General features: G+C 54.0%; 6 protein-coding genes and 1 pseudogene across 12 annotated transcripts; 3 read left to right on the forward strand and 4 right to left on the reverse strand.

The window, feature by feature from the left end:
• Nucleotides 1-15,326: 15,326 nt before the first annotated feature.
• PGAP3 (post-GPI attachment to proteins phospholipase 3) lies at nt 15,327-32,585 on the forward strand. Of its 5 annotated transcripts, none has more exons than XR_501109.3 (8): nt 15,327-15,551; nt 17,659-17,756; nt 18,902-19,054; nt 28,952-29,014; nt 29,628-29,689; nt 30,061-30,197; nt 30,551-30,657; nt 30,842-30,983. XR_501109.3 is itself a non-coding variant. In XM_008012847.3 (8 exons), exons 1-8 carry the CDS (start codon nt 15,371-15,373, stop codon nt 30,903-30,905), a joined length of 963 nt encoding a protein of 320 aa, XP_008011038.1. In that variant the 5' UTR covers nt 15,327-15,370; the 3' UTR covers nt 30,906-32,585. The 5 variants fall into 5 exon arrangements, 4 of the variants coding, with proteins under 4 accessions (XP_008011038.1, XP_008011040.1, XP_008011041.1 ...); XM_008012847.3 differs by having other exon boundaries at nt 30,453-30,657; nt 30,842-32,585; XM_008012849.3 differs by lacking the exon at nt 30,061-30,197.
• On the forward strand, nt 30,983-32,585 carry LOC119622073 (uncharacterized; annotated as a pseudogene).
• Nucleotides 32,586-33,245: 660 nt separating this feature from the next.
• PNMT (phenylethanolamine N-methyltransferase) lies at nt 33,246-35,795 on the reverse strand. Of its 2 annotated transcripts, XM_008012852.3 has the most exons (4): nt 35,366-35,795; nt 33,887-34,094; nt 33,469-33,772; nt 33,246-33,393 (listed from the first exon to the last, which is right to left on the reverse strand). In XM_008012852.3, the coding sequence occupies exons 1-4, from the start codon at nt 35,712-35,714 to the stop codon at nt 33,334-33,336; spliced, it is 921 nt and encodes a 306-aa protein (XP_008011043.1). In that variant the 5' UTR covers nt 35,715-35,795; the 3' UTR covers nt 33,246-33,333. The 2 variants fall into 2 exon arrangements, with proteins under 2 accessions (XP_008011043.1, XP_008011042.3); XM_008012851.3 differs by having other exon boundaries at nt 33,246-33,772.
• A 1,696-nt stretch (nt 35,796-37,491) lies between these two features.
• TCAP (titin-cap) lies at nt 37,492-39,111 on the reverse strand. The gene is made up of 2 exons (XM_008012860.3): nt 38,551-39,111; nt 37,492-38,299 (listed from the first exon to the last, which is right to left on the reverse strand). Exons 1-2 carry the CDS (start codon nt 38,658-38,660, stop codon nt 37,906-37,908), a joined length of 504 nt encoding a protein of 167 aa, XP_008011051.1. The 5' UTR covers nt 38,661-39,111; the 3' UTR covers nt 37,492-37,905.
• Nucleotides 39,112-39,817: 706 nt separating this feature from the next.
• Nucleotides 39,818-67,119, reverse strand: STARD3 (StAR related lipid transfer domain containing 3). Of its 2 annotated transcripts, XM_073005345.1 has the most exons (16): nt 66,994-67,112; nt 65,950-66,097; nt 50,600-50,869; nt 46,904-46,981; nt 46,138-46,215; nt 45,964-46,017; nt 45,477-45,594; nt 45,170-45,268; nt 44,885-44,940; nt 44,440-44,532; nt 43,715-43,777; nt 43,465-43,560; nt 43,084-43,163; nt 42,888-42,992; nt 41,637-41,730; nt 39,818-41,180 (listed from the first exon to the last, which is right to left on the reverse strand). In XM_073005345.1, exons 3-16 carry the CDS (start codon nt 50,816-50,818, stop codon nt 41,076-41,078), a joined length of 1,338 nt encoding a protein of 445 aa, XP_072861446.1. In that variant the 5' UTR covers nt 50,819-50,869; nt 65,950-66,097; nt 66,994-67,112; the 3' UTR covers nt 39,818-41,075. The 2 variants fall into 2 exon arrangements, with proteins under 2 accessions (XP_072861446.1, XP_008011050.3); XM_008012859.3 differs by lacking the exon at nt 65,950-66,097 and having other exon boundaries at nt 66,994-67,119.
• A 471-nt stretch (nt 67,120-67,590) lies between these two features.
• On the reverse strand, nt 67,591-77,903 carry PPP1R1B (protein phosphatase 1 regulatory inhibitor subunit 1B). Its single transcript, XM_008012861.3, has 7 exons — nt 77,167-77,903; nt 75,397-75,457; nt 75,072-75,094; nt 74,589-74,664; nt 70,631-70,834; nt 68,498-68,617; nt 67,591-68,408 (listed from the first exon to the last, which is right to left on the reverse strand). Exons 1-7 carry the CDS (start codon nt 77,245-77,247, stop codon nt 68,359-68,361), a joined length of 615 nt encoding a protein of 204 aa, XP_008011052.1. The 5' UTR covers nt 77,248-77,903; the 3' UTR covers nt 67,591-68,358.
• Nucleotides 77,904-96,609: 18,706 nt separating this feature from the next.
• NEUROD2 (neuronal differentiation 2) lies at nt 96,610-101,513 on the forward strand. The gene is made up of 2 exons (XM_008012864.3): nt 96,610-96,802; nt 97,929-101,513. The coding sequence occupies exon 2, from the start codon at nt 97,934-97,936 to the stop codon at nt 99,080-99,082; it is 1,149 nt and encodes a 382-aa protein (XP_008011055.1). The 5' UTR covers nt 96,610-96,802; nt 97,929-97,933; the 3' UTR covers nt 99,083-101,513.
• Nucleotides 101,514-129,573: the final 28,060 nt, after the last annotated feature.

A 129,573-nucleotide genomic window follows, 5' to 3' on the forward strand; every position in this document is an offset into this window, starting at 1 on the left:
CAGGACCCCCGGGCATATCTTCTGGAATCTTTTAAGTATCTGAAAGCATGATCTTAAGGGTCTACAAATTTGGGAGGAGATGGTCACATCGAAAGGATTTTTCTTTCTTTCTTTTTTTTTTTTTTTTTTTTTGAGACGAAGTTTTGCTCTTGTTGCCCAGGCTGGAGAGCAATGGCACAATCTCTGCTCACCGCAACCTCTGCCTCCCTGGTTCAAGCGATTCTCCTGCCTCAGCCTCCCGAGCAGCTGGGATTACAGGCATGTGCCACCACGACCAGCTAATTTTTGGTATTTTTAGTGGAGACGGGGTTTCTCCACATTCGTCAGGCTGGTCTCAAACTCCTGACCTCAGGTAATCCTCCCGCCTCAGCCTCCCAAAGTGCTGGGATTACAGGCTTACAGGCATGAGCCACTGCACCCAGCCTGAAAGGACTTCTATCTCAATCCTTTAAAGTGCATCCTTCTTGCTTATTTAAAGAGGCACCCAGCACCCAATGCATTCAAGGTTTCTTCTTTGCCCCTTGCCTTCTATTAGCCTGCTTAATTCCACTTCCCAACCACATTCTACTTGGAGTCCCTGGCCCTATTCCTTAGGCCTAGTGGTAGGGGTGGGGATGGAAGGAAGACTTTTTAAAAAAAATTTCAACAAAGATATTGCATGGGACATATTTATACTAACAAATTATTCATTGTTTATCTGAAATTCAAATTTAACTGGGCCTCCTTATTTTTATGTGCTAAATCTGGCAGTTCTAGTTGGAATGCCCCAGCCAAGAACGCAGCTATACTGGTCAAGAAGGGATCAAAGGCACCTATCAGGGACTGGAGAATGAAGGGCAGTAGCATCTCTTTCTCTCTTCCCTCCCCTCTATCCCCTACACCTCTTTAAAGGTATATACTTGCATTTCTAAACTTGCTTCCATGTGCTGAGCACACTTATAGGCAGGCACCTCTTGTGGGACAGGTTGCTATGCCATCCTAGGGGGTTGAGAAACAGGGGCCTCTGGGACCAAGAGGACCTGGGTTCAAATCTTGAATCTGGCCGGGCACGGTGACTCATGCCTGTAATCCCAGCACTTCGGGAGGCCGAGGCGGGCGGATAACAAGGTCAGGAGATCGTGACCATCCTGGCTAACACGGTGAAACCCCGTCTCAACTAAAAATACAAAAAATTAGCCGGGCGTGGTGGTGGGCGCCTGTAGTCCCAGCTACTCGGGAGGCCGAGGCAGGAGAATGGCATGAACCCAGGAGGCAGAGCTTGCAGTGAGCCGAGATCGGGCCACTGCTCTCCAGCCTGGACAACAGAGTGAGACTCCATCTCAAAATACGCATATATATATATATCTTAAATCTATCACGTATCAGTCATGTGACCTTGGGCAAGTGACTGAGCATCTCTGGTCTCAGTTAGCTCATCTGTAAAACAGCATCTGGCATACTATGCTGGGGTTAAAGGAGATAATGCTCTGGAAGCACTCAGTGCAATACTTGGCATATAATAATTGCTCAATAAATGGTCCCAGATTTAGTTATACTAGGGCAGATCCAGGTTTTTTTTTTTTTTTTTTTTTTTTTTTTTTTTTTTTTTTGAGACGGAGTCTTGCTCTGTGCCCCAGGCTGGAGTGCAGTGGCGCGATCTCGGCTCACTGCAAGCTCCGCCTCCCGGGTTTACGCCATTCTCCTGCCTCAGCCTCCCGAGTAGCTGGGACTACAGGCGCCTGCCACCACGCCCGGCTAATTTTCTTGTATTTTTAGTAGAGACGGGGTTTCACTGTGTTAGCCAGGATGGTCTCGATCTCCTGACCTCGTGATCCGCCCGTCTCGGCCTCCCAAAGCGCTGGGATTACAGGCTTGAGCCACCGCGCCCGGCCCAGATCCAGGTTTTGTGGGGCCTCAAGCTTATATAATTTGGGAAACTCTCTTTAAGAAAATAATACAGGCCGGGCGCGGTGGCTCAAGCCTGTAATCCCAGCACTTAGGGAGGCCGAGACGGGCGGATCACGAGGTCAGGAGATCGAGACCATCCTGGCTAACACGGTGAAACCCCGTCTCTACTAAAAATACAAAAAACTAGCCGGGTGAGGTGGCGGGCGCCTGTAGTCCCAGCTACTCCGGAGGCTGAGGCAGGAGAATGGTGTGAACCCGGGAGGCGGAGCTTGCAGTGAGCTGAGACCCGGCCACTGCACTCCAGCCCGGGCTACAGAGCAGGGCTACAGAGCAAGACTCCGTCTCAAAAAAAAAAAAAGAAAATAATACAGGCCAGGCGCGGTGGCTCAAGCCTGTAATCCCAGCACTTTGGGAGGCCGAGACAGGCGGATCACGAAGTCAGGAGATCGAGACCATCCTGGCTAACACGGTGAAACCCTGTCTCTACTAAAAAATTCAAAAAAACTAGCCAGGTGAGGTGGCGGGTGCCTGTAGTCCCAGCTACTCGGGAGTCTGAGGCAGGAGAATGGCATAAACCCGGGAGGCGGAGCTTGCAGTGAGCTGAGATCCAGCCACTGCACTCCAGCCTGGGCGACAGAGCGAGACTCCGTCTCAAAAAAAAAAAAAAAAAGAAAAGAAAAGAAAAAAAAGAAAGTAATACAAAGCTGGCCCGGCATGGTGGCTCATGCCTGTAATCCCAGCACTTTGGGAGGCCGAGGCGGGCAGATCACAAGGTCAGGAGTTCGAGACCAGCCTGGCCAATGTGGCAAAACCCCTTCTCTACTAAAAATACAAAAATTAGCCAGGTGTGGTGGCGGGCACCTGTAATCCCAGCTACTCAGGAGGCTGAGGCAAGAGAATCACTTGAAATCAGAGGGCGGAGGTTGAAGTGAGCCGAGATCACACCACTGCACTCCAGCCTGGGCTACAGAGTGAGACTCAGTTGAAAGAAAGAAAGAAAGGAGAGAGAGAGAGAGAGAGAGAAAGAGAGAAAGAAAAAAGAGAGAAAGAAAGAAAGAGAGAGAGACGGAGGGAGGGAGGGAGGGAATGGAATGAAACAGAAAAAGACCCTAGCACGGCCGGGTGCAGTGGCTCACGCCTGTAATCCCAGCACTTTGGGAGGCCAAGGCAGGTAGATCACCTGAGGTCGGGAGTTCGAGACCAGCCTGACCAACATGGAGAAACCCCGTCTCTACTAAAAACACAAAATTAGCCGGGCATGGTGGCGCATGCCTGTAATCCCAGCTACTCAGGGAGGCTGAGGCAGGTGAATCGCTTGATCCTGGGAAGCGGAGGTTGCGGTGAGCCAAGATCGCGCCATTGTACTCTAGCCTGGACAACAAGAGCGAAACTCTGTCTAAAAAATAATAGGCCAGGCGCGGTGTTGCATGCCTGTAATCCCAGCACTTTGGGAGGCCGAGGCGGGTGAATCACAAGGTCAGGAGATCGAGACCACGGTGAAGCCCCGTCTCTACTAAAAATACAAAAAATTAGCCAGGTGCAGTGGCGGGCGCCTGTAGTCCCAGCTACTCAGGAGGCTGAGGCAGGAGAATGGCGTGAACTTGGGAGGCGGAGCTTGCAGTGAGCCGAGATTGTGCCACTGCACTCCAGCCTGGGCGACAGAGCGAGACTCTGTCTCAAAATAATAATAATAATAAATAAATAAATAAATAAATAAATAAAAATAAAACCCTAGCACATGCATGTAGTAAGGATAAAGTGGAGTTTTGTATGGGTGTCCAGAGTGATGATGTAAAATTGACTTATTCCTTGGACCGTTGTGACAAACATTCGAGAAATATTGCTGTATATGGAACACAGCAGCCCTTCTGGATGGCCATCAATATCCCTGTTTTCTCTTGGGCTGGTGTTAGGGTTAGGGTGAGGATCAGGGGAACTGAGGTAAGCAATTTGCCCAGGATGTCTTAGGGCTAGTGAGAAAAGTTCAGCATGTATCAAAACTGACCCCTTACTCCCACCCCATCATCCAGCCCAGGACTGGTCAACGTGCCTCTCAGTCCTGCAGCTTACAGCCCTGCAGGAAGAGGACAGGCTGACCTGGCTCTGGGAGTCACTGATTCATCATACCTTGAAGGGCTTGCACCTGGACGAGTGCGCAGGCGGCCTTAGAGGCCATCGGGATGTTAGGGTCAGGGTTAGAGGTGTCCTTTCTCCCCAGGCCCCAGCCCTGCCCTGCTGGCGTGTCCCGAAAGGTTAGTCCAGTCAGAAAAGCTACTGTGGATGCCATGCTTCATTGGACCCTACTCTGTGCCACTCTGACCTAGAGCTACGGTCCTCAGAACACTGAGTCCCCAAGACTCCAGAGGAGGCAGGTGTTATCATTCTCCATTTTGCAGAAAAGGAACCCTGAGATTCCACAAGCTAAAGCAGCTTTCCCAAGGTCACAGAGCAGAGCTGGGAACTGAGCCATGGCAGCTTTGGCTTCACCCATTACCCTCAAGAGCCCCAGTCAAGGGTACCAGGAGGGGAACCAGAGGAAAGAAGTTCGGGTAACTACAGGTCCCTCCCTCTACAAAGATCCTGCCTTCCCCCCTTCACTCTTCACCCCGGTCCAGGCAAACCCATCCTCTCTGCATCCCAGATCCCAGGAAGAAACCCGGACTGGCAGACAATGCCCAGTCGCAGTGGGCGGTAGAAAGGGTGGAGCCAGCTGGAGTGGGAACGGGAGTAGGGATGGGGGGAGGAGCTGGGGTCAGAACTCACGCCCCAGGGAGGAGGCTCGGAGAGGGGCCAAGCCTCTGAAAGAGAATGAGCCCATTCAGAGCCGGGAAGCCAGAGGAAAAAACCTAGTCTGGTGTCTGACAAGAGGAGAGGAAGGGGGGCAGGGGTGGGTGCTGCTGATTCGATTTCCTTCTTAACTCTCCCTCCAGCAGGGCCTGGCAGGAGAGCCCAGGAAAGAGGATGTCTGAGGGACAAAGACAGTGAGGGGGACCCTCAGGGAAGAGAAGGGGGTGCTGGTGAGAGGGGTCTAGCTAGGGGGCTGGGGAGAGGGAGATGGAACAGAGCGGGGCTGACTGTGGGACAGAGGGCAGTAAACCCAGATCAGGGCAGATGTGTGTGTTTTGCCCAAGACCCCGTCCTGTGGGCAGTGGAGTGACCACTGACACCAAAGAGGCAGGACAGGGCTCTAGCTTCCGAGGGTGACCTCTAAGTCAACAGACTGGGGCTGGAACCAGCAGCCTGTGAAATGCCAGTCAATCATTGACCGGCATGGAGACTGGGGGACACAAGAGACTCGTGTGTGTGTGTGTGTGTGTGTGTGTATGTGTGCACGCACGCACGCGCGTGTTTGTGTGTGTGTACACGTGCACCAAAGTCTCCTCCCTCTACCTACTTCACCAGCCAGCCTGGGGTCAGAGGACTGAAAGCAAACAGAAATCGGGAGGAGCCGTCTGGTACATAGTCCGAGGTCCAGGCCACAAACTGAGGCCTACCCCACAGTGCCTTGAGGCTGGGGCACAGGTTGCTGAGGAAGTGACTGTAGGAATTAGTTCATTGGAAAGAGTCCCTCAGAGTAGGCTTGAGGCGTCCCTTTGGGCCAAAGACGGATAACTTAGTTAGAAGCTTCTGATGGGAAAATTGGTCCCTCCTCGGGGTGGCCTTTGATGAGCACTTGTATCCTAACCACTGCGAGGCCACCCCTGGAGCCCAGGGTTAGCCCTAGTCTCCAGGACAGCAAAGGGGCAGAACCAAGCTTGCCAGACACCCTGACCCTGGGCCCCTCTTACCCGCATCTCAGGAATGCAGGCCCTGGCCCCAGGAGTCGCTTTTATCTCTCCCCAGGCTGCTCTGCTGAAACAAAAAGCCGTCTTCTGTCCTGGGACTCACCTCACTTTTGTGCATGTCCACAAAAGCACATGTCACTGTCATCACTGCCTGCACAGGCATGGCTGTCAGGGTCTGAATCTCTGTGCTGCACTGCGTTTGTCCTGGCCATACTACTCATGCCCCCGTTTTATCTGTGACTCTTTCCTCAGGGAGTAGCTTTGCATGTGGCCTTGAACATAGTTTTGCTTTGCCGTCTGAAATAGACGAGTTGGACAGAATGGGTCCTGGTCACAATATTTTCAGATTTGGTATAGGGACAGTGACCCCTTCAACCCCCACGCTTGTCCCTTGAAAGCCCCACTGAGCCATCCTTCTCCCAGATTCTGGATTCCTTGTTTCAGGAGCACTAAGTCTTCCTGCCCGCTCCATTCCACTGATCCATGGGGCCTTTCAGGACATCACTTGCTCACTCGACTTGCTGCTGGAGGTATAGACCGCTGGGGTGTGAATGAGGGCATTCTTGCCTCTGGCTTTTGGTCTGAGGAAGAGGAGACTAGGAACCTTTGAGAAGCGTACAACTATGGCAATCACAAATCTTGATTTCAGGGAACAATTCATTTCTGATGGTTTCATTCACTGAACCCACCTGGTTGATTCTTCTCTTCCTTTGCCCTTCACATCCAATCATTCTTTAAGATCTATCAACTCCTCTTTTTAATATATTTATGCTTATTCTACCTCCATCTCCAGCTAGTCTGTGTCTCTATCATTTCTCCTTTGGGCTAAAGCAGCAGACTTTGATCACTACCCACTCCACCAGTGCTACTTTTGACACCCTGCAATGTTCCCCCCAGCAACAGCAGCCAAAGTAAATGTTTTATTATTATTTTATATATATATATATATTTTTTTTTTTTTGAGACAGAGTCTCACTATCATCCAGGCTGGAGTGCAGTGGTGTGATCTCGGCTCACTGCAACCTCTGTGTCCTGGATTCGAGCGATTCTCCTGCCTCAGCCTCCCAAGTAGCTGGGATTGCAGGCATGTGCCACCACATCCAGCTAATTTTTGTATTTTTAATAGAGGTAGAGTTTCTCCATGTTGGCCAGGCTGGTCTCGAACTCCTGACCTCAGGTGATCTGCCCACCTCAGCCTCCCAAAGTGCTGGGATTACAGGCATGAGCCACTGCGCCTGGCCTATTTATTTTTTAACTGAGACTCCTGACCTGAGGTGATCCACCTACCTCGGCCTCCCAAAGGGCTAGGATTACAGGCGTGCGCCACTGCACCCGGCCCTAGTATTATTATTATTATTATTATTATTATTATTATTATTTTGAGATGGAGTCTCACTCTGTTGCCCAGGCTAGAATGCAACAGTGCGATCTTGGCTCACTGCAACCTCTGCCTCCCAGGTTCAAGCAATTCTCCTGCCTCAGCCTCCTGAGTAGCTGGGATTACAGGCGCGCACCACCATGCCTGGTTAATTTTTGTATTTTTAGTAGAGATGGGGTTTCACCATGTTGGCCAGGCTGATCTCGAACTCCTGACCTTGTGATTCGCCCGCCTTGGCCTCCCAAAGGGCTGGGATTACAGGCGTGAGCCATTGTGCTCGGCCGCTATTATTATTATTTTAGAGACGGGCTCTCACTCTGTCACCCATGCTGCAGATCAGTGGCCTGATCATAGCTCAATTTTGAACTTCGAACTCTGAGCGATCCTCCTGCCTTGGTCTCCCAAAGTGTTGGGATTACAGGTGTGAATCACTGTGCCTAGACCAAAGTAAATGTTCTGCTTGTTTGTTTGTTTGTTTTCTGAGATAGTCTTGCTCTGTCGCCCAGGCTGGAGTGCAGTGGCACAATCTCGGCTCACTGCAAGCTCCACCTCCCAGGTTCACGCCATTCTCCTACCTCAGCCTCCTGAGTAGCTGGGACTACAGGCACCTGCCACCACGCCCGGCCAACTTTTTGTTTTTTTTAGTAGAGACAGGGTTTCACTATGTTAGCCACGATGGTCTTGAACTCCTGACCTCGTGATCCACCCGCCTCGGCTTCCCAAAGTGCTGGGATTATAGGCATGAGCCACCGCGCCCGGCCCAGTAAATGATTTTTTTTTTTTTTTTTTTTGAGACGGAGTCTTGCTCTGTCACCCAGGCTGGAGTGCAGTGGCCGGATCTCAGCTCACTGCAAGCTCTGCCTCCCGGGTTCACGCCATTCTCCTGCCTCAGCCTCCTGAGTACCTGGGACTACATGCGCCCGCCACCTCGCCCGGCTAGTTTTTTGTATTTTTTTTAGTAGAGATGGGTTTTCACGTGTTAGCCAGGATGGTCTCGATCTTCTGGATCTCTTGACCTCGTGATCCGCCCGTCTCGGCCTCCCAAAGTGCTGGGATTACAGGCTTGAGCCACCGCGCCCTGCCATAAATGTTTTAAACATAAATCAAGTTGTGCCATTTGCTCCAGGACCAAAATACTCCTCATTGGCTTCCCGTTGTCTCAACTCTTCACCATGACCTGAGACCTGTCTCTGGCTGCTGCTTCAGTCTCACAGCAGTCCAGCCAGTAGCTTCTTTTCTGCTTTTCAATGATGCCAAGCAAGTTCCTACCTTAGGGCCTTTGCAGTGGCAGTTCCCTCAGCCTAGAACAATCTGTCCCCAGGTGTTTTTTTTGTGTGTGGTTTTTTGTTTTGTTTTGCTTTTTGAGACAGGGTCTCACTCTGTTGCCCAGGCTGGAGTGCAATGGCATGATCTCAGCTCACTGCAACCTCCACCTCCCAGGTTCAAGTGATTCTCCTGCCTCAGCCTCCCCAGTAGCTGGGATTACAGGCACATACCACCACGCCTGGCTAATTTTTTTTTTTTTTCTTTTTGAGATGAAGTCTCTACCTCCCAGGCTGGAGTGCAGTAGCATGATCTTGGCTCACTGCAACCTCCGCCTCTCGGGTTGAAGCAATTCTCCTGCCTCAGCCTCCTGAGTAGCTGGGACTACAGGCGTGCACCACTGTGCTCACCTAATTTTTTTTTTTTTTTTTTGTATTTTTAGTAGAGACAGGGTTTCACCCTGTTGGCCAGGCTGGTCTCGAACACCTGACCTCAAGTGATCCACCCACCTCGGCCTCCCAAAGAGCCAGGATTACAGGCAGGAGCTGCTGTGCCCAGCCCCAGGTGTTAATGTGGCTGTTTCCTTCTGGTCATGCTGGTTTCAGCTCAAAAAAGCCTTTCCTAGCCACCCAATCCAAAGTAGGCTTTCCCTCCCTCCCCATTCCCCTCCTCGTGCTGTCACTGTCACATTATCCAGTTACACAGTTCACTTGAATACAACATGGAGGATATGGGTGCTATCCCTTATGCAGTCAAACATCTGTGCATAACTTTTTTTTTTTTTTCCCGAGACAATGTCTCGCTCTGTCGCCCAGGCTGGAGTGCAGTGGCACAATCATAGCTCACTGCTACCTTGAACTCTTGGGCTCAAGCAATCCTCCCACCTCAGTCTCCCAAGTATCTGGGAATACAGGTGCATGCCACCATGCCTGGCTAATTTTTAGAAAAATATTTATTTTGTAAAGACAGGGTTTTGCTGTGTTGCCAGAGTCACCTGGAACTCCTGGCCTTAAGCAATCTTCCCTCCTGCCTCCCAAAGTGCTGGGTGCTGGGACTAGAGGCATGAGCCACCAGCATGCCCAGCCTTTTTTTTTTTTTTTTTTTTTTTAAGAGACAGGGTCTTGCTCTGTACCCAGGCTAGAGTGCAGTGGTGTGATCATGGTTCACTGTAACCACAAATTCCTGTGCTCAAGCGATCTGTGTATGTATACCTTTTGACTCCCCCAAAACTTAACTACTGGCCAGTACCATGGCTCATGCCTGTAATCCCAGCACTTAGGTAGGCTGAGGTAGCAGGACTGCTTGAGCTCAGGATTCAAGACCAGCCTAGGCAATAGGGAAACACTGTCTTTACAAAAATTTAAAAAAATGAGCTGGGCATGGTGGCAAGCACCTTTATTCCCAGCTACTGGAGAGGCTGAGACAAGAGGATTGCTTGAGCCCAGGAGTTTTTGGTTGCAGTGAGCCACGATCGCACCACAGCACTCCAGCCTGGGCAACAGAGGGAGACCTTGTCACAAAACAAAAAAACTAATAATCTACCGTTTACCAGAATCCTTATCAATAGCAAACAGTCCGATCACACACATTTTGTATGTGATATGTATTATATACTGTATTTTTACAATAAAGGAAGCTAGAGAAAAGAAAATGTTACTAAGAAAATCATAAGTAAGAAAAAACATATTTACCATTCATTAAGCGGAAGTGGATCATCACAAAGGTTTTCATTCTCATCACCTTCACACTGAGTAGGCTGAGGAGGAGGAAAAGAAAGGAAAAGAGATGGGCTTTGGTCTTGCTATTTTGGGGGTGGTAGAGGTGGAAGAAATGTGAGTATAAATGGACCCATGCAGTTCAAACCTGTGTTGTTCAAGGGTCAGCTGCATTTAACTCGATGCTTGCTACTGCATGAAATTGTTTGTACATTTTTTCTTCGCGTTTTTGTTTTTGTTTTGAGACAGAGACTTGCTCTGTCACCCAGGCTAGAATGCAGTGGTAAAATCTTGGCTCACTGCAACCTCTGCCTCCCAAGTTCAAGCGATTCTCCCGCCTCAGCCTCCCTAGTAGCTGGGATCACAGGCACCTGCCATCATGCCCGGCTAATTTTTGTATTTTTGTAAAGATGAGCTTTCACCATTTTGTTCAGGCTGGTCTTGAACTCCTGACCTCAGGTGATCTGCTGGCCTCAGCCTCCTTAAGGGCTGGGATTACAGGCAGAAGCCACCGCACCCGGCTTTTCTTTGTTTTTAATTGGTTATATACACAGGCGGTACACAATTTTAAAGGTACAAAAATAAAAAGTATTCCTGGCCGGCTGCAGTGGCTCATGCTTATAATTAATCCTGGCACTTTGGGAGACTGAGGCAGGCAGATCACCTGAGGTCGGGAGTTCGAGACCAGCCTGACCAACATGGAGAAACCCTGTCTTTACTAAAAATACAAAATTAGCCAGGCATGGAGGCACATGCCTATAATCCCAGCTACTCCGGAGACTGAGGCAGGAGAATCGCTTGAACCTGGGAGGCAGAGGTTGCGGTGAGCCAAGATTGTGTCACTGAACTCCAACCTGGACAACAAGAGCAAAAACTCAGTCTCAAAAAAAAAAAAAAAGTGTTTCTTACTTCCCTATTGATCAGACACATAGTCCTACTTCCCACCAGAGGCAAGAACTATTTCTACTTTCTTATTTATCTTTCTAGATATATTCTCTAAAATAACAACCATAATACTATGCGCATAACACGTACCCTTATTTTTCTTCACATGGGGTACTGTATATAAGTGTATAGGTGCACATACACATGCATACACACACACACATTTTGTTCTGCACTGTGCATTTGATACTTATCAAAAATATTTGGCCAGGTGTGGTGGCTCATGCCTATAATCCCAGCACTTTGGGAGGCTGAGAGGGGTGGATCACATGAGGTCAGGAGTTCAAGACCAGCCTTACCAACATGGTGAAGCCCCGTCTGTACTAAAAAATACAAAAATTAGCCAGGTGTGGCAGCGCACACCTGTAATCCCAGCTACTCGGGAGGCTGAGGCACGACAGATATATATATATATATATCATTAAGGTTTTACCATGCCAGTATATTACAAATCTGCCCCATTCCTATTAATTTGTCTTCAGCTTTCCATTGTATGGCTCTCCCTCCATTAATATAATTCATTCCCTATTGATGGATATTTCGTTGTTTCCTTTTTTCTTCTTGCTATTGAAAGCAATGACTAATGCTACCACAAATAACCGTACTTACACAAATTTGCACTTGTTTAGGTATACTGGAGCTTATGTAGGTATACCTAGGAGTGAAATTGCTGGGTTAGAGGGTATGTGTGTGTGTATATATATATATTTTTTATGTAGATGGAGTCTCACTCTGTCACCAGGCTGGAGTGCAGTGGCGCAATCTAGGCTCACTGCAACCTCCGACTCCCTGGTTCAAGCAATTCTCCTGCCTCAGCCTCCCGAAGTAGCTGGGATTACAGGCACACGCCACCACCTTCAGCTAATTTTTTTGTATTTTTAGTAGAGAAGGGGTTTCACCATGTTGGCTAGGATGGTCTCTATCTCCTGATCTCATGATCTGCCTGCCTTGGCCTCCCAGAGCGGTGGGATTACAGATGCAAGCCACCACACCTGGTTTCAGTCTTTTGTTTGACACTTGTTTATGGCCTGTCTCCCTCCTCTGACCATGAAAAGGACAGTGCCTTGTTCATTACTCTGTTCCCAGAGAACTGCACATGGTAAACTTCAATAAATATTTGATGAATAAGGAACCCTCATTGTAGACTCTCTACCAATTTTGTTCTAAGAATATGGTCAGCTTGCCATTCAGCCTTCAGCACACTATACTTTTTTTTTTTTTTTTTTTTTTTGAGACAGAGTTTTGCTCTTGTTGCCCAGGCTGGAGTGCAATGGCACGATCTCCACTCTCCACAACCTCCACCTCCCGGATTCAAGTGATTCTCCTGCCTCAGCCTCCCAAGTAGCTGGGATTACAGGCATGTGCCACCACACCCGGCTAATTTTGTATTTTTAGTAGAGACGGGGTTTCTCCATGTTGGGTCAGGCTGGTCTCGAACTCCTGACCTCAGATGATCCAACTGCCTTGCCCTCCCAAACTGCTGGGATTACAGGCATGAGTCACCGTGCCTGGCCAGCACACTATACTATAACATATGCTTTGTCTCTCTCTTTCTTCCCCCCATGAGTACAATGGCTGATACACAGTAGGACTCAATAAGCCTGAGTTGAAGGAATGAATTAATGACTTTTCCGACTGTGGCTCACATCTGAAGCCAAATACAAGTTAGGAAGAAGGATAAGCTAAGGAGGCTCAGGGGAGAACTAGGGGCTGCAGGCTAGAAAGTTGGGAAGGGCCGGGCGCGGTGGCTCAAGCCTGTAATCCCAGCACTTTGGGAGGCCGAGACGGGCGGATCACCAAGTCAGGAGATCGAGACCATCCTGGCTAACCCGGTGAAACCCCGTCTCTACTAAAAATATACAAAAAAAAACTAGCTGGGCGAGGTGGCGGGCGCCTGTAGTCCCAGCTACTCAGGAGGCTGAGGCAGGAGAATGGCATAAACCCGGGAGGCGGAGCTTGCAGTGAGCTGAGATCCGGCCACTGCACTCCAGCCTGGGCGACAGAAAAAAAAAGAAAGCTGGGAAGAGGAGAGGCCAGGTAATCACTATCTAGACATTGTTGTCTGGGGCTGTGCTGGCAGGAAAATTCTCAAGAGCTGTCCCAGAGAGACAATACCCCATCTTCCAAGAAGTCAACAGGACAGAAGTCTCTACTCCCCCTTCCAACATTAACCTAGGATTGCTTTTTCCATCAGGTATCTAGGCATGAGTTTTCAAGGACCTCTGAAACACTTTAGACCTCAACAATTTCCATTGTTAGTTCTAAAATATAAGAAAGCTGTGAAAATTAATATTGTATGGCCATGTGGCGCGGCTCATGTCTGTAATCCCAGCACTTTAGGAGGTTGAGGTGGGAAGATCACCTGAGCCCAGGAATTGGAGACCAGCCTAGGCAACATATATAGACCCTGTCTCTACAAAAAATAAAAAAATTAGCCGGACATAGTGGTGCATGCTGCAGTCCCAGCTACTCAGGAGGCTGAGGTGGAAGGATCACTTGCATCTGGGAGGTCGAGGTAGCAGTGATGGAGTGCAATGGCATGATCTCGGCTCACCGCAACCTCTGCCTCCCGGGTTCAAGCAATTTTCCTGCCTCAGCCTCCGGAGTAGCTGGGATTACAGGCATGTGCCACCACGCCCGGCTAATTTTGTATTTTTAGTAGGGACCAGGTTTCTCCATGTTGGTCAGGCTGGTCTCAAACTCCCAACCTCAGGTGATCCGTCCACCTCGGTCTCCCAAAGTGCTGGGATTATAGGCGTGAGCCACCACCCCCAACGTTACGTACAAATTTTCTAAAGGGGAGAATCCCTACTTTGTCAGGATTTCATCCTCTTTAATCCTAAATGTCCTCATCTTTAAATGAGGATCCTTATAAAAAGACTCATCCCAGAGTCACAGTAAGGACAAAATGAAATGAAAAAAAAAAAAAGTATTGTAAAAGAACTAATCTGTAAGATGCAAAGTAGCATTAGCACTGGATTTCCGGTCAGCTCCTGGAGGGCTAAAGGTTGTTTTATTCATTTCAGCTTCTCAGTCAGTATCAGTTGGGTGGTCAACTCCAGGGGACACTATTCATGTTATATTTAACTGGAAGAATTGCCATTCACAGAAAATGTAATGTGAATGCTGCTCCCCAGAGCACCATTCACAGATAATGCAATGTGAATGGTGCCTCCTGGAGATTTTGCCTTGCTTAGCAAGGTGCTAGAGCTAAGGACTCAGAAATGTTTGTTAAGTGACTGAATGGAATCCCACTCTACTTCTTACTCATTCCAACCCCCAGGACAAAAAAGGAAAAGTTGACAAGGGGTGAGGAGAGTGGGGGAGGAGAAAGGGTGATCCTTAGCTACAAGGCTTCTCTGAGACTGGGTGTGGGTCGCTGCTGGTGGGAATGCAGGGGAGGTGAGAGGGGAGAGGACACTAAAGCAAGCGTCCTGTTCCCAGGGTTCTCCTAATTTTCCTAGAAATATTACATCTCTCCGATCTCAGTGTAGAACCATACTGATGATTTTACAGCCCTGGATTTGTCAAGCTCTTATGTTGATGTATGCTGTTCATTCATTAAACAGACGAACAAACAAACGCACTTAGCGCCTACCATGAGCCAAATTCTGTGCTAGCACTGGAGGTAGAGTGGTGAACAGGATAGCAAAGGTTCTACCTCGCGTGGGGAAGCAATCACTCTCGGGAGGTGGTACTTCAATTGCGACTACAAGAAAAAAGAGGAGTGAGCGATTCAGACCAGGCCAGGTAGTCAGGAAGCTTGAGGGACATAACCCTCTGAAGCGGGTCTGGAGCAAGGGAGTGAGGGAGACTAGTGGGCAGGGGCCAAATCACGCACGGCTTGTGGAGATTGTATTTTATCCAAGGTAATTGGGAGCCAGTAAATAATTTTAAGAAAAAAAAGCGATACGCGCAAATTTTAATTTTTCAAAATGGAGCGCAGGTTGGAAGGGGCAAAAGTAGAGGCAGGGAGAGCCGTTAAGAGGCTACTGCAGCTGTCTTGGCGACACATGATGTCTAACCAGGGTGGTGCCAGAAGAGATGGAGAGAAGTGGATAGTTACAGGTACGTTTAGGAAGTAAAATCCGACAGGGCTGGTGACAGTAAACAGCCCAACCTCAAAAAAGATCCTGGAAAAGAAAACACTTTAGTTTGCTCATTAACCCATCAGGCGTCCCCCTTCCCTTAACCCTTAACCCTGTCGCCTCGATATACGGACACAGTAGGGGGACGAGAGGCGGGTGAGGCGCCCACAAAAATCCGGGAACTTTAATTTAAACTGGGTGGACGTCACCGAGAGTACAATAAAGAACATAGGAACTTCCGGTTACTCCGGAAGTGGAAGCTTCACATACTCCTAAGCTCCTCCCCCGGCGGCGAGCCAGGGAGAAAGGATGGCCGGTCGGGCGGCGCGGTTGGTCCTGCTAGCTGGGGCCGCGGCGCTGGCGAGCGGCTCCCAGGGCGACCGTGAGCCGGTGTACCGCGATTGCGTACTGCAGTGCGAAGAGCAGAACTGCTCTGGGGGCGCTCTGAATCACTTCCGCTCCCGCCAGCCAATCTACATGAGTCTAGCAGGTAAGCCCCACCCCCATGGTAAGCCCCGCCCATTTGTCTTGCTCCCGCCCCCTGCGCCCCCAGTACGCCTCTGCAATCCCTGAACCTTAGTTTCCACGTGAGGTCTCTTACGAATGTGAGTGAAGCCCCTAAGGTGATGAGAGCCTTACCAGCCTCTCTTACTTTCCCAGAAGCTTTCATTTACTTATTTATTCAGTCAAAAGGGTATTTATTAAATACATTCAGGCTACAATGTCTAGGAATGGCACAGAAATCAGACCAGGGTCCCACACATTGGGACTCACAGTCCCCACGGGGACATGAGCCTTCTCAAATGCAAGGCAGAGAATGATTTGAGCCCCTGAAAGACTCTTAGATTAAGAAGTGTTTGGGATAGGAAGGTGTGGGTTCTGGCTTTGAAGAGTTGGGGGCAGGGATCATCTTGGAACGTTTTGTGTGAAGGAGGGACTTTGGACTGGTACTTTCAATTTGGACCATAGTGGGCAAAGAACCAACGTATTGAGCACTCACTGTGTGACAGATGTCACAGTATGTCCGGTAATTTTTATCACACCCTTTGAGATAGTTTCTCTAATCCCAGTTGTACAGATGGGGATTAGAGAGATTAAATGCCCTGCCTAAGGTCACACAGCCAGTATGTGGTAAAGTGGAGTTTCCAGTTCTGGCCTGTTTGACCACAAGCTTGTCCTCTTTACTATTATGCCACTTTGCATTCCAGACAGAGGGAACAGAGAGAATGGATGCCCTGGGCAGATGTGGGCACATCCAGGAGCTTTATTTACTCAGGGAGCAGGGTACATGAACAGGAGTAGTGACCAATATGGTTGAAAAGGCAATTTGGAGCCTCAAAAGTCAGGTTGAAGAATTTGAGCTTCATTTTCATAGGAAGGGGGTAAGATAGCAAGAACTCTTTCCAGGAGAGTAAGAGCAAATCCTATATTCAGGAAGGACAAACATAAGCCCAGGTTTCCATAGATGAGTTCATCAGATGCCAGGATCTTGATGGACTTGAGCAAAAGGAGAGGAAATGTTTGCCAACGTAGAAAGATCATTTGAGCCCTGGAGTTCAAGACTAGCCTAGGCAACATGACAAGATGCCATCTCTACAAAAATTAAAAGAATTAGCCAGACATTGTGGTCTCAGCTACTTGGGAGGCTGAGGTGGGAGGATCATTTGAGCCCAGGGGATCAAGGCTGTGGTGAGCCATGATCTCCCCACTGTACCCCAGCCTGGATGAAAGAGTGAGACCTGGTCTCAAAAAAAAAAAAAAAAAAAAGCCAGGCACGGTGGCTTGTGCCTGTAATTCCAGCACTTTGGGAGGCAGAGGCAGGCAGAGGTTGGGAGTTCAAGACCAGCCTGACCAACATGGAGAAATCCCATCTCTACTAAAAATACAAAATTAGCCAGGTGTGATGGTGCATGCCTGTAATCCCAGCTACTCGGGAGGCTGAGGCAGGAGAATCGCTTGAACCCGGGAGGCGGAGGTTGCAGTGAACCGAGATTGCACCATTGCACTCCAGCCTGGGCAACAAGAGCGAAACTTTGTCTCAAAAAAAAAAAAAAAAAAAAAAAACGCTGGGCGCCGTGGCTCAAGCCTGTAATCCCAGCACTTTGGGAGGCCGAGGCAGACAGATCACAAGGTCAGGAGATCGAGACCATCCTCATTAACATGGTGAAACCCCGTCTCTACTAACAAATACAAAAAAACTAGCCAGGCATGGTGGCGGGCGCCTGTAGTCCCAGCTACTCAGGAGGCTGAGGCAAGAGAATGGCGTAAACCCAGGAGGTGGAGCTTGCAGTGAGCCGAGATCCGGCCACTGCACTCTAGCCTGGGCAGCAGAGTGAGACTCCGTCTCAAAAAAAAAAAAAAAAAAAAGACAAATATCTCTAATTGCTCACTAAAATATGCATACATATATACACCTTCCCCTATTTGTATGTATCCCCATCTCTCATTCATTCAAATGGGAAGCTAGAATTTTGAGATTTCTCCTGGTTCTCTCCAACCTACAGGCCCTCTTGGCCTGTATTTGAGCTTGGACCCATTCATGCTGTCTTTCCTCTCTGTGCTGGGGAGTTCACCAGGCCACATTTGTCTGTTTTCAGGCTGGACCTGTCGGGACGACTGTAAGTATGAGTGTATGTGGGTCACCGTTGGTCTCTACCTCCAGGAAGGTCACAAAGTGCCTCAGTTCCATGGCAAGGTGAGTTGGAGGGTCAGGGTAGGCATATGGTAGTAGTGTGGTAGGAGTAAGATACCCCCTGGTTGGACCACACTGTCCAAGCAGTCTGAGGCATGGGGTGATGGGTGTGTGTTTGAGGTGGGTACCTGTTCTCCCCAAAATCTGGTTTCCATAGAATTGGATAGGACCCATGTGTCCTGCCTCTGGATTTGGAGTAGCAATATCTGGAAGGCTTTGGAGTCTCCCCAGAGAGTGGTGCTGGGCCTCTTAGAGTGGTTGAGATGCCCACCTTACTGCAGGGACAAATTCCCTTACCTACTGTGGCATGTTTCCTGTTGCTTCTCCAGTAGGGGTCTGGATCCATAGTAATACACTTCAGCTTGCCCAGCGAGGCACAGTTTGCTGGTACCTTTCTTTCTTTCTTTTTTTTTCTTTTTTTTTTTAGACGGAGTCTCCCTCTGTCGCCCAGGCTGGAGTGCAGTGGCACGATCTTGGCTCACTGCAACCTCTACCTCCCAGGTTCAAACAATTCTCCTGCCTCAGCCTCCCGAGTAGCTGGGACTACAGGCGCACATGCCACCACGCCCGGCTAATTTTTTGTATTTTTTTTTTTTTAAGTAGAGACAGGGTGTCACCGTGCTAGCCAGGATGGTCTCAATCTCCTGACCTTGTGATCCTCCCACCTCGGCTTCCCAAAGTGCTGGGATTACAGGTGTGAGCCACTGTGCCCAGCCTGCTGGTGTCTTTCAATCCAGTATTATCTCATTCTGGCTTGTTGAGGTTGGCTGGAAGTATTCGCCCCCGTTTTTCACAGAGTGAGCTGAGGCTCAGTGGTAGAGGAGGGGTTGGGACCTGTGTCTTCTGGATGGCAACTCTGTGCTGTTTCTGCCAGGCCATACTGAGTCATCTACCCTGACCCATCTGGTCTTCCCAGAGATCAGGGCTTACAGTGCTGTGCCTGCTGGCCAGGATGGGGGCATAACCCTTAACCAGGCGCTGGAGGGGGGCTCACTGGTCTGAAGAGGTACTGAACCTGAGGCTTTGGTCAAACTCCAGAGCTGAGGACCCAGCTGAGGACCTGTTGCTGCAGCATGTCAAGAATAGGTGGACTGGGCCAGTTGAGGGTTGCCTGCCCCTCAAACCCCCTTCATCTGCTCCTTTTTCAGTGGCCCTTCTCCCGGTTCCTGTTCTTTCAAGAACCGGCATCTGCCGTGGCCTCTTTTCTCAATGGCCTAGCCAGCCTGGTGATGCTCTGCCGCTACCGCACCTTCGTGCCAGCCTCCTCCCCCATGTACCACACCTGTGTGGCCTTCGCCTGGGTAGGTAATCTAGCAGGACTCCTGCTGTCACCCCTTATCTAGGAAGGAGGAACTCTATATCCCTATTAACACCCAACTGGGCTTCTACTTACTAGCTTCCCCTCTGTTTTCCAGGGCTAAAGTTGCAACTACAGGGTGGTAAGGCCTGGGGAGAAAACAGGGAGGGTGCTAAATCGGGCCTTACGTTTCCAGCAGAGCCCTAGTTCAGGCTGTTTGGGAAGGAGAGAGGAAAGAAGGGCATTTTTCTTGTCCTGAAGAAGGAAGCCACTAAAAGACCCAGTAGGACAGTTTACAAACACAGAAGGGAAATGGGGGGCTAGAGAGGTTGCTGGGACCACAGGTCTTTCCAAGGGCCCCTCTGGAGGACTTGGAGCAATCTCAATTCCAGCCCAGGCCTGGTGGGGAGTCACAGCCATAGTCTCTGTTTAGAGCTCAGCCTAGTCTTTGTTTTTTTTGGTTTTTTGGTTTTTTTTTTGAGATGGAATCTCACTGTGTCACCCAGGCTGGAGTGCAAATGGCGCAGTCTTGGCTCACTGCAACCTCTACTTCCTGGGTTCAAGCGATTCTCCTGCCTCAGCCTCCCAAGTAGTTGGGATTACAGGTGCATGCCACCACGCCTGGCTAATTTTGTATTTTTAGTAGAGATGGGGTTTCTCCATGTAGGTCAGGCTGGTCTTGAACTCCTGACCTCAGGTAATCCACCCGCCTCAGCCTCCCAAAGTGCGGGGATTACAGGCATGAGTCACTGCACCCAGCGAGCTCAGCTTAGGCTTAGACTATCCCTGGAGAAGCCCAGGTATGGTTACATCTGCAGGTGCAGAAAGGGCTGTCAGCTTTACAGTATGGCTGGTCTGAAGAGCTGTATTCAGGGCCTGATATAGTGTGATAATCACAGACAGGGGTGCAGATATGAACCATGAAAGCCTTGGGAAGGGCGTGAGAATAAAAGGGTACAATGGATGTCTCTAGGTCAGAGCTACCCCTGTAAGCCTTAAGGAAAAAATTTCCACTCACTCACCTTCCTGCTGTCACGGAAGCCATTCACTCAGGTGTTGAGCACCTACTATATGCCAGGCACTTTACTGGGTACTGGAGATCCAGAAGTCTGCCCTCTGGTGCTAATCATACAATTGAATGTAAGAGTACACCTATGAAAAAGTGCAGTCGGAGAGAGGTGCTTCAGCGGTGTGTGTAATGGCAGACCGAGACCAGCATGGGGCTGTCAGGGAAGGCTTCCCCGGGGAAGGGGCATTAAAGGTAAGGTGGGAAGGATGCATGAATGTTAACTAGGTAAATTTGAGAAGAGTAGTGGAAGACTTCTAAAGAGAAGTCTTAGAGAGTGCCCAGGTGGGAGAGAGTGAGGGTCGTTCCAGGCAGCCTGACATGCAGGAAATCAGAGAGTAGGTGTGAGATGGGTGGTGGATGGGGCCAGCCATGGAGAGCCTCACATTGGAGATCTTGACTCTCAAAGCATCAGGAAGCACAGAGGGATTTTATTTTATTTTATTTTATTTTATTTTATTTTATTTTATTTTATTTGAGACAAAGTCCTACTCTGTTGCCCCAGCTGGAGTGCAGTGGCGCTATCTTGGTTCACTGCAACCTCCGCCTCCCAGTTCAAGCGATTCTCCTGACTCAGCCTCCTGAGCAGCTGGGACTACAGGCATGTGCCACCATGCCTGGCTAATTTTTGTATTTTTAGTAGAGAGGGGGTTTCACTATGTTGGTCAGGCTGGTCTTGAACTCCTGACCTCGTGATCTACCCTCCTCACCCTCCCAAAGTGCTGGGATTACAGGCATGAGCCACCACGCTCAGCCTACGGAGGGATTTTAAATGAAGGTTGTGGAGAAAAGTGGTTTCATGAATAGATTTGTCCTTTGGAAAGCTCATTCTGGCTACTGTGTAGAGAACAGATTGGAGGGGGCGGGAGTGGATGCAATAGACCAGTTGGTAGTTTTAGCACAGGGCCCAGTAGCTAGACTAGAGAGGTGGCATGGGTCTTGAGCATTGGAGAGAAGTAAACTTGAGCTGTGTTTTACAGATGACATTAAAACTCTTTAAAAATTTATTTTATTTCCTTAACAAATACGTACATAGCTCATACTGTTTACCAGGCATCACTCTAAGCATTTAATAAGTGTTAATCTTGTTCATCCATAATAAGTGGCAAAAGACAAATTACAGCAAACTTACTTATAGATCCAATTGGCTTTAATTTGTGATTCATGAATTGGGGCAGCCTCCATTCTACAAAATAGAATGCAAATTTCCACTGGGCAATAACAGAACAGTGGGTTTTGTAAGGTGGGAACCAGGAATCAGAACCATAGAAAGAAACCTGATTGGTTAACATCAGGTTTTTTTTATAAGGGTTAAAGCAGAGGAGACTTCCTTACTTGGGTAGACTGGACTCTCCTGTTTTCAGGAAAAGTGGGCTGTTTTGGAACCTATCAGTTCCCTTAAAGTTTCAGTTTGAAGGTCAAGTGCGGTGACTCATGCCTGTAATCCCAGCACTTTGGGAGGCCAAGGAGGGCGGATCACCTGAGGTCGGGAGTTTGAGACCAGCCTGACCAATGTGGAGAAACCCCGTCTCTACTAAAAATACAAAATTAGCTGGGCATGGTGTTGCATGCCTATAATCCCAGATACTTGGGAGGCTGAGGAAGGAAAATCACTTGAACCTGGGAGGCAGAGATTGCAGTGAGCCAAGATCACGCCATTGCACTCCAGCCTGTGCAACAAGAGTGAAACTCCATCTCAAAAAAAAAAAAAAAAAAAGGTTTCGGTTTGATTATGTGACATTTAACATGAGTGACTTGATTTTGGTCTGCTCCCTTGGGTGTAGTGTGGGGGCTCAATCTGGAACAATGGCCTCCCGTAATTTTTATTTAAAACAGCTTATAGGTATTATTATTTTCATCCCCAGTTTATGGATGAGGAAACCAAGGACTGAAAAGGTTAAGTCCAGCCACAGGTCACCAAGCCAGGGTTTGAATCCAGGCATCTGGCTCCAGAGTCCACACTTTCAACATCTTGGCTATGCTGACAAACTGCAAGAGTGGATTAGATGAGGGAAGAGGAATAAGGGATGACCCCTTGTGTTTCTGCTTATAAGACAGTGATTGAGGCCAGGCGCGGTGGCTCCCACCTGCGGTTCCAGTACTTTGGGAGGCTGAGGTGGGCGGATTGCTTGAACTGACAAGTTCCAGACCAGCCTGGGCAACATGGCAAAACCCTGTCTCTACCAAAAATACAAAAAAAAATAAGCCAGGCCTGGTGGCACATGCCTGTGGTCCCAGCTAGTAGGAGGCTGAGGTGGGAGGATTGCTTGAGCCCAGGAAGTCGAGGCTGCAGTGAGCTGTGATCCTGTCACTGTACTCTTGTCGCTCCAGCCTGGGTGACAAAGGGAGACCTGTCTTTAAAAAAAAAAAGAAAAAAAAGACAGTGATAGAAGCTGTGGGTGTGGATGAGATCACCCCAGGAGAACTTAGTGAATAGAGAAGGGATCTAGGGCAAAGCCCTGGGGAACCCCAAAACGTAATGGCTGGCTAGAGGAAGATGAGCCAGACACAGAGACAGAAGGAGTAGCCGGAGGGGCAGGTAGAGAACTGGGAGATAGTGTGCTTGGATTGTGCCTTCCGGGACAAGCACAGGAAGGAGAGAGGCTTCTGCTGTCCTGAATTTTGCACATGAGAACTGAAGGAGACCCCGGAATCTGGAGATACAGAGGTCTCTAGGACCTTAGGAAAGCTGATAGCTGGGGTGTGTTGCGGAGTCTAGGCTGAGCCTTAGACTTGGGAGGTGGGCATGGGAAGGAGGTCAGGAAAGGAGGTTGATAAACTTCTGGGAAATACTGACCTTCCTTAATACTTCCTATTCTATTAATAATAATTGTGATAAGTTAAGGAACACGAGCCATGTGACAGGCTTGTCTGAAGCACTTTACATACATTTCCTTATTTCATCCTCATGGTACCCTTATGAGCTCTGAGTTAGGCTCAGAGGGGAAAAAAACTTGCCCAAAATGAACAACAAGTTAGCAAGGAGTGAAGACAGGGTTGGCGTCCAGGGCTGTCTGGCTCCAGGGCCTGAGAACTTAGGTCTTCTTCTAGGCCACTGCATGTCCTGTGATGAGTGTTCGTGGAGCATTTGCTGGGGGTGGAGACAGGGTTTAGCACTTGTGGGGGCTGAACCTCCTGCCCCAGGGAGCTAAGCATAGTGGGAGGTGCAGGTCTGGGCAGCCTGGGCAGCGGACAGCAGGCAGAGTCAAGGGGTGCTCCGGTAGAGAGCCCTGGGAGTCGTGAGGTGGGGAGACCATGTCCTCTAACTGAGGAAGTCTGCCAGGCCAGGGAAGCCCGGGGAGGAGGAGAGGTTTAATCTGGGACTTGCAGGCCTGGCAAGGCTTAGACACATACATGTGTGGGGACAGGGGATTGAATTCCAGCATTCCAGGAAACCTTGGCCCCGTCGTAGCTGTGTGAATGGGGGTAGAAGAAGAGTAGATGGAGCACAGAGGCCCCTGAGTGCCAGGCTGAGGGCTAGGGGCTCTGATATAGGCAGGGCCTAGCATCGGCACACACTGTCATAGGCTGGGTGAGATAAAGCCACCACTTCCTGTGTAGGCCTCTTGGAGCGAAGCAAATTTAGTCCTGGCTAAGAAAGCAGGAAGGGCAGGGAAACTGAGGAGGTTACACCTGTCTCCTCTCCTTTGGGGTTCTTCCACAGACACTGCTTGTCTGGGCCCACAGCATGTACCACCCCCTTGTCCCCACCTCAACTAGAGAGCATGGGACAGCCCTGCCTGAACTCTGAAGAAGCTTAGAGCCTCCTGAGATAGCCCACAGGCCTGAGGGGACCTCAGAGGGTCCCACCCCTTGTCTTCATAGCATGTGCCAGAGGCCAGGGGTCACTTCACAGCTCTAGTCTTGTCATCCCTGATTCTCGGATCTTTCACCTCAATGGTATCTGCAACTCAGCTTCCTTCTTGAAGAGTGGGGTGACACTTCCCCAGGGTAGCCTGCAGTCCAATGTGACTAGGGACCCTAGAGAAAAAGCAGGAGATGGCCGGGCATGGTGGCTCACCTCTGTAATCCCAGCACTTTGGAAGGCCAAGGCAGGTGGATCATCTGAGGTCAGGAGTTAAGACCAGCCTGGCCAACATGGTGAAACCCCGCCTCTACTAAAAATACAAAAATTAGCCAGGCGTGGTGGTGGGTGCCTGTAATCCCAGCTACTCGGGAGGCTGAGACATGAGAATTGCTTAAACCCAGGAGGCGGAGGTTAGAGTGAGCCAAGGTTGCGCCATTGCACTTCAGCCTGGGCAACTGGGCGAGACTCCATCTCAAAAAAAAAAAAAAAACCGAACAGAAAAAGCAGGAGATGTTGGATGTTGAGGTGGTAGAAGGCAGATAGTGGGGCCTGTGTATCCTAGGATATACAGGGGCCTGTGTGTCTTATGGAATATGGGGTTCTGGGACATGGGACCCCGTCATGCTCTCATTAGGCCTTCGAGGGGCAAAGCCTCAGAACCCACACTCCTGTGGATAGCCTAGTTTGGTTTTCTCAGTTGCTCTTGTTTCCAGTTGCCCTGTGAGTTTCTGCAGGAGGGAGGGATCCTGAGCTATATGGAGGATGTGGCAGTGGACTTGGACCTGGGCCTTCTGGGGCAGTGAGGCTCCTGATTTCTGTTGGGGTGAGGGTAGAAAGGCAAGGTCCCTCACCCACTCCGGGCTAAGTCTTGGGGAAGGGTACCTCAGCTTTGCCTCTGGGAAATGAGGAGACCCTGCCCCCCATCAGGGCTCTTGATAACGTAGGCACAAGAAAGCAGCCCTTGCCTTGCCATTTAGGCCTGGGCTTGGGCTGGGGGGCAGCCTGGCAGGGAGTGGGGAGCCCACCAAAGCTCCACATACCATGTGTCTTTGACTTCACGGAGCAGGGGCCCCTGCCGTGTGCCAATGCTGGAACGCCAAACCAATTCCCCAGGCCTTCATCCAGTCAGGAAAGGTCCTCAGGTATAGAGAGAAGAGGGTGAAGTGGTGGGAAGCCCAAACCATCTCTGTAGAGTGGTTTGTGTAGGTGGGGACCGATTCTTCTCTTCCTCTGTTAAGAAGAGGTAGGTTGCGGCTGTAGTGGAATGATGATTAGACTTCAGGAAGGACTTCCCATGGTCAGACAAGAGCTAGTGGAATAGGCAATGGCGGGAAATCAAGGGATCCTTTGGGATGGTGGAAAAAGCCCTGCTTCTCCGTCTTCATCCACCTCTGTCTCCCTTCTCTCAGCTTCTCCGTCTTCATCCACCTCTCTCTCCCTTCCCTCAGCTTCTCCGTCTTCGTCCACCTCTCTCTCCCTTCTCTCAGCTTCTCCGTCTTCGTCCACCTCTGTCTCCCTTCCCTCAGCTTCTCCGTCTTCGTCCACCTCTCTCTCCCTTCTCTCAGCTTCTCCGTCTTCGTCTACCTCTGTCTCCCTTCCCTCAGCTTCTCCGTCTTCGTCCACGTCCACCTCTCTCTCCCTTCCCTCGGCTTCTCCGTCTTCGTCCACCTCTCTCTCCCTTCTCTCAGGAGTGAGCTGGGGCTGGCCTGCCCAGCCTGAGGCAGGGGGTGAGACATTGTGGCCTCTGGAGGAGCCCAGGATGGCAGCAGGCGTCATATTTAACATTCTGCCTCCCCCACTTCTGAGACACCAAGCTATTTTAAGCCCCACTTGTCCCCACCGCCATGGTGTCAATGACAGCCCCGAGCACTGGGGCTTAGCGCCGGGTCGAATTCCTGACAGATCTGGCTCACTTGGCATCCAACCAGTTTCACGGCTGTGATATTTTTGTCTCGATTTTCTTATTTCCAACAGACTGAAACAGCCTCATGCTCTCCCTCCACCCAGCCTCCGATTCCACCCCCACTGGCACCCTGCCCCTGGCCACCTCTTCTCCTCAGTGTTTACACAAAACTCTGGGTGCCTGCCGGGCAGCCTGTCGCCCTCCTGGTCAGTTCCCCTGCCTGCCCCCCTTCACTCGAGCGTGGCGAGGAGTCTGAGAGTAGCCGTGCCTTGGCATCTTGGAGCTCTCCTTCCTTCCAGAGCCCATCTGTCCCCTCTGCTTGCTCTTGCTGACAAACTCTGAGTGAGGAGAAATGGATCTGTTCGGTTCACATTAAAGGGATCACGGTTCCAGAGGAAGCAGGAGAGGCTTTTCCTATAGCTGAGGTGTCTCCGTTCCGGAATGGAGAGACCCTGGGGCCCCATAGTTTGATCTCAAACCTTGTGACCCTTGAGGAAAGGGAAGTTGAGGGGCAGGTGAAGGGGCGTGGTGAGAGTCAGTCTACTGGACCTAATGAAGGAAACTGACATTGACATTGATGGGCACCTACTACGGACCAGGCAACAAAACCAGCAGCCATTCAGAGGAGTTCCTTGGTGCCAGGCATTCTGCAGACCTCGTGCTCACGGGCTTCTGTGCGGTGGGCATCATTACGAACCTGTTTTGTAGGTGGGGCAGCGGAGGCTCACACATACTGGGTTATGTGTCTGAGATCACACAGCTGCTTAGTGGCTGAGGCAGGACTTGAATGCAGACTCTGTCTCATTGTGGAGACTGGACACTCTTCCCCCAGCCTGGAACTGTGGGGGTGGGCCTAGGCAGCTGGGAGACCACCCCTTCTCTGCCTAAACATCTTTGGCCTGCAGGGAGAGTGGGAGGCAGACATTCTCTTGGGCCTCAGTTCTATAGGAAGCTGATGGGATTCCGTGCTGGTCAGGCAAGTAGAGAGAACACTCCTGTTTCATCCTGTCCTGGGCTCTGTGCTGTACGCTGTGTTTGTATTGCTCATTAAACCCTTATCAACTATGATTATTCCCATTTTGCAGATGAGAAAACTGAGGCACAGCAAGGCTAAATAACTTGCCCAAGGACACACAGGAAATGCAGAGCCAGTAACTGAACCCTGGCAGTCTGGCTCTAGGGCTTGCATTCTTAATGACACTACCTCCCAAATCTGAGGAAAGGGTGAGAAGAGGAGCACCCCCAGAGTGGGATGCTCCCCGGGGGGAGGGGCTTTTCAGGGGTGCAGAGGCCAGGCTTCAGGTGGGTCTCTGAGTAGAAGGCACCCAGGGAGGTGGTTGGAGAGGGGACCCAGCAGCCCCACCCATCCTGTGGCCCTACGCACATGTTTGCCCGCACACACACCCCCTGCTTTCGGTGTTCTGAGCCACTTAGCTCAGTCCTGCAGTCCTCTTGTCACCTCCCCCTTCCTGCTGTGGGTGACAAGGAGGCCTGGCTGGCTGCCAGTCCCTGCCGCCCTCCTCTTCTCCCTCCCACACTGGCTCCAGGGCCACTCTCCTCCCTAAGGATGTCCCTGTTCCTGGCCTGCCAGGGAGACCTGGTCCATGTGATTGCCTGGCCCCGTCTCCAGCCCAAGCCTGCTCCTCTCCCCATGCTGACCCTAAGCTTTTCAGACTGTGGGAGCAGTGTCTGAGAAGCCACCAGGTTCAGTCCCGTTTTGCAGCCTCCACGCCTGTCTCTGGGGAGCGGGCTGCAGCAGGGCAGAGCCTCAAGTCTGGTGGAAGGGACAGAGTGGCCATCCTCAAAGGAGGAAGCAGCCTGCCCGAGACCACACTGCCTAACGCCAGGCTGGGAAGGAACTAAGTTTCACTTGAGCCATGATTTGTCCCAGGGGAAGCTTGGGCTGAGAAGGACAGGGCCCTTTGCCCAGGTCAAGAGGAGCAGAAGCAGCAAGGCTCAGTCCAGAGCCCAGGCCAGACAGGTGCGCCAGGTGGCCCTGCACCCTCCAGAGCTCGGCACCCCGAGAACCTCACTGGCTGTGCAGTAGTTCTGCCCCACCTGCACCCCTTCTCCTTCCATTCTCTCCTAAGCTCCCCAGACCTGCATTTGGAATGCATCTTACTGTCTGACCCGCCTGCTGCCATGCCCGAGAGCGTGGCTTCTTGTCCTCTCCCTCTGTCCCCCGCCTGGCCAGTTTTCCTGGTACATTGGAGCCAACTGAGCAGTTCCTGGCCTTTCCTCATCTCCGCCAGGCCTGTCCCACCCCAGCGCATCCCTCCCCACCTCCAGGCCATTCCCGGCCTGGCCCGCTGTTCCTTTGGTTGTCACGGTTTCCCAGCCCTTCCCCTCAGCCCACCCTGCTTTCAGCAGTTTGGGCCTTTGCTGTGGACAGTGCCAGCACCAACGCCCACAAGCTCTCAGGCTCATTCGCTAGATAACCTGTGTGCTTTCTCCACGCAGTGAATTTCCAGGAAGAAGGCCTCAAACATTCCCCTGGGCCCTGGCCCACCGCGGCCCCTCCAGTCCTGCTGTCTGCTCCTCCCAGGCTCGGGAGCAGCCACTGGTCTGGCGGGTTGGGCAGGCCCAGCCAGGAGGAAACTGGGCTTGGCTCACCCTCCTCCTGGGAGCCTGGGCCCCAGTGGGATCTGCTTGATCTCCCTCCCCTGCAGCTCAGAACACACCCCAAGCTGGCTCGAGCCCCTCCACCCCACCCACCTCACCCACCTCGTTCCCGCCCCCAGAGGCTGAGGTCACTGGCTCCCCGGGCGCCCGGGTGGGGCTGTCAACACCTGCCAGTTGGAGGAGGAGGCAAGGCCCCTGGGGGCTGTTGTCTTAGCAATTGAGTAACTAGGGAGCTTGGCTCTGCCGGAACTGGTTCCCAGGCCAGGCCGGAACCTGTGGAGGCTGCAGCCCCCTGTGGCCTTGGGGGTTTGGGGTGGCAGGGACCCTGGCTGGGTGGGGGTAGAGGGACATAGGTTTGTTCAGAGGGCTCCAGGGGCAGGAAAAGCACATTTCTTGTCCCGCAGAGCTCCTTCCCAAAGGTGAAATGGATGTGAGCCTATGGGGGTCCCTGCCTTGGGGTCAGGGTGTGGGGCCGCATGCTCACCAGTCCCTCCCTCCTCAGGTGTCTCTCAACGCATGGTTCTGGTCCACGGTCTTCCACACCAGGGACACTGACCTCACAGAGGTGAGCACTCCTCCAGCTCCCCCTCCTGCACAGGGTGCTTCCAGAGGAGCCCAGAAGCGGGCAGAGGGGCTCGAGAGGGTCATGCCAACTCCCTCTGAGGAGCACTGGGAGGAGCACAGGGTGGGCATCCTAAACCTGTTGGTGCCCTTGATCCTCATTGAGCCTCGTCAGGTGAGGATGAGTATTCACTCTTCTTGCCTGATGAGGCAGCTGAGCCTTCGAGAGGTGGACCGCATGCTTAGGGACACCCAACTAGTGAAGGGTTGCCACAGGACTTGACCCCATGGCTGTCAGACTCCACACTGTGCTCTGAATTCTATGCAGGGTTGTCATGTCCTGGAGCCTCAGCATGAACCCTCCACCAGCATCCCTAAAGCTTTGTTCCTGAGCACATTTTTCAAAAATTGTACAGTGATGTGAACACAAGGCTCAGTTGGAGAGAAACAGTGATAGGCAGGCCCAGGACCCTGCCCTCCATGCCCCATCCCTGAGGGTCCTCTTGGAGTGAAACAGTGATAGGCAGGCCCAGGACCCCTGGCCTCCCTGCCCCATCCCCACGGGTCCTCTTTGTGAAGCCTCATGCTGGTCTCTCACCACCTTTCCCTGTCCTCAGAAAATGGACTACTTCTGTGCCTCCACCGTCATCCTACACTCAATCTATCTGTGCTGTGTCAGGTAAGCCTGCTGGGGTGGCTGCAGGGGCAAAATCGAGCCCTGGGGGCAGAAAGGGGTCACCCAGCCCTCCCCGGGGATGCTGCCCCAAGGGCCTTCTTCACTAGTCTCCCAACACCTTCCCCCCCGCCTTCTGCCGTCCTGGGTGAGGACTCTGGGGTAGGACTGGGGGCCCTGGCTCCTGACAAGGAGCTGTAGCACTTGGCCCCAGGCCTCTGGGAGAGTTGGAGGCCTGCCCAGCTGGCCTTTTTGGTGGGGAGAGGGGTAGTGGCTTCAGGGACCATGTACCGATGTTGAGGGGAGGAGATGCTTCAGGGAATGCTGCTCTGGGGATGGGCCACCCGCCCTCTGAGCAACCCTGGACGGTGGGGCAGGACTGTGGGGCTGCAGCACCCAGCTGTGGTCAGTGCCTTCCGAGCTCTCCTGCTGCTAATGCTGACCGTGCACGTCTCCTACCTGAGCCTCATCCGCTTCGACTATGGCTACAACCTGGTGGCCAACGTGGCTATTGGTGAGGCCCTGGGGGGCTTGGGCCATCTGCAGAAGTGCTAGCTTGGGGTGCGAGTGGGAGGTTGGTGCCATTCCTGGAGAAGGAGGTTCTAGAGAAACCCTTGGGGTAGAAGAATGGAGAAGAATTTGAGGTGGGAGAGAGAGGAGGCTGGGAGGAGAGTCCGAGGATGATCCTGGGGTCAGAGAGCATGTTGGGTGCGGCCTTGGGGAGAAGGACCCGAAGGAATGAGTCTCTCCTGCCCCCACTGGCACCCAGGCCTGGTCAACGTGGTGTGGTGGCTGGCCTGGTGCCTGTGGAACCAGCAGCGGCTGCCTCACGTGCGCAAGTGCATGGTGGTGGTCTTGCTGCTGCAGGGGCTGTCCCTGCTCGAGCTGCTTGACTTCCCACCGCTCTTCTGGGTCCTGGATGCCCACGCCATCTGGCACATCAGCACCATCCCTGTCCACGTCCTCTTTTTCAGGTGAGTGCTGCCCCCTGCCTGGTGCTCACCTTCTTTGGACCCTTCCTTGCCCATTCCTCAGGGGAGACTGGGGGCTCTGTGTGCCCATCCTCCCCTTCCCACCTTGCCTGCACGCACCCCACCCTTGTCACCACGAGAGCTCTCAGAGCCGTGTGCCTCAATGGGCTGCTCCTTCGGCCCACAGCTTTCTGGAAGATGACAGCCTGTACCTGCTGAAGGAATCAGAGGCCAAGTTCAAGCTGGACTGAAGACCTTGGGAGCGAGTCTGCCCCAGTGGGGATCCTGCCCCCGCCCTGCTGGCCTCCCTTCTCCCCTCAACCCTTGAGATGATTCATTTTCTCCTTTCAACTTCTTGAAATTGGACGTGAAGGATGTGGGCCCAGAATCATGCGGCCAGCCCACCCCCTGCTGGCCCTCACCAGCCTTGGAGCCTGTTCTGGGAAAGGCCTCCCAGCATCTGGGACTAGAGAAAGGGCAGCCCCTCTGCCTCCTGGCGCTGAACTGGGGTGGAACTGAGTGTGTTCGTAGCTCTACCGGGAGGACAGCTGCCTGTTTCCTCCCCACCAGCTTCCTCCCCACGTCCCCCACTGCTTGGCTGGGTCCCAAAGCTGTCTGTCTACCTGGGAGACCGGGGACCACAGGCCTTAAGGGGATACAGGGAGTCGCCTTCTATTACCAACCCCCACCCTCCTCCAGGACACCACTAGGTGGTGCTGGATGCTTGTTCTTTGGCCAGCCAAGGTTCAAGGCGATTCTCCCCATGGGATCTTGAGGAACCAAGCTACTGGGATTGGGTTTGGGAAGGGGTTTCACCCTGATCATTGCCCTAGCCAGGTTCCCAGGAGGCCTCACCACACTCCCTTTCCGGGCCAGGGCAGGGATCTCGTGCTGCTGTCTGGTTGAGAGCCTGCCACCGCGTGTCGGCAGTGTGGGCCAGGCTGAGTGCATAGGTGGCGGGGCGGTGAGCATGGGCCTGGGTGTGTGTGAGCTCAGGCCTAGGTGCGCAGTGTGGAGAGGGGTGTTGTGGGGGAAGAGGTGTGGTTTCAAAGTGTGTGTGTGCAGGGGGTGGGTGGGTTGGCGTGGGTTAGGGGAACATGCGTGTGAGCGTGCTGGTGGGCGTGTGAGATGCGTGGCTGCCGGTGAATGTGTCCACAGTTGAGAGGTTGGAGCAGGATGAGGGAATCCTGTCACCATCAATAATCACTTGTGGAGCGCCAGCTCTGCCCAAGGCCCCACCCGGGCGGACAGCCAGGACCTCTCCATGGCCAGGCTGCCTGTGTGCGTGTTCCCTGTCTGGTGCCCCTTTGCCAGCCCCCTGCAAACCTCACAGGGCCCCCACACAACAGTGCCCTCCAGAAGCAGCCCTTCAGGAACAGAGGAAGGAAAATGGGGATGTCCGGGGCTCTTTCCAGCCTCCTTTTCTCCTTGCCTTGGCATGGCTGGCCTTCCCCTCCAAAACACCCATTCCCCTGCTGCCAGCCCCTTTGCCATAGCCTGACTTTGGGGAGGGGGAAGGGGCGATTTGAGGGAGAAGGGGAGAAAGCTTATGGCTGGGTCTGGTTTCTTTCCTCCCCAAAGGATCTTACTGTTCCAGGGTGGCCTCAGGGCGGGCAGGGGCCGCACTGTGCCTGCACTCTGGTAAAGGTGACCCCTGCCATTTACCAGCAGCCTTGGCATGTTCCTGCCCCACAGGGATAGAATGGAGGGAGCTCCAGAAGTTTTCCGTCCCAAAGGCAGTCTCCGTGGTTGAAGCAGACTGGATTTTTGCTCTGCCCCTGACCCCTTGTCCCTCTTTGAGGGAGGGGAGCTATGCTAGGACTCCAACCTCAGGGACTCGGGTGGCCTGTGCTAGCTTCTTTTGATACTGAGAACTGTTTTAAGGTGGGAGGGTGGCAAGGAACGTGCTTAATAAATCAATTCTCAGCTCACCTGCCCTTGTTCAGCTCATTTGCGTGAATAGGGTGGGCTGGAGGGCAGGAGAAGACAGTTGTGGCGGCAAGGGCAGGTCCCAGAGCTGGCTGGAGGCAGTAAACAGAGGTGGGGTCTCTGTCTGGGAACATGGGTGTGGGCGTGGGGAATAGCAGGGCCCAGAGGCAGAGCTGGGCAGAGCTCAAGTCCAGTTGTGAGAGGGAGCCAGAGCCAGTTCTTTCCCTTTCTCTTCCCTGGGCCATTGTGCTTCAATCATAACACCCCCACTTCCCCACCGCCTTGCAGATTCTACTTCCATCTCCTCATGATCCCCACTCTTCCCCATTCTGGTCTGAACCAGGCTGCACTGTTTGTGACTTCACCTCTCTGAGCTTCACCTGGAAACAGACTAGCAGAACCTGCTGCTGAATGCAGGAATGAATGATGCGATGGACAGAATGGCATATCACAAGTGCCTGGTGCACTGCAGGTGCCCAGTGAGCTTCCCCTGACCTTGGCCTTTCTTAGTTTGGGAAGAATGAGTGGTACAGAATGCTAGCCTCAAGGAAACTTCTGGAAAAAAAGAAAGCCTAGGGTGAATGTCTCCCCTACCCTGACACTCAAATCTCTGGGCCCTTGCTGCTTCCCAAGAGAGCCACAGACAGCACTGACCGCAGCGGCAGGGTATTATTTCTTTATTAGGTGCCACTTCAAAGAACAGGGAATCCAGGTGGGTAGGGGCCACAGGGCACCAGGTACGCTGGCCCCTCACAGTCCAACCTTCTGAGCCCAGGCGAAGAAGATGCCCTTGACGTCATCTACACCTGTCTGAAGATGGGCAGGCATGATGTAGGTGCGGAGGTCCCGGACCTCGTAGCCACTACGCGCCAGGGCCTCCCTCACCTCCTCCTCAGACACTGGCACCACCATCAGCCTGGCCTCCCCAGCCAGGTACCACGACTCCTCCAGGGCCCCGATGAGGAGGAGGTGCCCCCCAGGCCTCAGCAGTGTGGTGATGTGGTCCAGGGCCCGCTGGAAGCTGGCAAGATCTGGGCTCACAGCCTCCAAGCAGAAGGCAGAGACCAGGGTGTCGGCAGGCAGGGGCGCTGGGCTCCCAGTACCCAGGGGCTGGGGCTGGTGCACGTCGATGGGCAGGACCCGCTTCACCCTGGCTCGCAGCTGGCGCTCCTTCTCCTGCCAGGATTCCCTGTGCAGGGGGCACAAGGCAGGGCTCAAGGCTGTTCTACACTCAGGCCTCTGTTGTCCCCACCAGCCACTCTATGGGAAGCCCCCTCCCCAGCCCTCACCCCCCAGTCCTTACCCCTTGCCCTCAATGAGGCAGGCATACTGGCTGTACATGCTCCAGTTGAAGGCCCCTGGCTCCTCCCGCAGCCAGCGCCCCAGCTCCTGGCGGTTGACCTCCAGGAAATCTGTCATGGTAATGTCTTCAAAGTGGCTGCAGGCACTGAGCAGCTGGTACACGGTGGGGCCTGAACCAATGTCGATGAGGGTGTGTCCGGACACTTCACCTGGGCAGGGCAGAGGAAAAGGGTCCTGGTGCCAGGCCGGCCCAGGCAGCCCCTGCCTCCTCACCCCTCCCTCCCCTGCATTTCCCTGCTTCTCTCTAGTTCTTCCTTCTCCTCTGCAAGTGTGTCTCCATCTGGAAAAAGCATTGGCCCCAGAGTTAGACTGAACCCAGCTCCAACATGGACTGACTTCCCTTGGGAAGGGAACTTCACAGCTCTGAGACTCAGGTTTCACATCTAGAAAACTATACCTACTGGCCGGGCGCGGTGGCTCACACCTGTAATCCCAGCACATTCGGAGGCTGAGGCAGGTGGATCACGAGGTCAGGAGTTCAAGACCAGCCTGACCAACATGGTGAATCCCCGTCTACTAAAAAAATACAAAATTAGCTGGGTGTGGTGGTGCATGCCTGTAACTCTAGCTACTTGGGAGGCTGAGGCAGGAGAATTGCTTGAACCCGGTAGGCAGAAGTTGCAGGCAGCCGAGATCCGGCCACTGCACTCCAGCCTGGGGGACAAGAGCAAAACTCCGTCTCAAAAATAAAAATAAAGATAGGCTGGGCACAGTGGCTCAAGCCTGTAATCCCAGCACTTTTGGAGGCCGAGGCGGGTGGATCACCTGAGATTGGGGGTTCGAGACCGGCCTGACCAACATGGAGAAACCCCGTCTCTACTAAAAATACAAATAAATTAGCCAGGCATAGGGGCGCATGCCTGTAATCCCAGCTACCCCGGAGGCTGAGGCAAGAGAATCGCTTGAACCTGCGAGGTGGAGGTTGCAGTGAGCCGAGATGGCGCCATTGCCCTCCAGCCTGGGCAATAAGAGCGAAACTCCGTCTCGAAATAAATAGATAGATAGATAGATAGATAGATAGATAGATAGATAGATAGATAGATAAAAAAAAAAAAAAGAAAGAAAGAAAACTATACTTACCAGCCAGGCTCAGGGAGGAAATTCTGGCGGTTTCTCGCCCCGTCCCACATCTGCCTCTATTTCCTCCTCTGCATCTCCACCTCAGTCTGTCCTGCATTCCCCACCTTAGCTCTCAATTCTGAGCACTCTCCGCTCCCTCTCTCCACCTCTCTCACCTCTGCCCCTCTCCTAAGGGATGTTGCTCCTTTTTCTCTTCTGTTTGCACCTCTCAGCTATCTCTTTCTTGGTCCCCATCTGTCAGGCGCCTGGTCTGTCTCCTATTCCTTCTTTCTATCTCCCCGCGCCTGCTTTCACTCCCCGACGACCTCTTGTCCCTCGTGTCTCAGTTTCCCCCGCTCACCGGTGGCGAAGGTCTGCGCCAAGCAGCGCAGCTTCCACGGCCCGACGCCGTTCGGGTTGCACAGGTCCCCGCGAGGGGGCGCGTAGTTGTTGCGGAGGTAGGCGCGCGGCTCGAAGCGCTGGTAGGCCGAGGCCACCGCCGCCCGACCCGGGGCCGAGTCAGGGGCTGCGCCCGCAGCGGGGATCCGGTCTGCGCCGCTCATGCTGCTGCCGCTGTCCGCCCGGTGCTCCGCTCGCCTCGCGGCCCCTTTTTCTACCGCCCGACCCCCTCCCCGACCAGTCTGCTGTGGGGGCGGCAGCTGAGCGCCGAGCCGCCCGGGGCCACGTGCGCCGCATCCTCCCCACCCCATCCATCCATCTCCCTTAGTGTCCGGGCTGCAGACGCACCGGAGGTGAGGGGGGCGGCGGCGGCTGCAGCGGCAATCGGCCCCCGCACACCCCTCTCCGCACTTGCTCGCGCAGCCCTCACCCTCCGCCTCGCCTGCCCCCCTCCGAGTACCGCCTCTGCGCCCCCCTCCACCCTCAGTTCCTCACCCCCACAAGCTTTAGACCCCCTCACCCCAGCCGGCCCACCCTTCCCGTCCCTATTCTCCAGCTCCCCCGCAGCCATTCACCTCTTTTGACCGGCAGCCCGCCCCTTCTCTTTCCTGATTCGAGGGGGAGACTGGGGAATTAGGCCCTTTCCCCAGTTTCCCCCTCGCAGCGCCCTCCTCGACGAGGCCCCAGACCCCACCAGGCTTCCCTCCCTCCCGGACACCCGTCCCAGCACCCACCCTTCCCTTAGAACTGCCACCCAACTCCCCTTCCCCGCCCCTCCTCCAGGCCTCTCTTGTCCTTTCCTATGCCACCGGGCCCTCCAGCTCTCCCCCGCGCCACCCCGCCCCAGAAAGGACAGTCCGTTCCGGCCTCCGCTGTGGTCGCTCCGGGGGCCCCAGAGCAGGGCGCGGCACCGCCCGTCCGATGGCAGGCGCGATAGGGGAGGTGAGCTGTGCTAATGCACTTAGCGGGCGGAACAGCCGGGCCTCCCCTGCGGGCCCCGCGGGTTCCCAGCCGCTTATCTGGGGGGCTGCCGAGGACGGAAAGTTCGAGTTCGGGTTGTTCTCACCACGTCGTGAGCACCGGACCCAGGTGAGGGCAGAGGGCTTGGGCGGAGGAAAGGCAGGACGCATTCGCCGAGGGCCGCTAGGGCCACCAGGGGGCGCAGTCCGGGCCTTGGGGCCCAGCCGATTTGGGGTCCTGCGGATGCAGGGGCTCTGACCCCTCTCCTCTCGCAGCCCACACTCCAGCTTTGCTGCAAAGGAGCGGCCAGGTCAGGCCTGCAGGTTCTGCTCAGCGCCCCAGGTCCTGGCTGTCAAAATGCCAGGGAGTCCCCACCTATCTCCCGGATGGGAAGCCAATTCTGCCTGTGGCATCTCCGTGGTCTCCCTGAAGACCCCTTCCTTCCCCTATGGATGAGTCCGGGGCCCTTCTGCCCTGGGGAGGCCACCAGCCCAGCTCCTGCCACCGTGGGTTCCTGGACCCGCTTGATGCGGGCCTCATCCATGTCCTCCCCTCCCGCTTGTCCCCAGGGGAAAGTCTCCTTGGGAGAGGCAGCCAGGTTGGGACATGAGTCACCACAACAGCTGCAGGGGTCACAGAGAGGAACCTGACCCCCTAGCACCTCCAACCTTCCCTGGCTTCCAGGGCAGGGAGGGTGGGTCGAGACACAGCCGAGGATTGATTCTGCTTGGATTCAGAACTGAGAGGCAGGTTAGCTTTGAGGTCACTGACCCTGTTCACACCCTGAGGCAAAGCCAAGAACAGTTCTGGCACCAGCCCCTCTATATTCTCCACGAGACATCGTTGAAACAAACTCTGGATGCCAGCTGGCTTGCTGGGTACCACCCAGTGCCAGGGGGCTGAACACAGAAGCCAGGACTGGGCATCGGTCAGGGTACGGGAAGGAGACTGGAGACAGCACCCTGTTTATAGTTCTGTCCTGGCCTTCCCACTCCAAGTATGGGGCGTACTCATTAGCTCTGCCATATTTAGCTCAGATGCAGAGCCTGGTCCCAGAAGTGGGCACTGGGGGGACACCCATGGGCCACAAGGAAAGCCCCGACAACCACAAGGAAAGAGACACAACTCTGGCACATGATTGAGCATTTATTGCGGCACTAACAGAAGGTGCTGGGGGCCCCACCATCCTTGCCTCTGCCCTCTTCACCTCCCCCTCCCTCCCAGCTTCTTCTGCCTAGAGCATTCCAGATTCCCCTCACATTTTCCTGGATCAGGGCCACTCCTCCCAGGCACCTCTTGCCCTCACCAGTATCTTGTGAGGTGCTGGCCCCCAACTCTCCACCCTTAGTGCCCACCGTCTCTGCCACCCTCCCTTTGGGAACTCAGGGGGCTCAGGCATCCTGGGCTCTGGCTCCCTCCTCCCCTAACCCCCAACTCTGGGCAAACTACAAAGCAGCCATGACCAGCAGCTCCCCTCCACAGTCCTAGCCAGGAAGGGCCCAGCCCAGGGCGGGCACAGTGGAGCCCAAGTCACAGTCCCTCTCAGCCTCTCTGTGCTTCCTGGGACATGGAGCGGGACAGGGAGCGACGAAGGGCACCGGGCTTGCTGACAGGCACCACAGGGGGCAGCTGCTTGGTGATCTCAGCCACCTCCTGGCGGTCCACACACTGGCCACCCAGGGCTGTCTCCAGCGCCAGCAGCTCCTGCAGCTGGATGGGGGTGTCCTCGCGCTCCTCCTTGGTGGCGCCCATCTTGGCAGGGGTGAAGATGGGCAGTGGCAGTACCCGCTGGTAGGGCAGCTGGTACTCCTGCAGCCCACGGCCGAGGATGCCCATCCGCATCACCAGCCAGGGCGAGCGCTGCACCAGCGCCTGGCACTGCCCCTGCTGGTGGTAGGTCTCATGTCTCTGGGTGTCCTCCTCATGCAGGGAGCAGCTAGGGAGAGGGGAGGGGCAGTGAATTCTTGGGAGCTGTTGCTCTCCGGGAACAGGCTGGGTGGGGGGCTCCCCAGGGCTGCTGGGACCTGGGAGCAGGAGGTCCCATGGGGCATTCTTTTGCTCTTCCCATGGGGCATTCTTCCTTCCCCCACCCCCAGAAATTTCTCCAGGGCTTCATGCTCTGGCCTCAGGGCTCAGTGAGGGTGCTTTGGAGGAGCAGAGGCAGGACTCTGGCAGACCCACACTCACCCCTCCTCAGGCCGTGTGGACAGTGTCAGATCCTTCCATTCTGCCCAGAAGGCCTCCCGGCGCTCACAGTTCTCCTCGGACACCTCGCAGCTCAGCTCTGAGGTAGCCATGATCACTCCTCACTCCCTCTCTCCTCCCAGGCCCTTTAAATAGCCCCCTCCTCCCCCTTCTCCAGGGGCTATTTTCGGCCCCTCTGGTGTCAGATGCTATAAGCAGAGCCAAGACTCACTAATGGGGGGACGCCGGACCCAGGGCAGGGGTTAGGGTACCTGGACGCTGGCTGCTCCCTGGTCAGAGGTCTGGGGTCCAGGGCCCTATGCCTCCAGGTGCCTGACATTACTCAGACACCGTCTCAGGCCAGCCACATGCCCAGCCTCGTGCCCCCCTGGCACTTGCCCTCTGCCCCACCCACTCCCCTTTGCAGGGAGGACAGCAGCTTGTCTGTAAACAGAACAGGACCAGCAGGAACTGATGCCCGCTCTGGGCTCTGTACCAGGGCTGCCAGGTCCTGCCCTGGCTGTGCTCTCCTCTGCCTGGGCTCAAGGGCACATCCCCAGAAGGGACAGTGCAACCACGTCCTCAGGCGCCTGCACCGAAGGCCTAGTGCCTCGTCCCCAGTCACCCTCACCACACCAGCAGGGGCAGAGGAAGTCAATTCCATACCTGGGAACCTGGGGCATAAGCTTTGGTCAAGTGTTTTCCTTCCCCACAGCTGGTGGTCAGATAAGTGGTCTTAGGAGACAGGACAGTAGGGGTGGAGGGGGCCTCTAGTTCTACCCCAACACCCTGTGTTGGGTGAAATGGAAATCCAGGGGCTCTGATGGATGACAGAAGGCCTGGCTCCAGCTCCAGATCAGCCATAAATAGCCTGTGTGACCATGTGTCAGTTCCTGCCCCTCTCTGGGCCCCTTTCCCCACTTTCTGGCCACTACAAGAGGACCAGAAGACCTCTGGAGCCTGTCAGCTCTGATGTGCTACCTGGGAGTGGACTGCCTCTCCTTCATGGGGAGCAGGGGAGACAGATGGCTGTGGGGACAGTCCAGCACCCCAGGAGTGGCAACTCATGGTCCAAGAAGCTGGCACACAGGTGGTAGGCATGGGGGGATGAGAACATAGCCGAGTGGACAAAGCAAAGGGCAGCAGGAGAGACAGTGACAGGGGCTGAGCTCAGGACCCTGTGGGGACAGCAGAGTACCCAGGAGCAGGTAAGGCCCATGCGCACCCACCTGGGTGCAGAATTGCAGACTACTGATTACTGAGAACTGTGCCCGGTTCTTCGTATCTTTTAATCTCATAACAACCCTGTGACATCAGTCACATTTTCATAAAGTAGGAAGCAAAAGCTGAGAGAGGTAGATTCGCCCAGGGTCACACACCTAGGCAGGACCAAGACAGGATCCACCTGGCTCTGAAGCAGCTGGCTCTGCTGGAAGCCTTCGTGCAGGCAGGCAAGGGAGCAGGCCAGCCAGGAGGGAGGAGGAGGGCAGTGGCCTGGCCCCGCCCTGCGATCCCAGCTCCAGGCTGCCCCTGGTGTGAGTGCGGTGGGGGGAGAGGCAATGGGTGAGTGGAGTCTGGGAGGTCCGGGGCTCCAGGTGGCTGGGATCCCAGAGATGCCTCAGTGACCCTGAAGCTCAGGCCCCACCTTCAGGCCACACAGTCAAGGCTTGCTGTGAGCACTGCCAGGTGCCCATACCCCCATCTCCATTCCTGGACTAGAGACTTTAACTTGCCCAGCTGAGGCCTGGCAGGGGGCGGGGCACTTTTTCTGACCAGTCATCTGCTCAGTTGAACAGGTCAGGAAAGGGGGGGCATGTTCCAGGAACTGGCTCCCCAGGCTCCGCCCTCCTGTGAGCCCAGGAGAGGTTGTGTGAGGGGTCTCCCTCTTCATCCAAGCTGCTGCCTGCCTTCCTCTTCCCTCAAGAGGCAAGGCAGCGGGAGGGGCTGGAATTGTTTTTTTTTTTTTGAGTCCATATTTTTAATTGGCTTAAATTACAAAGGTCCCCCAGGAGGCCCTGGGAGGAGGGGGACAGCCTGGGAGAGGCAGAGATTCATGGCCAGCAGCCCACTCCCACCTGCCACCCACTCCCCAACAAGGGTCCCAGACTCTTTCGATAATCCTAAAAAAGCCCACGAGAGCACAGGCAGATGAAGAACCCCTTCATCTTCACACGGGTGACAGCCTGCCCTGCCCTGCCCCCACGCTGGCCCTCCCCAGCCAAGTCAGGCGCCCAGCCCAGACCCTGCCCTGGCAAGGCAGGGGACAGCAATCTGCTCCTCCAGGAGGCAGGGCACCATGTAAACATCAGCAGGCCAGATCCCACTTTCTCCAGCCAGGGGAGCCCCAGAGTCCAGTGCTCCACCCCACAGCCTGCTCAGACAGTCGACTCCAGGCACTGCATGGCTCGGTGGAGGGTGACAGCCTGGGGCCAGGTCCTACGTGGGCAGCGGAAGCCCAACTGGCCCCCTTTCTGGCTCTGGAAGTGGTGGCGACAGGACCCTGGCCCGCAGGGTGGGTAGGGGCACAGTCACGCCCTAGCCCCCAGTTCGCTGATGCGCTGTCGCAGGTGAAAGGCAAATTCAAACATGGTGGCCGCGAGGCTCTGGTGGATGAGGTACCGGGGCAGGCGGCCCTGGGGGAAGGCAGGCAGAAGTCACTTGACGGCCTGCCCTCAGCAGGGTTTCCCCTTGCAGCTGGCACCAGCAGGGGGGCTCTGGGTCAGAATGCAGGTGCAGCTCTGGAATCCAGCCTGGGCCGCCCTCTCCCACTCACCCTTGGCGGGAAGAACATGCTGGGCCTGGCTCTTGGCACCAGCCATACAAACAGACCAGGGTGAGGCTGGGCTGGCCGCCAGCCACCCCTCCTCAGGGCCTCAGGACTCACAGGTAAGAAGTGGGGGCACATGCCCTACAGCAATCCAGGGCTAAGAGACCATCTGGACCCTGACCCGAGTTTTCAAGTAAGAAAGGAGCTGACACAGGGGAGGCCCAGGCATGGCAGAGAGCTCCCAAGGTCACGCAGCAACCAAGGCAGCAGCAGGGTCCCCTCTACTCCACGGAACCCACCTGGCAGCCCCCCAGCACCCCACCTTGAGATCTGTATTAAGAATCCAGACAAAGGTGCAGACACGGGGGTTACTGGCCGACTTGAGCACGACGAAGCCCCCGGGGCCATTCTCTCCCCTATGGAAAGAGGCGTCATTGGGGGGACTTTTGGAACAGAGTGAGGCCCTGACACCCCCCAGCAGCCCCCACCACTCACCCTCCATTCTTGGCCCAGCTGGGACCGGGCTGGAAGCAGAAAGGCAGAGCTACCCTGTCTGAACAAGGCTTAACACAGGTGTCCCAGGGGCTGAGAATCGGCCCTCCACCCCCACCCACTCTGTGATGCTTGAATCCTCCAACAGCCTGTTAGTGCTTGCACACCCCCAGGGGCAGGGAGCTCACCACCTTCCCAGCCCTCATCCACTCTGTCCAGAGATTCCAGGTCAGCCCTGCTATGGCAGAGTAGGCTGGGCTGGCACTTCTTACCCCTTCCCTTTCAGGAGGGGACACCTGCTCAGAAGGAGGCTAGGCCTGGGAGGCACAGTTCACATCCCATCACCATTTCATTCTCCCTCAGCTCCACTAAGCATGCCTGAGCCCACTCCGCAGATAAGGAAGTTGGCATCCAGAGAGGAAGTAAGCTTGCCCTGCACCCAGCAAGTCTGTCCAGTGCCCAAAGCAGAGCCTGGCATCCTATCCAAAGAACAGTGCTCCTGCTGGAACCCAGGAGGAGATGGGGAAGAGTGGGGTCTATGGGAGGGGGCCACCCACAGCACCACAGCCTAAGACTAGACAAAAGGGAAGACTTCAGAAGCCCAGGCACAGATGCGGGAAGACCATAATCCCTTTATCTTTGGGGGACTCCTGAGCCACTCCAAAGAAAGGTGAGGGAGTGAGGACAGGGTGAGGGGGACGAAAGGGGACCCAAGTCTCCTTAGGCAGGAAGATGAAACCCAGAGCATAGAGCGTCCTGCTCAGGTCAATCAGCCCAGGGTGAGCACATGACTCTCAGGCCCCTTCCCTGCACGGGTCCCCATCCATGGCCAGCCACTGCTGCATGTCCCCTCCACCCCTCCAGGTGGCTTGGTTCCAGCTGTCCACCACCCCCCACCTCCACAGACAGAGCAGCAAGATTAGCAGGATTAGTGGCCGGGAGGAGCAGAGCCCAGCGGGACAGGAAACAGGAACGCAGCCTCAGCAGGGGAAGTGCCCAGCTGTACATGCTGTACCCTGCACTGCTCAATGCTCCCAGGGGAGGGGCTGGCAGGGGTGACCCCAGGCAAAGTGAGGCTCACCGGACATATTTGTGCGTCGGGGGCTTGGCACTGTGTGCGGTGGCGATCCCTGATGACAAGTATCGGTCCCTGCGCCGCTCAATGCGCCGGACATTCACAAAGTCCCTACGGGAGGGAGGGTTAGTTCAGGGGACAATGACCCAAGGCCAAAGTGCAGAAGGCCTGGCTGAGAGGAGGGAGCCCGGCAGGGACTCACCTTGGGGAGACCACGCCGCCCGCAGCCCCTGCAGACACGTCATAGGAGATGAGGGTGTTGTCTTCCACTCGCTGCAGGATCTGAGGGCCATCAACGGAGACTTTTGGAACAGGTGGCCCCAGGAAAACCCCAGGGATGGGAACTCCCCAGGCCAGCCTCCTCTGCCTGGGCCCTTTACTAAGAGCTATCGCCATCCGCAGGCCCTGGGCAGCACCTGATGAGCACTCCTCCTGCCCTCCTCCCAACCCTCTCAAGCAGGCACTGTTACCAATACACCCACTGTACACATGGGGCAGCTGAGGCGCAGAGTGCTTCAGTGATCCCACTGGGGCGTGGCTGTGCCCCAATCTGTGCCTTAAGAGGCAGCCAGGCTGGGCTCACCTGGCAGGCGGTCACTGTCTTGTTCCACAGCACCATCCTCTCGGGTTGCAGGATCACCTCCTGGTACACGAGCTCCGCAGGGCAGGGCAGGAAGGTCTGGGACAGGGCAGCAGAGGGCTGGGTGGTGCCAGATGGGCTCGGGCAGACCAATCCTTCCCTCTTGGTGGGCACCCACCAGAGGACCCCTCAGCCCCTTCCTAGAGCCTCCTGTGCTGTCTGGGGCTCCAGGACACCCGCTCCCCTCACTCACCTTCAGGATGAACGTCTTGCCGTGAAAGGGAACTTCAATGGTATACACGGTGTCCCCATATTCCTGTGGCAGGGACAGAAGGTGGCAGGGAGGAGAGTGGAGGCAGGGGGTGGGCTGGTGGCACAGAAATGGGTGACAGGCAGGGCAGGTTTTTAACAGCACAGGGTGGAAAACTCCAGGAGTCTGGGGCTACCTGAGCAGCTGTTACAAAACAGCAGCTCTAACAAACCTACGGCACCACTGGCGGGAGAGAGGCTTTTCATGCTGAGTTAAAAGACGGGGGCACAGCTGCCGCTGCAACCACAAAAAACCATGTCTCCAGGCCAATGGGGCTGCCACAGGAACTGGCCAGGGAGAGGGTCTGGGGCATGTTTCCCTCTGTTTTCCAAGCTCTCTACGATCTTTGTAGATAACGTTGTTTTGATCATGAAATGAAACAACGGACACAGAGCAGAAGCCTGGCTTCCCCTTCAAAGCCTGGAGCCAAGGGGGCAGAACAGCAGGGAAGTAAAGACAGGGTGGTGCCAGGAAGAGGGGGCCGAGGGGGGTGGGGGAAACGTCCAATCCAGTTCGGCCTCCTGCCGACCCGAGGGCCCAGCTCCCTCTCTTGGGGCAGGAATATGGCTCCAACCCATGTAATCCTTGGGTTTCCTCCTGAGGCCTCAGAAAAGGGAACAGAAACTCCTAACAAGCATGGGAAGGTCAGGTGGGAGAGGGCTTCTTACATTATTCTTCTCAAACTTCCAGTTCTCTTCCTGGGCCAAGATCTGGTCCACCACTGCTGTGGCCTCCTTCCCCTGGCGGATGTACTCCCGCTCCTGGACGGAAGCAGAAGGCAGCGAGGGGTCAGCCTGGGGCCTACAACTCCCCATGTTCGTGGCCTGTTCTCTCTCTAGACATACCACATGCCTCCCAGAGGGACCTGGCCCAGTCACATGTGGGGGATCTGGGCTGGTCTCCCTGGGCCCTGCAGGCCTGTGGCTGCTCTTCCTGTGCGCCCAACCATGAGGCAGACCCGGGGGGCTGGACTGGTGGAGGGGCATTCAGATGGGCACTGCCCAAGGTTCAGCCTCTACTGGGAAACCCCTGCCCACCCCGGCTGACTCCTGCACTGGCCCTCCTCCAGGCACCCATTCCAAGGGCAGGGGTTGGGGATAGGCAGGCAAATACCTGAGCAGAGAAACTTTTCTTTCCAGCAACTTCTTCATCTGATTCATTGTCAGACCCTGCAGAAAACAGGCACAGATGACAATGGCAAGGGGTGGGGAGAGTGTGGGGAGGTAGTGGGGTTCGGGTATGTGAGTGCAAGGATGTGGGGGGATAAAAGTGTGTGGGAGAGGGTTGTTGGCTTTCCCCAGGGAGCCTGATAGAAGGAATAGAAAGAACAGACCCAGCCTACCCCATTCCTCACAAGGCCCCTCCCTGAAAGCAGTTCCCCCACACACCAGCCCTCACCTGCAAAGGATTCTGGGGGTGAATAGAACTGTCCCTCGGACAGAGCACCGGAGAACAGCAGGGGTCCATGGGCAACAGCAGCCTGGGCGGCAAGATACCCTGGAGGAGCAGACATGGGCCGCCATGGTCCCAGACTGAGCACAGTAACACCCTAGCAGCCTGGGGTACCAACAGCCAAGCTCCCCCTCAGGTTACTGGAGGCTGCTCAGAGGTGGCGAGATGCTTCAGACTGACTGTCATGCCCGCAACTCCCCTCCCTTGGGGCTGGGGCAACCCTCGCTGCACCCCCCTACCCATAAGCCCTCACATCGTTCCTCTTCGGCTTCCTGGGGTAGGACTTTGAAGTCAAGGAACCAGGTCTCCAACCAGGCGAGGACGAAGGAGACGATGGGGAGCAGGTAGCCAAATGCCCCTTTGCTGAGCAGCTGTGGAGGGAGGGGGCTGAGCTCCATGGCAGGGGTCACCCCAAACCCAGAGCCCTCTCCTGTGGCTACCAACTCTAGCCAGCCACACTGGCATATACCCCATTCCTGGTACCAGCTGCTTGGGAACCCTCTCAAGTCTGCAGCAGGATAAACTGGGATTAGGCTGGAGGAATAACTTTCTGATTCTTGGAGCTGCAGGGGGCTAAGTCAGGGAAGGATGATTCCTTAGAGATACCAAAGGACAGGATTCCCTCTCCCCCTAATCCGGACAACAGGGACAGACACCCAAAATTAGAGAAATGCTCCTCTCTAGAAGCATACCACTGAGGTCTGATGCCCACCAGACTGGCCAGACCCTGAGCCACTGACCTCAGAGAGGATGACCTTGACAATGAGGAATGCACTGGACACCAGCGTCGTGACCTGCCCAGGGGAGGGAAGGAGGAAGGGGAAGGCAGAGGCTGGGAAGTGAGTCCTCCTCCATCCCATCCCTTCCACCAGCCCTTCCAGGGCCCAGAAGCTGCCAGGGAAGTGGCATCTTACCGCAATCACCCACCAGTGCCGGAGCCGCAGCACGGCATAGCCCAGGAGCAGTCCAGAGAAGCGGAAGAAGGCCAGGACCTGGTGGGATGGGAGCCAGGCTATCACAGGAAGCTAATGCCCCCCACCGTGCTGCAGGCTGACCTCCCCTCTGGTCCTGCCCCCACATTCCCTCCCTATGGGCATGCACACCTCAGGGGACAACGACTGAGTCAGCACTTCTCTGGGACAATTTGGATGTAACCTTGGACAGGGGTCTTATCTTCCCTCTCCCACCTGGGGCTCTCTGACGGGGGCTTTGTGGAGGAAAGGTTATTTATTTATTTATTTTTTGAGACAGAGTCTCACTCCCCAGGCTGGAAAGCGGTGGCACAATCTTGGCTCACTGCAACCTCCGCCTCCTGGGTTCAAGTGATTCTCCTGCCTCAGCCTCCCAAGTAGCTGGGATTATAGGCGCGCACCACCACGCCCAGCTAATTTTTTGTATTTTTAGTAGAGACGGGGTTTCACCATGGTGGCCAAGCTGGTTTCAAACTCCTAATCTCAAGTGATCCACCCACCCTGGCCTCCCAAAGTGCTAGGATTACAGGCATGAGCCACCGTGCCAGGCCTTGTGGAACAAAGGTTTTAACGACTGATGGCTCCCAAAGGATGGGAGCTGAATCTCTGATCAGACTGGATACATGCTGCAGAAAGAGAACCCAGCGGAAGTCATTTCCCTGCTCCCTCTCTGCCTTCAGGGTCCCCAGGATCTCCCAAGGCCACTCACAAAGATGTCGAAGAAGGAAGTTTTGAAGTTGTACTGGATGATCTCCTGCTCCAAGTTCTTGCGGATGCCTGTGTTGGTCTGTGAGAGGGAGATAGAAGAGCTCTGCAGGTAGCAGCAAGGGCCTGGGGCTGCCCCTCACCTCCGGAAGGGGCAAGAGGTAGGGGAAGAAGGAACCTGGAGGGGAGGCTGTTAGTGCTAAGCCACCACCAGGGGGCCCCAGAAGCACCAAGGGAGCTCAACCCAAGGCCAGAGACCTCAGACACCAATACCACTCCCCTAAGGATCCAGGCCGCCCCGATGGGCAGGGCTAGCTTCCAGCACCCTGCCCAGGAAGGGGCAGGCTGGGAGGCTTGGGGGCTGTGCAGGGGAGGCAATGCGCCCTACACAGGGCCAGCAGAAGGGCGCCGGAAGCCCACCTCTGACAGAATTCCATCTCCCTCCTGGCACTGCAGTGCTCCATCTTCCCAGCCATAATCCATCTGGGCTGATGGGGGCTGGGGGTGGGCAGTGGTGTCAGACGGAGCCTCAGGTAGCAAATCAATTGATTAAGTTTATGCTTAATGGGCAAAATCCATCACGCTGCTGGAGAGGGTGGAGACGGAGTGGATGTGTCCTTGCCCCTGTCCCTACCCCAGTCAGCCAGACATTTTCACCAGGACCCGAGGCCTTGGCCCCGACTCCAATGTCCAGAGGTCTGAGGGAACTGGATGGACAGCAGGCCAGACTGTGGCCCAACTCCTTGGAAAGACAGGGGTGACAGGCCTACGCTTCTTCAGGTGGGGCACCAGCCACCTTAGAGAAGGGAGGACACAGGGGGACTCTGGGCGATGGAGCCCAGGAACCCTGGAGAGGAAGACCCCTCACAACTGCCTAGACCGGGGCTTCTGCTCTCCAGCAGGGCAGCCAAATCTGCGGGGGGGAGGCTTGTTAAAGATACAGATGCTCCCCCACTGAGCACACAGCCCCACCATGTGCCTCTCTACCTCAAGCCCACCCCAGCCCCACGAAATCTGATGCCACCTCTCCTCTGGCTGCTGATGAGGCCTCCAGGTCTGCCACTACCCACCCCACCCAACCCACACCACCCAACACTCCTCTTGCTCCTCAGACTCTGTCCTGGGCTCTGCAGCCCCTTCCACCCTCAGTCACTGGGCCTCAGAGCTCTGTCCTCCTTCCTCTTCTCTCCAGGCTGGGCACCCACTGGTGCTGACTGATCAGGACTCGGGATAGCCAAGTCTCAGCCCCTGCTTTGCCACTCTCTGGCTCCAAATCCCCTGCTCAGCACGACCCTACTGAGGTCCTTGTAACCACTGGGCAACACAGACACAGTCTGTCAGCGAACTAAAAACATATATGCTCCCAAATACAAAACTAAAACTACAAGACTGAAAATCAATACAATATTAAATGTCTGCCAAGGGAAACATCATGTGCACTCTACTAATTGTTCAGTGCAGGATTCTGAAATGTTTCATGACATCTGAAAACAATTAGTAAGTTAGACCTTCTCACTTTGCAATATTCCCAGGTACGCATGAGGACTGCAGAGCAAACGCAGCCAACACAGGCAAATAACTTCAAATGCACAATTACAGAGGCCAGGCACAGTGGCTCATGCCTCTAATCCCAGCACTGTGAGAAGCCAAGATGGGAGGATCACTTGAGCCCAGCAGTTTGAGACCAGCTTGGGCAACATAGTGAGACTCCACCTCTACCAAAAAAAAACAACAACAGCTAAACGTGGTGGTGCACCTGTGGTTCCAGCTACTGGGGAGGCTGAGGTGGGAGGAACCTTTGAACCTAGGAGTCGGAGGCTACAGTGAGCTGTGATCACACCACTGCACTCCAGCCTGGCCAACAGAGCAAGATCCTGTCTCAAAACAAAAAAACAAAACAAAACAAAACAAAAGTAAACTTATCAAAATCTTTTCAGCTCTTCTTGGGTAAGGAAACATGTATTCAATGAAGGATGCAGGTTAAGTTTTAGTGTTTGCTTTGATGTTGGATGAGACCTTGAAAAGGAAGTCTGCCAAAGACCTCAGAAGCTCTGCAGAAGGCCCTGAGCCTGCTGGGCCACAGCTTTTTCATGGGTAAGATGGCCCCTAGGGCCATCCATGGCCATGGCTCTGGCTCACTGAAGGTGCCAGCTCATCTCCAGGGCACAATGGACAGTCACCCTCAGAGCCCTGTCTCTCCCTCTAGCTCAACATGCCCAGCATCAAACTTATTTTCTTTGCCCCGAGCTGGCCCCTTCTCCAAGCTCATCACCGCTATTAACAAGACATTGTTTTCTTGTCACATAAGCTTGAGACCTGGAGGAAGGGCCCTTGCCATCCAGAACTCTGATGGGGAGCCCACGCTGCAGAAGGAAAACAAGGGGAGGACTCATGGGGCTGAGTTCCTTGCTGAGGTCATCGGGTCAATTCCGAGGAGGAGCTGGGACAGAACTGAGCCTGGAGTGCCCAGCTTCCAGAGCTCCTGCTTCTGTGGGCTTGGCCCTGCCCGGAGACCAGATCAGGCCACTGCCAATTAGACTGTGTTCCCGAGGGTGGGCCAAGCACTATGTGGGGTGGGGGTGGGGCAGCTCTGGTCTCCAGGCTGCCCAGCAGCATCTTTTTTTTTTTTTTTTTTTTTTGAGACGGAGTCTCGCTCTGTCACCCGGGCTGGAGTGCAGTGGCCTGATCTCAGCTCACTGCAAGCTCCGCCTCCCGGGTTTACGCCATTCTCCTGCCTCAGCCTCCCGAGTAGCTGGGACTACAGGCGCCCGCCACCTCGCCCGGCTAGTTTTTGTATTTTTTAGTAGAGACGGGGTTTCACCGTGTTAGCCAGGATGGTCTCGATCTCCTGACCTCATGATCCGCCCGTCTCGGCCTCCTAAAGTGCTGGGATTACAGGCTTGAGCCACCGTGCCCGGCCTCAGCAGCATCTTATTAGAGCCACTGGGAACTGGGAGTTTTTCCTGTTTTGCTTCCCACTCTGCCCTCTGCTTTTATTTATTTATTTATTTATTTATTTATTTATTTATTTAATTTATTTGAGTCAGGGTCTCAGTCTGTCACCCAGGCTGGAATGCAGTGGTGCAATCATGGCTCACTGCAGCCTCAGACTTCTGGGCTCAAGCGATCCTCCCACCTCAGACTCCCAAACAGCTGGGACAACAGGTGTACACACCACACCCGGCTAGCGTCTGCTTTTAGCACAGTACCTAGGACACAGCAGAAACTCAATGTTTGCTGAATGAACGAATGAATGAATGAATGATTGAACAAACAAATGAATGAACCAACTGGAGCTGGAGGGCAGTGGAGCAGTGGGGCAGTGGCAGGCAGAAAGAAGACAAAGGTTTCAACAGCTCAGGCAGAGCTGGGTCTCCCCTCCTCCTCTCTCAGGAGCCTCCACTAGGGGGCAGTATGGGGCAGAGGCCAAGAGCATGAACTCTGGAGCCAGAGGGTGGGTTCAAGGCCGCAGCCTTCACACATGTGCATGCAGAGGGACCTTGGCCAAATGATGCAACTGCTCCAAACCCCTCCACAGCCCTTCATTCAGAATATGAGAACCCCTGTTGTTCCTCCCAGTCTTCATTTTACCCAGCTAACCAACCCCAGGGGAGAGGCAGCCCTCCCATGTGGCAGATGGACAAACTGAGGCCTGGGTGGCCTGCAACACAGCCTGTGCCCCAATCTCGCCTCCACTCACATTCAGTTCGATGATCCAGAGCAGGGAGATGAAGAGCAGGTCGAAGGTGACAAAGAGACAGAAGGTACGGCGAACATCAGAGATGGCCCTGCGCTTCTCAGGTGGCGGAAGGAGGTGCGAGGAGAGGCTCTGGCTGTGGGACAGCGAGGAGCCCAGGGAGGCCACGGCAGGCAGGCTGCACTCCAAGTCTCGGGCCAGCTCCCCAGGCAGCTTGCTCATCCTGGTGGGCCCCCACCTCAGGGCGGGGAGGGCGGGGCCTCAGCAGCAGGGCTGGGAGAGAGGCAAAGGCAGAGTCCAGTCAACCTCCTCCTGTCCCTCCCACACAGCCCCCAGGGCTGCCACTGGCTCCCAAATGCATTTGTCCCCACACTGAGTCCCAAGCCCACGGCCCAGGGCACTGTTGCCCAAACGTCCTCCACCAAAGAGCCTGGCTCCTAGGTTGCAGGGCTGAGCATTCCGCTAATTATCTGTCCTTCCTGGTGCTCCCTACCCCAAGCCCAGCAGCCACAGGGTTCACCCCTGGAGAGTTCTGGGGTCCCTCTGCTGGGCACCTACCCACTCCCGGATCCCTGGGGCAGCAGCCTGCTCCTGCCAGGCCCAGCCCTGAGCTCCAGCCTCTGGTCCTGTCAACAGCCTCTGGGCCTGCCACCACCCCCAGAAGAGGGCCCCAAGCTCTGTTCTTTGTTTTCCAAGCACAAAGCCACATTCCCTCCCAGCAGCCAATCTTCCCCTCCCACCCCCTAATCCATGGCAACTGGGAGGGCCTTCCTAGAGCAGTGTCTGTGTATCTGGAGCTATGGAGAGCAGGCATCTTGGTCCCTCTCAGCTCCACCGCCCCTTGCCCTGCCCAGGCCCAACCACCACCATCTCTTCCTGGACCACTGCAATCTGCTTCTCACGGGTGGGCCTCCAGGCTGCCTCTCTCATCCTCCTGCTCTTCACATAGCCGGCCTAGAGAACGCGTTCCAATGCCCTCCGAGGGTTCCCCACCCTTCTCAGGCTAACAGTCTCCTCCTCACCAGGCCCTCTCAGTCCAGGCCTGCGGGGTGGCCTCTGCCCAGCCCTTCTTCCTGTCTTGCTGCCACCGCCACTCTGGCCTTCTTTTACATCCCTCAATACAGCTGCCCTGTCCTGCCTTGGGACCTTGGATCTAGCTCTCCCCATGCCTGGAATGTTCTCCCACAGACCTTTCAACAGGCAGCTCAAAAGTCCTCTCCTCAGAGAGCCTCCCACCCTACTGCCCCCACTCACAGCATAACATAGTGAGCTGCCTTCCTTTCTTCACTGAGCTGGGTCACTAACTGAAATGATCTTTATTGTTTTCACTGTTTCCCCTTGTCTCACTAGACTGGAAACTCCACGACCTCAGGGGCTTTATCTGACATGGTCACTGCTGTCTCCCTGTTGCCCAGCACAATGCCTGTCAGGCAATAGGTGCTTCCTGATTGTTGAATGAATGAATGCTCAGCGGGTCTCCTGGCCCTCAGCTCCATGCTACACAGCAGACAGAAACAGGGCAAACCCTAAAGAGAGGAGGAAGCAGCCACTCTGGAGGCCAGCCCGGTGCTCTACCACCCCCCGCCCCATGTCCACTCAGGGCAGGGATGGTTCTTCTTTTACAGATATGACAACCAAGGCCCAGAGAGGTGAATGGACTTACCCAATCCCTTACCATCCTGTGCCAGCATCGGGCTCTCAGGAACCCTAAAGACAAAAGGAACTCTGGCACTCCCTCCCTGCAGGTAGCCCCCAGGCCTAGGGTCTCTGCTCCACCCATGTGCTGGGCTCTAAGAGGCCCCACTCCTTGGGTGAGAAGGAAAGGTCCCATTGAAAGTCAGAGAGGAGCTGAAGCAGGGAGGCAAAAACTCACCAGGTTGGTGGGGCCTGAGCTTCTGGGACTTGACCAAGAGGCTCCCTGAGTCTCCCCCACACCCCAGCACCAGGGGGTAGTTTGGGGGCTAGAGGAAGGGGAGCTCTAGATGTTTGTCCCTGATCTTGGGAAAGCAAGATCTAACCACTCTCCCCTCCTGACACAACCCATCACACTTTCGCTATGTGGACTACCTTCCTGGGCCCCTCAGTCTACCACGTCCAAAACAAGCACAGCTCAGTCTGTGGCTGGCAGGAGGTTCTGAGCAAGCCAGCTCGTCCATCCCTCTGCCCCGTGCAAGCCCCTACGAACAGGAACTGACTGTTCGCAGCAGAGTTGGGGGACAGGCGAGGCAGAGGTACCAGGCCAAGGCTACTCCCAACACCACACTCTGAGCCCCAAGACAGGTTCATCTCCACAGTGCCACGGAGAAGCTGGGCTCAGCTCCGGAAAGAGGCAGTGGGGAGGGGATGTGACAGGCTGCTGGCAATGGGACCCTCAACATCCGTCAGCCAGATCTGTGCCAGACTGCACGCTCGGCACATCCCTCATGGTGACAGGACGCAGCTCCAGGGCAGGTGACATTTCCCTGTCTCTGACAGCCCTTTTGTTTGCAGCCAGACCTGTCTCCCTTCCTCACTCTCTCCATCTCTCCTCATCTTTTGTATCTGTTTCACAAAGTAACTTTCCATCTGTGTGGGGTTTTGTTTGTTTTTTTAGAGGCAGGGTCTTGCTCTGTCAACCAGGCTGGAGTGCAGTGGCACGATCATGGCTCACTGCAGCCTTCAACTCCTGAGCTCAAGTGATCCTCCTGCCTCAGCCTCCCAAGTAGCTGAGACCACAGGCGCCCGCCACCACACCAGGCTAATTCATTTTATTTTTTTTAGAGATGGGGGTCTCACTATGTTACCCAGGCTGGTCTCAAACTCCTGGGCTCAAGGATCCTACTGTTTTGGCTTCCCATGGTGTTGGGATTACAGGCGTGAGTCACTGCGCCTGGCCTGTATTTCTTGTAAGTATCTTTTTACCTGTCTCCCTCTCCCTCTCCCATGTCTGTCATTTCGGGTTTGTTTGAAATGATGGACATTTATCATCTCCCAGTTCAGGAGGCTGGAAGTCTGAGAAAGGTGTTGGGAGGGCCGTGCTCCCTCTGACCCCTTCCTTGCCTCTTCCTGGCTCCTGGCAGTATGTGAGCAATCTGTGCGAGCAATCTGGTGTGATTCGGCTTGTAGCCACACACGTCGACCTGTCTTCGTGGTCACTTGGCGCTCTTCCCATGTGTCCATCTTCACACAGCCATCTCTTGATACGGACACCAGTCATACTGGGCCACCTTCCTCCAGTATGACCTCACCTTGACTGATCACATCTGCAATGATCCCAGTTCCAAATAAGGTCACATTCTGAGGTACAGGCTGTTAGGACTTCACCGTATCCTTTTCTGGGGGACACGATTCAACCCCTACAGTAACCTATCTGTTTTTTTAAGAGATAGGGTATTCTTGAAGTCCTGGGCTCAAGCAATCCTCCCTCCTTGGTCTCCCAAAGTGCTGGGATTACCCATCAGCAGTAACTTACGGCTTTAGTATCTGCTTTATCCTTCTTACATTTCTTTTGTACAAAGGAATATACTTCCTTTGTATATATTTCTTTTTCTTCTCTGTGGCCCAGGCTAGAGTGCAGTGGCACGATCCTGGCTCTCTGCAACCTCCACCTCCCAGGTTCAAGTGATTCTCCTGCCTCGGCCTCCTGAGTAGTTTGGATTACAGGCGCACGCCACCATGTCCAGCTAACTTTGTATTTTTAGTAGAGATGGGGTTTCGCCATGTTGGCCAGGCTGGTCTTGAACTCCCAACCTCAGGTGATCTGCCTGCCTTGGCCTCCCAAAGTGCTGGGATTAGAGGCGTGAGCTACCGTGCCTGGCCTTATATTTCTTATATCCTTTCTTTCTTTCCTTTTTTTTTTTTTTTTGAGACAGAGTCTCGCTCTGTCGCCCAGGCTGGAGTGCAGTGGTCATATCTCAGCTCACTGCAAGCTCTGCCTCCCAGGTTTATGGCATTCTCCTGCCTCAGCCTCCTGTAGCTGGGACTACAGGTGCCCGCCACCTTGCCCGGCTAGTTTTTTTGTATTTTTAGTAGAGACAAGGTTTCACCGTGTTAGCCAGGATGGTCTCCATCTCCTGACCTTGTGATCTGCCTGTCTTGGCCTCCCAAAGTGCTGCGATTACAGGCTTGAGCCACCGCGCCCAGCCTTATTCTTTCTTACATGGACAGTAGCTTGCTACAGATGCTCTCTTGCTTGTTATTTTTTCATTAACAGTATATCCTGGTGAGCACTCCATATCAGTTTTACGTTGTCTTTCTCGTTCTTTGATAGAGATGCTTAGTACTCCATTTTATAGACAAACCCTAGTTTATTCAGTCTCCCATGAATGAGCGCTTAGATTTGTAATTCCAGAAATGCTGCAATGAATAACCTTGAGCATATATACACACACAGACATATTCCCGTTGTTGGAAATATATCTCCAAGACAGATTCCTAGAAGTGGTATTGCTGGGTCAAATTGCATATGTGGTTTTGTGAGGTACTGCCAAGTTCCCTTTGCAGTTTGCACTCCCACTAGCAATGTACAAGAATGCCTGTTTCCCCACAGCCCACAGAACATATCGTCATCCATGTCTGTCTGTATTTTTCCCCATCTGGGTCTTCCTCTCAATCTATCTCCCATTTATGAGTCTTTCTCTTCACTCCCATCAGTCTCTCCCACTTTCTCCACATTTCTCTCTCTCTTTTCTCCTCTATCTGCCTCTCTCCTCCCTCCTTCCCTCCTTAGTCCTTGCCTCACTTCCAGGTGCTGTCGCTCGCCTACTCCAGGCTACTTCTGTGTCTGTCTTTCCCTCTGACTTTCTCTCTCCCTGGGGACAGGACTTCAATGGCAGCAGCTTGGGTGTGAGACACACTTGGAGTGGCAACCACACTGACACTCACACGCCCAGACGTCCCTGTCGAAGCGAGAGACACAGATGGGGCTGGAACAGAGGTGTTGCGGGAGCCCCAGAGAGTTGAAGATGCCAGGGAGTGTGGGAGCCAAGCATGGGGGCTCGAAGGCAGGGGCGGTGGCAGTTGGCCAAGAGTCAAAGAAAGGGGGTTCGATATCACCCTCCCACTGAAAGCAGCTCAAGGTCCAAATGACAGCCTGTACAGTAGGCAGAGCACTGGCCCGGAGTTAAGGAACCTGTACCTCAGTCTCCAGGTAACCACTAATTCCACATAACTATGGGCAAGTCCTTTTCACCAAGCCTCTGTTTATCTGGGGGAAAGTCAGTGGTTTTTTTCAATCATCTCCCTCCGCCGTTTTTTAAAGAGAGGATCTCACTCTGTCATCCAGGCTAGAGTCCAGAGGTGTGAACATGGCTCACTATAGCTTTGACCTCCTGGGATCAAGTGATCCTCCTGCCTCAGCCTCCCAGGTAACTGGGACCACAGGCACACATCATTATGCTCAGCTTATTTATTTATTTTGAGATGGATTCTCGCTCTGTCGCCTAGGCTGGAGTGCAGTGGTGCCGTCTCGGCTCACTGTAAGCTCTACCTCCTGGGTTCAAGCGATTCTCCAGCCTCAGCCTCCCAAGTAGCTGGGACTACAGGCGCCCACCACCACGACAGGCTAATTTTTTGTATTTTTAGTGGAGATGGGGTTTCACTGTGTTAGCCAGGATGGTCTCAATTTCCTGACCTCATGATCCGCCCGCCTCAGCCTCCCAAAGTGCTGGGATTACAGGCATGAGCCACCGCGCCCAGCCATGCTTAGCTAATTTTTAGTTTTTGTACAGACGAGGTCTATGCTGCCCAGGCTGGTCTTGAACTCCTGGGCTTAAGCGATCCTCCCACTTCAGCCTCCCAAAGTACTGGGACTACAGGCATGAGCCACCACACCTGGCTACAAACCACCTCCTTTTCAAAGCAAGATAAAAATTTAAAATAATAATACCTTACTTGGAACCTCAATATATAAAACAGATAAAAACCAGACTGCTTATGGGTAAAAGCAGCTACTGAATCCCACCTTTCAGCCTTTCCTCAAACTCCAGCATCACCCTGAGCGAGGCCTCACTGGCTGCAGTTTGAAAATGGGGCTCACTCAGATGACTTTGAAAGGTCTTTGAGCTCCATCACAGCACCTGTCAGTCTAAGTGATAAAAACCTGCCGTGGCGTGGAACTGCCCTGTGCAGTCCCCAAAGTGCTCATTCTCTGACTGACTGTAGCCTGCCGAGCCCTGGAGGCATCACAGCTAGCACCAGCGCCCACCCACCACACCCACCCTCCTGATGAGGGGGAGGCAGGAATGGACAATATGGAGACGGCCCAGCCCCCTGGGAGCAGCACCCCACCCACTGCCAAAAGAGCCCACTGGTTGCTGTCACTGGCCTCTCCCAAGCACCTTCCGAACTGTCAGAGGGGAACAGCGGGGAACAGCACGTGTGGCGTGAAAGAGTCTGCCTGGGATGGCTGCAGACTTGACAATTGAATGTCTGCGGAAGCTGAACTGCTAAGGCTTGGGGAGGGAGTGAGAGTGGGAGGTAGGAGGGAAAGTGGAGGGTTTCTTTTTTTTCTTTTTTGAGATATAGTCTCGCTCTGTCACCAGGCTGGAATGCAGTGGCGTGATCTCGGCTCACTGCAACCCCTGCCTCCCAAATGCAAGTGATTCTCCTGCCCCAGCCTCCCAAGTAGCCAGGACTACAGGTGTCCACCACCACGCACGGCTAATTTTTGTATTTTTGGTAGAGATGGGGTTTCACCACATTGGCCAGGATGGTCTCAATCTCTTGACCTCGTGATCCGCCTGCCTTGGCCTCCCAAAGTGCTGGGATTATAGGCAGGAGCCACCGTGCCCAGCAAAAGTGGAGGTTTTACCATCCTGGGTTACAGGGGGAAGTGGGTGGGGAGGGGGGAAAGTCAGGTGCCAGGGCACAGAGGATTATTCCTGAGGCAAAGGGAAGGGGTGGGCACAGGCCCCCACACCCCTTCCCAGGCCTTCTCTTCCTCACCCCAGGATACAGTAGTACCAGCCCCATTTGTAACGGGGTTTTCGGTGGTGTGCTGGACTCAGGGCAAACAGGAGGTGGCTGGTATCATGGAAAAAGGAATGGACTCTGAGGTCACAGTTCAAATCTCAGACTGCCTCCTTCCTAGCTGTGCGATCTGGGGCAAAGCATAACCCTTCTGAGACTCAGTTTCTTCAGCTGCATTGAAACAGGCAACAATAGGCTGGGTGTGGTGGCTCAGGGCTATAATCCCAGCACTTTGGGAGGCCAAGGAGGAAGGACTGCTTGAGCCCAGGAGTTCAAGACCAGTCTGGGCAACACAGCAAAGCCCTATCTCTACAAAAAATATAAAAATTCGCCAGGCGTGGTAGCACACAACTGCAGTTCCAGCTACTCAGGAGCCTGAGGAGGAAGGATCACTTGAGCCAGGGAGGTGAGGTTGCAGTGGGCTGAGATTGTGCCACCGCACTCAAGCCTGGGTTACAAAGGGAAACCCTGTCTCAAAACAAAACAAAAAACAACAAACAAAAGGTTAAAATGGTAAGTTTTATGTTATGCATATTGTACCATGACAAGAAAAGGCAAGAAGCCAGACATGGTGGCTCACGCCTGTAATCTCAGCACTTTGGGAGGCTGAGGAAGGTGATCACCTGAGGTCAGGAGTTTGAGACCAGCCTGGCCAACATGGCAAAACCCTGTTTCTACTAAAAATACAAAAAATAGCCACGTGTGGTGGCACGCACCTGTAGTCCCAACTACTTGGGAGGCTGAGGTGGGAGGATTGATTGAACCTGAGAGGCGGAGGTTGCAGTGAGCCAAGATCACGCCACTGCACTCCAGTCTGGGTGACAGAGTGAGACTCCGTCTCAAAAATAAAAAAATAAAAAGGCAAGAATCCCTGTGTCACAGGGCTGGGTGTTGAGGTAGGTCTCAGGAAGGAGTATGGTAAGTGCTTGGTCAGTGGTGGTTGAGATAGACTAAGTAGCTGGCAAGACTTTTCGGGTAAGTGGGGGCTGGGAGCGGTGGCTCAGCACTTTGGGAGGCTGAGGCAGGAGGATCACTTGAGGTCAGGAGTTTGAGGCCAGCCTGGCCAACATGGTGAAATCTCATCTCTACTAAACATACAAAAAAATTAGCCAGGCATGGTGGTGTGTGCCTGTAATCCCAGCTACTTGGGAGGCTGAAGCAGGAGAATCACTTGAACCCAGGAAGTGGAGGTTGCAGTGAGCTGAGATCACACTATTGCACTCCAGCCTGGGTGACAAAGCGAGACTCTGTCTCAAAAAAAAACAAAACAAAAGAAAAACCTTTTAAATAAGAGGTAAACTGTGAGAGGGGGAGGTTACATACACTACAGTGACATATAATAAAAATCACCCTAAAAGGCCTGGGTTCAAATCTGAACTCTACAATTCGCCTGCTGTGTGGCTCAGAGCAAGCTCCCTAACCCTCTAGCCTGGTTCCTTCATCTATAGAAAGGCCAGGTTATTCCAGCTGCAGGCAGAGGTGAATTCCAGGTTGGGGGAGGGACAGGAAGTAGAGGACTGTACTGGCTCCCTGCATAGACTCTTAGGGGAGTGCGGGCAGAGACCGGTTCCTCTGCAATTGCAAGCTCCCACCCAGGAAGCAACATCAGCTGACCCTTCACGCAGACAGAAGAGGAGGATAGCAGGATGGTTAAGCCGCCTCCCACTCACCCACCCCCAATTTTCAATTTCCACAAATCTCAGGCTGCAGAACCACAGACGGGGTTCCCTGCTAGCCCTTGGTCATACCCCAGGGCAGCCACCTTTCTTCAGGGAGGCAGCTCCAAAGCCCAGCTGACCGATCACAGCTCTCAGTAGGCATTTATCAGCCAAGGCAAGTCTGCGATTTTTTTTTCTTTTTTTTTGAGAGAGGGTCTAGCTCTGTCACCCATGCTAGAGTGCGGTGGTATGATTACAGCTCACTGCAGCCTCTAACACTCCCCAACTCAAGTGATCTTCCTGCCTTAGCCTGAGTAGCTGGGGCTATAGGCAGACGCTACCATGCCAGACTAATTTCTAATTTTTCTTTCTTTCTTTCTTTCTTTCTTTTTTTTTTTTGTAGAGACAGGGTCTCACTATGTTTCCCAGGCTAGTCTCAAACTCCTGGACTCAAGCAATCCTCCCACCTCGGCCTCCCAAAGTGCTGGAATTACACCACACTTAGGCTTTTATACCTGGCCTAGGCCTGTGATTTGCACAAAGTCACCTACTCACTGTGCAAGCCTCCACTGCTCCATCTGTAAACTGAGGCTACCTGTCTTGACCCTGGGCTGTCTGGGGCACCAAAGGAGACAATGATAATGATTAGCGTGCCTAGGACAGTGCCTGGCACCACAGAGTAACTGGTTAATGTCTAACCATATAGACATTAACTACCGCTATCACTTCCAGTCTCCTGGCCCTTTCCCACCTCCTAGCCTCCCAGGGAGGGCTGGGCCAAACTTTACAAGTTCCAGCTACAGCTTATTCCACAGAGCTGTGCTCTGGGACTCAGGGGAAAGGGGAACAAGTCTCATCTATATCTAAAGATGACTCACATCTCTGGGCAGAATGAGTTCTCCAAATCCCCCAGAGGCTAGAGGAACAGTAGACACAGGTCCTCCACACATCCCCCTGCCATATTCCACAGGAAATGCTAGCACCAGCACCCCCTGCCCATGGGGGCTTCCCAGGGAGTCCCTAACTCAGTACAAACCAGGATCAGTGAAGCTGAGAGAACTGGACTCCATGCCAGGAGATGGGTCAAACCTCAGATTTCCACCTTGCTAGTCACTTAACCTCACCATGCCTCAGTTTCCTCCCCTGTAAAATGGGGTTAACAATATCACCTACTCCTTATAGGTTTATATGGATTAAATGACTTATTCAATGCAATGGCCTAGAAGAGATTCTGACACAGAGTGGTGGCTGCATGAGGGTTAGCTGGGATTACTTTCCTGCTCTCTTCCAGAGAAAAAGAGAGTCTTGAACTCTGACTGACTGGTGAGATGGCTTCAGGCCAGGCCTGGGGTTGTTTTGAGTCAAGCAGCCCTGTCAATGCCAAGTTAACAGAGAGTCCGCAGAGAGTAGAAGGCAGAGGCCCTGGGTGTGGAGGAGGTTGGCCTGTGTCCCACTGCTGGCTGGCCCAGGAGGGTGCTGGTTAGGGGAACGCAGGATAGCAGACCAGAGAGGCTGCACAGCATCCAGATGGGCCGGTGCAGAAGACACAGATCCAGCTGGCCGTGGCCTCCGGTGGCACCCTGCAGACATCATCTCCTTAATGCATCACACCCCCTCCCAGAAGCTATAGTGATGACTCATGGGAAGGAGAGCTGCCCACGTCCCCCAGCCAGGAAGGGGCACAGCGGAGCCGACCCCAGAGGAACATGGCCTTCCCCCATGCCAGGCTGGGACTTTCTAAGTACAAATGTTGCTGCCTGCAAGAGCACTTGCTAGCTGGGGGACAGTGTGTCAAGAGGCCCTCTTTGGGCTGAGCAGTCATCTGGTCACACCTCCCTTCCACATCCAACCATGAGCAAATCCTGTTGTCTCTTTCTGCAAAATCCGGCCAGTATCTGCCCACTGCTCACCTACCACTGTGTCACCCTGTCCAGCCATCACCTCTACCTGCCACTCTTCCTTGTCCTCACCGCTTCAGCCTGTTCTCAACACAACAGCCACAGGGATCCTGTTAAAAACCAGACCACATCTCACCAGTGCCCTAACCTCCAATGGTTTCTCCAGAATAAAGGCATAAATCCCCACCCTAGCCTACAAGTCCTTCTCTTCCCCTTTCCTCTTCCCCTCAAGCTCTCTAATCCAGTCACACTGGTCCCTCACTGTCCACAGACACATCAAGCATGCTCCTACTCCAGGGCCCTTGCACCTGCTGCTCTGTCAGGAGCTCCTCCCCAGGTCTTTGCATGACTTGCTCTCTCACTCCAATGAGGTCCCTATGCAAATGTCCCTTTGGAGAGACCATTCCTGAACCCTTATTTAGCCCCCACCCTCCATCCCTTACCCTGCTGTATTTTTCTTCACAGCACTTGTCACCCCTGACATATGATACATTCATTGGTCTGTGTTTACTGCCCATCATCTCCCACTGGAATGCAAACTCCATGAGAGCAAGGACTTCCTGTGCTTTGCTCCCTGCTGTATGCCCAGTACCAGAACTGTACCAGGCTCAGAGTGAGCTTCTAGGAAATGCACTGAACGGCCATTTATACCCTTCCCTACAGCAGCACATGCACAAGTGCACATGGACACTGACGCCCAGCTGGGAGAGCAGCCCCTCCCTGCCCAGGCTGCCTCTCCCGGAGCTGGACTCCACCCTCTGCGGGGGTCTTCCCTGCCCAGAGCCCAGGCACTCTCTCCACAAGAAGGCAAGAGGAACTGGTTTCCTGGGGGCCCTCAGGCAGGGTGCCTGCTCCCCTCCGAGCCTGACTTGTAGGGAGAAGACTCAAGGTGAGTTAACCTTGAGTCTTTGATAACAGGGGAGGGTTAAGGAGGAGGGAGGACTCCAGACCCCAGAACTCTTCTTTTGCTATGTGGGTCAACACTCGCAGCCTCTACTCTGCGGATCATTGGCTGCTCCCAGGACACACCATAGCCCATTGCCTGGGCTCCCTGTTTCCTCATTCTTGAATGACCTCCTTCCTTTGGGGAGAACTCTGGCGCTTCAGACGACTAGTTCAAATGTCACCTCCTGGGCAGAGCTTCTCCTCACCCTCCAGACTCCCCTGACCTTTCAGAACTCTGGGTCAGCACTTCCCTTATCATAGCTAGATGTCTCTAGGCCATCTGTCCTAAGCTCTTGAGGTCCAAGTCACAATCGCAGTGCCTGGCCATGATACATGTCTAGTAAGTTAGCCTGGGGATCCGTAATGTCCACCTTGGAAGAGAGGAAAGGATGTGGGTTTGGGGTTGGACACCAGTCCTAGAGGCAAAAACCTAACGCCATTCCTTATTAGATTGTGTGCCCTTGACCAAACCACTGGGTTTCCCTGAACTTCAGCTTCCTTTTCTTTAAAATGGGGAGAATATAGTGCCTACTTCACAGAGCTTGAAGGGATTAGAAATAACACATGCAGTGTCTGTGCTTAATTAACAGCAGCTATTACTACTATTCCCCATGGGGACAGTGTTAGAGGCAGGGCGCTGGCCAGGCAGGTCCAGCATAGCACTTTGCCCAAACTGAGAGTCCCAGCAGTACTGCTAAATGGAAGGTAGACCCCGGCTTCAGGGGGCCGACCCAGAATGGCACTTTTTTTTTTAAGAGACAGGTCTCACCATGTTGCCAGACTAGAGTGCGGTGGCTATTCACAGGTGCAATCATAGGACACTGTGGTCTCAAACTCCTAGGCTCAAGCCTCAGCCTCCCAAGTAACTCTGGGTCAGCACTTCCCTTATCACAGCTAGATGTCTCAAGGCCATCTGTCCTAAGCCCTTGAGGTCCAAGTCACAGTCACAGTGCCTGGCCACGGTACATGTCTAGTAAGTCAGCTAGTCTGTGGATCCGTAATGTCCACCCTGGAACAGGAAAAAGGGTACGGGTTTGGGGTTGGGCATCAATCCTGGAGTCAAAAAACTTGGGAGTAGGTTCCCAAGTAGTTGAGCCTACAGGTATGTATCACTGCGCCTGGCTAGGATGGCACATTCAGGGTTACTGGCCCATGCCATCAGCCTCGGGACAGCTGGCTGACTGGCCCTACTGTAGCCCTCCACAGAGGATTTGGGAAATCCCCTGGAGAAGTGGGAGTGTAGAGAGAGGAGGACACAGCTCCAGTGACAAATAAGACCCAAAGCCAAAGCCTGGCTCCGTTTCTCCTTTCCTTCCGAGGAAGCGGAAGGCGAAGAGTTAAGCCAAACAGAAACAAGACTCACCACCACACACTCCTCCCCCGAGCCGAGCTGGAGGCTCTGCGGTTGCAGTGTACAGGAAGACCCTAACACACTGAGACCCACTCACCCTCCTTTCCCCTTGTGCCAGGCCCTGTGAATCATCAGGGATGCCCCCAGTTCTGTGATTCCATGACCCCTGACCCACTCAGGGCCAGTGAATAAGGCCCCACCTGCCCCCTTCGTGCTGCTACTAAACCAATGAGGTCAAGTTCCCAAGGTTACTCTGGAAAGGGCCAGTCATCTCGGGAGAAAAGGCTCTCTAAAGAAAAGGCTCCCAGAGGGCGAAGAACAAGGGTGGGGGGGGGGGGGCGGTTTTAGCACAGGATCCTCCAGGCACCAACCCTGCCTGGACAAAGCCAGGATTAGCCTCTCCTCGGCCAGAAAAAGGGACACTTATCTTTTGTCCCACTGATGTGGCAGCTGCCCCCTTGGAGGCTGGGACCCCAAGGCAGTTTCTGGGAGACATGCACACCTGGAGTCAGGAGACAGTTCTTTAAATCCCTGCTGAGTGATCTTGACCTTACCTCCCCTGAACCTCAGCTTCCTTATCTGTAAAGTAGAGCCAACAAGGTCTCGCACTCAGAGGAACAGGCACAAGCTGCCAGATGTGCTGGATTTTTGGTCTCCCGCACACTGCTCTCCCTTAACAAATCTAGCTGTGTGAGAGCTCAACTTAATGCAACACGCAGGTACCAAGGGCTACAGCATGCTGGACAGTGCAAGTCCTGGGGCCAAAGGACCCTGTTCTGGTCCATCAGGGACTCTGGGTCTGGTGAGGAAGACTGGCAGATAAATAATATCATGCTGTGATCAGCGCTTTCAGGGAGGAATGAACAAAGGACCGTGGGCTCCCAAAGAAGGGATCATCTGACCCAGGCTGGAATGAGTGAAGTCAAAAAAGCCACAGGGAGGAGGTCATCTGACCCTGGCCTTGAAAAGTCAGCATCTATCAGCTGGAGGCAAGGAGGGTGGGCATTACAGGCAGGCAAAAGAGCTCCAAAAAAGGCCCAGCCCAAAGGCATGCACCATGGCCCTACCCAGGGGGCCTGGCCCCAAACACCAGGTACTAAGCCTCCAGAGCACAGATGCCCCCAGGCATGGTCCCTGCTGGCTCCCAAGTCAAGGGATGCTTCCTTATGGCCAATACAGGAAAGGAATTGCCAGCCTCAGCAGAGGATGCTGCCTCTGTCTTCCTCAGCTCCGTCTCCCCTGTTCCCCCACCCAGCCACCATCTACTGGAGCTCTGTTCAGAGGACCCAGCTTTCTGATCTCTGAGCCCACTCCAGCCTCTGCCTCCTTCTGATAAAATCCTCCCCTCGCTTTATAGCCCCCATTAACTGTCAGCCCCTCAGAAGCCACCCCTGGTCTTTTTCTCTCTCTAGTTCCCAGCTCTGTATACATTTCTCTAGATTGAATGCTTGCCATGTAACATGCACACATTTCCAGATTGGTTTTCCCGAACAGACCAGGTCTGAGCCTTTTTCACTCTTGAATCTTCACTCAATAAATCCAGATCCTGCCCCCCGTGTCCTCCACTCTAGCATTTTATTTATTGACAAAGAGCCAGGCTCTATCAAATGACTAGAAAGCCACATCGACCATCCTCAGACAACTTATGAAATTAAAAATCATAACTGGTGAGCTATGTTGTCCTTACATAATAGTAATAACTATCTTTTTATTTATTTATTTGAGAAACAGGATCTCACTCTGTCCCTCACACTAGAGTGCAGTGGCACAACCATACCCCACTGTAACTTCAGATTCCCAGGCTCAAGGGATCCTCCCACACGTACCACCATGCTCAGCTAGTTTTTTAAATTTTTGTAGCGATGGGGTCTCACTATGTTGCCCAGGCTAGTTGCAAACACCTGGCCTCAAGCGATCCTCCTGCCTTGCCTCCCAAAGTGCTGGGATCACATGCATATGCCACTGCACCCAGGCAACTCACTTTTATTGAGCATTCTTGTGCCTAGCACTGGTTTAAGACCTAAACCTACAATATTTCATTCAATCCTCACAACCCTATGAAGTAGGGACATTCCTACCTCCCTTTTACAAGTGAGGAAATTGCGCAGCTGACTTCATCAAGGTCACCAAACAGGTCAGAACCCAGGCAGTCTGATCCGGGAGTCTGTATTCTCAGCTACTATGCTATTATGGACAGGGTGCTACAGGACACAGAGGGGCAATTAACCTTGGGGGTTGGGGGGGTGCAGTGCTGCCTGCGCTGAAAAACCTGTAGAAGGTAGCTCAGCAGACAAGAGAAGGAGGTTTTCAAGCGGCGGGGGCTGGTGTGTGCAAAGTGACGAAGATACGAACAGCAAGGGTAGGCATGGCACATGCTGCAGTGCCATATTATTGGACCTTAGGGTGCACATAGGAGACTGCTAGGTCAGATCACAGAGAGCCGTGTAAATTGTGCTAGGCGTTCAGCACATAGGCAACAGAAAGCCAGAAAAAGGTTATCAGCAAGGAATTGGCACCATCAGACTTGTGTTCTAAAAGGATCACAAGACTTACAGTTTGGAGACTGGGTTGCAAGCTGCCAGGGCTGGACTGTTGGGAATTGACAACACATCAACAGCGTGGTAACAGAAGAGATGGAGTGGGCCCAGTGTGAAGGATGTTCACGAAGCTGGCAGTACTAGGTCACTTTTAAGATGTGGGACTTGAAAGAGAGGAGAAAGTGTAAGGTAATTACCAGATTTCCGCCTGGGTTAGGGTAGAGGAAGAATTAATCTGCACGGAAAAGACCAGTTCAAGTTTGGATCCGGTGAGCTCCACGTGAAGCAGAGCTGTCCCAATGGCCGCTGGATAGTCAAGCGTGGAGCTCCAGGGAAGGGCTGCGCAGAACATGTGGATCTGGGTATTTAGTTGGCGTAAAGCTGAAGCCGCCGGGGTAAATGAGACCACTGAGATTCAGTGTACAGAGCGAGGAGTTGGGTGACAGAGGAAAACGTGAAGCGGGACTTCTGACCGACTGTCAGAGCGGTAGGAAGAAAACCAGGAGACACTGACTAAGCCAAAACAGGGGTGGGGTGGGGGAACCTGTCATTAGGAATGAGTGTCAATGGTACTATGCACCTCTAAGAACTCAAGACTTTAAAGGGCCCTTTCAATATCAATTAGGAAGTTATTCACAGCCGTTTCCAAAGGAAGTTGGGGAGATAAGGGATGACACTGAGACGCAGACCTACCGGAATGCGTAGATGTTTTCCTCTCATCCCAGATTCCGACCCCTCCCCATACCTGCCCCTGCTCGTAACACCCAGACACCTTCCCCTCGCCTCTCTCCTCAGTTAAGACAGAGGTTTTGGAAGGAGATCCCGAACGCCCTCCCCGGGCTCCCCAGGATAGGGGAGTCGCCAAGAGTCAGTGCTGGAGACCTCGACCCGCGCGGGGCGGAGCGAGGCCAGGCAGAGGAAGGGGGCGGAACCTGAGACGCAGCGGGTGTGGGAAGGGTCGGATGGAAACCAGCATAGACAGCGGATGGGGAAGCGGGTTCGACCAGCGGGAGACGGCCCTCTCACGCCACCCGCTCCCCCCGACCGCTCCGGGACCCACCTGCTCCATGTCAGCCACGGCCCCGGCTCTTCCCGCCCAAGCCGCCGTCCGGCTCTGCAGCCTCAGTAGCGCCTCAGAGCGGAAGAAGATCTTCCAGCGGCGCCACTTCCGCCGCTGAGTCTGCCCCTGAGAGCGAAGCGGTACGTGCGTCCGCCTGCGGTTCCGCCCCTTAGCCCCGCCTCCAGCCCTGGCCCTGCGCAGAAGCGGGCGCGAAGGCCGAAGTCTAACATAAGGGTAGGGGAGTGGAAAGAACACCGGGGCCGTAGTTATTAGGCCCCACAGGCCTGGCTCTGAGGGAAAAAGGAGAATTTCCCGAGGGGAGCCCTGTGGGGATGGGGGAATCTTTGGAGGAATCCAGTTACTCGAGAAGGACTTCCCCACCCCACCCACCCCACCTGCCTCCTTCACCTATCCCAAGCAGGAGCCAGAAGTTCTGTGGTTCTTCCTGTGAGTGCCCCGAGCCTGCTGTCTGCCAGAAAGACTCGAGACTAGAGGATTGGACAGTAGGGTCAAAACCCTAACCTTTGGTTGACCACCGGCCTTCCCTATGAGGATGCCCCATTACCTCCCTTTTCCTCCCGATTCCCCTGAAAGAGGAGTCTCAGCACAGTTATTTACAAAGATTTATTACAGCACGGGAGAGGTTCAGGCCTGGAGTCAGGGAAAAAGGGGAAGGGGGCAGAGCAACTGGGGGACAAGGAAAACCTGGTGCCCCCTACCATGTGCCCCACTGGGGATATATACTAGGCGGCATTCCTGGCATCAAAGCACAAAACGCAACAAAGAAGTCTCTGCCAGTCCATCTTCCAGGCACCCAAGAGGAGCAAGGTGATTAAGGGAAGACTCCCAAAATGTTGAGGCTGTGGAGAAAAACGCCTTAGTCCTGGACCCTGGTAGAAGCCGGTGAGAGAACTGGTGACTCGGAATCCTCCATAGGAGAGTGGATGAAAAAGGATCTAAGGGTACCTCAAGGTTCTCAGGACCTCCTTTCCCCAGATCTTAGGGTCCTGCCCTGTGGGTCTCCTGTGTCCAGGGGAGAGGATCTGGGGAGAATTGTGAAGGGCAAATCCCTGTTCCTGGTTTTCTGGATTTTCCAGTGCACGCTGTCTCACATCCCACCTCCCACTGGGTGAGTGGAGGAATGACTGGCAGGGGTAGGCATCAGGCAGCAAGTGCCCAGGTTCTCTGGGCATCAGCCAAAGGTGGGCAAACAAGCAAACACAGACCAGCCTTAGTCTTCTAGAAGTCAGAAGCCGCAGCCCTAGCAGGCGAGGGGAAGGGCACAAAACAGGGTGAGGATAGAGTGGGTTTCTGGGGAACAGCGATGTCCCCTCCACTTCCTCCTGGGAGATGCAGGCTGGGTGCTTATGTGCCAGGCTCAGAGAGGGAAGGGCGCTGAGGTTCCTCCCCAGGCTCTGAAAGGCAAGCAGAGAGGCACTCAGGGCCTGGCCCCATCCACCAAGATCCCAGCCCCGCCTCCTCATTCCACACTCCCAAGCCTTACCACTTAGTGCTGGGTCTTCCACTTGGTCCTCAGAGCTTCCATCTCTCTCGGGCTCATCCAGAGGGGGTGGGCGCTCCCAGGGCCCCTCCAGACCCTGGCCACAGGTTGTCTTTTGCCCAGCTGGGGATGGGAAAGAGGAGATAAGAACACAGGCTCCGGATATCCATCTGGCTGTCCTGGAGTGTGAGCTAAGTCTCTGATGGCTGAGGTTAAGCTTTCCAGGGGCATCATGGCAGCATGGAGAGAGCACTGGGCTAGAACAGCTCTCCCAGCGACTAGCCATATGGCTTACATAAGTCAGTTAGTACCTTTCTGAAGGAAATAGGGGGAAATTGTGTAGGTTACTTTAAACAGGATGTAATAGTGAATACCTTTCCCAGCCCAGCGCCAGCACCCAGGAGCCACTAGGAGTTGTGGTGGTTTATATTGCTCCATCATAGGGCTGTCATTTGAGCCAGTGCCCTGCCGCTTTTGTTTGTTTGTTTGTTTGTTTGTTTTTGTTTTTGAGATGGAGTCTCACTCTGTTGCCCGGGCTGGAGTGCAGTGGTGCGATCTCAGCTCCCTGCAACCTCCACCTCCCAGGTTCAGGGGATTCTCCTGCCTCAGCCTCCCAAGCAGCTGGGATTACAGGTGTGTGCCACCGTGCCTGGCTAATTTTTGAATTTTTATTACAGATGGGGTTTCACCATGTTGGCCGGACTGGTCTTGAACTCCAGACCTCAAGTGATCCGCTGGCCTTGGCATCCCAAAGTGCTGGGATTACAGGCATGAGCCACTGCGCCCAGCCACCTGCTGCTTTTCCTGAGGGAACAGTCTCCTCTCACCCCTCTTCCACTGTTTTGGAGGGGTCTCAGTAGGAACTGATTCAGCTCTTCCAGCTGTCTCTTGCCCACAAAGGGCCTGAAGCCCAGCAATAGCTTTTGCCCCCATGGCCAATGCCCTTACTGCCAGATAGGCAGGCAGGAGGCCCAAGACCTTTTGTTTGTGTGAAAGAGCTGACAGCTTCTAGTAGGGGTGGTTGACTCTTCAGTATTCCCATAAATAATGAGACTAAACAGTTTAATGTACCCGAGGAGGGACAGATGTGGCACAGCCTTCCATGGCCAGGCATGGAAGAAACAACCATGGAAAGGGGTGAAATCTTCCTGCCTAGAAAATCTCTGGGCCTTGGGACTTTTTTTTTTTTTTTTTTTTTTTGAGACGGAGTCTCGCTCTGTCGCCCAGGCTAGAGTGCAGTGGCACGATCTCGGCTCACTGCAACCTCCGCCTCCCTGGTTCAAGTGATTCTCCTGCCTCAGCCTCCCAAGTAGCTGGAATTACAGGCACGTGCCACCACGCCAGCTAATTTTTTATATTTCTAGTAGAGATAGGGTTACACTATGTTAGCCAGGATGGTCTCGATCTCCTGACCTCATGATCTGCCTGCCTCAGCCTTCCAAAGTGCTGGGATTACAGGTGTGAGCCACCACATCCAGCCTGGGACCTTTTGTGGAGTGTTTTGGATCTGGAACATCTGGCTTAGAGGCCTTCTGTTACAGGTATTAGGCCCCTCCCTGGCCCCTCTCCCAGGCAGCTGAGGCTGGAGATGCAGGAGACAGGATTGGTTCTTGAATTTTAAATTCTACATCTAGACACTAGAGGGCACCCTCCCACTCCATCCTCGGAAGGAAAAAGAGGAGAAACAGATCTAACAGTCCTGGAGTGGGCAAGTAAATCAGGCAGCCCTCTGCATCCCAGCAGAGACCACATCCTAGGTTCAAAAATGCAGGTGACGGGGGTGTTGGACTCTCTTGGTCCTCCATCCCTGAATGTCCTCGCACCCCCTTACTACCATAGGTGGGAAGTCCTTTTTTGGCTCTAGCCTCAAACCCCAAACGGCCTGGGCCTTAATTCCCAGGGAAGAGAGGAATTATTAGGGAAAACCAGATTGGGAGAGGGACTGAGCCAAGGATGGAGGAAGCCCATGTCTCAGGTAGGACTGAGTGTGAGGCACCCCATGGAGCGAGAAGACAGGGAGGCCCCTGTGGTGTCACTACAGTTTGCGTGTGTGAGACACTAAATTAGAAGGGGACGTCCCCATATACTCAAGGAGGACCCACACCTAACCCACATGTCACAGGCACTTCAGCTTACCAGACTGCCTGATGACCTTCAGGACTTCAGCCTGGCTGTCCTCTTCTTCCTCCTCTTCTTCATCCTCCTCCTCTTCCTCCTCGTCTTCCTCTCTTGGATAACCCAGCTCCCGAAGCTCCCCCAGCTCATCCTCCTCCTCTGAGGCCTGGTTCTCATTCAAATTGCTGATAGACTGTAGGTGAGACTCAGCAATGCGCTGCACAGCTGGCCCAGAGGGGACCCAGGAAGGCAAGGGTCAGCCAGACACAGCCCATGGATCTGGAGATAGTGTGTGGCCCAGCCCCCAGCCTCCTTCCCATAGGCCTGGGGCAGAGAATACCCCCTCAGGGGCCCAAGTTCAAAGGCCAAAGGTTACAGGTCAGCCTGATGGGGGTCAGACCAGGGCAGAGGCAGCCAGGGGTAGATTTGATCATGTTTGGCTCTCAAGCTGTCCCAAGATGCTAGCCCCCAGGAGGCTGCCACCACGCAGCTCCCCCACACCATAGGGCACCAGGCTGGGCAAGACCAGGCGGGCACAGCAGCAGCTTAACATTCCCTGGCTGGAGAGCTTGATTTGCCGAGTACCCAGTACTGGAGACAGTATCTCCCAGCTTCAAGCCCAGGCAAAAGGCACAGGGCCTGCTGAGGGCTCACTGCTTACCCTGATCCTATCTCCCATGCGGTGCATAGTCCCCACTCCCTGGCACTGCCCAGTCATAGATGCCAATCCACATACTCCTGCCCCAGGCTCCAAGGGACAGAACAATTCTGAGGCTGAGGACATAATAGTCTGCAGCCAGTGCAGTCTGTGCCTGGGGATGCGGCGTGCTCAGATGCGGCCCCCACAATCTTGACCCACATCCCCAGGTTCCCAGCTCCCTCTGCGGTGACCTAGAAAGCAACCCCCCAGCCTCCAAAGACCTGCTCAGATAGGGCTGGGAAGAGAACAGTGTGTGCAGCTGGAAAGAAGTTTCCAAAAGATGGAAAGGAGCAAGGGGTTAGAGAAAGGGGCCAGGGCCAGGGGTTCTGGGGGATGGCAGAGGTTGAGGGGCCACTGAGGAGAGGCTGCAGGAGGTGGCGGGATCTTAGAGCATATGGGACACAAAGTTCACAGGCCACAGACAATTTGCTGAGGAGGGGCTGGGGGTGGGGGGATGGGGAGTTGCTGCAGCTTCTTCTTGGTCCGCCAGTGGCCCCTCCCCTCAGAAGGCCCAGGGGGGTAGCGCCAGGCTGGAAACCTCTGGCACAGTGAGCAGGGTGCCATGCTCCTGCCAACTCGGGGACAGGCACAGAGGGTGCTTTGTGCTGCCCCACCCAGCCCCCAGCTCCCAGCCCAGTACCTCCTGCTGGCTCTGGGCAAGCTATCCAGGCAATAAAAGCACAATAAATCACCCTGCCCTGACCTTGGGGACGAAGCAGAGCTTCATTTTGAGCCAAGTGTGAGAGCTCCGACCTTGGAGTACAACTCCTCAAGCCAAGACTTAGTGCTGGGTCCTCTCTCCAGGGCCCTCAATTCTTCCCTGACAAGCCCCAACCCTGCCAGGCACCTTCCCTTGCCCACAAAGGGACCGAAGCCTACAAAACAGTACCCTCCTAGTAGAGAAGGATCCATGAGGGCTGTGGGGGGAGGTAAGGCAGGAGAGCAGGTGGCAGCCCAGGCAGCTTCCTTCTCCCCCAGCGGGGGAGGAGAGTTCACTTCGTGAGCCACAGTGACAAGAGAAGGTGTGTGCAGCACCTGCGCTGGTGCCCCGTGAGCCTCCCTCGCCTCCCCCACATCCCTCATGCCTCCTGGGCTCTCTGGGGTCTCCCCATCACTCCTTCCAGGCTGTCCCCTTCTCTGCCCCACTCTGTGGGAGTCTGAACTCCCCCCATCCCAAGTCTCCCTTTTTCAGCTTGAAGGTCCCCAGCCTAGCCCCAGACTGGCCTCCCAGCTGTTGATCCCTTCCCTGCCTCTACTCACCTGGACTCTCCTAAGATGTGGTCTAAAGGGGCAGTTGGGGGGGGGGGTGCACATTTTTGGCCACTGCATGGTGCATGGTAGCACCCTGGCCCTAACATCTTCATCCCGGCCTGTTCCTCCATGCTGGTAGTCAAGAGCCAGGTCTTCCCCTCACATCCAACCAGCCTCTCCCTGCCCAGCCTAAGGTGGGAGGGAGAGGGATTTCTTAAATTCTCTCCTGAGAAGATGCCACTTTCTCTCTCATGCCTGCTTTGGGGCCCTTCCACACACCCCTCTAGGTGGGGAGGTCCTTCCGGGTGCTGAGCCACACTGCCCACTTGCTGCAGCTCTGACCTTTCGTTTTCCTGTACTGGGGAAAGTGAAATAACCCCTTCCCTTCTCTCCTCCCTTCCCAGCCTGTCCTCTCTGTTCCCAACCCTGGCAAGTGGGCTGACAGGTACACCTGTTGACCTTGGCTGGTGCTGGGAACTTATTAAACCCTCCACCGAAGCAGCTCCCAGCATACTCTTCCAGTAGCTCTCCCTCCCAACTTCCGGATGGGGCTGGCTGGGCAGGAAGAGCCCCAGGCAGGAGTTGAGGTGGGGGTTGGTAGGCATCAGGGCTTAATCAGGGAAAGGGCCTCCTATCTCCTTCAGGTCTATCTCCCCAGCTCCCTGACTAGAAACCAAGCCTCTTCCAGGTTGGCCCAAAAGTACCCCTCTGACTCGCATCTCCTTTTCTTTGCACACCTTCTTCCGTCTTCCTGGACCTGGGATGCCCTTGACTGCCTGTTAAATTCCTATGATCCTTCAAATCCAAGCTTAAACATCTTTGTGTACCTTCCTTGACCCTTTTTTTAAATTATTATTTTTTCCTGAGACAGGATCTCACTCTGTAGCCCAGGCTGGAGCACAGTAGTGCGATCATAGCTCACTGCAGCCTCAAACTTCTGGGATCAAGCAGTCCTCGTGCCTCAGCCTCCCAAGTATCTGGGACTACAGGTGCGCACCTCTATACTTAGCTCACTTTTTTTTTTTTTTCTTGAGACAGAGTTTTGCTCTTTTTGCCAAGACTGGAGTGCAATGGCACAATCTCGGCTCACTGCAACCTCTGCCTCCCAGGTTCAAGTGACTCTCCTGCCTCAGTCTCCCGAGCAGCTGGGATTACAGGAATGTGCCACCACGCCCAGCTAATTTTGTATTTTTAATAGAGACGGGGTGTCTCCATGTTGGTCAGGCTGGTCTCAAACTCCCAACCTCAGGTGATCTGCCCACCTCGGCCTCTCAAAGTGCTGGGATTACAGGCGTGAGCCACCGCGCCTGACCCACTTAGCTCGCTTTTTAAATTTTTCATAGAGATGGGGATCTCACTGTATTGCCCAGGCTGGTCTCGAACTCCTAGGCTCAAGCAGTCCTCCTGTCTTGGCCCCCCAAAATGCTGGAATTTCGGGTGTGAGCCACCTTTCCTGGCCCCTCCCTGACCCTTTGAGGCAAAGGCAGGGACCAAATCTGCCCAGTGCCCACCAACTCGGCCTGGCATATACTAGGTGTTCAGTAAGTGTGTGCAAAAGGAATGGCTTGCTTTTCTATGGAGAAAGGGAAGCAGGAAAGAGGAGACCAGTGTGCAGATCTGTGCAAATGAGATGCAAATGGGAGGGGAGGCCTGGGGTAAAGCCCACAGGAGAAGGCGCCCTGGATGAGCAGGGGTGGGATGTGGTCCAGCACAGGCTGGTGAAGAGGAGCTGCAGGTGGAGTCCCTTCCACACGGATGCCTGCTGTTGTCTTAGGCCAGCCATCTCTTTTCTTTCAAGCCCACAACCCGATGTTAAGGCCCACAGCTGCCCATTGCAGCCTCGGGGCTCCTGTGTTTTGCGAGGCCAGACTGAGAAAAAATTGGTCTTTACGTGGGGTTGTTGCGCCACACTGACAGAAGGCTATGTGTGGCCAAAAAAATCCCTCCCCACTGACAAAAGCTCCCCTAGCGTCTGCCCAGTTCCAGAGATCAAGGGGACAGCCAGGAAGGTCGGTGGGGGGATAGTACCTTTCAGCGAAGGTGGTGTGTAGGCACAGGGGTTGGGTCTCTTCGACTTGAGATGGTGCCCCTCTCCTGAGGCTCTCTGCCAGGGGAAGTGCCAGGTTAAAGGGGCTCAGCAGAGGCCCCTTCCCTTCACCCTCCCTCCATTCCATCCCACCCATGGCCACCCAAGTGGACTGATTTCGCCTCTGCTAATGGGTCCTGCACCTAGGCTGAGCCTCCCCACCCTGTGGCTTTGGGAGGGCCCCCATAAGCCATGGCCTGGTTTAGGGCAGGATTCTAGGTCCTGGAGGTTCCACCCTGAGTCTGAGCAGAGGAGGATCTGCTGGTGGCACCTGGCATGAGGCACTCTCAGAGGACTGCCCATTGATATGCTAATGTGTCCTCTTGGGTGGCACCCCATACTGGTTGGTTGTCACTGCAGGCACTGGTCCACCCCACCCCAAAGGGCCCAGGTATCCTTCCTTCCAGCTGCCCCAGGAAACTCACCTGGTGGGGGGAGGCTTCCTCCTCTGAGGAAGGCCACCAAAGCCAACCAAACCGGAACCGAGTGAGGAGGAAGAGGAAGAGAGATAAAGAATCCGAGTTATTTTCCCCAGGGTCTCAATCTCTTGGGACAGGGAAAGTGTGCCCTCTCCCTTCTGAGGCTGGGAGGTGTCATGTCAATAAATAAAGCCAATAGAGTTGGGTTCCCAGACCTTATCCACTCCCCAGTCTCCCGCTCTGACTCCTGTTCGTGGAACTTCGGCAGGGCCCCTAGGAAGGCATCAGAGCTAGGGTGGGACAGGGGCTAAGTGGGCAGGGAGGGGCCTACCTGGTGAGGAGTGCTCTGAGAGCCGGAACAGCATGGCAGGCGTTGGTCTCCTGCGCCGGATCTAAGGAGAAGGAGGGAGGGGTGACAAGATAGACACCTGCGGCCCCCCACCCCACCCCAGATAGCAGGGAACAAACAGTGCTTTGGAGTCCCTGGAGAACCTTTGAATCAAAGTCTGTCAGAGCCAAAAGGAACTCTGTAGCTCACCTAACCCCCTCATTTTATAGAGGTGAAAAAGCAGGGCTCAGAGAGGTTTGGCAGTGTGCTCAAGGCCACACAGCACACCAAGTCCAAAGGACAAGAAAAACCCCAGTCACTGACTCCCAGGCCATGCCTTTCCCACTCCATGGCTACTCCAGAACAGACATTTCCCTTCCTGTCTTCTCCCACCAAGGCCCTTCCTCTCCCCAGTTTCTGAAAACATCAGACCTCGGAAAACATCAGACCAAAGCTGGCTACAGCTGCAGCTGCCAGGGCTGGGCCCTGGGGAAGATGCCCCACGGGTCATGGCACCCACGTGGCCCTGCCCACCTAAGGTCAGTTCAAGGGCTCCAAACAAGCTGGATCCAGCTTTTCAGAAGGAGACCGAGCCAGGGCACTGCAGGCATCCCCCACAGCTGAGGCTCAGGGACCCACAGAGGCCTGGGGGGGACCTCTCTGGGGGCCTGGGTTTGGGCTTCTCTGCCAGTCTCTGTAAAGCTGCAGAACTCTTCACCCAGTCCTTGTGAGAAGTGAAAAGTTGCCCTCCTTGCTACGTGAGCCAAGCTGAATTGGGGGGAGGCGGGTGCTGAGCACTCCCAGCAACTGACCCCCCACCCCTCAGCTTGGCAATCAGACCAACTGTCAGTTAATTAGGTCCCTGTTGAGCTCCAGGGAAATGCACAAAGAGAACCAGGTGAGTTAAGCTGAAACTGCCACCTCCCCTGCCAAGCTCCCCACAACACCCACCCAACCCAAAGCTGCTTAGGCCCAGGACTGTACCCCCTGCCCTCTATCTCCCCCCACAATGACTTGGCCCCCTCCTCACTGCTCGGTGGGGAGCCAGCTGCATCTCAGCAACAAGTGACCCCTGCTCCACTAGGGATGGGAAGTGGAGCCCTCTGTCACAGCACCCCCCAACCTTTGGAAGCCCCTCAGCCCCCAAGAAGGCTCTCGGGAGGACTCAGTAGTCTGTAGGAAGACGTCTGGCTTTGTGATGACTTGTCACCTGTCCCTCCTTGGGGTTGGGGCTCTGGGGCCTGACAGCAGGAGGTCAGAGCAAGGTTCTGGCGACCCCAGCCCAGGCACGCACACGGGACTAGAGAGGGACAGGGCAGTGGGGTCACCCGGTGGCAACCTCACACTCTCGCCCTGGGTGGCGAGATCAGTGTCCGCCGCTGCTCACATCTGACCAGCTCTGGGCTGGAGCCAGGCGAGCGGTCCCGGTGGTAGCCTATTAGACTGACTACCCTTTGGGGACTGTGCTGGGACCAAAGGACGCCCCACTCCCGGACGGTCTGGAATCGGCCTGTCCCCCCACCCCCGCACCCCCAGCCTCACTGCCGGGAACTCTCTGGCCCCGGGATTAGGACCGAAGCCGCGGGAAAAAGTTGCACGAGTCTCCAGCTAACTTCACACGCGGCCCCGCACCCAGTCCTGACCGAGGCAGAGCCCGGCTCCCCTTGCCCCCCCACCCCCAGGCCAGTCCGGCCGGGGCAGCTCCCTGCGAGTGCGAAGAAGCCCCGCGGGGTGTGTCGGGGACACTGCTAGAGTGGGGCGCTGGCCGCTTACCATCTCCACCTGGCGGGGGTCGAGCTGGCTAGGGGGCGCGGGAACCGAGAACTGGATCTTCTTGCGGTCCTTGGGGTCCATGGCACGCGGGGTGGGCGGCGGGGCTGGGAAGCGCGACTCGGGGTCCCGGCGGCGGTCTGTGCTGGGCTCCCCCGCGCAGGTGGCGGGCTGTGCGGCGGGAGGAGGAGGAGGGCTGTTCGCTCACGGATAAAAATACCGCGCCCGCCGAGGGGAGGGCGCGGAGCGGGAGGAGGGTCGGCGCCCGGGCTGGGCGCGCCCCCAGGCTCTCGGGACTCTGGGCTCGCCCCCCGCGCTCGCTGAGCCGGGTCTGTGCCTCGCTCCCTCGCACTCCCCGGCCTGGGTGTCTCTGCGTCTCGGTGTCTCTCCCCTCCGGAGTGTCTCTGCGTCTCGGTGTCTCTCCCCTCCTGAGTGTCTCTGCGTGTCTCCTCTCTCTGCCTCTCGCGCCCTTCTCCACCTCCCTCCCTCAGCCTCTCCTCCTCTCCGCGTGTGTCGCTGCCTCTGCCAGGCTCACCCCTCCGGTCCCAGCTTTGGGGTCCCCAGCCCGTCCCCTCCGCCTGGGACTGGCGCCCGGGTGCTCGGAGGGAGGGCTTAGAGGAAACTGGCCAATGAGCATGGAGAATCGTGTTCTCCTGGGGCTGGGAGGAGGGTGGGAGTTAGAGCCAAGGCCGGGGGAGCCGGCTGGGGGGCCCCCTGCGGTCTCCCCAGAACTTGAAGCTGCATTATTGATGGAGTCCAGCAGAGAGGATAAAGGGGGAGGGAGGGGGAGAGGGGCAGCGGGGAGGCAGGACTCTGGCTTTAACCCCTTCGTGGTCCTGGCACTGGGAATTTCAGGGAGGCCTGTGAGGTCGTGGGGAGAGTACCAGCCTGTCACGCTGTGAATGGGGGTGTCCTGGAAAGGCAGCGAGTGTGACCGAGTTGTGTGTGGGAGGACACGTGTCAGTCATCATGGCAGGGAGAGTGTGCAGGGGAGTGCCGGGGCCCTTTGGTGCCCATAGCCTGGGAGTGTGTGTTGGGGGGTCGGTGTGGTGTGTGTGTAAGTGTGTCACAGTGTCAAAGATGCAGGTGTGAGTGGCAGGATGTGGGAGGACTGCGTGTGTGCGGGGGAGGGTGTGGGTGTCGGGGAGGATGTCAGAGGCTGTCAAGGTGATGGGCAGGCGTGTGCCAGCTTGCAGGGAGTGGGGGACTGTATCCACAGCTCCCGCCGTGCAATTGCTGGGGGTATGAGGTTGTGAATGTGTGAGCGCTCCTGTGAGGGAGAAGGGGAATGCGCCCTGCCATGATGTACCCTGGATTCACGTGGCTCCTGTCTTTCCTCTCCAGATCTAACGGGGTGGGGAGGACAGGACCGACCCAGAGTTGGGCGGTTTGGGGGCTGCCTATACACGTGCCATCACGTGCGTGAATTTGGTGCATTCAGAAGCAGGGTTGGGGGAGACAGGTGTGAGTCTCTCTCTCTCTTTAGAGGTGTTTGTGTGTGTCTCTGGAGCGGGAACAGGAGGAGCTGGCCCTGTGGGTGGAATGTCCTTGTCTATCTGTCCGGGCCTTGGGTACCTTTGCGGGAGCTGCTGTTTCCCTCCTTGGGGCTGCGCAGAGGGTCTGAATGCTTCTGTCTAGCACTGAGAGGGTGCGTGTGTAGGCGTGTACATAGCATGTCTTCCTGGGGCTCTGTTTGTGTTGGCATCCTCTCTCCTGGTCACTCTCAGGCCTGAAACTGCCAGGAGCCTTCCCTACCCCCAATCCTCCTGCGGCTTTTCCACTCCCAGCCCCAGCATCTGGGTCCTTGGTGGAGTGAGAGGCAGAGGAATCTTCTGGAATTGGGGTCAGGGCCCACTCTGGGGGTGAGGGAAAGAGTGGCAGGAGGGCCAGAGTGTTGCTCACAGGAGCGGGGTGTCCTGGCCACCCAGCTCCACATTGGCCAACCCCAGGCCTGGCTCAAGTCCCCGCATGTTTGTTGACTTATATACTTGTTGGGAAACAGCCAGATGCCAAGTTGTCGGCCCAGGGATGTAGGCATCTCTGGCAGCCCCTAGCTTGGCCCAGAACCTCTGTCGAAGATGGGGTGTGGTGGGGAGTGGCAAAGGCCAATTTGGCAGTGCCTTGGGAGGGTAAATAAGGAGGCCCTGAAAGGAAGAAGGGGTACAGGAAGGGCATGACCCAGGCAGTGGCCCGGACAGCCACTGGGTGGGCAGAGGTGGGGAAGAGGCTTGTGGCCAGTGCTGGTGGTGTGGGGAAGGATCGTGGGGATGAAGGGGACAGAGGACAGCTGGGAGGGTGATGAGAGGATGGAGACAGGGAGGCATGACCACCACTTGCACCTCAGAGCCTGTCGGAGCTGAAAAGGCCTCAGGGAACTTGGCAGCTGAGCCCCATTTGAGCAGGAGGGCTTATTTACGGAGGCTCTGCTGAACTTACTGGAGCTCTGGGAGACCCCAGATCAGGAAACATTCCCCGGATCCCAGGCTGGGGCAGCTGAGAAGGGAGATGAGGGCAGAGAAGCCTCCCTCTCAGCTAGGCCTGGAAGATGAGGTCTTTGGGAGCAGAGGGACGGTGTTTGCCCATCTCCCCCAGCCTGTGGCCAGGCACCCACACTTCTGGCATCTAAATCCTGGGGCCAAGAAGGGTGGGGAAGACTGGCTGACAGAGGGACAGACACGGGACAGACACGAAGGAGGAGGAGGAGACTGCACAGAGACAGGACGTGAGAGAGAGATTGAAGGGAGAGAGAAGAAAGCAAAGAGGGACAGAAAACAAGGTTGAGAGATGGAGACAAAGGGAGGCAGAGAGACAGAGGGAGCCTCACAACGGAGAAAGGCAGAAGACAGAGATGGAGAGAGAGTAAAAATAGCTCAGCATTAAGATAATTGCAGCTCACAGCTCTGCCCTCCGTTAGGAATTAAATTAGGTTTTATTACTTTGATTTTTCTCTCCTGGATCCTACGCGACTTCTCAAGAACTTGGGGAAAAGTTTTTCAGGTGGGCGGCCAGGTGGTGGGGGCTGCGTGGGCGACAGAGGAGGAAAGGGATGGGACTCTGGGGAGCTGGGGGAGGGGTGGGCAAGGGCAAGGAGTGGGGAGGGGCTGCTGGGGACAGTGGAGCCCAGCAGGGGCTGGGGGAGGTGGCCAGGACCAGGCACAGGGTGGGGGTGGGAGGGCGCTGAGAAGCAAAGGGCCAGGGTGCCCTGCATTCACTTTGACTTAGAATTAATCATATGCAAATAAGATGTAAAAATAATATGCCACTCCTTGGTTATTATTCTTGGGTTAGAAGCACAGGCGGTTGGGTCCAAGGAACAAATTCAAGACCTCATTTGACTTAACTCTGATTGAACTGTGGGTCTCTCTGCTTGGACTGACAGAAAAAGTTGGTGGTAGGGTGTCTATTGATGTACCATAGGTCTGAGTACACTATTTTGAGGCATTTCTTTCCCATCATGTATCTTCATGCCATTGCTGGATGCCTGCCATGGGGCCTGGCGTGCAGGAGGCCCTGTATTCACCTCTGGAGGGAAAATTTGGGAGGGTGGTTTGAGGCTTTGCCCTCTTCCCCAGATGGGTGGAGAAGGGACACTCGGATCTGTCCCCCACTCCTCCCAAGCAAGATGTGTTTACCTGGACAGAACATCAGCTGGGAAGTCCCAGCCCTGGGTAGGAATTTCAGGTCTGTAACTTACTGTGTGAACTTGGACTTATTTCTTAACTACTCTCTGTGCCTCAGTTTCCTTATGCTTCAGAGCCCACCTCACATGGTGGCTGTGACGATTCAATAGGAAGAAAAATAAAGCCCCCACCAGGGCAGGATTGCTGATAGCCCTTGATTGAGTTTCCGGCTTCCCCAGAGCTCTGGGGATGCGCATCCAGAAAGAGCCGGCAGGTGGCGGAGTCGGCCAGGGTTTGGGTAGCTACTGCAGGCACTGCGGGTCTGGAGTTGGGCATCATACTCGTGACCTTGACACCACAGAGCTGAGCTGGCTGGGTTGGCATGTGGCAGCTAGAAGGGAGGCCCCGGAAGTCCCAGGAAGCACCCTGAGAGGAGCCTGGAGTGCTGGCTGGGAGCCCTGGGCGTCTTTCCCTGCCCTTGGGGGAAGGGAGAAGTGGGGACGGGGGAGGAAGAGGAATTCCAAGGCCCACCTCCTCTGGGGAAGGCCGTGTACCCAAGAGGAGAGGGCAAGGGCACCCTCCGTAGGAGCAGTGGTGGCACCAGGACAGGTGGACAACAATCTGAGACGTTCATTTACACACGGACTCATTCATTCATTCACCCGTCATCCATCCCTTTGCCCATTCAGTACATTCACATTGGGTGCTTAGGTGCTTTGTTCCAAATTTTGTTGAGTTACAGTTTGCATACAATAAAGTGTTAAATATACATTTCAATGAGTTTTTGGAAATTTATATAGCATTTGACCACCACCACAATACAGATATATAATGTTTCTGTCACCCCAGAACGTTCGTTTTTTGCCCCAATCCAAGTCAATCTCCCTTCTCCACTCATTGGGTGTATCGTAACTCTTAGCACACTATTTTGATACGTGTCTTTCTCATCAATTTTTTTTTTTTTTTTTTTTTTTTTTTTTTTTTTTTTTTAGAGACAGGGTCTTGCTCTGTTGCCCAGGCTGGAGAGCAGTGGCGCCATCACGACTCACTGCAGCCTCGACCTCCTAGGCTCAAATGATCCTCCTGCCTCAGCCTTCTGTGTTGCTGGAACTACAGATGTGCACCACCACACCCGGCTAATTTTTTAATATTATTTTTTGTAGAGACAGGGTCTCACTTTGTTGCCTAGGCTGGTCTGGAACTCCTGGGCTCAAGGGATCCTTCTGCCTTGGCCTCCCAAAGGGCTGGGATTACAGGCATGAGCCACCGTCGCCGGCCGTCGTCTCTGTTTACATCATCACCGACCTGCCACAGTACCCAGAATACAGCAGGCACTCCATGACGCCGAGAGAATGGTTTGAGAAGTGAATGAATAGATGAATACATGAGTCAGAAATTGACAACGGTGACATATAGGGAGCCTCTGTGCTGGGCACCGGGCTAGGCCCTTCCTATGCACTCTCATTTAATCCTTGCTGGTATCCTTCCAGTTCACAGATGAGGCTATTAGATTCAGAGAGGTTCAGCAGCTTTTGCCCAGAGCCTGGGTTCAAACGCAGACAGTCCAACTCCAGAGCCCTCCCGCTTTAACTGCTGCTTTTAACACGTTCAGGATGGACGCGTGGAAGATCGCGTGCACGCACTGCAGCGGGCTCCGCTCTTTCTCTGCCCTGGACCAGGTTTCTCTCTCGCTCAGTCCCGCCAGTTTGGACCGTTCGCGGGAGCAGCAGAAATCAATGTGCGGAGGCTGCCCTCTGGTGGCACAAACGAGTACAGCCGTATATGTGCCCTCTGGCGCCCCCAGGTGGGAGCTGGGAGGTTGTTGAGAAGAGAGCAAGCTGCAGCCCACAAGGGGGGCAGCCTCAGCCCCCGGCACCTGGAGACCCCCTGCTCTGGCCACTGCCTGGTGCCCCCCGAGGTGCCAGCTGAGGCTGCCCCCGAAGAATGCCAGCTGCCGGAGCCCGCCGCCTCCCACTCCCTCCACCAGCCTCACACACACTCCAATCCCGGTCCAGTCGGCTGCTTTCATTCCCTGAAGAAGAGGCCCTAAAGTTAAAACAGCTGTTAATTTATAAACCAATTTTTCCGTGACTGCTTAATAAATCGCCAGCAGCTGCTCTGCCCCGTCCTCCTGCCCAGGCACCCGGCCCCGGGGGCTGCATGGAGAAGCTCAGAGCCGCCAGCCTGCCCCTCCTGCCTTCTTCCTCCAACCTCTCCAACTTGCCCCCATTCACCCAGAAACTGGGCAACTTGCGGGGCAGTGGGCGGGGGCGGGGGTGTGGACCTTGATGAACCCAGCTTCTCTGGTCTTCAGTGCAGTGCTGAGACAGGGATGAGTTTTCTTTCCTAATGGGCTGCAGCCCAAGGGCCATCCCTCGGTAAGTCCCACAACCCCCACATCCCACCGGACTTTCAGGTCCGGAAGGTGGGTGTCAAAGGTTTCTCTAGTTCTGGGGAAATGAGGGTGTCCAGATTCCCTGGGGAAGCCCCCCTGAGCCACCAGGAGGTAAGGGGATCCTGAGAGCACTGGAATCCCAGTGTTCTGTCTCAGGGTGGACCCCCTGACAGATGCTAACATACTCCCTGACCCTGCTGTGCTCTCAAGGGTGGGCTGGGAAGAGGCAAGAGAGGCTGGGATAGCATCCTGTTCTGGAGCTCCTGGTGCCGGCCCATGCGTCCTGAAGCCCTAGTGAGGAGGGATCGGGGCCACCTGAACACTCACTTTCCCAGCTTCTACTAACATATAAACAGCACCATGAAAATTCATGTGGGGCGGGGCCGTGTGAACTGCAGGCTTGAGGCCTGTTCTTTCTCTTTGCATCTGCAAGTTCCAAAGGCACCCAGGGTGAAAGGCCAGCTGCCACCATGATCCCTGATTGCTGGGCAAGGGGGTCAATATGGCTCAGCGTGTGCAGGGTGGTGAAGCACCCCAGCTCAGAAGTTCAACTCCCAGTTCTACCACTTACTAGCTGTGTGACCTTGGCCAAGTCATTTAATCTCTCTTTCCTTCCTCGGTGTCTCCATTTATAAAATGGGGATAGCAATAGAATTATAAAAACTAAGCAAGTTGATGCTCATAAGCACACAGTTTAAAAATGTGATTTATTACAAAGTGATGCTTGGTATTATCTTCTCATCCCCCTGCTGGAGACCGAAGCTCCTGGAAAACCCAAATAGGAGAGACAAATAGCAATTATTGGGGTAGGGGTGCCCAAGAGATTGCCAGGGGAAGTGGGTGGGGGGCAGGTAGGAATGCAGGGACAATGTTTTTTTTTTTTTGAGACGGAGTCTTGCTCTTGGTCGCCCAAACTGGAGTTCAGTGGCAGCGATCTTGGCTCACTGCAACCTTCGCCTCCCAGGTTCAAGCAATTCTCCTGACTCAGCTTTCCAAGTAGCTAAGATTACAGATGCCCGCTACCACGCCCAGCTAATTTTGTAGTTTTAGTAGAGACAGGGTTTCACTATGTTGGCCAGGCTGGTCTCGAACTCCTGACCTCAAGTGATCTGCCTGCCTTGGCCTCCCAAAGTGCTAGGATTACAGGTGTGAGCCACTGCGCCCGGCCTATCAGGTACAAAAAAATTTTTTTTTTTTTTGAGACGGAGTCTCGCTCTGTCGCCCAGGCTGGAGCGCAGTGACCAGATCTCGGCTCACTGCAAGCTCCGCCTCCTGGGTTCACACCATTCTCCTGTTTAGTTTTTTTTTTTTTTTTTTTTTGAGACGGAGTCTCGCTTTGTCACCCAGGCTAGAGTGCAGTGGCCGGATCTCAGCTCACTGCAAGCTCCGCCTCCCAGGTTCACGCCATTCTCCTGCCTCAGCCTCCCACGTAGCTGGGACTACAGGCGCCCGCCACCTCGCCCGGCTAGTTTTTTTGTATTTTTTAGTAGAGACGAGGTTTCACCGTGTTAGCCAGGATGGTCTCGATCTCCTGACCTCGTGATCCGCCCGTCTTGGCCTCCCAAAGTGCTGGGATTACAGGCTTGAGCCACCGCGCCCGGCCCAGAGACAAAATTTTTAAAACCCAGCCAGGATTCCTGAGTTATGTGGTCCTCATGAGGCTTTATCACTCTGGGCCCTTCTGTTCTCCCCAACCCCTCCACCCCCATCCCCATCCATCTCCCACTATACAGCCAAGGCCCTTCCTTGGCCTGCTTCTGGGAAAGGAAGAAAAGGCTCCATCCCACCACAGCTGCCAGAGCCCCCACCTTTCAAGAAGCAAGTTCTCCCCACCATCTAATCGAAAGCCCTTCCATTTCTCTAGTCAGCAGGGGCTGCCACGACACCCTTTTGCTCTGCCAGGAGGCAGAGATCCCAGCAGGGACAGAGATGGGGAGGGATCAGAGGGCCTGGGGCGCTCTGCTGGACTCTTCCCCTCGCACAGGCCCGGTGTGAGCCTGGCCTTGCTACATCTTCCCTGTGTGTTTCAGAACAGCTTAGTCAACCTCTCTGAGCCTTGTGTTCCACATGGAGATAATTCCAGAACCTACCTTCTGGGTTGTTGCAAGGGTTGGATGGGATACTGCCCATGCAGTTCTTAGCACAGGACGTGGATCAGAGCAGGAGCTACAGAAATGGTGGTGGGGAGAGGCAGAGGGCTGGGAAGAACCTCGATGTGTCAGTGCTGAACTGTCTGGTTCAAACTCCACTCCACTACTCACAACTGGGTGACCTTGAGCAGGTTGCTTAAACTTCGTGTGCCCCTGTTTCTCCTTAAAACGGAGACTATAACAGAACTTGTGTCACTGGGGGATCGTGAGGCACCTAGAGCTTGCTGAACAGTTCTCCAGCTAAATAAATGTTTGCCGAGTTAATAGTCTTGTTAGTTGCTGTCATTATCATCGGCCCCCACTAGAGCACTGACCCTCCTTAGACTGTGCCTCATCCAGGGGCTTGTTGATGGCAGAAGGTTGGAGGCTGAGCAGAACCAGACTAGAGACCCTGGCATGGGGAATACCAGCTCAGGACAAGCCCACAGTCCCCACCTCCTTAAGGTGCACACCTCTGGTATCCTCCTACACCCTGGCACGAGCACAACTGATTCCCTCTGACTCTGCCGGTCAATGGCCCTGCAAAGCAGCCAGCCCCCTCCCTGTGCCCGGGTCCTGACTACCTCCTGGAAATAAAGCAGGGTCCCAAGGGCCCACTCAAGCCCAGGACTACTCTGCCAGGGTGCCAGCTGGTGCCCATGGGGGCGGGGCAGCCATTTGATCATGTGGAAGGGGAAAGCTGGAGGCACCCCCAACCTTGTGGCCCCCATGAGATACAAGAAAAGGCTGGGGCCACCCAGAACCTCCTTCTAGCTTCCCTCCCCTTGGGAGAAGAGGGGTGGGAGCTAAGATTGGCCTGTCCTGTGCCTCAGTTTACTCAGCCATCCAGGTGATGGAGTCTTCATTCCTGTCTCCCAGGCTACCTGGGGTCCCAAAGCCTTGGCTTTGGCCTCTCACATCTCCTAGACCTCTTTCCTTTCTTAAAGAATCCTAGCTCAGCCTCCTGGTCCCCTCCCATGTTCTCTCCTTAGAAGCCACTTGGGAGGACACTGAGCCCCAGAGCGGGAGGCAGAAGCCACCACACGCAGGAGACGGCCCCTACAGAACGTGAAGCTGTATCTCCAAGCCCGTCCAGGGCGCCAGTCCCCGCTGGGGTCACCGGCGATCCCCGCCGCTGCCCCTTCCCGCCGCCACTGGCCCTTTAAGAGACTCTCCGCGCGCTGCCGTCCCGGATCAGCCAGAGAGACCATTAAAATTTTATGCAGAATGAAAATGGGCCAGGTCTCCAGCTTCCTCGCTCCCATCCAATGATTTATTACTCGCAAATACCACAGAACTAATTAGTATAGTAATTAATTAATACGCATTTGCATATTTGCATGTGCAATTAGTGCAGTGGAGTGATTACTGGGAGAATGAGGGGCCCCGATTGTCAGATGTGAGGGGGAAGTGGCCTGGAAAAGAGTTAGTGGGAATGAACTTTGTAGGGAGCGCGATGGCTGGGAGGGAGGGGAGGCGAGCACGGGCGAGGCGGGGGGCACCGGGGCACCTCGCTGGGGTACAGGGCGGCCGTGCCCGGGAGCATGGGGCAGGACTTCCCTGCGGGTCCAGGACGCAGGTCGGGGGTCGCGACCCCGGCGCCCCCGCCCTGCCCAGCCAGCGGCCCCGCCCCGCCCGCGCTGCGTGGCACGGCTCCAAGCGCGCGCCTGATTGTTATGCATTGTGTTTCTTGTAGCGAGCGGAGCCGGGCGGAATGGGGCTGGCACAAGCTGTTTCCCTGCCACGCGGCGGTGGCACCTTAAAGGGGCAGCGTCCCCTTTCCGCCGCCGCGGCCGACCCGCCTGGCCCCCGCCGGCCCCACCTCTGAGCCGGGGCGACCCGCGCCCCTAAGCCCTGCTCTGGGCGGGAGGGCGCGCGGGGAAGCCGCCCGGGAGGGCGCGCGGTCCCAGGGGGCGCTGGGCACGTGCCGAGGGAGCCCGGCGGGCAGGAAGTCAGGGCTGCGAGCCGGGATTGGGCGGCTGGGGAGCGCCGGGCGCCGTGCCAGGCGCGGGGCGAGGGTGGCGAGGAGAGAACCGGGAGCAAGCCAGGAGAAGGACAAGGAGGAGAAGGAGCGAGTGGTGGGGGCCCACCGGGCGCCAGGTGCTTGCTTCTAGGACGCCGCTGCTCCTCCTTGCAAAGATTTTGTGAGGCAAGGCTCCTTATTCCCATTTTACAGACGGGAGGGTAGACGGGGGCGGGGGCTGCAGGCAACTAGTGAGCAAGTTGTGAAGCTGGCGCTCCTAAAGCTGGATCGTCCATCCCCAAATGTTCAACGCAGTGCCAAGGGCCAGCGGCGGCAGCGCCATCAGGGGACATCAGGGAGGACTTCCTGGTGGAGGCAGCACCTAGCTGAGTCTGCAAGGGCTAGGAGGGCGTCTTCTGAAGAAGCTGAGGGAAATGGCATACAGGGTGGAAAAACTCCATGTTTAATGTGACTGCTCCCTCTCTGTGTTTAGAAGCAGCCTCCACCCACCTAACCACCCAAGAGCAGAACTTGATAGATCCAGGCCAGGGCATGGCTCCTGTGACTTGGGGACCTGGCTAGAGGGCAAACCCTGGGCACAAGTCCTTCCCAGGGTACCCTCCTTTCCCTCTCCATTGCGGGTCTGCTGGTAATAGGGTGTGGAGACCACAGCGGTTTCGGAGAAAGGGACACACTGCATAATGAGTAAGAGCATGAGCCCTGGAGTCAAGCCAAACTTGGTTCGAATCCCACCTCTGCCACTTTCTAGCTATGTGACCCTCACACATCAGCCTTGACGGCAACTTCTCTGCGCTTCAGCATCCTGGTCTTTAAGTGGTGGTTCTAGGAATCCCTCCCACAGACGTCTTGTCAAGAATAAAATAATATTCCTGTGAAGGCCAGTGCCTGGCATAGATAGCACTCACCATTGTCATTATTACATTATTAAGTATGTTATCACACAGTGCTGAGGCTCTGGGAGCGGGAGGACCCAAAGTGGCAACAGGGTCCTTGTTTCCTGTCCACGCTCCGCCACTCACTTATTATGTGACACCAGGCAGGCTGCTTCCCCTCTCTGTGGCTTCTACATCTGTAAAATGGGGAGTGGGCCCATGAGACCCTACCTCTCTAGACTATTCCCTTCCCTCCCTGTGGACCCCAATTAAAAAGTCAGGCAGGGCACGGAGGTGTGGGCCTGTAGTCCCAGCTACTTGGGAGGCTCAGGTGGGAGGATTGCTTGAAGCCAAGTATTTGAGTCCAGCCTGGGCAACATAGCAAGACTCCTGTCTCTAAAAAAAAAACAAAAAATGACTGGGCACGGTGAGTCACACCTGTAATCCCAGCACTTTGGTAGGCCGAAGTGGGTGGATTGCTTGAGATCAGGAGTTCGAGACCTGCCTCACTGGGCGTGGTGGCGTGCGCCTGTAGTCCTAGTTACTCAGGAGGCTGAGGCAGGAGAATTGCTTGAACCAGGAGGCAGAGGTTGCAGTGAGCTGGGATCGCACCATTGCACTCCAGCCTGGGCGACAGAGCAAGACTCCGTCTCAAAAAAAGAAAAAAGGAAGGAAGGGAGGGAGGGAGGGAGGGAGGAAGGAAGGAAGGAAGGAAGGAAGGAAGGAAGGAAGGAAGGAAGGAAGGAAGGAAGGAAGGAACCTCCACCCTTTATGCCAGGCAGTCCTTCCCAGGTCCACTCCTGTGGCTGACTCAAGAGATCTCTGGTTAAATTGTGACCTCCTAGCCTGACCATGTCCTGCACATACACCATACATTCTGCCCCAGTGACCCTTTGGGGCTGTCCTCCTGAGTACCAGCACTACCACTAAGGTGTGGGTCATCCATGCCTACTGTCAGGCCCATATGTCTCCTGCACCCATGGGCTCAAGGGACATTTCAGAGAATAGTCCAGTACCAAGCCCCTAAAATTCCCCAGCCCAGATCCCTGGCTCTGATTTCCAGGGGCAGAAACTGGGAAATACCCAGGTCACAGAGAAGATCACAACAGTGCCCGCCTTAAGGAAAGAGAGCCCAGGATGCAGCCTGGTCCTGTGCTCTCTCCACTGCCCTGTGCTGCAGCGTCAGGAAGGAGCTCCCCATCCCCCATCCGCCAGCACTTGGCCACCCAAGAATGCACTTCCTAACCTGCCATCCTTTTGTTCCTCCCATCAGTGCTGAGCTGCAGGTGACCAGGTGAACCGTGGCACTAGTCCCATTTTACAGATGAGGAAGCAGGGGGTTACATGATCTGACCAAGGTCACAGCTGCTAACTCTGGTCCAGTTGCCACCTTGAGCTCCCTGTTCATCTGCCTTCCTGTGTGGACTCTGGGAGTGAGTTTGGGAGGGGCTGGAGCAAAACATATCAGCTTCTCCATGGAAAACTCACAAGAGAAGCAGAACAAAGATATGGTGATGAAGAGAGCTGCAGGAACGAAATAAAAAAAAAAACATTGGGCCAGGTGCAGGGCTCACGCCTGTAATCCCAACACTTTGGGAGGCCAAGGTGGGTAGATCTCTTGAGGTTAGGAGTTCGAGACCAGCCTGGCCAACATGATGAAACCCCATTTCTACCAAAAATACAAAAAATAGCCAGGTGTGGTGGTGGGCGCCTGTAGTCCCAGTTACTCAGGAGGCTGAGGTGGGAAGATTGCTTGAGCCCAGGAGGTGGAGGCTGCAGTGAGCTGAGATTGTGCCACTGCACTCCAGCCTAGGTGACAGAACGAGACCCTATCTCAAAAATAAATAAATAAATAAATTAATTAATTAATTAATTAAAAAGAAAAAATAAAGGAAAAAAAAATAACGCTGATCAGAGGCTTGAGGCAAAATCAGCCACCTCTGGACAGAGCTGTTAGCTCATCTGAAGCTTATTAGCACACCCATTTTACAAAGGGGAAAACTGACATTCCATGTCAGTTCTGGTATTGGTGGGGAAGCTGAAGAGAAAAGAGGGAAGATTTCGAGGAGCGACTTCCTGTGGGTAGAGGTCCTGTGCTGGCTGCAGCCTTACATTTTGGGGGCAGAAGAACCGACACCACCACCCTCCCAACAGGGGCACGACAGGTCTTGGTGCCACAGCTATATATTGAGGATATTCTGTGTGCCAGGTCCTAGGTCCACTTCCTGCCTTCGTGAAATGTGCTGCCCAGAGTGGCTTCCTGGAGGAGGTGATGCTTAGGCTTAAGGAGTGAGGAAGCTGGACTGGACACCTCAAGAAGAGAGAACAGCTTGAACAAAGGTTCCTAGGCATGAGGCTTGTAAAACCAGAAATAGTTGGAGCTGCTGAGGGGACAGATAAAAGCAGCAGCTAAATCAGGGGTTTCCCTAAAGAGCATGGCCTCATCTTAGGGGCACTGGGGAGCCATGGAAGGTGCCAGAGTAGGCAAATACCATGTTTGGATTTGCATTTTGGATAGGATGTTCAGGGTGGGTAGCCTTGGTCCAGTGAGGGAAGCCAGAGGAGCAAGGACCCTTAAGAAGTCACGGCCAACTTCCCGGAAGAGGAGGGATTGGGTCAGGCCCATAAGACAGAAGGGTTCTGAGATACTGGGGAGCAGCATCAGCAGAGATGCAGCAGTGGGAGCGGGACGCAGCTGTGTCCCTGGACCTCATCTCGCCTCAGAGTGCCGCGTGCAGAGCGAGAGTGGGGTGGGGTAAGAAGGAGGGGCTCATAGCCTGCTGAAAGGTGAAGGTGTGGAGACCAAGCAGGAGGTCCACAGCAGGGCAGGCCTTATGGCCTCAGCATCAGGGCCTGGTACCAGGAAGCAAGTCTGGCAGTCCCAGGCTCAGCCTCCTTGCCCTTCTTTGGGGGGAATCTGTGACCTCTCCCACCCCAAGTCCACCTCTCCAGACTGCAATTTGTGCAAAAGGCAAGGGAAGGGGCTGAGGACTCTGGGCTTGACGGGGACCCTCAGCTTTTCTCTTTAGGAGTGTCTCAGGAGAAAGGTCCCAGGACCCAAACTCTCTGACCCAGATGGGCATTAATGCAACAAGCATTTATTAAGCACAAACTCAGTGAGAGCTGTGTGTATGGCACCAGGCAGGTTGAATCAGCCCCAGGCGTGAACCTGGGAAGGACTGCCTGGCATAAAGGGTGGAGACTCTTTCCTGGGCATTTATTTATTTATTTATTTTAGAGACGGGAGTCTCACTATGTTGCCCAGTATGAAGCCTGAGACTAAAGAGATACAGAACAAGTCATCACCAGGGTCCAGGCAAGGAGACAGATGGGTAAATAGATCCTTCTAACAAAGGGTGGTAAGCTACCCTGCCCGGGGAGGTCAGGGAAGGCTTCCAGGAGGAGGTGTCCAGGAAGCATCTTAGTGAGAAATGAGAATGCATTTGACCAAAGGGAAACTCAGGGACCAGTGCCCATGAGGGAAAGAGCTCTTCTCAGAAAACCGGGGCTTAGAGGCCAGAAGTCAAAGGTTACTGGAGCAAAGGTCATGCCACCTTTAGAGCAAGGAAACAATCCAGAGGGGGGTGGCTTTGGTGCAGGACTGGCGGGTCTCCTCAATCAATCCTTTGTCCCTGACTGGGGGTGGGAGAGGGGGACAAGGATGCAACAGAGGTCTGACCTCTGTCAGCATCAGGCCGGTCCCACCCATCTTTGGGTGGGGTCTAGGCCCACGGTGGGAGCCCAGGGAGCAGGCAGAGGAAGTTGAAGAGAATCCTGGTGGTGAGTGGAGGTCAGGACAGGAGGTCAGCACGGAGGAGGGGGCTACACCTCACTGGCCCTGCCCTCCCCTCCCCCATGGCACCACAAGGCACGCAGCCGCATATCACCCGTGCCAGCCCTCACCTCCCGGCAACGTCGCCGCATTCTCAGCCACGCCATCTGGCGTGCCCGCCGCTCCCCAGCATACTGCGGCGGGCGGGGAGGAGGGGGCAGTGGGGCAGGTGCCCACCCCAGAGCCAGGAAGAAGCTGCAGGTCCCCCTCCCCCAGCATCCTTTGGACTTGATGTGGGGCAAGGGCTGGGGAGGGAGGTGGTAGGTGCTCTGATGCTTCAGGAGGAATCTTTGAGCATCTTGAACTGCTGGAACACTGCTGGGCAATGCCAGCCTGTCCCCTCCCTTTCCCCCTCCCCCCACAGCACGGCTAATGGCAGGAACACAGGCCCCTCAATGATCTCCAAATTCCTGCCCTTCCCCTCAAATCTGAGGAGGGGAGTGAGAAGACAGGCAGCCCCCTTCCTTCCTGCGCTCCCAAGCTCGCTGGGTTCTCACCTGCCGGCCCTACTCAGCCCAGAGAGGCCCCAGGAGGTAGATAAATGTGTGGCTGAGGCCAGGGGCTGGACACCTGGGTTTGATCCACCTGCCGCTGCCCTCCCTGCCTGGAGCTTTGGTGGGAAATCAAGTGTCCTTCAGTGCCCCCACCAATCTCATTCAGGGGTGGTGACCACCAATCTCATTCGGGGGGTGGTGACTGGCTAGCTGTCCTTCTGGGTGTCAGAATGGAGTGGAGCAGTTAACGATTTATGTATGTATTTTGGTGGAGCAGGGAGTATAATGAGAGCAGTTTCTAGAACACTCTTCCTGTGCCCTGAGCAAGAATCCCCCAGACTCCTCAGGGATGACCTCCCACCTCCCTGACACACACACTCTGCCCCCCTCACCCCTGCCCCCAGGACCTGAGCCTGTACAAAATGGCCGCTACCCCTCTGAGGCAGCCATTTTAGGTGCCCAGACTGTGGCCTCCCTTGGGATGGGGCTATGTCTCCATGGGAACCTCAGGCCCCCCAGCTCCCAGTTCCTTCCAAGAGGAGTGGGCAGCAGCAATGGGGGCCTTCCAGGCCTGGCTGAGGTGCCCATCACTCCCTTTTTTCTCTCAGAGACCTGGAGGGGACCAGGCCCCTCACCAACTCCCTTCCCCCAATGCCAGGGGGAGGAACAGATGGCATCTCTGGGTGTCCTTCTCCTTCCGTCTCCTTCCTTCCATTTCTGGCTCTTTCTGTCTCTCCGTCACTGCATCTCTGCATCTCTGGTGCACAGAGAGATGCGCGTATGTCCCTGCGTGTTCATGCTTGCTCGTGTGTATGTGAACACACGTGTTGTGCCTCTTTCAAGCCCATGTCTGAAGCAGGCCCATCCCACACCTCCCTCTGTTCCAATTTTCCCCTGGTTTTTATTGTATCTTCTAAAAAAAAGTTGAAATGTGTCGAGTGAGAAAAACTTGTTCCATTTTTCTGAAGGAAGAAAAGACAGAGGAGACAGAACGAAAGGGATGAAGTCCTCAGGTGCACACCCCCAACCTCAGGCCTCCTCCGGGTGACTGAGGGGAGTTTCTCAGACCCAGAGAGTTGAGGTCATTCCTGACAGGTGGCTGGAAGGGTGGCAGGAACCCCCCACCCAAGGGCTCCCCTATCCCGAACAAGTTTTTACCTCCTGCCTGGAGGGGCCTGTGATACCCCTGGTGGGTTTAACCCAGCCCTCAGTGTCCAAGGGAGAAGGCAAGAAGGCACAACTTTCTCCCCCAAGGAAGCATTTATTCACCTATTCATCCATTCACTTGCCCATCAATTCCACAAAAATTCAGTTTCTATATAGACCAAGCATTCTGAATGTGTGTGGGGAGGGGTATGAGCAAAAAAATTAACGTTGTAAACATAATATTGTAAAGGTGTTTTAATTAAGAGTTGGCATTTATTGGAGGCTCATTTGTGGCATGGATTATCCCATTTAGTATTAACAGCCCTATGAGGGTGTAGCATAATTTATCCCATTTTATAGATGAGGAAATCAAGACCAAGACATGTTATATAACTTGCTTAAAGCATTCAGCATTTTTTTAATTTTTTTTTTTTTTTTTTTTTGAGACAAGGTCTAGCTCTATCACCCAGGCTGGAGTGCAGTGGCATGATCACAGCTCTCTTCAGCTTCTGCCTCCTGGTCTCAAGTGATCCTCTTGCCTCAGCCTCCAGAGTAGCTGGGACTACAGGCATGCGCCGCCATGCCTGGCTAATTTTTGTATTTTAGGCAGAGGCAGAGTTTCACCATGTTGCCCAGGCTGGTCTCGAACTCATGAGCTGAAGGGATCTGCTGGCCTTAGCCTCCCAAACTGTTGGTATTACAGGTGTGAGCCACCGAGCTGGGCCCAGCATTTTTTTAAAGTTGGTAATGGGGTTGACCAGGAATCAGAAGCCCAGAGCATGAGCATGTAATCGAAATACCACAGAGCCAGGAGACTCCAGGAGAAAGGCCGCCAGTCAGAATTGAGGACCCTGCCTCAGTAAACGGATTGCAAAGCCTTCGAGGCTGTGCCCAGACTTGGTGGGGGCTGGCCAGCACTCCCGAGTCTCTGGCCTACCCGAGGCCCATCCTTTGGCCTCTTTCTCTGCCATGTCCAGAATCCCCCCACCCCAACTATCTGCCATCGATGAGATTCCCCTGGCAGACCCAGGTTCCGTGAATGAAGGGAAGCATGGTAGGCTTATTTTTAGAGACCACTAAGGCAGATTGTGGGCTTATAAGTGGAGCACTGGCCTGTGGGTCAAGTGCCTGGGTTCTAGGACCAGTTCTGTGTTTCCCCTCTGTGTTCCTAGGCAGGTCAGTTTCCCTCCATGGGCCTCTGTAAGAGGAGGAGTTGGAGAGGTACATTCTCAGGCTACTTTCAACTCCCAGCCAAGTGACTCAGGCAGCACTAGCACCCCTATCTCCAAGGCCTCCTGATGTGTGTCTCTATTTAGAACTTAATCCAGCCTACCCAACATCAGATCAGTGTCTTACCAAGGTCCCTAGGGAGCCTCCTAGAGGGAGAGAGCCTGCCCACCCATACTGAGGGTAAAGGCCTCCCCGTGCTCATTTTTGTACCACCACAGTGCTTGGCACATGGTGGACATCAACATGTGTGTGCTGAAAGTATAATTGAAGTTGTGTGCATATGTCAACCAGAGTGTCTGGAGGGGCATGAAATGTGGGTCTAAAACACACAAATGCCCGAAATGGGGTGTGGACAAGGGTCTGTCTACACTAGGCTGTGATCCTGCTCACATACATGTATCTATCTGAGTAGCGGTATGTTCTCTATTTTTCCACACCACAGGGTGAGGAACAGGAATATGTGTGCATGTGTATGCATGCCTGTGTGTGTGTATGTGTGTGTGCATGAGAGTGTGTGTGTGTGTGTGTGTATCCAAAGCCACCTCTTCAACCTGTGCCATTTGTGTCTGCGTCTGGCCCAGTGAGAGGGTTGAAAGGTGAGCCGCAAGATAAAACAGCAATTTCTACCTTCCTTACCAAGACACCTGTCTGACCTACCTCCCCTTGGCCACTCTTGGGATTACTGGGGTTGGCTTCAGTATTTTCAGATTTTTCACAAGGGGAGGAGAATACTTGAGTCTCATCCAGGAACTTAGGCAGTTCTCAGCACTGCCTGTTCCTCCTCCCTCAAATAACCAAGTCTGAAGGCCAAGAGAGAAAGCCGCTGGTGGACTGGTCACCTGTCTGACAGTGGGAGGAGGAGAGTGAGAGGTTTCTAGGTTAGGAATCCAGACTTAGACCCTCCCCTCCACCCCCAGATGGGTGGTGCACAGGCTCATCTCACAGCCCCTCCCCACCTCCACCCTAACATGGATACGCCCCCAACAACCAAAGAAAGATCTCCCATCGGCTGACTCCACAGATACACACATGTCCCCACAGACACACACACGCCCATGCAGAGGCACAGACATCCAGGCACATCTTTCCCTTTCTCTGTCTTTCCCTTGGTTTGAATTTCGTTTAGCCACATATGTTGTGTGTGCGTGAGGGCGGGTGGGGGAGGGGCAGACAGGGATGAGGGATGGCATGGTGCCAATATCTACCTATGGGGCTCGGGCCAGGGATGCCCCTTACAGCCTTCCTGGGAGGGGGCCTCAGCTGTCCCTTTGTGGCCAAGGGGACCCTCCTGGGGAGTGGGGGCAAACACAGAGGTCCCCTCTCCCCAGCCCGGGGTCTGGTCCCTGACCCACCTTGGGGGCCTGCAGGGGAGGAAATGGACAGAGCGGGACCCTGAGGGAGGATAGAATTGGCTACCATGAGTCCCCAGTGTCCAGCCTTGCCACCCCATTGTTCCCATGTGGGGGACTCTATATCCAGGGGGGCAACTCCTCCCATCTTCCTCTCAATCCCTGCTTTCCCTGCGTTGGGCGGGGAGGGGAGGGCAGCAGAAATATTTATTTATTTCCTTTATTTATTTAATTTTTTTTTTTGGAGTAGAGAGTGACAGATGGCGGCGGGTCCCGGGGGAGCCGGCTCTCCCCCAGTGCAGACGCATGCCAATCACCGTCTCTCATGTGATAGCTGCTGCCCGTGACGTGCCAAGCCCATATGGCCTGGCATAGAGGCTGGTACCCCGCCTGGTAGAGATGCCACACTCGCTCCGCGGTTCGCATGGCGCTCTGAAGACGCCGGCGCCCGCCGCCTTGAGGAGCCGCTGCCCCCGCTCCCTGAAGATGGGGGAACAATGAAATAAGCGAGAAGATCCCGCTTCTCCCCCCTCTCTCTCTTGCCCCCTCCCCCCCTCCCCTCCCCTCTCCCCTTGACTCCTCTCCGAGGTAAGTTGTCCGAAAGGGAGCTAGATCTGACCCGCTGGTTGGGAGGGGGGGCGGCAGCTTCGGCCGAAAGGAGGGTCCTCAAATACCTCCTTCCTGGGATGATGCCCCCCTCATTGAGTGGGCATCAGAGGCGCCCCAGATTCTCTCTCCCTTAGGGGCTGCAGCCCAGGGGGCTGCAGAGGAGGTGTCTCTGCCTGCGATGGGCTCGGTGGGGGTGGGGGGAAGGCAGGATCACGGAGGGGGAGATGCGAAGAGGCCGAGACGGAGGACCCCTCCATGGTTGTCCCAAAAAGCCTGCGACCTTTCCCCACCACCAAAAAAAGGGGAAGCAAACAAACAAATTTGGATTTTTCCCCATCAATCCCCAAATACAACGAGATCTGAAGAGTCGTGTGGGAGGGAGGCAGCTTGAAGGGGGAAGGGGGTCCCTGACCGTAGGGGGGACGGACTGGGCTCGTTTCTCTCAGTCTCCTCCCCATGCCCTGCTGCTTCAGTCCTCACCGCCCAGAGCCGGCTCCGGGAGCTGGGGACGCATCGGCTAGAGGAGACGATCCTCCCGCCTCTGGAATTGGGGGTGCGGGGGTGGGGGCCAAGCAAGGGGCGGCGCGCAGCCAAGTTGCAAATTGGATTAGGGAGCGTGGGGGTGAGAGCCACGGGAGGGGTAAGGGAGCTGGGCCGAGGGGCCCGGGCCGCGAGAGCGCTGAGCGGGGCAGCTGTCCCCACCGGCGGCCGACCAGCCTCTCTCCACTGCCAGGAGAGAACAGGCTTTCAGGGCGAGTGCGCCGCCTTCCCTGGCAAAGATATCTGGTCCCTAAAACCCCCACCCGGTCTCTGCCCTGACCCTGAGAAGAAGCAGGCGCGGGGAGCAGCCCCCGATTCAAGCGAGGGGCGGAGCCGGGGCCCAGAGCCTGGGAGAGGGCCTGGGCCGAGATCCCAGGCCGGCAGCCGGGTAGGGCTGGGCCGGCTCTGGGCGGGGCAGGCGGCGGAGGTGGGCATCCAGGGTAGCCTAGGCAGGAGCCTGCACGAGACTCGGGGGTGGAGACGGGTTGTGGGGGACGTCGTGACCCCAGCGTGCCCCTCACTTTGTGCTGTCTGTCTCCCCTTCCCGCCCACGGGGCGCCCTCAGGCACCATGCTGACCCGCCTGTTCAGCGAGCCCGGCCTTCTCTCGGACGTCCCCAAGTTCGCCAGCTGGGGCGACGGCGAAGACGACGAGCCGAGGAGCGACAAGGGCGACGCGCCGCCACCGCCACCGCCTGCGCCCGGGCCGGGGGCTCCGGGGCCAGCCCGGGCGGCCAAGCCAGTTCCTCTCCGTGGAGAAGAGGGGCCGGAGGCCACGTTGGCCGAGGTCAAGGAGGAAGGCGAGCTGGGGGGCGAGGAGGAGGAGGAAGAGGAGGAGGAAGAAGGACTGGACGAGGCGGAGGGCGAGCGGCCCAAGAAGCGCGGACCCAAGAAGCGCAAGATGACCAAGGCGCGCTTGGAGCGCTCCAAGCTTCGGCGACAGAAGGCGAACGCGCGGGAGCGCAACCGCATGCACGACCTGAACGCAGCCCTGGACAACCTGCGCAAGGTGGTGCCCTGCTACTCCAAGACGCAGAAGTTGTCCAAGATCGAGACGCTGCGCCTAGCCAAGAACTACATCTGGGCGCTCTCGGAGATCCTGCGCTCCGGCAAGCGGCCAGACCTAGTGTCCTACGTGCAGACTCTGTGCAAGGGTCTGTCGCAGCCCACCACCAATCTGGTGGCCGGCTGTCTGCAGCTCAACTCGCGCAACTTCCTCACGGAGCAAGGCGCCGACGGTGCCGGCCGCTTCCACGGCTCGGGCGGCCCGTTCGCCATGCACCCCTACCCGTATCCGTGCTCGCGCCTGGCGGGCGCACAGTGCCAGGCGGCCGGCGGCCTGGGCGGCGGCGCGGCGCACGCCCTGCGGACCCACGGCTACTGCGCCGCCTACGAGACGCTGTATGCTGCGGCAGGCGGTGGCGGCGCGAGCCCGGACTACAACAGCTCCGAGTACGAGGGCCCGCTCAGCCCCCCGCTCTGTCTCAATGGCAACTTCTCGCTCAAGCAGGACTCCTCGCCCGACCACGAGAAAAGCTACCACTACTCTATGCACTACTCGGCGCTGCCCGGCTCGCGGCCCACGGGCCACGGGCTAGTCTTCGGCTCGTCGGCTGTGCGCGGGGGCGTCCACTCGGAGAATCTCTTGTCTTACGATATGCACCTTCACCACGACCGGGGCCCCATGTATGAGGAGCTCAATGCGTTTTTTCATAACTGAGACTTCGCGCCGGCTCCCTTCTTTTTCTTTTGCCTTTGCCCGCCCCCCTGTCCCCAGCCCCCAGAGCGCAGGGACACCCCCACCGACCCCAGCGCCGGGCGCGGGGAGCGGGCCACCGGTCCTGCCGCTCTCCTGGGGCAGCGCAGTCCTGTTACCTGTGGGTGGCCCGTCCCAGGGGCCTCGCTTCCCCCAGGGGACTCGCCTTCTCTCTCCCCAAGGGGTTCCCTCCTCCTCTCTCCCAAGGAGTGCTTCTCCAGGGACCAGTCTCCGGGCGCTCCCGGGAGACACCCCTCCCCCATTCCCAATATCTTCGCTGAGGTTTCCTCCTCCCTGCAGGCCCAAGGCGTTGGTAAGGGGGCAGCTGAGCGATGGAACGCGTTTTACCCTCTCATTATTATTTTAAAAACAGACACCCAACTGCCGAGGCAAAAAGGAGCCAGGCGCTCCCTCTTTCTTGGAGAGGGTAGAAGTCAGGGCGCCGGAGCCCGGGCCTGGAACGCCCTCACCCCCAACCTCCAGTCTCCGCGTTTTGCGATTTTAATTTTGGCGGGAGGGGAAGCAGATTGAGAGGAGAGAGAGGCCAAGAAAATTTGTAACTAGAATCTGTTTTTCCCTTTTCCTTTTTTTAAACAAACAAACATACAAAAGAAAAAAAAAAAAAAAAAAAGGCTAAGAGGCGACGGAAGCCGAACGCAGAGTCCGGATCGGAGAGAAAACGCAGTAAGGACTTTTAGAAGCAATAAAAGGCAAAAAAAACAAAAAACAAAAAAACAAACAAAAAAAAAACCACTACTACCAATAATCAAAGACACAAATATCTATGCAAGGAGGCTCCACTGAGCCTCGCGGCCCGGCCCGGCCCCGGGATGCCCCGCCCGGCCCGCAGGCCGCCCCGCCAGAGCGCGGATCTGTGCACTTTGGTGAAGTGGGGGCCCGCGCCGCCCCCTCCCCCTCCCCAGGTTCTTACAATCAGTGACTCGGAGATTTGGGGCCCCAGTGCCACTGCCCTCCCCCGCCCCGTCCCCGTTGTGCGTCATGCTGTTTTTTAAAAACCTGTTTCCAAATTTGTATGGAATGGCAAACTGTTGGGGGGTCGGTTTGGGGAGGGAGGGTTTGCATGAAAGACACACGCACACCACACCGCACGCACAAACAGGCCCGGCGCCGACGTTCGGGGGGGGCAGAAGGAGGTGAGCTCGCCGGCTCCTCCTCCCCGCGGGCACTTCTGTCCCCTCCTGGGGTGAGGGGTGGGGATGGAGACCTGGGGGCAGCCCCACCCCTGCCCGGACTGTGCCTCGGTGGGTGCCAGGCGCAGGGCGATTTCCGGTGTCTGGAGAGAGTATTTTTTGGTCCAAGGAGTCCTCCTGGCTTTCGTTGGTGGGTGGGCGGGGAGAGGTCTGAGGGCTCCTGCTGGAGGTTCCCCCAAAAAGGGGCAAAAGGAGACCTTCTCCCCACCGGAGGCAGGGGATCAGGCATCCAAATACACGATGCAAAAATGCAAACCCACAGGCGACACACCCACACACTCACCCACACACACGCAATTTTACCTTCCTCTTGTAGCGAAGATGAAACTCCCGTCGGACACCCGAAGTGCATTGCGTGTTTCTGTTCAGTTTAATGACGATTAATAAATATTTATGTAAATGAGATGCAAAGCCGGACCGGTTTCTCACGGTGGCCTCATTTCATTGAGCGGGGAGAGAAGATTTGAGCTGGGGCTGGGGTCATGAAGGCAGAGTGTCAAGTGACTGTGCAGAGGCCAAAGAGAGGGACCCTGGACATTCTTGGGTAGGATTCCCGCCCTAACCACCCCCCCATACACCCACTGGGCTATACTAGCTACCCCTCCCGGACCCAACCCAGGCTCGCACCTTCCCAGCACTAAAGCACTGACATCCTTACACTTCTTCATTCCCAGACATGCCCAGGCACCTCCCTTGCAAACAAAATACCTTTTCATCACTGAAAAATGATCAAGTTGGAAACAGCCGGTCATTTTACAACTCTCTGCCCACTGTGGCAAAAAGCAAGTGGGCAGAGACAAAGAGACAACCATTGAACCAGACAGGGGTATTTTTAAACAAACAAAAAAAAATTATAAGGTCATGAAGATGAAATATTAATGAGGGAGGCCCCTTTTTCATCTTAAAGTTGTGTTTGGGTGGACTCAGGGGAATCAGCCATTCTGGTCTCAGGAATGTTGACATTTTTAGGGGTGTCGACAAGGTTGGAGGAACACCCCCAGAGGTCTGTGAGGTGGCTGAGTCTGGGTGCCCACCCAGTAGAGAGGAACCTAACCATGTTCTCCCCTGGGACAGGGCAGCAGGTGCCCACCCCATCCAAATCTGGGCTGATTTCTTCCTGCCTGGTACAGTTCTGACCAGAGGGAACCTTAAGGGCTTAGAACGGAGGAAAGGCACTGGATGGGTATCCCTGCTCAGATAACGCGGCCTCACAATTCTTTTTTCTCTGAACCTCAGAGGCAGGGGCAGCTCTTAACTGACTTCCCTGAAAGAGCCCCTCCTACTCCCCCTGCTCAGCGCTCAGTGCACGCTGTAGTCCTAGAATATTTGAAGAAGGTTCTGAGCCCCAAAGACTCCAATCCTAAAGCCTGAACACATTTAGGAGTCCCCCAAGGAGGCTGTTTCTGATGCTGCTCATTTAAATTATTTCTCCAAACACTGTGGCTCGTTTTAGGGCTGAAATGGAGCTTGTAGTGTTGGGGTTGAGGATTAAGGTCAAGCGTGCAAAGGCTTTTAAAGATTGGGTCCAAGAACCCAAAATAACATCTCCCTGACAAGCAGGAAAGGGAAAGGTTGTTGAAGAAGGAAGTCCTACATGTCAAAGGGTGGATCCAATTATATTCTGAGCTTGAGCTCATTGCATCCCCTAAATGTCGGTCCTCAAACCCTTTCTGTCCCCCAGTAGAAAGGATACCCTCCCCGTGGTCAGGAAGGCAGTCAGCAGAGGCGCCAAGGCCAGGAGCTGTTCACTCTGGGGTGCTGACCCTCGTCCAGTGTCTTTCCTTCTGGCTGCAGAGGGAGGTCTATGTGCCTGACCCAGGGGAACATGGAGCAGGAGGCCCTTTCCAATGCCGCGCCAGAATTCTCCAGCAGTTTTCAGAACATTTTTACCAGCATTCTTTCAAAATTTCACTGCCTTCTCTGGAATTCTCCCGACATCGCCTCTCTAGAGTGAGATCACAGACTGGGGCCTTCATCCCCCGTATGTGTCCCTGTCTTCAGCATCTTATAAACCTCTGAATCACTCTTATTCATGGAAGAAAGGAGCTGGCCCATCTTCCTTCCCCCTCACTTATTGCAGGGAGTGTGGAGCAAGGCACATATCCCAGATCCTAACCTGCAAAAGTCTGATCTGCACTCATGGCATAGGGCAAGGCCTGGCGGGGCAATTGCAGAGAAAAGGAACTTGGCACTTATCCCAAGGCCTGATTCTTATCCTGCCCTGGGAACAAGGTTAATTGGGCTTCTCCCCTACTCAGCCAGTTTCCTAGAACCCGCTCAGAAGTCCAGAGCTGGGCGGGACTGGGGCCTGAAGCAAAGGACCCCTCCATGTGGCTCCCCTGGCCAGACCACAGACTTCTTTCTATGCATTGTTCTTCAGCTACCCTACATGGCTCAATTCTGTTTTGAAGCAGGATTCTAGCCCTTTTAGAAAGATGCTGATGACTCTTGGGCCTGTGTGACTGTGATCACATTGGGTGGGGGTGCACGGGTCCCTTTTGGGACAGAAATCCCCGAGTGACTCTGCTTCTAGTGAATCCTGGCATCCACACCAGTCGCCACTTTCCTGACCCTTCCCCCCACATTCCCTGCACTCTGGCTGGCTCTCGCCTCTCATCACCCTCCTCCCCAGTGCTCAACTTCCCTGGCGAGATGGTGTGATGAGCAGGAGAAGAAGATGTGCACGGACATGCGGCCCCAAACGTCCCCTTGCAGGTCTCTTTCTCTTGCTTGCTCTCCTGCCTGTGCACACACACCCAGAGATGCTCCAAGAACAGAAGCAGGGGAGGGTCCAACGTAGTGCCCGGCCTGGGGAGAAGGCACAGATAGGACGCCCCTCTTGCCCTAGCCTCAGCGTCAGGATTTCCAAGCACCCACCAGCCAGCTCAGTTCAACCCCTGGGCGGCGGAACTCGACGACTGGATCCAAGTTCAATCAGGAGGACTTCTTCCTCTTGATTTTCCAGCCCCCATTCTAAGTCCAGCATTTGGAAAGTGACAGAGAAAAAGAGGTATCTCCGAGTCCAGGCCATTTGCCCATCTGGCAAGAAAGGGAAGGAAAGTAGTTACTCCCTGTGCCTTCACTGTTAAGCTCCATTCCTGTCCCTTCACCGTTGAGCTCCGTTTCAGCCATGACTCAGACAGTGAGCCATGGACTCCCAGTAAACCCCCAGCCCTGATTTTGTGACTCGGGGAAACAGCCCAATAAATCACCGGGGGACACCGACCCCCATGAGGGTCAGTGGCAGGAAAACCCTGACACTCTGGAGGCTCCATGGGGCTGTGACTGCTTCTCTTTTTCCCTTTCATGGGAAAGTCCACAAGCTGATGGACACAAGAATTTCTGGGCAGAGGTCAGAGATTTCGTTCTCTCTTGGGCATCCTTGCTTCCTCCTCTTCCCCAGAATCATTGACAGGAATTCACCTGCTCTGAGGGCAGCCATTGATTTGAGGGGGATTGGGACTAAGGTATGGTTCTAGATTCTACAGTTTAGTCCTTAAGGAAGCTGGGGAGAAAGAGAAGGCAGAAACCAGGACTGAGCAGCTTTAGCCTGACCTACACTCCCAACCCCTCCATGGCAACAGAGGGGCAGCGCAGGACTCTGCATCTGACCTGCTCCAGTGTGCTCAAAGGAGGATGCTGCTTTTTGCGAAAAGTGGGAGGGGCAGATGGGCCTCTGCTGTCAGAACAGGCTTCCCAACTCACAGCCCAAGACACTGTCATTTTTCCATCCTTCAGGGCTGGGATACCCAGGCGCTGGCCATGGGGCCAGAGCAGAAATGACATCTGAACAGTGAGAAACCTTAAAACCCTGCCCCGGTTCTGAATTCTGAAGCAGCTTCTGCCTTTCTGTCCTGCAGCTTTAAAAATTTTCGACAAAGTTTCCCTAGGTGAGAAGTGGTAAGAAAGGGCGCAGCTGCTTTGGGAGGGCTGTTCTGCTCTGGAAACTTTCTCCATCCTAAAGCACTGGGACAGGGGGGCCAGCCCTGGGAGTGTGGGCGCGAGAAGAAGGCCAAGACCAGGGCTGGGTTCACAGGAAGGAGGGCAACGGATTTCAGGAAGGAGATGCCAGGAGCGGAGTCACCTTAGTTCCCTAGTGCAGGGAAGGGAAGCTGGGGCGCTCCGAGGGGAGGAGAAGAGGGAACTTCTAGGCACTGGCCGTGCCCAGGGAGCTGGGGTACAGCGTTGGGTGGAGACGCTGCCCAGGTGTGAGCCAGGGTATGGCTCTAGCGCAGCCAACTCTCCTGCCCGCTCCAGCGCGGGAGCGCAGCGCGCTCTCCCCGGGCTGATGGGGGGCTGCAGAGTTCCATACCAGAGTGTGTGTCTGGTGTGTGGGTATTTAAACCTCTCTCTCAGGCTCTCTCCGTATCTGTCTGCGTCTCATTCCTCTTTTTGGAATTAATTGAATTAGGAACGGGTCTTTCCGGGTCTCTTCTGCCTCCCGCCTGAGGCTGCGCTGGCCAGGAGGCCAAGGCTGCGAGGTCAGGTCCCGCAGGAGCCGCGGGAACCCCCGAACCCCTTTGGGAACCTGCATGCCAGTTCCTACCCTTAGCCAAGTCTTCACCAAGGGCACAGCTGGGCGGGGTCTGGGCAGTTCGCCCGGTTTGGGACATCTGTTCTCGCCAGAGTCGCATTAAAAGCGAGGGGTGGGGGTGGGGGGCTCAGAACCAACCCCTCAAGCCTGAGCCGGTGCCCCTTTTCTTGACCGCAGGCGGAGGCAGGAGGGGACAACGGACTCACATAGTTTTTTTCTTCTCCCTTGGGAACAGCGTGAGAATTGGAGTGGGGTCACTGGGGCTTTCTCTCTTCCCGTCATCTCTCCCACTTCCCAATCAGATGCCACATCCAGCCTCAGTCTTGGAGGGCAGCAGGGTACCCCTGCCCCCAGGAGCCTCAGGGGAGCCCCTGGAGGCGCCCGCGCCGGGAATACCGCGGAGGCTGCCGGCCAGCCGGGCGCAGAACGGATCCCGCTTGCAGCGAACTCGCGCTCGGCTAGGCTCCCAGGCCGAGGCTGGGGCGCGGCGCAGGGGGAGGGTTAAAAACAACTCAATTAAAATATCAAAAACATTTAGGTTTATATGGAGTGGAGGGCGGTGCTTTAAAAAATATATCAGAAGAACCACAAAGAGCCAAAGCAAAACCAAACCAAAATCCTAAACTACTGATAAGCTTGTAGAAAAAGACAGAAAAATCCCGCAGACACTTCTCCCCTGGTACCAACACGGAAAATCTCCCGCCTGGCCTACCCCAGCCCCCGGATGCCCCTTCACCACCCCAGAGCCCTGGCGCTGAGCCCAGGTCGCCCCCTGCCCACACTTCGCTCGCGCGTTGGTGCCAGTCTGTGCCACTCAGCCGGTGCCCGGTGCCCGGTGCCAGGCGCGGGGGGAAGGCGGGGAGGAGCCGAGGCTCCAGCTTAAATTCCATGGCATCTGTTCATTATTATACAGTGAGGATTTTTATATGGACAGCTAAATTAAAGACAGATTTTTGCCAGAATTGCAGATCCCATAAAAATGATGACACAGGATGGGGGCTTTTTCTTTTAAAAAAAGAAAGTAAGAAAGATTAAAAAACACAACCCCACAAACCACAGCCCAAACTCCTCTGTGCCCCTCTCCTCTGTCGTGACCAGTTTCTTTGCCCCCTTTTGCCCCCCTTTTCTTCCTTCACTAGCTCGGGACGCCCAGGGAGAACCAAACCCCGGGGCTCTTCATGCCCAGCCGGCTCACAGATGCCCAGTGACCAACCAGCTCGCTCCCGCAGCCGCTGGCAGGGGCAGAGGCAGGACAGCCAGGTCAGGCATGGAGGGCCAGGATAGGACAGGAGCGGGAATGGGGTCCGCTCTGGAAGGCAACGTCAGAAAGGGACAGTAGCCAGGGGGTCTTGACCTTTCTGTGTTCCTAAATCAAAGGGCAGACTGCACTTTTGGCTAGAGGCCAAGGTTCTGGAGACAGCCAGTGAGGACCAGGCACGTAGGGCAAACCGTTCAGGGGCACCGGACAGCACCCACTTCCCGCTCACCCACGAAGAGGGCAATATAAGAACTGGGCACTCAGCACGATTTGCAATTCGTGGGAATTCTGGAATTTTGAATTTCAGAGGTTCTAGAATGCTGGAACTTGCACCTTGGTGGTGTTCTAGAACTCTCAGGGATGTTGGATTTCTAGAACTACAAAAGGGTCCCGCATGAAGGGACAGACCTCGCTGACTTCAGAGGTTCTGTCTGCCACCATTTAACTTAGAAGCTACGTAATGATGTTGTGGGGCTCTTGGGGCCACTGAAAAAGTCTGAACAGGCAACACAGGGAGGAGAGGAAGGGTGGGGCATTCACCGGGGCACTGGGAGTGTCCCCCAAATTAGTGGGAGCATTTATTTTTCTTTCTTTTTTAAAAAATGTTTTCAGGGAAGAAAAATATCTGTAGAGTTCTGCGTCTTCCAGAAAATCGCTCTAGCTGTGTCTGTGTCTGTCTGTGACTCTGTCTGTGTAGCTGTCTGCTTGTCTCTCTCGGATTCGGAGCTGACAGAATTCATATCAGAAGAGTGAACGCAGGGACATCTGTGTGCGGAATGACTGTGCTACTCGAACCTGCCAATCGCTCCTGGCACGAGCTGGGTAACAAATGCCTGTTACCTCGGAATGCTGGCGGGTGGGGGGAGGGTGGGGGAGGGCTCCTGGCACCACCCCGACTGCGAAGCCTTGCCAAGGCCCCCTCCTGCCCGCTGTGGGTCCTGCCCCCTTTCCTGAGTTGGGGGTCCACGGAATTGGATTATTCATTAATTAGCAGTGATTAGAAAATTTGGGTGTCTCACAGCCAGGGCCAACCCTGTCTCCTCCGCCTCCCTAATCTCAATCCCTACTCTCTCCCGTCCTCCCCCCCACGTTTTCCGGATTAACTCGGGGTTTCTACCGAGGGCAGGCAGCCAGTTGATGGTGATGGGGGGCGGCTCAGGAATGCATGAAAAGGGGTCTCTAGAGGAAATAATTCCACCAAAGTTGCCAGGAGTTTCTGTCGTGAAGTGTGAGGGTCTGTGTAGAGGATCTTCGTAGACTTGGTGGCTGGGATGGACTGTAGGGTGGGACAGAGGCCGAGAAGGACATAGACAGTGGAGAGATGGGAGTGAGGGGATGCGGGAGAAGGGAAGGAAGGAGAGAAGGAAAGAGGGCCGCACAGCGCCGAACGGTTCCCTCCGCGCTGGGAGCCGCCACTGCCACGCCGCGGGCCTCCCGGGCCTCCTGGCCCAAGCCTGCAGCCATGCTCCCGGATCCATCACCCGGTTTTGCTATTGGGAGCTGGGGGAGGAGGAGGGCGCCACGCCACAGCCGGTGCCAGCTGGGGGGGGGGGGGTGGGGGGTGGGGGGAGTTATTGCGAGGAGGGGCGGAGAGCACATCTAAAATTCCGAGACATCTGTTCACCCAGGGAGGAGACACCGCGCGCAAGAAGGCTGGGCGCCCCCGCCCCATCCGCTCTGCAACTGATTGCGCCAGGCCGGGACCTCCGCACCCCAGGCCACCTAAGCGGCCAGTGCAGGGAGGAGGAGAGGAGGGCGTCAGCCGCGGGATCTGGCAGGGGCAGGGGGCGGGGGTGCGGGAGCTGCCGCCCCACTGATGAATTCTTAGAAGGGGAGAATCGTGGCTCTGGGGAGGGCTGTGTAGGGAAGACGTCCTGAAAAGGAGGATGTGGACGGACGTTGGCTGAAATAGATCCCCCTCGCCAGCTCCCTCATCTCCTGCTTCCCCACCCCCTCCCACCAGAGCACCCACAGACACCCCCACATACACACATACACACAGAATCCAGTCAGGACACACTCGGATAGAAATCTCCCATTCCTGTGAACGCACGCAAGTCTGCATAACTGGCCCCTTTCCCACTCAATCACTTATTCATTCAAGCAACTTTATTGGGTGCCCTATTTGTGCCAGGCCGGGGCTGGGTATCAGGAAACACCTTCCTGCCCCTCAAGGCCTGGTGAACACATTCAGATACCCAAGTGCATAGGCACACACATTGCCCTCACACTCACCCTGACTCTTTGTTGTTACGGAGGGGTGGGAGCTGGAGGGAAGGAGTTCCAGTAGCAATACCCTCTCCCTCCTCTGTAAGCAGCCTCCCCAGGGAAATCCAGCACAGGGTCTGGGGGTCTCAGCAGGGAGTCCTGGACCCACTGCCAGCCACTTGCTACTTTCTTACCTAGTCTGTATTGGCAGGAGCCCCCGCCCCAGGTTTTGCTTGAAAAAGCTCCAGCCTCACTTCCCACCAAACCTCAATGACCACCCCTCTCTCTTCGGTGCCCTGGCCTGGCACCTGCCCCTCCACCAGGGTTGCCCTAGCTGGGCCGACAGAGGCCGGGCCTCTCAGCTGGGAAATGTCCATGTGGTTGCTACTTAAAAACTGATTTATGAGGCCGTGGCGGCTGTGGAGGTTTGGCCTGCGGTCCTGGTAGTAATCAAGGGCATATGCCCATCTTGCCTGGCACTGCCCAGCTTGTGAGCCCAGCCCTGGCCTCTGCTCTTCTGCTGGGAAGAGAGAGGCATTAAAGGCACCAAGTCTCCTTTCTCTGCAAGCCACCTCTCTCCTCCTCCACTATATTTCCTTTCCTCCTCCTCCTCTTCTTCCCTTTCCTCTCTCCCTCCTCCCTTCATCCCTCCTCCTTCTCTCCCTCCCTCTCTCTTCCTTCTCTCCCAAGTGGCACGGACCAGCCTGTGTGCCGGGCTGGCGCTCACAGCTGCAGCCCATCTGCTATGATTGAATGGTGACAGTGATGAGACAGGAGCTAGGGAGAATAGGGGGACATGGGGACTGCCCTGCCACCCCTCGCCCCTCCTGTGCCAGCCCCCACATGCTTCTTTGACCACCAGCAGGAGACCATCCATTCTGCTGGTTCAGGGTGGGGGAATCCCACTCTAAGTAGTGAGGGAATTCCTTTCCTTCCAACTAGATTCCTGAGAATTAAAAAAAGGGACAAGAAAGGAGCAGAGGGTGAGTTGAAGAAAGTGAACGAAGAGAAGGAATTGGGGTTGAAAGAGGAGTCTGGAGGAAATGACCCAAACCACACAGGCTTGGGTGGGGCCCAGACAGGATCACTTCGTGTGAGGCTCCAGGCTGGATAGGGAGGCACTGATGTAGGTCCAGGGTCCAATTTCTTCAGGAATCCAGGAAAACCATCCGTGACGGGCTCTGGTGGGAAAACTCAGTGACCTGCACCCTAGACTTTTCTTATCATGGGGTTTTCGCTTTGTACTCCAGAAAACCTCTTGGCTGCTTCTCTTCAGGAGTAAATTTGAATATCTGGGAAATCACAGTCCTCCATGTGAGTAAAGGGAGACCTAAAAGTGTTGAACCTAAGGGCATAGCAAGAAGGTCTAGGTAAGCACGAAGAATTCCCCAACTGGGCTGGGTGCGGTGGCTCACGCCTGTAATCCCAGCACTTTGGGAGGCTGAGGCGGGCAGATCACCTGAGCTCAGGAGCTCAAGGCCAGCCTGACCAACATGGAGAAACCCCATCTCCATAAAAATACAAAATTAGCTGGGCGTGGTGGTGCAAACCCTGTCTCTACTAAAAATACAAAAAATTGGGCGTGGTGACGGGCGCCTGTAGTCCCAGCTACTCAGGAGACTGAGGCAGGAGATCGAGCGACTGCACTCCAGCCTGGGCAACAGAGCGAGACTCCGTCTCAAATAATAATAATGATAATAACTCCCCGAGTGATCCAGTGCAAAACCAAGATGTAACAACAACAATATGGAAGCTAACATACACTTGGAACTTGTGATATGTTAGTAATTGACTCAGCATTATACATGAGTTGATAATCCTCTCAATAACCCTATGAGTTTGGGACTCTCACTATAACTATACCACAGACAAAGACACTGAGGTAGATGTGCCCAGCTGGTAGCCTGGGCCTTCTTCCTCTTTTTGTTTCTTTTTCTTTGAGACAGGATCTTGTTGTGTCACCCAGGCTAGAGTGCAGTGGTGAGATCTTGGCTCACTGCAACCTCCACCTCCCAGGCTCAAGCCATCATCCCACCTCAGCCTCTTGAGTAGCTGGGACTATAGGTATGTACCACCACACCCAGATAATTTTTTGTATTTTTGTAGAGATGGAGTCGCATCATGTTACCCAGGCTGGTCTCACACTCCTAGAGTCAAGTGATCCACCCGCCTCAGCCTCCCAAAGTGCTAGGATTACAGACATGAGCCACCATACCCAACTGAGTCTAGGCCTTTTTCTCAAATTGTAGGGAAAAAAAAGAGAATAACAGAACATCCAGAACTTTCTAGAAGAAGATCCAATATCCTTTTCTTCCCACTTACTCCTCTTCCTCTGCTCTCTTCTTCCTTTTCCTCTTCCTGCTCCTCATCCTCAATCAACACAGTACCCACTCTCCAGGGCCCACCCAAGCATGTGACATCTGTCTCCTGCCACTGCTTACACATGAATAGGTGGAAACACCCCAGGAGACACCCACTGTCCTCACCCCACCCATGAGGAAACCACACATGCACTTGACTGCATCTGACCTCACCTTCCTCGCCAGAGCAGCTGCTCCTCACATCGGTAGTCCTGGCCCACAGGGTCTTTTTGCCTGAAGCTCTGGGTGAAGAATGACATTGTGAACAGCTGCAGGACTAAGCTGGAATTCCAGTCTTATCTGGGCCCCTGGGACACTTGAGGGGAGAAATTTACTCCAACTGGCACATTTTCCCTGCCCCTTCCCTGGACACAGGAGTCTGTCTGGTTCACTCAAGCCCTGTCTTACTCTTGCCATCTGCATCTCCACCCTCTTCCTTCCTTTTTCCTTCCTTCTTTCATCCTCTCATCCATCACACACTTTCTTTCTCCTTCTCTTTTCTCTTTTTTCTCTCTCCCATCTTCCCTTATCCCTTCCCACCTAGTTATATGATAACCCCTTCAGTCCTTGAAGATATCTCCCCACCAGAAGAGTAAGCATTCCTCATGTTACATAAATTCCACAACTAAGGGGCTGCTGGTGGGACAGCCATCTCTATTAAGCAATCTCTCTGGAGGGAAGTTTCTTTCTTTCTTTTTTTTTTATCTCAGGAGAGAGCAAAAGGAACCCATAATCCAATCTGATGGATAAGCATTAAGCAGTCAGTAAATCCCTGCAATCCCCAGAACAAATCCAGATCAACAGTGTTGTCCACTTGCCCAACACAAATTGAGATAAGTAATCAGGTAGGGAGCTATCTGCAGGTCCACTATAGGGCTTTCCCAGGTCTGTCTCCTTTCCCTACCATTTTCAGGTCATCTAGGGCAAGGTGGCATATGGAAGGAATGACTGGAGGTCACAGGAGACACACATCCAGCGGGGAGGGATGGGGGCTGAGATCATCTTCCATCTTCTTCTTCCTCTCCTAGTCCCAGGGTTCAGATAGTCCTTGGTTATCCTAGAATCCTTTACATTCTCTCTCTTATCACCAGATTTCTCTCTCCCCTCTCTTCTTTCTCCTCCATTGCTTCTTTTTTGTCCACCACCCATTCCCAGGTCTTTTTCTCCTCTTTCCTGTTAGTGCTTCCATAGGGAGAATGTTCAAACATTCTTGTTTCAGCACCACGGACAGAGACACCAGGTGGGTTTGCCTAAATGTCCTAGGCGGGTCAGGTTCTGTCTGGATCCGTGCAAGTGGAGACTGCCTATGAATTTATCTGGGCGGGTGTGAGCGTGTGTGTGTGTACCCGAGCCTGTGTGAACGCCTGCTTCTGTGCCCCGGAGGGGCACACGCCTGTGGGCGTCTCTGGGTGCATCTGTGTGTTTGTATCTGTCTGTGCTGTGTCCCTGCCTGCTCCCCGAGTCCCTGGCTGGGAAAGGGGATGGGATGGGGACGCTCCGTTCTGGAGGTGGGAGAGGCAGCGGGTGGCTTGGTATCCCAGCCGGTCCTGGGGGCGTCATCCTTGCCCAGACGCGCGCCAGGCACCATGTGGCATGTGTGCCAGCCGGCACAGGCTGAGGGCATTCTGCCCAGCTTGGGGAAAAGCAGGGGGAGGCAGCGAGCTGGAGACGGGCAGGAAGAGGTGGAGAGCTGAGCTCAGAACTCAACTCTGGGGCCAGCCCCTTTTTCCATCCTGTGGGAACTCCACCCACCAGCACATGCTTGAGGAAATTTACAAGTTACCTGCCTTTCTGAGGCCCCAGACAACCGGATAATCATCCCTTCACACACACATATCCTGAGGGAAATGCACAGAATCCAGGCTGTTCTGACTTGCATGTATGTGTGCAAATCACCTGGTCCTCTGCACACCAATTATTACACAAATGCACACACACATATACAGAATTGTAAATGCACCTGCACAAACATCAAAGCCATCCTCAGAGGATGAATACAAGAATCAGCCTTTTGTATCACAGAGCAGGATCCTGCACTACATAGATGGGAACCTCCTTCCTCTGACACCAGGCAATTGCTCTAAGGGACTGGTAGGTCTTGTGAGATCTGTGCCCTCCCCAACAAATGGACACATTTCCCTAGCAAAATGCAGGCCCTGGAGTTGTCATCGGGGTGCCTGCCCTCTGCAATCAAGGAAGTCTGGAAAGATAATGCTGCCTCTGTGCTCCATTTGCAAGAATAAATGAGAAGGAAGGGAAAGGCATCACAAGGCCTCTGCCCTTCCTCCACCCATGCAGCCAAAGTCCTCATCCCCCAAGAGAGTCTGGTGTACTGGAGACAAGCCCAGGTTTCTCATCCCATTCCTAACTGGCTATTTGACCCTGGGTAGGTTATTTCCCAATAAGAATTTAAAATGACAATTAATGTAAAGCATTTAGTTCAAGTGAGTTGTCATTAAGTGGTCACTATTATTTATTACTACTACTATTATTATTGTATTATTAATGCTGTGGAAAGAGTGGTTGGCAAGATTGAATGAAATAATGTAGCCAATGCTTCTAGCATAGTATCTGACCCACAGCGGGTACTCAATGAATATGAGTATAGTATGAATTTCGTGGTAGAATTTCAGGAACTTAGGCAGTTAAAGGGAACTGAGAATGACAGAATTCTCTCTCCAAAATTCCCTCTCCAAACTAGAGAGATGCATTTCCAAGAATAGCAGGAAGAATGGAAGTTAGACATGTAAACAAAGCTAAAGGACAGGCTGGGCACGGTGGCTTGAGCCTATAATCCCAGCATTTTGGGAGGCCGAGGTGGGCTGATCATCTAAGGTCAGGAGTTTGAGATCAACCTGGCCAACGTGGTGAAACCCTGCCTCTACTGAAAATACAAAAATTAGCTGGGTGTGCAGCCTGTAATCCCATCTACTTGGGAAGCTGAGACATGAGAATCGCTTGAACCCGGGAGGTGGAGGTTGCAGTGTGCCGAGATCACATCACTGCACTCCAGCCTGGGTGATACAGTGAGACCCTGTAACAAAAAAAAAAAGAAAAAGAAAAAGAAAAGAAAAAGAAAAAGGTGAGCCGAGATCACACCACTGCACTCCAGCCTGGGGGACAGAGCAAGACTCCACCTCAAAATAAATAAATAAATAAATAAATAAATAAATAAAAGCCGGAAAGCAACAAAGTGGGGTGGTAAGAGGAGACTCCCTTGGTGTGGGCATCCAGGCCTCCATCCCTCAGGGCCAGGGAAACCTCACATGAACTCTTTATTGTTTTTAGTTCTGGGGTACATGTGCAGGATGTGCAGGTTTGTTACATAGGTAAACGTGTGCCATAGTGGTTTACTGCACCTATCAACCCATCACCTAGATATTAAGCCCAGAATGCACTAATCATGCTTCCTAATACTCTCCCTCCCCCACCCCACCCTCTGACAGGCCCCAGTGTGTGTTGTTCACCTCCATGTGATCCCAGCATTCAGCTACCACTTATAAGTGAGAGCATGCAGTGTTTGGTTTTCTGTTACTGCATTAGTTTGTGGCAGATAATGGCTTCTAGCTTCACACATGTTCCTGCAAAGCACATGATCTCATTCTTTTTATGGCTGCATAGTATTCCGTGGTGTATATGTACCACACTTTCTTTATCCAGTCTATCATTGATGGGCATTTGGATTTTCTTTGTTGTTGTTGTTGCTGTTGTTTTTGAGACAGAGTCTCACTCTGTCACCCAGGCTGGGGTGCAGTGGTGCAATAATGGCTCACTGCAACCTCGACCTCCCGGGCTCAAGTGACCCTCCCACCTCAGAATCCCAAGTAGCTGGGACCACAGGCGTGGGCCACCATGCCTGGTTAATTTTTTTTTCTTTTTTTGAGATGAGGTCTTACCGTGTTGCCTAGGTTGGCCAAGTCTGAATTCTTTATCCACATGTCTTTCCACCTGCTTCTCCTCTTGGCTCCACCACTGCAATGAATGGCAGCACCCAGTTCAAGAGAGGAACCTGAGAGTCACCTTTAAGCTCACCTTGTCCCTCACTCTCCACGTAGACTCTCACTAAGAATCACTGCTTCTTGCTCCAAAGTGCATCCCAAATCCAGGCTCTTCTCTCCTTCCTCAGTGTTTTTCCCCCTGAGCCAGGTCACATCAACTCTTCCCTGGGTCTCTACGTCTCTGCTTCAGTCTCTTACCTTGCCTCTCTCTGATCCATTCTCTCATAGCAGCTGGGGTAATCTTTTTTTTTTTTTTTTTTTTTTTTAAGCCAGAGTCTCACTCCATCAACCAGGCTGGAGTGCAGTGGCACGATCTCGGCTCACTGCAACCTCCACTTCCCAAGTTCAAGCGATTCTCCTGTCTCAGCCTCCCAAGTAGTGGGAACTACAGGCGCCCGCCACCACACTCGGCTAATTTTTGTATTTTTTTAGTAGAGATGGGGTTTCACCATGTTGGCCAGGCTGGTCTGGAACTCCTGATCTTGTGATCCTCCCACCTAGGCCTCCCAAAGTGCTAGGATTATGGGCGTGAGCCACTGCACCTGGCCTGAGGCAATCTTTTTTTTTTTTTTTTTTTTTTTGAGACGGAGTCTTGCTCTGTCGCCCAGGTTGGAGTGCAGTGGCCGGATCTCAGTTCACAGCAACCTCCGCCTCCCGGGTTCACGCCATTCTCCTACCTCAGCCTCCTGAGTAACTGGGACTACAGGCGCCCGCCACCTCGCCTGGCTAGTTTTTTTGTATTTTTTAGTAGAGACGGGGTTTCACCATGTTAGCCAGGATGGTCTCGATCTCCTGACCTCGTGATCCACCCGTCTCGGCCTCCCAAAGTGCTGGGATTACAGGCTTGAGCCACCGCGCCCGGCCTGGCAGTCTTTTAAAAATATAGGCTGGGTCATTTTACTCCCTGGCTTAAAACCCCCCAGTCCTTAGCATATAGAATAAAATAACTCTGGTTGCCTAAAACTTGGGGGCTTGGAGGAAAATGGGGAGTCATTTTGAATGGGTATACTTTCTTTTTGGGGTGATGAAAGAATTCAAGCCTGATTGTAATCATGGTCCCCACCTCCCTTCCTGGTGTCCTTTTCTTTCTCTCCTGCTCCCTCTCTATGCACCAGCCTCACTGGCTTTTCATTCCATTTTGCAAACACTAAGAGCACCATCCTAGGACCTGGGTTTTTTTTTTTTGTTTTTTTTTGTTTTGCTTTTTGTTTGTTTGTTTTGTTTTTTTTTTTTGTTACAGAGTCTAGTTCTGTTTTGCCCAGGCTGGAATGCAGTGGTGCGATCTCGGCTCACTGCAATCTCCACCTCCTTTATTCAAGTAATTCTCCTGCCTCAACCTCCCGAGTAGCTGGGATTACAGGCACCCGCCACCATGCCTGGCTAATTTTTGTAGTTTTAGTAGAGTCAGAGTTTCACCAGGTTGGCCAGGCTGGTTGGTCTTGAACTCCTGACCTCAGATGATCCGCCTGGGCTGCTTTCTCAGAACCAATTTCCTCAACTCCCTCCCACTCTTGGGTTGGCTGACTAGTTTTTATCTTTCGAATCTCAGCTTGCCCATTCACCCAGAAACGCTTTCTGATCTCTTTGCCCAAGGCAGATCCCCCAGGTATTCTCTAGTTCAGGATCCTGTTATTTCCTTCGCAGCACTTGCAGTGCTTTGTTAAACTGTTGGCTGTTTTTGGTTTTGGGTTTTTTTCTTTTTGTTGTTGTTGTTGTTGTTTTTGGTCAGCCTCCTCTCCTGGTGTGTAAGCTCTCTGAAAGCAGGGATCATAGTATTTGTTCTGCTTCCATTGTACACTCTGGGCCCGGCATGGAATAGGTACTTACAAACGTGGGTTGAATATTAGAATTGATTAATGCTTCGGCATCTTTGAAGAGGGGTTGGGAAGGATAAGTAGGTCCTCTGACCTGGGTTCCAACCTGCCTCATTAGGACTTGGTCCCACCTTTCTTCCTCTCAGGAGGCCAGTCTGCTGGCAGCCTCCTAATTATGTTTTACTTGACTATAAATCTTTTCGTTAAACGTAATTGAAAAATACAGCTTTTGAATCATCGCATTAACCAAGCATCAGCAGGAAGATGGTAATTAATGCCTTCCTAGAATCTCCCACTAGGTTGAAGAGAACAGGCTCTGAGATAATCTTCTGCCAAACCCAAATGTGTAGGCACTAGTCCTTCTGCCCCCAGGGAAGGTGGAGGTGCAGGAGCCAGAATGACCACGAATGGGTCAGGCTCAAGGACGATGAGCAATATCTTCCACTTCTTTCCCCACTGCAGGAGTCAGATAACTAAGAACGATGCCCAAGCCCCCTGCCCAGTCCTCCTTTGGGACCTAAGGTCTGCCATATTCCTCCCCCTCGTTCTTTCGTGGGCCCCTGGCTCAGAGCAGTCTCAGTTAGAAGGCCGGAAAAGAAGGGGATAGGAATGGAGTGAATGCTCCACAAGCACCTGAAATGAGTCAGGTCCGTCCCCATCAGTCTCTGCAGCTGATTGAGTACAAGTTGAGGAAACTGATGCTCAGAGATATTCTGAAATACAATACGGTTAATATTCAAATTAAAAAGCCAGGGTCAGCTGGGAACCATGGCTCGTGCCTGCAATCTCAAAACTTTGGGAGGCTGAGGCAGGTGGAATTACTTCAGGTCAGGAGTTCAAGACCAGTCTGGCCAACATGGTGAAACCCCGTTTCTACTAAAAATACAAACAATTAGCCGGGGGTGGTGGCACACACCTGTAATCCCAGCTACTCGGAGGCTGAGGCAGGAGAATTGCTTGAACACGGGACTCAGAGGTTGAATGAGCCAAGACTGCACCACTGCACTGAAGCCTGGGCAACAGAGCAAGTCTCCATCTCTAAATCAATCAATCAATCAATCAATCAACCAATCCAATCAATCAATAAAAAACTAAAAAGCCAGGGTCTTACAACCTAAATTCTAAGGGCAATCTCAGCACTGCCCTTGAAGGCCCATGCCCTCAGGCCATCCCTTCCTCCTTTCCAGAACTCCAGTTCTTCAACTCTTCTAGTTTACGTTCTTGTATATCCCACATTTGATTCATCAGGGAATTTGTCTGCTCTGCCTTCAAAATAAATCCAGAATCAGTGCATTTCTCCCTCCACTGCTCCCCACTGCCTTCCCTCTCTCCTGGATGACCACAGTTTCTGCCCTTGGTCCGCTCCTGTAGTCTATTCTCAGTGCAACAGTCAGAGTGATTTTTTAAAAAACAGAACAGCTTCGTTGAGATATAAGTCACCCATTTAACATGTACAACAGGCTGGGCATGGTGGCTCACGCCTGTAATCCCAGCACTTTGGGAGACCGAGGCGGGTGGATCATTTGAGATCAGGAGTTGGAGACCAGCCTGGCCAACATGGTGAAATCCCATCTCTACTGAAAATACTAAAAAAATTAGCCAGGTGTGGCGGTGCACACCTTTAATCCTAGCTACTCGGGAGGTTGAGGTGAGAGGATATTTTGAACTTGGCAGGCAGAGGTTGCAGTGAGCCAAGACTGCACCACTACACTCCAGCCTGGGTAACAGAGCGAGACTCCATCTCAAAAAATAAAAAAAAAACTAAAAAAATAAAGTGTACAACGGGGCCAGGCGCAGCAGCTAGTGTCTGTAATCCCAGCACTTTTGGAGGCCGAGGCGGGCAGATCACCTGAGGTGACTCAGGGATTCAAGACCAGCCTTGCCAACATGGTGAAACTCCATCTCTATTAAAAATACAAAAACTAGCTGGTTGTGGTGGCAGGCACCTGTAGTCTCAGCTACTTGGGTGGCTGCGGCACAAGAATCACTTGAGCCTGGGAGGTGGAGAGTGCAGTGAGCTGAGATTGCACCACTGCACTCCAGCCTCAGCGACATTTTAAGATATTTTATTATCTTAAAAATAACAAATAATAACAAATAAATAAAGTATACAACAGGCCAGGAGTGATGGCTCATGCCTGTAATCCCAGTGTTTTGGGAGGTTGAGGTAGGAGTATCACTTGAGGCCAGGAGTTCAAGACCAAGTTGGGCAACACAGTAAGACCTTGTCTATACAAAACATTTAAAAATTAGGCAGGTACGACAGGGCATGCCTCTAGTCCCAGCTACCCAGGAGGCTAAGGCGGGAGGATGGCTTGAACCCAGGAGTTGAAGGCTGCAGTGAGCCATGACTATGTCACTGCACTCCCTCCGGGGTGACAGACTCTGTCTCAAAAAAACAAATATGTAGGCTGGGCGCAGTGGCTCACACCTGTTATCCCAGCACTTTGGGAGGCCGAGAGGTGGGCGGATCACCTGAGGTTGGGAGTTTGAGACCAGCCTGACCAACATGGAGAAACCCCATCTCTACTAAAAATACAAAATTAACCAGGTGTGATGGCGCATGCCTGTAATCCCAGCTACTCAGGAGGCTAAGTCAGGAGAATCACTTGAACCTGGGAGGCAGAGGTTGCGGTGAGCCGAGATCGCGCCAATGCACTCCAGCCTGGGCAACAAGAGTGAAACTCCATCTCAAAAAAAATAATAATAATAACAAACAAATAAATAAGTAAATAAACATGCAAATAAAACATAAAGTGTACAATACAATGATTTTTAGTATATTTATAAATTTGCATGGCCATCACCACATAATTTTGAACATTTTTCCTTTTTATTTTGAGACAGAATCTCGCTCTATCACCAAGGCTGGAGTGCAGTGGTGCAATCTTGGCTTACTGCAACCTCTGCCTCCTGGGTTCAAGCAATTCTCCTGCCTCAGCCTCCCGAGTAGCTGGAACTACATGTGCCCACCACCATGCCCAGCTAATTTTTGTATTTTTAGTAGAGACAGGGTTTTGCCATATTGGCCAGCCTGGTCTCGAACTCCGGACCTTGTGATCCGCCCGCCTCAGCATCCCAAAGTGCCAGGATTACAGGTGTGAGCCACCGAGCCCTGCCCGTTTTTTTGTTGTTGTTGTTGTTGTTGTTGTTTTTGAGACAGAGTCTTGCTCTGTCACCCAGACTGGAGTGCAGTGGTGTGACCTCAGCTCACTGCAACCTCTGCCTCCCAGGTTCAACCTCCGAATAGCTGTAATTATAACTGTGCACCACAACACCTGGCTAACTTTTGTATTTTTAGTAGAGATGGTGTTTTGCCACCTTGGCCAGGCTTGTCTCAAACTCCTGAACTCAAGTGATCCACCTGCCTCAGCCTCCCAAAGTGCTGGGATTACAGGCGTGAGCCACCACAACTGGTCAATTTTGTGCATTTTCATCACTCTAATAAGAAGCCCATCCCATTAGCAGTCTCTCTCCACCCACCTCCCAATCCCTCAGCCCTAGGCAACTGGAATGATTTTTAAATACTAAGTCAGATGATGTCACTCCTCTGCTCAGAACTCAGAGCCCTCAGATGGTGTACCTTTTCATTCAGTGTGAAAACCTGAAGGCCCTAGACAGTCTGACCTTAGGGTCTCTGGGCTCAACTCCTTCAACCTTCCCCTTGCTCATTACCTCTTCCAGACACTCTGGGAAAGCTATTGCCTGGGGGTCTTTGCACTGGCTGTTCTTTTTGATAGGAAAGTTTTTCCCCAGATATCTGACCTCTTTCGGATCCATACTAAAATAGCACCCTCTATTCCTCGCTGTCCCATTCAAAACTGCACTGTTTTTCCTTTCTTCCTTCCTTTTTTTTTTTCTTGAGACAGAGTCTTGCACTATAGCCCAGGCTGCAGTGGAGGGGCATTAGCTCCACTCTCTGCAACCTCCACCTCTCCGGGTTCAAGTGATTCTCCTGCCTCAGCATCCTGAGTAGCTGGGACTACAGGCATGCACCACCACATCCGGCTTTTTTTTTTTTTTGTATTTTAGTAGAGATGGGTTTCACCATCTTAGCCCAGGCTGGTCTAGAACTCCTGACCTCAAGTGATTTGCCTGCCTCAGCCTCCTCCCAAAGTGCTGGGATTACACGTGTTAGCCACCACACCTGGCCCACCTTCCCTGTTTTTTTTCTTCTTTCATATACATTTCACCATCTAACACACTATGTATTCTACACATGTAGTATGTTCATTGTCTATCTCCCTCAACTTAATACACAAGCTCCTTGGTTGGGGTTGAGGGTTGTTTTTAGTAGCACTCCCAGCACCTAGGACAGGACCAGGTACATATTAGGTGCCCCCCCAAAAAATATGGAGTAAATAGATGAATGGACTCAATAATAAAGGTATGGAGATCAAGGATCTCAGAAGTGGCAAGCATTCTTGAGAGGCAGGCGATGAGACCACCTGGTGCCCAGCTTTCTCTCTGTCTCCTCTCTACCAGGGCAGGAGTTGGTCATTTCCTCCTTTTTGGTGGAATACTCTGAGAACCTAGCTTGCTCTGGGCATTAATTGATATAAAAGTAAGTACATGAGCTGGCACGATGCCTGTGTCCCAGCTACTTGGTAGGCTGATGTGGGAGGATCACTTGTGCTCAGGAGTTTCAGACCAGTCTGGGCAACACAGCAAAACCTCATCTCAAAAAATAAAAGTAGGTGGAATACTCCCCCATCTCCTTACTTCCTACCCCAAAAGAAAGGATGAAGTATGCCCTCATGGTAGGGAGCATGGATAGGAGCTCTTCCTTAAAACTGGCAACTGGGGTGGTTTGTGACTCTATTAGATGGGATAGGAGTTAGACAGCTGGGAGGATTTACCAAAAGTTACGAAACGAAGTAAAGGAATGAGGTGTCTTCTTCTTTTTTTTTATTTTTATTTTTATTTTTATTTGAGACGGAGTCTCACTCTGTCATCAGGCTGGAGTGCAGTGGTGCCATCTCAGCTCACTGCAACCTCCAACTTCCAGGTTCAAGCGATCCTCCTGCTTCAGCCTCCCAGGTAGCTGGGACTACAGGAATGTGTCACCACTGCCAGCTAATTTTTGTATTTTTAGTAAAGATGGGGTTTTAGAGATCATGTTGGCCAGGATGGTCTCGATCTATTGACCTTGTAATCCGCCCACCTTGGCCTCCCAAAGTGCTGGGATTACAGGCGTGAGCCACCATGCCTGGCCAAGGTGTCTTCTCCTCTTAAGGGCTAAGATAATTAAATCCACTAATCTTCCTGTGTGCCTTCCTTTACATCTTCCTGAATGGTCAGCAACAGATCCTCAGAACTCCAGACTTCATTCCTCTCCAGTTTCCCTTCTCCACTCTTCCTCATCCCTTTCCCACCTCCCTCAGCTCAATGCCATTTCCTGGGGCCAAAATAGAGGACCAGCTCCATATGTACCCAGCGAATATTAAGCCAGGTCGAGAGGGAAGAGCTGACTTCTAATGTATGGCCCAATCACCTTATGCAGTGTGGTAGAAGGGAAAGGCTGGAGCTTCAGGTCAGTCCTGGCTCTGAAGTTGGTCAACTTCTCTGAGCCTCAGCTTTCTCATCTGTTAAATGGGGCTAATAATATCTGCTTTGCAACATGTGCAAGTTGGAAATGGCTCAGTGGCACAGATTAAGCACTTATTTTAATCTTATTTTATTTTAAAAAATCCTTACAGAGGACAGGGTAGGCACTTAATAGGATGATGATGATGACTAGTGAGACTCCGTCTCACTCTGTCGTCCAGGTTGGCGTGCAATGGCGTGATCTCGGATCACTGCAACTTCCACCTCCCAAGTTCAAGAGATTCCCCTGCCTCAGCCTCCCAAGTAGCTGGGATTACAGGTATGCGCCACCATGCCTGGCTAATTTTGCATTTTTAGTAGAGACGGGTTTTCACCATGTTGGCCAGGATGGTCTCGAACTCCTGGCCTCAGGTGATCCCCCCGCCTTGGCCTCCCAAAGTGCTGGGACTGCAGGCATGAGCCACTGTGCCCTGCCTATAGTATGATTATTATTCCTTGGGCTCCAAAAGGCCCTCTTTTTCATCCCATGGATAAGGAAGGCCCTTTCCTCCCATCGTTCTCCATCTGGAACTTTCATCTGGACAAGAGAAACAGTTTCACTGCTGGCTTCCCTGCCTCCGGTCTCACCCTGTTCCAATCCAGCCTCTAGACTCTGCCAGAATTCTTTTTCTAAAACTCAGTTCACTGCTGAAAATTCCTCCAAAGTTCCCCCATTGCCTACCAGAACACAGCAAGCAAGCGATTAAGAGTTTGGGCTTGGTGTCAGACTCGGGTTTGAAACTTAGCTCTGTCACTTTCTAGCTGTCTCTCTCGGGCCAAGTTATTTCGCATCTCCAAGCCTCTGTTTGCTCATCCGAAAAATGGGATAATAGTACTTGCTTCATGTGGTTATTGTAAAGAAGAAACAAGATAATCAATATAAAGCATTTGGCACACGAGAGATGCTAGCTATGCCTATTATTATGACAACGTGATTTAAATCATAGTTCTTGAGCACAGCATGCAAAGCTGTCTGTAGGAGTCAGACAATAGGAAGAACTTCCCAACTTGCTGAGAAGGATTGTCAGAATGAAGCATCAGGCCTGCCTATCCAACCTTGTTTCCTGCCATCCTCCACACAAACCCCACGTTTTGGTGAAGAAGCACGTTACTCACTGCCTCCCATGCTGAGTCTCCTTTCGGTGCTTTTGCACATGCTGTTCTTGCTGCCTAGAATGCTCTTTCTCTCCTTGCCCACCTGGCAAACTCCAACTCATCAGTCAAGACCTAGCTCAGGGCCGGGCACCGTGGCTCACGCCTGTAATCCCAGCATTTTGGGAGGCCGAAGCAGGTGGATCACCTGAGGTCAGGAGTTTGAGACCAGCCCGGGCAACATAGCAAAACCTGGTCTCTACTAAAAATACAAAAATGAACTGGGAGTGGCAGCTTGCACCTGTAATCCCAGCTACTCAGGAGGCTGAGGCAGGAGAATTGCTTGAACCCAGGAGATGGAAGTTGCAGTGAGCCGAAATCACACCACTGTACTCCAGCCTGAGCAACAGAGCAAGACTCTGTCTTAAACAAACAAACAAACTAGTTCAAGCCTTCTATCCTCTGACAAGCATTCCTAGACCCCAAGCAGGGTCTATCACGTCCTCATGCTTCACCATCCATTGGAGTTAAGAGCCACTGGCCTTAGAATCAGGCTACCTGAATTGGAATCCTAGCTCTGCCACTTGGTAGCTGGGTGACCTTGGGCAAGTTACTTCACTTCTCTGGGCCTCAGTTCCCTGATCTGGAAAATGGGGGTGATGATAATAATATCTATCTGATAAGGTGGTTGTGAGGAGTAAACAGGTTACTATATACAAAGGATTTGCTCCCACATTTGGCATAGTGTAAATGCCTGGTAAGGGTAAGCCACCATAATTCTTTTTCCAGCCTCTTTTGTCTTCCAGGGCAGGGGTCAGTCTGCGTGTCTGTCTCCCTCACCAGGCTGTGAATTTGAAGGGCTGAGGCTAGAGCTGATTCAGCCCGTGTTCCAGGTCTCAATTCCAGCACAAGGCTGGCGTAGGGCGGACACGAGGCACCTCTGCCTGGGTGGGCAGTCATGGAAGCTCTCCTAATGTGCTAGGCTCTGTGCTAAAGCAATGATGTGTACCATCTCATTTGTTCCTTAGGATAATCCTATGGGTACTACTGTTCTTCCCATTTCACAGATGAGGAAATTAAGGCCCAGACGTAAGTGCCTTCGGGCCCTAGTAAGAAAGCAAACAGCAGAGCCAAGGTTCAACCCTCTGAGCCTCAGTTTCCTCATGTATGCAATGGGATGACAGCTGTTCTTCCTATCCCTCAGGTTAACTGTGTGAATTAATATATGTAAATATAAGAGACAACAAGGATCGGGCTCGTGTTCTCCCTATGAACTGGGTAATGCTTTGTCTAGGACAAAAACAACTTTTCTGGAGGTGAAACTGAGGAGACTCTAACTGCCCAAGGTCCCAATTTACCCCTCTCCCTAGGGTTTGTCTGTAGCCTAGGGCCAATTCAGCAACCTCTCCCCTCTCCTGGGCCCACTGCCAGCCCCTCCACCCATTTCCCCCACCCACTGCCACTGAAAGACAATGGTGGGCAGGCCCAGCCTTTGTGAGAGGGGTCAGGCCAGTTAATCTTGGGCTGGCTTGGGGAGGGTCATGTAGGGGGACCAGAGGAAGGGAGTAGGGGCTGCATGTTGGTAGGGGGGAAGAGACAACAGTGGGTTGGTAAGAGGACGTTGGAGGCAGGGGGCCTGAGAAGTAAAAGCTTGAAACAGGCTTTGGGGAGCATTTCCTCCGAATGTAGATTTGAGCTCCTATTAAACTTGCCAAAAATTTGTGTTAGCTAATGGATTCTTAATTCTGTCTAAAATGAGAGAGGGAAAATTATGCCATTCATCTTGTATTGGTTTGAAATTACATCTGACACCTAATCGATCATACTGTGGAACATTAACTCTTTGGAAGAGACCCAACTTTTTCTCTCTCCCTCGATTTCCAGGGCTCTGGAGCCACCCCCCCAACCCTGATTCCTTCTTTTGTATTTCATTAACTAAGCAAAGCTCTGGCTGTCTCTTGGGGTGAGGGGGTGGGAGTTGGGGAAAGGGTTCATTTGAACCGAGGAAGATAACCAGGCCCCCGAATCCTCTACCTACAGTCAGAGTCCACATTTCCAACCTTCAACTGACCTCCTCTCTCCTTCTGTTTTTCCCAAGCATTCGGAGATGTGGAAATGCAGAATGGAGGCATTGGGGTGTGGGGTGACCTCAGAGCCACCTTGGGGGCACCAGGGAGAGGCGGGAGCCAGGCAAAGCGGAGCTGGCACCTGGGGCTGGGGCAGGGGCCATGGTGGGGGGCTCACCTGCGACTTGCCTGGCAGATGGGTGAGGAGGAGGAAGGCAGATGACAATAGCTTTGCCTCTGGGGATCCTGATGAGCTCTGACTGAAAACCCCAACCCCAGACCTGCTTTTCTAGGAGGAGGACTTTTTGGCAGCAGGGAGAACCCACTGGAGGCCGACAGACCTGGGCTGGGATTCTGGCTTCACTCCTGACAAGCTGTGTGACCTTGGGCAAGTTATATAAGGCCTGAGTCTCAGTTTCCTTCTCTGTCAGAGCAGAATAATAATGCCACAGCACAGCACTGGGCTGAGGGCTAAATGACACAATCTATCTAAAACCAGGACACAGCCTGGCACACAGTAGATGCCCAGTAAAGGTGACAAGTCAGAATCCATATCTCCACGACATCTCCCTGCTTCTGAGCCTTCCCCATTCCCCCTCATTCCCCTTCCTCTCTATGGCTTTTCACTGCCTGACCCTTCCTTGAACGTAGATCAAGGGCTGAGAAGCCACAAGGTCAGGCCAGGCCATGGGGGCCAGCCAGTGCTTCCTGCTAAGATGGGAAGGAAGGAGGCCTGGGCCCCTGGGTCTCTGCAGGGACCATGCCTCTTCCTCTCTAGAGCTATTCTATCTCCTCCAAGTTGTGGGGGTTGTCTCCTGCATGAAGGGCCCTCTGAGCCATCCCCAACCTGCCTAGAAGGTGGAGTCTCTTGAGGGAGAGAAGCTCTAGGAGGTGAGACCAGGAGGGGGGCCCCAGCTGGGAGAGAGACACTTGCTTTTACTAGGGCACCTCTGGTCTCTGCCTGTGGTTCCAAAGGGCTCCTGTCTCTAATTTGGACACCTCATAACCTTAAAGGAGAGAGATGGATTGGGCTGGGAGTGGGGCTTGACTATCAACAGCAAGGGAGAGCAAAGGGAAATAGGTGGGAGAGGGGAGGGGGCAGGGACATCACCCCCACCTCTATTTCCCAGGAGACACTATGGCTTCTCCCTTAGGTTGGCTTTGGACACTAGGGGAAGAGAAGGTTCCTAGTCCCTCCAGCTCCTCATGAAGGGGGTCATGATGGAAGGAATGTGGCATGCAGCTGACCTCTGGTACGGGACAGCAAGAGGAAGCTGAGATGCCTCTTTCATAAAAATTTGGGCAGCTGCTCAGCGCAGGGGCTCATGCCTATAATCCCAACACTTCCTGGGAGGCCAAGGTGGGTGAACTGCTGAGCTCAGGAGTTTGAGACCAACCTTGGCAACATGGTGAAACCCCCTCTCTACTAAAATACAAAAAATTAGCCGGGTGCGGTGGCTCATGCCTGTAATCCCAACTCTTTGGGAGGCCAAGGCGGGGGGATCACCTGAGGTCAGGAGTTCGAGACCACCCTGGCCAGCATGAGGCAGCCCCGTCTCTACTAAAAATACAAAAATTAGCTGGGCATGGTGGCGTGCACCTGTAATCCCAGCTACCCAGGAGGCTGAGGCAGCAGAATCACTGGAACCTGGGAGGCAGAGGCTGCAGTGAGCTGAGATTGTGCCACTGCACTCCATCCTGGGCAATAGAGCAAGACTCTGTCTCTAAATAAATAAGTAAATAAATAAATAAAGCCAGGCGCAGTGGCTCATGCCTGTAATCCCAGCACTTTGGGAGGCCGAGGCAGGCAGATCACGAGGTCAAGATAGAGACCATCCTGTCCAACATGGTGAAACCCTGTCTCTACTAAAAATACAAAAATTAGCTGGGCGTGGTGGTGGGTGCCTGCAGTTTCTTTGAGACTCCATCTCAAAGAAACAAATAAAAATAAAATAAAATACAAAAAGCTGGGTCTGGCAGCTTGTGCCTGTAGTCTCAGCTATTTGGGAGGCTAAGGCAGAAGAACTGCTAGAACCCGGGAGGCAGAGGTTGCAGTAAGCCAAGATCACGCCACTACACTCCAGCCTGAGCAACAGAGCGAGACTCCATCTCTACAAAAAAAAAAAAAAAAAAAAATTGGGGAAGCCTTAGATCCTCTCAGCACAGACTTCACTCTCAAAAGGCACCTACAAATGCCTGAATTAATGCACGGACAGGTGAAGGGCCCCAGCTCGTTCAAGGTCAATGTAGAATTCCTAGAGTCAAGGTCACTCTAGGAATCATGAGCTTCTATTACATATCTGTCCTGGTATAGGAAAGAATGGCCTAGAATGCCCCAACTGTATTCCTGGACTTTGTGGAGGAGGCCCAATGTAGAGACTACGAATGATGAGAAAATTTCATTTTACAGAGGAGGAACTTAGGACTCAGAAAGGGAGGTAAAACATGCCAGAGCCACGGGGTAAGGCAGGAAGCTCAGAACTGGGGCCTCTGACTCTCAGCCCAGTGCTCTTCTTCACCTGCATCATGAATCTGAAGGGACATTTTCAGCCACTTGTCCAGTCCCAGAAGAGCCTATAAGAGGCTGGAGTTTTGGGAGGCAGTGGGAGAGTTGCTGCAAGAGGCTTTTCCTGAGGAGAAAGGAACAGAGGGGCTGGGGAGGCTTCTTACCTCCCTCTCCTGCCCCAACATACACATTGACACACAACGGCAGAAATTTTACTTCCAAATATCCCTTCTCTGGGGAGCTCGCTGTTTCCCAGGAGACGCCGGGTAGAGATGCCCCTTCCTGCCAGCCTCCCTGGCAGCCACTAGGCGGCTGTGGCTTCATCTTTTGCCTGGAGACGCCACAGTGAGGGACCCACGTGGTTTGTATTAATAGGAAGTGGAGCTGAGGGCTATAGGCGCTGAGGATAGGGCAGGCCAGCCAGGGGTGGGTGGGCAGCCAGGCCAGTGGGTAGACTGAGGCAGCCATACACAGGGCCACAATGAACAAAGGTCCTGGGCAGCTTTACAAGCCTAGATACACGAGCTAACCTGATTCTAGCTACCAAAGGGGAAAAAAATGCTCCTTGGCATCTTTTTTTCCCAAATTGGAAGTATTTTTATTGTGTTTTCCCTTTTAATATAAAGGTAATGAATGACTGGTGTAAAAATAGGGAATTCCAACAAAAGAGAACAAAAGCCCCAGACTCAAATTTTAGGATGTCTTTGCCCAGAGGAAATTAGCCTATGGACACTGTGGAATGCTCTAGAATCTGGGAGATGTCCCTGCACCAGCCCCTAGTATTGGAGAGCCTGTTGTGTGCATTGGTCTGTTGTCCCCAGATCAGTAGTTTCACAGTGGGTTTTTTTTTTTTTTTTTTTTTTTTTTTTTGAGATGGAGTCTCGCTCTGTAACCCAGGTTGCAGTGTGCAGTGGCAGGATCTCAGCTCACTGCAACCTCTGCCTCCTGGGTTCAAGTGATTCTTGTGCCTCAGCCTCCTGAGTAGCTGGGATTTACAGGTGAGCACCACCATACCTGGCTACTTTTTGTATTTTTTAGTAGAGACGAGGTTTCACCATGTTGGCCAGGCTGGTCTTCAACTCCTGACCTCAGGTGATCCGCCCACCTCAGCCTCCCAAAGTCCTGGGATTACAGGCGTGAGCCACCGCGCCTAGCTTCAGTGTTCTTTCCATCCTGTGTTTTTCCCATACTCCCAACCTGCTGGGTGCACCATGCTGCCCCGCTGTGGTCACCCAGTAAATGTGGGTTGCAACAATAATGAATTTTACAGAAGAGGAAACAGGCCCTGAGATAGACACTGAAGTTGCCAGAGAGGCCCAGATCACATTCACAAGCATGACAGGTATACATTAAACGGCCTCAAATTCTCCACCAGTTCCCTCTTTCCCAGGGCTGAGAGGGACCAAAGGTTTGAGTCTATGGAAGAAATTTCCCAGGTCTGGCCCTTGGACAGGACAGGGGCGAGGCACTAGAGGGAGACTCTCAGGGATTGTGTGAAGAGAGGCCCCAAGGCAACGAGGACAGTAGTGGAGAGCCTGGTGTAAACCTAGATATTGAATCCGTGCAACGCCAATGAGGTAGAGACCAGTTTTGCCCCTCTACTGTGACAAGGGGGCAGCTTTGACTGGAAGGTTTGAGGTAAGTTAAGCAGGTTAAGCAGGGATTTTTTTTTTTTTTTGAGATGGAGTCTCGCTCTGTCCCCCAGGCTGGAGTGCAGTGGCACGATCTGGGCTCACTGCAAGCTCCGACTCCTGGGTTAACACCATTCTCCTGCCTCAGCCTCCCAAGCAGCTGGGACTACAGGCGCCCGCCAGCACACCCG

Source organism: Chlorocebus sabaeus, chromosome 16 (assembly GCF_047675955.1).
Source record: "Chlorocebus sabaeus isolate Y175 chromosome 16, mChlSab1.0.hap1, whole genome shotgun sequence".
In the NCBI taxonomy this organism is placed as follows: Eukaryota; Metazoa; Chordata; class Mammalia; order Primates; family Cercopithecidae; genus Chlorocebus; species Chlorocebus sabaeus.

What these genes read in the sequence shown, in the direction of transcription:
- PGAP3 (XM_008012847.3), top strand. Translation starts at nt 15,371, where the DNA reads ATGGCCGGTCGGGCGGCGCGGTTGGTCCTGCTAGCTGGGGCCGCGGCG. An exon ending in ATCTATCTGTGCTGTGTCAG is followed by an intron (nt 29,690 to 30,060) that starts GTAAGCCTGCTG and finishes ACGGTGGGGCAG; the next exon opens with GACTGTGGGGCTGCAGCACC. An exon ending in GGTGGCCAACGTGGCTATTG is followed by an intron (nt 30,198 to 30,452) that starts GTGAGGCCCTGG and finishes ACTGGCACCCAG; the next exon opens with GCCTGGTCAACGTGGTGTGG.
- PNMT (XM_008012851.3), bottom strand. Translation starts at nt 35,714, where the DNA reads ATGGGGTGGGGAGGATGCGGCGCACGTGGCCCCGGGCGGCTCGGCGCT. An exon ending in GGCGCAGACCTTCGCCACCG is followed by an intron (nt 34,095 to 35,365) that starts GTGAGCGGGGGA and finishes TGCCCTGCCCAG; the next exon opens with GTGAAGTGTCCGGACACACC. An exon ending in TGCCTCATTGAGGGCAAGGG is followed by an intron (nt 33,773 to 33,886) that starts GTAAGGACTGGG and finishes CCCCCTGCACAG; the next exon opens with GGAATCCTGGCAGGAGAAGG.
- TCAP (XM_008012860.3), bottom strand. Translation starts at nt 38,660, where the DNA reads ATGGCTACCTCAGAGCTGAGCTGCGAGGTGTCCGAGGAGAACTGTGAG. An exon ending in TCCACACGGCCTGAGGAGGG is followed by an intron (nt 38,300 to 38,550) that starts GTGAGTGTGGGT and finishes CCCTCTCCCTAG; the next exon opens with CTGCTCCCTGCATGAGGAGG.
- STARD3 (XM_008012859.3), bottom strand. Translation starts at nt 50,818, where the DNA reads ATGAGCAAGCTGCCTGGGGAGCTGGCCCGAGACTTGGAGTGCAGCCTG. An exon ending in TCAAGGTCATCCTCTCTGAG is followed by an intron (nt 45,595 to 45,963) that starts GTCAGTGGCTCA and finishes CTCCCTCCACAG; the next exon opens with CTGCTCAGCAAAGGGGCATT. An exon ending in AGAAAAGTTTCTCTGCTCAG is followed by an intron (nt 44,533 to 44,884) that starts GTATTTGCCTGC and finishes GCTTCCGTCCAG; the next exon opens with GAGCGGGAGTACATCCGCCA.
- PPP1R1B (XM_008012861.3), bottom strand. Translation starts at nt 77,247, where the DNA reads ATGGACCCCAAGGACCGCAAGAAGATCCAGTTCTCGGTTCCCGCGCCC. An exon ending in ACCCCCGCCAGGTGGAGATG is followed by an intron (nt 75,458 to 77,166) that starts GTAAGCGGCCAG and finishes CCTTCTCCTTAG; the next exon opens with ATCCGGCGCAGGAGACCAAC. An exon ending in AGGAAGCCTCCCCCCACCAG is followed by an intron (nt 74,665 to 75,071) that starts GTGAGTTTCCTG and finishes TTCCCCTGGCAG; the next exon opens with AGAGCCTCAGGAGAGGGGCA.
- NEUROD2 (XM_008012864.3), top strand. Translation starts at nt 97,934, where the DNA reads ATGCTGACCCGCCTGTTCAGCGAGCCCGGCCTTCTCTCGGACGTCCCC.